General features: G+C 40.7%; 1 long non-coding RNA gene across 3 annotated transcripts; it reads right to left on the bottom strand.

Annotated features, from left to right (window-relative positions):
• Positions 1-42,639: 42,639 nt before the first annotated feature.
• Positions 42,640-137,755, bottom strand: LOC140912846 (uncharacterized). 3 transcript variants are annotated; one of them, XR_012159398.2, is made up of 9 exons: positions 137,626-137,755; positions 96,049-96,180; positions 94,606-95,739; positions 92,705-92,824; positions 88,919-89,077; positions 86,237-86,431; positions 51,890-51,977; positions 47,647-47,848; positions 42,640-45,127 (listed from the first exon to the last, which is right to left on the bottom strand). It is a non-coding gene; the product is annotated as an uncharacterized LOC140912846 (long non-coding RNA). The 3 variants fall into 3 exon arrangements; XR_012159399.2 differs by lacking the exon at positions 51,890-51,977; XR_012159400.2 differs by lacking the exons at positions 42,640-45,127; positions 47,647-47,848; positions 51,890-51,977 and adding an exon at positions 56,358-56,440.
• Positions 137,756-144,179: the final 6,424 nt, after the last annotated feature.

Below are 144,179 nucleotides of genomic sequence, written 5' to 3'. Positions count from 1 at the left end.
CCGGCCAGGACAATGACTCTGCTGATGTTAATGCAGTGTGCATCAAGAAAGAGGGAGCAGGGTGGGGCAACACCAAGTCCAGTGTATGTCCAGTCGCTCCAGGAGTATATGGACCCATTGGTCAATGTAGTATTTTGGCAAGCATCTCTTCCAGAGTCCTTACCAAAAAGAAAATGCCTGGAAATGCATTCCAGCTGTTACACTGAACCCAGCACATGCTGGGATAGGACTTCAGAAGTTTAGTGCATGCTGTGTAGACACTCACATGGTGAAGAGGTGGTAAATACAGCTCAGAGTCCCACACCTCACTGTGGAGACTCAGTGCTTTTATTTAAGGAGCCCCCAATATTCTGGGATATAAGAGTCAAAGTCAACTGCTGGAACCAGCAAAGATCTGCTGTTTCAATAGCTTTTGGCTGTAGGAGCTGCTTCTGCTGCAGTCTTCCCTATGCAGGTAACTTTTGCCTGTGGATCTGTTTTGTTGTGGGCCTATGGTTCACATCTCTGTCTAACCCCTGCCTTGTCCCCCTCCCCCTCTCATATTGCTGCTGCTAGCACTGCCCTATGGATACACATGAGACACGTAGCAAAATCATTGGGGTTCCACTCACTCAGATTTGCATGTTCTTGGGGTTTGCCTATTCATACAACAGGTGATAAGATTTACCCCCACACTGATTAAATTGAGTCTTGCACCCGAATGAGCAGTGTGAACATTCAGTAAAGCAACCTGAAGAGGGTTCACAATATTTAGAAGAAGCGGCTGCTACACAGGAATGAACTCTACACGGTCTCAAAACGATGGAAATTCCTTTGGGCAAAAAAGCTCAGAGGGAGGTGCAGTGCTTGTGACCTTTAAGGACACCAGTGTTACCACATCTCATGAATTTATTGTGACTCTAGTGATATCTGGTGTTTTATCAAAGCTCCAGGTCCTGGTGTCCTGTGATTATGTAAGAATCTCAGCTTCCATTAATACAAAAAAGGAAGTTTCTAGCAGATAGTTGCAAAGAACAGCTGAAAATTATGATCCGAATACATCTTAAAGCAGGGTTCTCAACCTTTTTCTTGCTGAGAACCTTTTTCTTGCCCCCCTTAACATGCTATAAAAATGCCAGGGCCCAGCGGGAGTGGGGGAGGGAACTTGGGGCTCCAGGCTGGGGGGACCCTGGGGCATAGGCATAGTTTTACTTCTATTTGGGCGGGAGGGGGGAAGAAGAGCTGGTGGGGCTTGAGCCAGCTCCGCAGAGTAGGGTCCAGGGAGGGAGTGCCATCTCCACCGCCTGACTCACTCAGGAGGCCACCCACCCAGCCTGTGGGGGGATGCAACCAAAAAATATAACTAAAAGGGGGGACTGAGTTCAAAAAGTTTGAAAACCACTCAGGGTGCAGGCAGGGGGTAGCTAAGGGCTGTGTGCAGGCAGGGGGGTAGCTCAGAGTGCAGGGAGGGGGTAGCTAGGGGCTGTGGGCGGGCAGGGGGTATCTCAGGGTGCATGCAGGGGGTAGCTAGGGACTGTGTGAAGTGAGGGGAGTAGCTCAGGGTGCAGGGAGAGGATAGCTAGGGGCTGTGTACAGGTATGGGTGGGCTCCCAGTACTGCTCCCAGCTTTGGGGTGGGGGGGGCACTGGGACTCCCGGCTTCAGCCCCCCTGCTGCTCCTGGCTTGGGGGGGTTTGCTGGCTTCAGCCCCACACTGCTCCCAGCTTCAGTGGCTTGAGGAGGTGCTGGCATCAGCGCTGTGCTGCTCCCAGCTAGGATGGGGCGGGGGCTGGCGCCTTTAGCCCCGTGCCACTCCTGGCTGAGGGGAGGGGGGTGCCAGCTTCAGCCCCACGCTGCTCCTGGCTGGGCTGGGGGGCGCTGGCTTCAGGTTTAGCCCCGGGCTGCAATGCTGGGGCTCAGGGCCAGCCATGGGGCTCCACGGCCCCCCCTTAAAGGGCTTGTGAACCCCCAGGGAGCCGCAGACCCCCAGTCGAGAACTGCTACCTTAAAGGATCAAAAAGAAGGTATATAAAAAAGAACAAATAATTAATTTTATTTCTAATTTTGTTATTTCTTGGGCCCTGACTCATGAGTGTTTGGCATGTATATGAACATTATTGCTTCTGAGTAACAGCTGTGTTAGTCTGTATTCGCAAAAAGAAAAGGAGTACTTGTGGCACCTTAGAGACTAACCAATTTATTAGAGCATAAGCTTTCGTGAGCTACAGCTCACTTCCTCAGATGCATATCGTGGAAACTGCAGCAGGCTTTATATATACACAGAGAATATGAAACAATACCTCCTCCCACCCCACTGTCCTGCTGGTAATAGCTTATCTAAAGTGATCATCAGGTGGGCCATTTCCAGCACAAATCCAGGTTTTCTCACCCTCCACCCCCCCACACAAATTCACTCTCCTGCTGGTGATAGCCCATCCAAAGTGACAACTCTTTACACAGTGTGCATGACAATCAAGTTGGGCTATTTCCTGCACAAATCCAGGTTTTCTCACATCCCCCCCACCCCCATACACACACAAACTCACTCTCCTGCTGGTAATAGCTCATCCAAACTGACCACTCTTCAAGTTAAAATCCAAGTTAAACCAGAACATCTGGGTGGGGGTAGGAAAACACAAGAGGAAACAGGCTACCTTGCATAATGACTTAGCCACTCCCAGTCTCTATTTAAGCCTAAATTAATAGTATCCAATTTGCAAATGAATTCCAATTCAGCAGTTTCTCGCTGGAGTCTGGATTTGAAGTTTTTTTGTTTTAAGATAGCGACCTTCATGTCTGTGATTGCGTGACCAGAGAGATTGAAGTGTTCTCCGACTGGTTTATGAATGTTATAATTCTTGACATCTGATTTGTGTCCATTTATTCTTTTACGTAGAGACTGTCCAGTTTGACCAATGTACATGGCAGAGGGGCATTGCTGGCACATGATGGCATATATCACATTGGTGGATGTGCAGGTGAACGAGCCTCTGATAGTGTGGCTGATGTTATTAGGCCCTGTGATGGTGTCCCCTGAATAGATATGTGGGCACAATTGGCAACGGGCTTTGTTGCAAGGATAAGTTCCTGGGTTAGTGGTTCTGTTGTGTGGTATGTGGTTGTTGGTGAGTATTTGCTTCAGGTTGCGGGGCTGTCTGTAGGCAAGGACTGGCCTGTCTCCCAAGATTTGTGAGAGTGTTGGGTCATCTATGGCACTGCTATGGGTACCCGCATGGCCCCACAGTATGCCAACATTTTTATGGCTGATTTAGAACAACGCTTCCTCAGCTCTCGTCCCCTAAAGCCCCTACTCTACTTGCGCTATATTGATGACATCTTCATCATCTGGACCCATGGAAAAGAAGCCCTTGAGGAATTCCACCATGATTTCAACAATTTCCATCCCACCACCAACCTCAGCCTGGTCCAGTCCACACAAGAGATCCACTTCCTGGACACTACAGTGCTAATAAACAATGGTCACATAAACACCACCCTATACCGGAAACCTACTGACCGCTATTCCTACCTGCATGCCTCCAGCTTTCACCCTGACCACACCACACGATCCATTGTCTACAGCCAAGCTCTGCGATACAACCGCATTTGCTCCAACCCCTCAGACAGAGACAAACACCTACAAGATCTCTGTCAAGCTTTCTTACAACTACAATACCCACCTGCAGAAGTAAAGAAACAGATTGATAAAGCCAGAAGAGTTCCCAGAAGTTACCTACTACAGGACAGGCCTAACAAAGAAAATAACAGAACGCCGCTAGCCATCACCTTCAGCCCCCAACTAAAACCCCTCCAACGCATTATTAAGGATCTACAACCTATCCTAAAGGATGAACCAACACTCTCACAAATCTTGGGAGACAGGCCAGTCCTTGCCTACAGACAGCCCCGCAACCTGAAGCAAATACTCACCAACAACCACATACCACACAACAGAACCACTAACCCAGGAACTTATCCTTGCAACAAAGCCCGTTGCCAATTGTGCCCACATATCTATTCAGGGGACACCATCACAGGGCCTAATAACATCAGCCACACTATCAGAGGCTCGTTCACCTGCACATCCACCAATGTGATATATGCCATCATGTGCCAGCAATGCCCCTCTGCCATATACATTGGTCAAACTGGACAGTCTCTACGTAAAAGAATAAATGGACACAAATCAGATGTCAAGAATTATAACATTCATAAACCAGTCGGAGAACACTTCAATCTCTCTGGTCACGCAATCACAGACATGAAGGTCGCTATCTTAAAACAAAAAAACTTCAAATCCAGACTCCAGCGAGAAACTGCTGAATTGGAATTCATTTGCAAATTGGATACTATTAATTTAGGCTTAAATAGAGACTGGGAGTGGCTAAGTCATTATGCAAGGTAGCCTGTTTCCTCTTGTTTTTTCCTACCCACCCCCCCGATGTTCTGGTTTAACTTGGATTTAAACTTGAAGAGTGGTCAGTTTGGATGAGCTATTACCAGCAGGAGAGTGAGTTTGTGTGTGTATGGGGGTGGGGGGGATGTGAGAAAACCTGGATTTGTGCAGGAAATAGCCCAACTTGATTGTCATGCACACTGTGTAAAGAGTTGTCACTTTGGATGGGCTATCACCAGCAGGAGAGTGAATTTGTGTGGGGGGGTGGAGGGTGAGAAAACCTGTATTTGTGCTGGAAATGGCCCACCTGATGATCACTTTAGATAAGCTATTACCAGCAGGACAGTGGGGTGGGAGGAGGTATTGTTTCATATTCTCTGTGTATATATAAAGCCTGCTGCAGTTTCCACGATATGCATCTGAGGAAGTGAGCTGTAGCTCACGAAAGCTTATGCTCTAATAAATTGGTTAGTCTCTAAGGTGCCACAAGTACTCCTTTTATTATTGCTTCTGATGACTTCTTTCTAACTTTGAGAATGAAATGGCAACGAATCAGTAGCTCTCAAAGCACTACAGTCTTTAATATATTTATGCTCACAACACCCTATTAGGTACAGAATTATTATTACCTCCAGCTTATAGATGGGAAACTGAGGCAAAGACAGGCTAAGTACCTTGTTTAAGTTCTCAGAAGATGTCTGCAGCAGAGCAGAAAATTTAACCCAGATCTCCCAAATCTTGAGGTAGGGTGTTACCTACTGTATATCTTTCCTTTCTATTAGTCCTGGTGAACTATTGAAATGGTACTTTGGAATGGCTTGAAAGCTTCAAAGGGCTTCTGTACTCCCAACATGGAAGACAATGTTTTGTTGAGAAAAAAGCTGGCTCTTGGCAAACAAGAGGGATGTCATTCCAAACAAAGGAGGGAAAATGTGTGTCAAGGTAGAAAAAGCTGAAGGGAGCAGTAGGGAGAGGACTGAAGAAGAGTCTACCGCCTGAGAGGGACAATGGTGAAAATGAGAGATGATGATGGGGACAAGATTCTGCAGGGGTTGGGGAGTGAAGATGAGGAATATGAAGCTGCTGTAAGAAACAAGAAACCAATGAAGAGATGGGTAGTGGATGGAGCAGCAAAGAGAGAAGTTTACAATAATCAGGATGGAAGCTAACCAAGATACACAGAAGGGTTTTAGCAGAGGGGATAGTAAGAAAAGAAAGGATGAGATGGAATGTGGTGGACAGGGACTAGGAGAAAAAATAAGAAGTTCAGCTTTAAAGGGGGCATCCAAAAGCAGAAGTCTAAAGGTACATAGCAACTGGGAGATGTAATTTGCAGCATGGGTAGATGCACTAGCTCTGCTTGAGGTCTTCCTGAACTGAATCTACTGCTCTTTACCCTGTTCACCTCACCAGGCCCCATCTCTTCTTACAACAACCCTCAATTGGCAGTGTTGCACACAGCTGCAGCTCCTCTGCCCACATGACCAGCCATCACATCTACTTAAGCTAGTGCCTTAAATAGCAGTTTGGCCACAGGCAGCAGCTTGGAGTAGCCACCCAAACACAATCCCGTCTGACCTCCTGAGTAGATACTTGGATGATTAGCCCAAGCCACTGCCCATGCTGCTGTGGCCACACTGCTGTTCTTAGCAACTATAACTAGCTCATGTATGTCTACCCAAGTTGGGAATCATACTTCCCAATTGCTGTGTAGACATACTATAAAATGCATACCTGAAGATGTAAGACTGCACAGAGGAGGAGAGATTGGGATTGAGAGATAACATTTTACAGGGGGAATTGTGAAAATACATGAATTGCTGTTGGCACACATAAATGTGTCTTCTGTGCAGAGATTTCCAATGCAGATATCTGTTGTGATATCATTGTGGAGATAGGCAACTAAACTGAAACCATGAAAGTCGTTTCACACAGACCAACAAAGCACTCATCAGATATTCATAAATATTTTTGGTCACTACTAGTTTAGGTGAAATCCAAATTGGTGGAGATTGGGCCCATATTCCTTTATTAATTATGCTGATGTTGTTTAAAAGTGTGTACCCAGTATTTAGTGTACAAAATCCCATAACCTCCATTTGGAGCCGCTAAAGAAAAACATCAAATGTCTCCTCCCCACCACCCCACCCCCAAAAAAATGAAAACAAAGGCAGCCTCAGCATCAGTCATAAAAAGGACACTATGAGAAAGACAGAGAGGAAACAAGACTGCTCTTTGATTTACAAACGCTTTTCTGCAATGAATTCGTTTCATGAACAGAAGGCAATCTCTTCCAGAGAAACAAATAAGAAAAAAGCAAAATAGAATAAAGAGCTGGAAGGTAATCTAAACACTCAGCTGGCTCAGAGCTTTCAGTTTGACATCTCAGGTTATAAATAATCGAGGGCCCTTGTATTATCCCTGTTGTAGACCACTGGTATTCATGAATACTTAAAAATCCACTGACAACTGGTAATGTTTCATCAACCAGAAAGTACAAAAGGGAAATTAGTGTTGGGTTTTTTTTGCCATCCTTTATGGGGAGAGAGATCAAAGAAAAGATTTTCACATCAGCAAAGAGCCTCTCAATCTTTTTCTTTCCTTATACATAAAGATGCATTTCCACAATTTGACACTCTGTCGGTTCACAGATACATCACACACATAGACGTTAAAAAAATAAGCAACTTTGGTATCCCATCCATCCTATGAGAAGTTTATATGTGGATTCACTACTGATTGATTGGTTTATTTATTTTACATAGAAAAATGGGCATCTGAATCAGCGCTCCAGGCTACTTCAGAGGGGTTGATGGTGGTTTTCTTGTATGTAGGCACAATAAGTTACTGAAGCTGTCACAGACCATAACTCCCTGAAAAATAACGAAGTATATAATGATTAGTGATGGGTTTTCTTGGGGTAGATACCATTAGTGGGACAAAGATCTGGGGCTGAAGCTCTTTTAGGGGAATCCTTTGCCACTGAATTGTGGGAATAAGATTTATGAGTTTTCAGGATTTAAGATGTATGTTCCCAAATTCCCATAGATTATTCTGAATAAGTGATCAACTTAAAATGATACATACTGTGCATTTTGGGTTGTACTGTAATCTATTTCTCTTCTGCCTGTACTTCCATTCTGCTCCAGCCCTCTGCCAAAATGTACTCATGCCCAGGAATGCACACACAATAAAGAACCAAACAGAATCATGTGAATTCAGAGAATCACTTTTCCCAGCCTTTATTTCTGTCCTCAGGATAAAACTGACTTCTTACCTAAAACTGAAGAAGTGTAGGCAGCTCAGGGAGGTGACATCTGTTCCCATCCTCAGCCTCGAGCTATGGCTCAGGGCTGCAGCATCTCACTCCATCTTTCCTCAGCTGCTACTCAAACTTCTTTGTGCAATGTGTTGAGGTTGCTGGATCTACATACACTTGGGTCTCATGATCCTTGCTCCTGGACTGGCCCTGTTGAAGCACTCTGTAGAGAGGCTTCAGAGAGCTTCCTTTGTGGCCACTCAGAGTTGTGTGGGCATTCCATGCTACTGCTGAATTTTAATCAAAGCCCTATAGTGGCACGATATATCAACAAAGAGTTGCTGGTTATGACTGAGAGCAGTTCACATACAGCAACTACCCAGGCTCATCATGCACTAAACATTCATCTGACAAGTTTAAGCACGAGTCACTGGGACAGAGAGTTAGCATGTCTCTGTCTCTCTCATTTTGAAGAAAGGATATTAAAATAATTTAGATTTAGAATGGCTGAAAAATGACTACGGTATATTGAGTAATGACTACAGTTGTTTTTGCTGAAACAGACTAACACGGCTACCACTGTGAAACCTGTATCTATATGGAGATCAGTCATCTGCCATTGCAATTCAGTCACTTCTGGGATGGAATATGATAGCTCTTCTGTGCAACCAACATTATGCAAGCATGGCTAGTTTTTCCTGTTTAGGAGGTATAATGAAGAATAACTTCCCTAACTGAAACTACATGAGGTATTCTAGATTGACGAAAACTGGAGCCAAGATAGCAGAGTTAACACGCCGACGCATGAAGAAAAAAAAAGTGACATGAGAACTTTAAATGTAGCACACAAATTAGGCTCTCTCCATTTTGGTCATTACAAAACTACTTTGCCAAATTCCTGGCCTGATTCTGAATGATGAAACTAATGTTCATCAGAAATTTCTGAACTTCAGCCTATTTTATAGTTATAATGTATTCTTGCCATCATATTTTATTTTTTAAGAATTAAAAAAATAATAATAATAATGCACTAGGTTCATTGAAAGGCAAAGTTTCAATGAACCTGTGAATGAATACAACCTGTTCCAGGACAGAATGTATCTATTCTTAACTGAGCAGTTGATGGAAGTAAAGTATGTTCTTTTCTGAATGATTGCTCATAGCTGAAATTCAGAGGATTGCATTATCCCAACCTTTGTACTACTGTCATAAAATGTATACTAAAACTCTAATTTCCAGACAATTATAGGTTTCTTTTACAAATAAAAAATAAAAAATCTCATCTGTATCTTTTGTGGTTTAAGGATGTGAATTTTTAAAAATATACTGATGAAAACTATAAGATCCCCAAAACAAAATACATATGGAAATGAATTGCAAGTTCCTGACAGACCCCAGAAAAGTTTGGTGCAGGGTTATAAAACATTTTTAGATTCTCTGACGAATCTGGAATACTTTGCACAGGATTTTACAATGTTTAAGTTTACATCAGTTTAGTCAGCAACCATCAGAGATTTTCTGTCCCTAGAAAAAAGGATGCTATTTAGTAGCTAATCAAATTTGAGAGGAAAGTTAGACTTGGGGCTAAGGACATGGGGTTTAGGAGGCTTGGGTTATACTCCTACCACTGCCAGAGACTTAAAGTATAACTTTGGGCAAATCATTCTAGAAGGGATACAAAGCTAATTGAAGCCTATTGATTTCACAGAGTGTTCCATGGGTACAGTTTTTCAAACTAGTATGCCGAGAGTTAGACACTTACATCCAGTTTTGGCAGTCCCATCACGGTCAAATAAAAGCCATTAATTTGCTCCAGTGGCATTCATGACACTTTTCATTTGTTTCCTGCAAACATTTATACAAGTGATTTTTTTTTGCAGCTTGTTTTTAGAAAGTTTGTGCTCAATGTTTTTATGCGGCCACTTAGAAAACTCTTTAGAAACAGAAGGAGGGAAAGAAAAATTTTGTTACATCCAGTCAGGGAGCAGAAAAAATACCATGTGACGTACGTGACCAATCACATACTAATCAGGTTCCATAAAAGTATCTTAAATTGGATACCCAAAAATATCTCTAGTCAGTTTTGAAGAACTTGGCTTTGGATTCTAATCCCAGCTCTGCCACTGATCTGCTATGAGACCTTGGCTAAATCAGTTTAAAATAGGCATAATAAAATTTACACATGTTTATAAGGCACTTAGATATCCTTGGAAGAAGAACAGTATACAAATGCTACATTTTGTTGTTGTTTTTATACTATAAATTTATTTATTGTCCCAGTTAGCCATTCATTATAGTATTCTTGTTTATGCTTTTATGTTTAAATTTTATTTGGCTATGTTTATTGTTGAAATATTTATTGAGGATTTTACTTTCCACCTGTTATATTTCAATGCCATATTTTATAATCTTTTCTTGTTATTGATTTTATTTTTGTCTGGCATCTTCCTGAATTTGTATTTTTAAAACTTAAAATCCATCTGTTTTATAAGAATGTTTATATCTTTCTAGAGCTGTCCTGGTAAATTAAACAGCAATTAAATGGTTAGTCTCATTTGTAACAAGAAATGTCCTGGGTTATGCTGCAATGTGTGCTTACATGCATTTAGAGCTTGAGCCAGAGTCACTAAAGTCAGTGGGGGTCTTTACAATAGGACTCAATCCCGCAAGGTATTGTGCACCTCCCACACTTAATTCAATGGCAGTTACAGGTGTTCAAGATCTCCATGGATTTGCAGGACTGAGCTCTTAACCCTTTGAGTGAGGACACTGCTTTAGTGTGATCTCACTTGTTTGAACAGAATGCACTGACATATAACATGTCCACGGGGCACTGGAGGAAGTAATAGGATAAAATTGGTTTGCTGGAAAGCTGATTTCAGAAATTCTTTCAGGCAGGTAATTACTCCTTGTACTAGCCTTATATTGAGATCTATGTGTGCCAAGTAAGTACTTTCAGAGCAATCATGCCTTCCTCTTCCTTATACTAGTGTACTGGAATTGTTTCATTATTAACCGGTCATGAAGCATTTATTGGTTAAAGTCTCACATATACTACATGGGGAAAATTATAAAACTTCAATTGAGGGAGAAACGCAATAGTCCATGACTGGGGTCCGAGGTGTTACAGCAATATAATACTTCTATGTGTCTTCTATTCTGTATTATCATAAGGATCTCTGCATGAAAATATAAATTTTGTTCCTTAAAGGACACATTTTATTTAAAAAAAATGCATTTGGCCTAAACTGTCAGTTTTTGACTGTCTAAGTTAAGGAGACCCACTTTTTAAAATGTTGGCTTTACATTGCACCTATTAAATATGAGTGTATACAAAATATGCATATGAGCATCCAATGATTAATTCACAGCATGTACACAGAGAAATTAAGATAAAACCATCAACTGTTCTTGTTGGGCGGTTGCATTGTAACACTACTTTGTTTTTTAGAATTCAAATTGATAGCTCACAAGAACCCCAAAACAGAGAGAGACAAAGCAGGCTGCTTCCTAAAACAGAGAGGCACAACTCCCTCTATCTTACTCTATAGCGGAATTAGGACGACAGGGGAAATAGCACCCCCACAACAGAAATATTGTGTGGACTGATCTATGTTTCCGCCCCCACTTGGATTCGCTTCCCCTCTGACTCTGCCCCAAGTCACCAAGCCGCAGTTGCTACCTTCTCGGTGGTTGATTGACTGGGAGCTGAGAGCCAATCAGATTCTGGACAGGCCCCCTTCAGCAGTGAGCAGGGCAATGCACACCTCCACCAATTGTGAGGCAGTAACTGCAAGCACCAATGCGGAAGCGAACGCAAAAGCAGGACCTGGAGGTGATGGAGTAGCTGCCACACAACGCATATTTGGGCTGAGACACATGTAGGAGCTGGGGTGATCACTCCCCTTACTCTCTCTCTCTGCTCTAGATAGGCTGTCTGTAGGAAAGCATTTGAGCAAAGTCTGCAAACAGAGTTCCCTAGCCTGCAAGCAGATTCAGGAAAAACTCCTGAAATGTAAAGTGACAGCTTACAACTTTAATACAGTTTTAATACATCACATTTAATATAAGCAGGTATTTACACTTCCAGTTACCTGTTTTCCATGAATAAATGTGAATCTCCATGTGGAATTCCTTTTTTGGATGAATATTTAACAGTCATAATTTAGTGTCCATCTTATTTTGGTGCTTAATTTTTCCCCTTTAGTCACAGAATCAAATTTGGCTTTCAGTTCTATGGGTGCAAATCTCACTGGAATCAATGGGAACTGAAGCCCAGAATATTGTATTTATGTCATCACCTCTTGCTGCAATGGAAATTAATAAGACATCACAAGCAGAAGCTTTTGATTTTGGAATAGGACTAAACAGAACAGACAATTTACTTTTAAAAGTTTATCTTGTTTGTGTATTATTCCTCCGAGGGAAAAAAAAAAGACAAAACACTTTCTTGTATCTAGATGTTTAATTGGCCCTCATCACCACAGTATCTGAGTGCCTCAGATACTACTCTGAATTCTTTTCCTCACAATAACCTGTGTGGTAGGTAGAATAGTATCCCCATTATACAGATGGGCAACTAAGGCACCAGTTAAATCAAATGACTCGCACAATATCAAAAAGGAAGTTCATGGTAGAGCCAGGCATCTGAGTCCCAGACCTGTTTCCCTTCCACTGAACCATCCTGTCTTCTCTTTAAAAAATGACAGATAGGTCCAAATTGATCACAACTCCTGCTGTAATCAATAGAAGGTCTGCTATTTCAGGCTCAGGATGAATTAGGGCCATCATGTTACCACTCAGATCCAATCTTTTCCTTCAATTGCATGGGAAAGAACTTTCCATTGATTTTAATGGATATTTTATCAGGACAGATTTCTTTTCTAAACAAATCTGCTGATATTTAGGTTCAATGGTTTGTATTTTGACTGATTTTTTATGTGCATTTTTGATGAAGTGTGAAACATCCCAGTAATGCCAAGCACTAGAAAGTTAGACACTTTCTTTTCATTTTTCTCCCCAGAAACATTTTCAGAATTTTTAATCATTCTTTTGTATTCAGAATAATGAAAATAAATGCGTCTGTGATGGTTCTATTCAACTAATTAATCAGAATTGTACAAGGTTTTCTTGGTATTAATAAAGTATAATACAATGTACAAGTGCTGAATAATGGATGAAACCAGCCTGATTCCTTAGCAAAGGAGTACAAGGTCCTATCTTATAAGTATTGAGGATGGTCAAGTGCTCAGCAGGGTCATCGGAGAACACGTCAAAACAGTATATCTGAATAAATGCTATTTTTATTGTTTAAATTTCTGAGTAAAATCAATGGATTCTACAGAGGAATAAAATTGAATTAGAGGTCCAGGTACCTGTTTCAACAGCTCTTTCTGTTGCCTGCAGTGAATCTGTAGAGACATTCTGGATGCATTATCCTGTAAGAAAGTGCCAATTAAAAGTTAGGGAAGTGGTGCATAGAAAAATCCAACAACCAACATTTGGGAAAGAAGGATTTGGAATTGGAAGACTATGAGGGATACAGAAAAGGTGAAATCATGGGATTTTAGGAGCTTGTTCCAGGAAAGGGATAATTGTGAGCATCGTAAAACTGCAGAGGTGCTGTTATGATCATTCAGTGACACATGAACTGTTACAGGGTGTGAGGCTGTTGGAGATTTACAAGTTTTTGCCATCAAAATAGCATCATATCTAACCTGCCATGCATGTGCATTCTCATACTATTGGGTTAATTTTATATTTTCCCACAGTTAGGGTCCAAGAGAGGTTAAGGCAGGGAAGTTAGTGGAAAGAGAAGGAATATAAGTCCAGCGACTACATACCAACTCCTCGTATGCGCTATGGTGAGGAACAGAATATGACTAAGGAGCCCCCATTATTATACCATTATTTTACCTCACTTTCCCTCACATAATTCCTTGGTACATGTACCCGTATAATTAAAGGAAGATGTTGTCATTTTGTGTTTTGTGTCATCATCAGCAATCCCTTGAGGTTGAGGATGATCTCTTTCACAGGTTTTATTTTTCATGGGTCCTTTGGTGACTGAGGATTCCGATTCTTGAGTCACAGACTTATTGGCAGACATTGCAGGTGGTGTTGGAAGACAGGGATGGGCCATGATTGCTATGTGACCGTTGTCTTTCTTTTCTTTTCTGGCATTTTTCTGTAACCAGGATAAGGTGATTTTCCTCCAAAGTGGACTTCCCCTCCCTGACAAGTCTTCACCAGTTATCCCTATCCTGGGCTGCTGTCTCCCAGCGTGTGGTGTCAATCCCACATCTCTTGATGTTTATCTTGAGGGTGTCCTTAAAACGTTTCTTTTGGCCTCCCAGTTTCCTTTCTCCTTTTGTGAGTTGGGCATACAGCGGTTGTTTTGGTAAGCATACATCAGGCATGCACACACAATGTCCGCTCCACCTCAGCTGGTGCTGGATAATCAGGGCCTCAACACTGAAGATGTTGGCCTCTGTGAGGACACTGACATTAGTGCGATGATCCTCCTACTTATGTTGAGGATCTTCTGAAGACAGTGCTGGTGCTGGCGTTCCAGGTTTTACAGGTGTTTTCTATAGGTCACCCAAGTCTCACAGCCATAGAGGAGAGCTGGGATCACCACCACGTTGTAAACTAAAAATCTAGTTCTGATGTTGTGATTGTTGAACACCCGGCGAGACAGTCTGCCAAAGGCAAGGCTGGCACAGACAATTCTGTGCTGAATCTTGATGTTTATATCTGCCCTCTGTGAGAGATGGCTGCCAAGATAGGCAAAGTATTCTACATATTCCAGGTTTCAGAGTAGCAGCCGTGTTAGTCTGTATTCGCAAAAGGAAAAGGAGGACTTGTGGCACCTTCGAGACTAACCAATTTATTTGAGCATAAGCTTTCGTGAGCTACAGCTCTCCCAGCTACCTCAGTAAACATGTAGGGAGGCTCCTCTACATTTAAAGGTGTAGTAGATACAACACACACACCATTGACTTCATCCCCCTCTGGGAAACTTTTGCCAACCCACCAACACCTGAGGAGGTCTGCAAAGCAATTAAACAAACAAAGAACAATAAAGCTCAAAGCAGGACCAATCCACAACTAAATCATCCCAGCCAGGGCTCTGTCAAGCCTGACCTCAAAAACTTTTAAGGAAGGAGATTCCACCACCTCCCTAGGTAACGCATTCCAGTGTTTCACCACCTCCTAGTGAAAAAGTTTTTCCTAATATCCAACCTAAACCTCCCCCACTGCAACTTGAGACCATTACTCCTCGTTCTGTCATCTGCTACCATTGAGAACAGTCTAGAGCCATCCTCTTTGGAACCCCCTTTCAGGTAATTGAAAGCAGCTATCAAATCCCCCCTCCTTCTTCTCTTCACCAGACTAAACAATCCCAGTTCCCTCAGCCTCTCCTCATAAGTCATGTTCCAGTCCCCTAATAATTTTTGTTGCCCCTCCGCTGGATGTTTTCCAATTTTTCCACATCCTTCTTGTAGTGTGGGGCCCAAAACTGGACACAGTACTCCAGATGAGGCCTCACCAATGTCGAATAGAGGGGAACGATCACGTCCCTCGATCTGCTGGCAATGCCCCTATTTATACATCCCAAAATGTCATTGGCCTTCTTGACAACATGGGTACACTGTTGACTCATATCCAGCTTCTCGTCCACTGTAACCCCTAGGTCCTTTTCTGCAGAACTGCTGCCTAGCCATTCGGTCCCTAGTCTATAGCGGTGCATGGGATTCTTCCATCCTAAGTGCAGGACTCTGCACTTGTCCTTGTTGAACCTCATCAGATTTCTTTTGGCCCAATCCTCTAATTTGTCTAGGGCCCTCTGTATCCTATCCCTACCCTCCAACGTATCTACCTCTCCTCCTAGTTTAGTGTTGTCAAGGTTCCTCCCCCACTCTGAACTCTAGGGTACAGATGTGGGGACCTGCATGAAAAACCTCCTAAGCTTATCTTTACCAGCTTAGGTCAAAACTTCCCCAAGGTACAAAATATTCCCCCCGTTGTCCTTGGACTGGCCGCTACCACCACCAAACTAATACTGGTTACTGGGGAAGAGCTGTTTGGACGCATCCTTCCCCCCAAAATACTTCCCAAAACCTTGCACCCCACTTCCTGGACAAGGTTTGGTAAAAAGCCTCACCAATTTGCCTAGGTGACTACAGACCCAGACCCTTGGATCTTAAGAACAATGAACAATCCTCCCAACACTTGCACCCCCCCTTTCCTGGGAAATGTTGGATAAAAAGCCTCACCAATTTGCATAGGTGACCACAGACCCAAACCCTTGGATCTGAGAACAATGAAAAAGCATTCAGTTTCTTACAAGAAGACTTTTAATAAAAATAGAAGTAAATAGAAATGAAGAAATCCCCCCTGTAAAATCAGGATGGTAGATATCTTACAGGGTAATTAGATTCAAAAACATAGAGAACCCCTCTAGGCAAAACCTTAAGTTACAAAAAAGATACACAGAAAGAAATAGTTATTCTATTCAGCAAAATTCTTTTCTCAGCCATTTAAAGAAATCATAATCTAACACATACCTAGCTAGATTACTTACTAAAAGTTCTAAGACTCCATTCCTGGTCTATCCCCGACAAAGACCCAGCATACAGACAGACACAGACCCTTTGTTTCTCTCCCTCCTCCCAGCTTTTGAAAGTATCTTGTCTCCTCATTGGTCATTTTGTTCAGGTGCCAGCGAGGTTACCTTTAGCTTCTTAACCCTTTACAGGTGAGAGGAGCTTTCCCCTGGCCAGGAGGGATTTCAAAGGGGTTTACCCTTCCCTTTATATTTATGACAAGTGTCATCTGCAAACTTGCTGAGGGTGCAATCCACACCATCCTCCAGATCATTTATGAAGATATTGAACAAAACTGGCCCGAGGACCGACCCTTAGGGCACTCCACTTGATACCGGCTGCCAACTAGACATGGAACCATTGATCACTACCCGTTGAGCCCGACAATCTAGCCAGCTTTCTATCCACCTTATCATCCATTCATCCAGCCCATACTTCTTTAACTTACTGGCAAGGATACTGTGGGAGACCATGTCAAAAGCTTTGCTAAAGTCAAGGAACAACACGTCCACTGTTTTCCCCTCATCCACAGAGCCAGTTATCTCATCATAGAAGCCAATTAGATTAGTCAGGCATGACTTGCCCTTGGTGAATCCATGCTGACTGTTCCTGATCACTTTCCTCTCCTCTAAGTGCTTCAGAATTGATTCCTTGAGGACCTGCTCCATGATTTTTCCAGGGACTGAGGTGAGGCTGACTGGCCTGTAGTTCCCAGGATCCTCCTTCTTCCCTTTTTTAAAGATGGGCACTACATTAGCCTTTTTCCAGTCATCCAGGCCCTCCCCCGATTGCCGTGAGTTTTCAAAGATAATGGCCAATGGCTCTGCAATCACATCTGCCAACTCCTTTAGCACTTTTGGGTGCAGCGCATCCGGCCCCATGGACTTGTGCTCGTCCAGCTTTTCTAAATAGTCCAGAACCAATTCTTTCTTCACAGAGGGCTGGTCACCTCCTCCGCATGCTGTGCTGCCCAGTGCAGCAGTTTGGGAGCTGACCTTGTTCATGAAGACAAAGGCAAAAAGAGCATTGAGTACATTAGCTTTTTCCACATCCTCTGTCACTACATTGCCTCCCTCATTCAGTAAGGGCCCCACACTTTCCTTGACTTTCTTCTTGTTGCTAACATACCTGAAGAAACCCTTCTTGTTACTCTTAACATCTCTTGCAACTCCAGGTGTGATTTGGCCTTCCTGATTTCACTCCTGCATGCCCGAGCAATATTTTTATACTCTTCCCTGTTCATTTGTCCAATCTTCCACTTCTTGTAAGCTTCTTTTTTGTGTTTAAGATCAGCAAGGATTTCACTGTTAAGCCAAGCTTGTCGCCTGCCAGATTTACTATTCTTTCCACACATCAGGATGGTTTGTCCCTGTAACCTCAAATAAGGATTCTTTAAAATACAGACAGCTCTTCTGGACTCCTTTCCCCCTCATGTTATTCTCCCAGGGGATCCTGCCCATCAGTTCCCTGAAGTTGTCAAAGTCTGCTTTTCTGAAGTCCAGGGTCCGTATTCTGCTGCTTTTTAATGATTCTTTCTTTGTTTCTTGTTTTCCTTAATCTAAAAGAAAAGTCACCAAGTTTGAAAAATACATGTTTGCTTTTGTGTATGAAATAATATAACAATTAAAACAACAAGCTAACCAAAAGTAATGTTTCTTATTTACACACACACACAGGCCCCTAAGGGCCTGATCGAAGTCTCACTGAAACCAGTGGAAAAAACCCTGTTGTTCAGTTCCTCCATCCCAAACATGAGACATTTCTTCTAAACTGAGACCTCTCTTGATTAAAGACTAGACATAATATACTGAGTTTTGGCAAAGGCAGACACTAGTTTAAAAAGTACATGTACAAGTGAAAAAAGCAGAAAATTCTACATGCCTTAAGAATACATCATTAATAACCTCTGGAGGAGCTACTGGAGTTATCAAGCATAATGCATCCATGCTAGCGCCTAGGGTCCTGTAGCTTTATCAATAAAGCTACACTGAATGATTGTTTACTGTGTATTATTGGGTTTATTATCTCACCATATCATAGAATTTACAGAACCCCATGCTCAAGCTTTGGCCTTGGATTTCATGGTTTTGTGGCTAGGGAATGCCTGACATCCTTTCTCTAATACAGTACTCTATTTCCAGAGGACACGCTGTGGGAATATTTCCTCTTCAGCTGCAGTTCACGAATATCATCAGCACAAAATTCACTAACATTTTGAAAGCTAAAATAATTAACATTCTGTCTTCCTAATAAAGGCCTGGAATTGGGATAATAGATCAGTTAATGCCAGCAAATGGCATCCTGAGTGTCCTTGTTACAATGCATTTTCAGTTAGAAAAGCACCCACTTAGCAGCTGTACTAACCTACTGTGTTAAGCACAGCACTAAACCTTTTAAAGTGTCACTTTTTAACATTAATCTCAGGTTTCCAGCTCTAATGATAAGAGAGAAAGGCAATTGTGTAAGTCATTCTTAACTGCACCACTTTGCTACCAGAAACTTCATCAAAACCAGGAGGGGCCCCTTTCCTGCTCTGATAGTCTGACCTAGAATCTCTAATCCCCTCTCATTAAAACCATACTGCTTTGATTCCACACCAGTTGCTGGCTGAGCTTTCACAAATCACCAGACACAGATCCAAAACAAAAGTGAGAGTTGTACTATACCTCGACTGCCATATCCAGATGCTAGAAATCCACCCTGGAGAAGATCTTACTTTTGAATGAGACATACAAGTGATATCCTATTGACTATTGATATTCATTAAAATCTCATTCTACTTTATGAAGCACAGGCAGCAGTAACCCGACGCAGTCTTCGGGTTAAATTCAAATTCAGTTAATGAGGTTCTTCTTACTTCGCGATGTCAGATCTGTTTCACATCACATGTTAAAAACAACACCTCCAACAGCACAGCATCCCTTACTAGCATGTGGCTCTGGCTCAGAATTGAGTCAAAGAGCTACCTAAACCAGTTTCACTGGTGCCCTGTTTTCTTCTTGGAGGTCTCACATCCAAATAATAAACAGATCTCACTCAACATAGTGTTGAGATCTGATGTGATCCCAGCCAAGGTGATACAGTTGCATGCTTTAAAGTATAAGGATATGACACTCAGGATTGCTGGTAAGAGACTGCTGATTATTTCCTTGCTCTAGTCACCTTACATGGGTCAGAGCGACAAAAAAGTTATACTCTTGTCACATAAGCAGGCCTTAATAGCTACTGTTACACTGTCATAGCTATAAAACTCCACAAATATACTCCAGGGTATATTACTGCATCAGCAGCAATGCACCACAGATGAAATTGTCAGATGAAAGGCTGTCTAGAAAACAAGAATGCCATTTAGGAAAAGTTTTTGAGGTTTCATAATTTGTTTTCATTCCAATATGGAATGAAAATGAGACCTTTAGAAAAAACATATGAGAGGGGGAGAGAGAGAGAAATCCACCCCAGAATACCAATAGCCTGGAAACTAGGGCATTCATCTAGGATATGGGAGAGCCAGGGGTTTATAGATTCATAGATTCCAAGGCCAGAAGGGATCATTATGATAATCTAGTCTGATCTCTTCTACAACACAGGCCATAGAACTTCTCCCAAAATAAATCCCAGAACACAGCTTTTAGAGAAACATCTAATCTTGATTTTAAAAATGTCAGTGATGGAGAATCCACCACAATGCTTGGCAAACTGTTCCAATGGTTAATCACCACCACTGTTTAAAATGTATGCCTTATTTTTTGTCTTAATTTGTCTCACTTCAAGTTCCAGCCATTGGTGCAAGTACCACCAACAATTATGGGGTAGTCTCACAAGGTATCAATCTCTACAGAGGAGGTGATAGAAGCCCTAAATAAGATGAATGATGGTAAAGCGGCTAGTGAAGATGAGACAACAGTTCATATGATCAAGGCAGTTGGAGAGACTGGAATAAACTGGCTTCACAGATCACTGTGTATTGCCTGGTATCAAGGTAGGATATCAGACGACTAGAGAATGACATTGATTGTGCTTCTTTGGAAGGGTAAGGGTGATGTAAATGATCCAAACACTTACCAAGGCATCACTCTGTTAAGTCAGCCCCTTAAAATCCTTGAGAGAGTTTTAGAAGCAAGTTTGAGGCGCAACCTGGAGGAAAATACAGGAGAGAAGAAACATGTCTTTAGGAAGGGAAGGAGTACTATGGACACAATATTTGCAATGGGATAGAAATTTGAAAGAATGATAAATGGAGGCTGTAACTGTTATGTAGCATTTATTGATCTTGAGAAAGCATATGACTTAGTTTCAGAGCTGATGTTTGGAGTATTGAGATGGATGGGAGAGAGGCTTCCAGAAGTAGAGATGATAGAGGAGAGTAGCTGTATAAAGGACCAAGAGCTAAGGTGGTAACAATACATGGAACTTTTGAGAATGTTGAGGTGATGGTGGGAATGAGACAAGATAGAGTGCTGAGTGAGTCCACTTCTCTTGATACTAGTTACTGAGTTAATTAGTAGGAAACCAACCCTGTGGAGACACTGAGAAAACTACTGTATGCTAATGATCTGTCCCTTTTAGATGACCACAAAAAGGATTTGGTAAATGTGATAGAAGAGTGGGCATTTGTGTTTGAAGACTGTGGTTTGAAGGAAATAAAACAGAAATTACACAAGTAGGGAAAGTGGAAGAAGAGCTGTTGATTGAAGTTTCAGGAAAGAAGTTGAATCAGATGGGAAAATTGTGTATTTGGGAAATACATGTGCAATCAGAGAGAAATCTGGAGAACTGAAAAGAAGAACCCAAGGTGCAAGGCAACAGTGAAAAAGGTAGCAGGAGTACTGTGGAACCATCAGCTAAGTAACAAACTGAAAGGAAAGTGTATGCTGCCTTTGTTTGTCCCTGCCTGATCTATAGTTTGGAAATTGTGGGCTTTATGGAAATGGAAGAAAAGAAGATCCAGGTAGTAGAAAATAATATAATGAGAAGAATGCCAGGCCAGCAAAAGGTAGACAGAGTAAGCGTGGAAGAACTTACAGGAAAAATGAACTTAGGACTCTCAGTGATAGGCTGGAGAGCCCACATTTGAAGGTAGACATGCGGTAAGAATGGGAGAATGACCAGCAAAGAAAGTGTAGGAGGCAGAGGATAGCAAGGAAGGACATGGAAGTCTGAGGATACAAAGGAAAGACTCTCTTAAGAGAAGGTTGAAGAGAAAAGGACTGAAATTCCAAGAGTTACAAATCTGTGTCATGGACCAGAAGGTGTGGTGAAGAATTGTGATACCTCCAACCCCATGTAAATGGGAAAAAGAAGAGGAGTGAAGTGAAGTGTCAACTTTCAGCCATTGTATTGTGTTATAATTTTTCTGCTAGATTGAGGAGCCCATTATCAAATATTTTCCGCCATGTAGGTGCTTATAAACTGTGATCAAGTCACCCCTTAGCCTTCTCTTTGTTAATCTAAATCAAATGAGGTGCTTCAGGGTATCACTATAAAGCATGTTTTCAAATCCTTTTATCATTCTTCTAGCTCTTCTCTAACCTTCTCCAATTTATCAACATCCTTCTTGAATTGTGGGCATCAGAACTAGACACAGTATTCCAGCAGTAGTCAAACCAATGTTAAATACCAAAGTAAAATAATCTCTCTACTATCAAGATTCCCATGTTTATGCATCCAAGGATTACATTACCCCTTTTGGATACAGCATTGCACTGAGACGTCATGTTCAGCTGAGTATCCACCAGGACCCCAAATCTTTTTCAGAATCTCTTGTTTTTCAGATAGAGTACTCCATCTTGTAAATATGACCAACATTCTTTGTTTCTAGATGTAGATATTTACATCACCTATACCAACATAATGTTTTCTTGCACTCAGCTTACAGCTGATCATTCTGTATCAGAGTCTTGTCATCTTCATTATTTATGACTCCCCTAATTTTTGTGTCATCCTCAAATGATGTGAACCTGGTATCTCTCTCTCAATGAAAATGTACTTGAAACCAATATATAACTCCAAAAAGTTTTGGTTTTAACAAATTGGCATTTTCTGATGAAAAATGTTTTTTCAAAAAATTCCCAATCAGCTCTAATTAGAAGCCTATATAAATCATGTGTTCATTGGATCTGAAGAGAAAATAAAAAGCTTCTTTCTTCAGTTTATAAATGAACTATTAAATGAAGTTTAATTCCTTTCATTGAACAAATCGTTAGGATGATAAGGACTCTCAACAGTGCATTAGATTAATAGTCTGTCTAGTCCAGTATTCTGTCTATGACATAGACCAGTACTGCTGCTTCAGAGGAAAGTGCAAGAAATACTAAAGTAGGCATATAACAACCTGTCTATAAAGGAAGTTTCTTCCTAGCTCCAGGAAATTAGGGGTTGGATTTAATGCAAAGCATGCCCCTCAAATATTTCTCATTTGAAGGGGTGTCAGTCAGTTTACTCCTAGAGTTACTACACAATGCCTTCAGTGAAGTCACACGGTATGTAAAAGTAATACAACAGAAAGGAAAATCAGACTTTATTCTGATTAATTCATAGAATCATAGAATATCAGGGTTGGAAGGGACCTCAGGAGGTCATCTAGTCCAACCCCTTGCTCAGAGCAGGACAAATCCCCAACTAAATCCTCATTATAAAGCATGGAAACCCACAAAACAAACCAGAGCAATGGACACACCAAAACTGTAACACACTATAAGGAAATTCTAAAATTTTGTATAACTTTCTTGCTAAATTCAAAGCTAGTGTAAGTGGATGCAATTCCATTGAAATCAAAGGAGTAACATCTGGTCTGAATCAGGCCCTTTAGCTTAGAACTCAGCAGAACATTCACTAAGTGCAGAATTGAATGCTTTTGCATGCTATTTATCTGAACAATCTCAAGAGCTGTACTTGCCTTGTCATTCATTGCACTTACAACTCTATGGATAATTTCAGGAGCCCTTTTCTACTTCTACCAAGAAAAAGGCAGAAGAATCCTGGTAAATATATATAAATATATTAATGAAACAATAGGCTCAAAAGAGTGAAATCAAAAGCTCAGAGAAGAGGCAGAATCTGTTAACAGAAAATTTTATACCTCATCTGTAAGTCAAATGAAAAATAATGAGTGTCCATTTCCCTCATGCTTATAACTAGCCTAAGAAATTCTGTATGATACCATAGTGCAATACATTGGTATTATATGATATATTATATCCCTCTTGTGAGTACAAATGTGTGACTTTGAACAGTTTCATGTTCAGGGGATCATGCAAATATTTTACTTCACAGTCCTAGAATTTCACTGAGTCTCAGAAAAAAACATTAGATCTCAAAACAAAACCCACCAGAAACCTCCAAGCTACACCTGGTTTTGTGTGAGAATCATGAAACATTGAACATTTCACATAGTTTTGATGCAAAACTATAAACTTATTCCAGGCTTACTAGAAAGTTTCAGATTTTTTCTTGATCTTCTTACTGAGCCTTGAGTGCATTTGGTGTTTGTAACAGAACAAAATGCCAGTCCAGTTTCACATGATCTTTGGTTGTTGCCACCACTTTTCAGAGATCAAATTTGTATATTTTTTACTGTATACAATATATTTTGGTTTGGGGAAAAAAGTAACACACTTCACCAGGAAAGAATGGCAACACAGTAGGGGCCAAATCTCCAGAAGAGTTCAGCACCCAGCAGAATCACTGACAACAATGGAAAACAATGAAAACCTGGCAGCTTCATTAAGGGGCCTAAAAAGGGGACTGAACTCTTTAAAATTGGGAACACTGTGTGTTATTTTAACCCTTGGCAATAAACTGCTTACTCAACACTTTCTTAATGTCTCCTGCTTTCCTTTGTAACCTGAAGAAAATAAAGATTTGCTTGCCTTGGGGAGGTAAGCCTACCTGAAACCTCCAAATCACTCTATTTACTATTGCTCGACAGACAAGCATATTATAGTCCAGTCAGGCATTATGGCTACATTGTCATTCATAAGAGAAAAGAAATCCTGTGCATTGCTGAACCAATCTCTTTCTATATGTGTATTGTCTGGCCTATGCTTTTCCTCCTCTCCTCCTCCCCTCCCCCGCCCCTTTAACTATATTTGTTTATGGGGAAAAAAACCTGAGAAGCCAGTTGTTTTCTTATATGATTGTAAAGGCTCTGGATGCTGTGAATTTTGGCTTTGTCTTTCACCTTCTCCTTGGTTACTTCTAGGCCATGTTGCCTTTGCATTTGTACTATTTTATTTGATCTATTATGTTGTGCAAGCCAAGGCCTTCAGGCAAAGGATGCCTTGTAAATCAGTATTTATTATCGTCATTACTGTAGGATTTCCAAGGTGTGTCTACAGAAAAGGTCTGACTACAAACAAATGGGGAGCCACCAGTCAAGCCATTGTTGACCCACATGGTGTAGGGGGCATGAAGGAGCAGGCTGTACATATTGTGATACAGCATGGCCAGAAGGCAGCAGGAGAGTGATATAGGAGAGAGATGTAAGTCCCAGCATGAGGAGAAGCCTTATTCCCTGTAGAGGGAAGAAAGGTTTCTATAGATTAATTAAAAGCACCTGAAGCCAATTAGAGCACCTGAAGCTAGTCACCTGATAAAACCCCCCTGCTTCAGTCAGCCAGGGGAAGGAGTTAGAGCAGAGAGCAGTTTGAAGGAGTTGGAGTAGTGGAGAGTTTGGAGAAGTGCCGTGGCTGGCTGGAAGACCAAGACCCTAGGTAAAGAGACACTTGGCTTGTGCAGAGAGAGAGAGAGAGGGCAGGAAGCCCACAAGCTGAAGTGCAGGAGAGGGAAGTAGCCCAGGGGAAGGAAGCACTAGTTCAAGTGGTTTACCGCTATCCCTAGGGCCCCTGGGTTGGGACCCAGAGTAGAGGGTGGACCTGGGTCCCTCCCTCTCCACTACCCTTCTCTGGATTACTAGTGGGACAGTAGATACCCTAGTTCAGGGGCAGAAAACTGTGCCCTGCCCACCCCCGAAGAAGAGGAAGAATGGGACCCATCATAATTGTACCGGCAATTTGCCACAATATGAACTCAGTTCTCCAGCTCTCCAAAGCATCTTAGTAGCACCATGTCCTATGTTCATACAGGACATATGTCTGTGTGTGCGGCTATTCCCTCCACATTTTTGTGTCCTAGTGGCCACCAGTTCTGAATCCTACAGAGGATTCGGTGCCTCTCTCTGTCCACCCCCAGTGCTATGTCCCCTAACACTCGGTGTCCTCAGTCTTGCACATCCTGAGTCCTGCAGGAAACTGTGTCCCCATCTCCTCCAGGAGTGCTCTGTCTCCCCTCCTCTCCTAAAGTTCTATGACCCTCTGAATCCTCCACCAGGGTTGTCTCTCCTCACTCTCATGCTCTCTCCCCCCTTTCTGGGATTGCATTCTGCCTCCTCATATGAGCTCCAGCCAGGCCTTTGGGAAGGGGACAGCTTTCTTTAAAACAGTCACAATATATACTGGTTAAGTGATGGAGGCTTTTTAAGGGTAAGTCTTGACTGGAACTTTATAAGATATAGAGATGAGCCTGAACTATAAAATTGTATCCATATTTCTAGTCTGTGGTTAGTGATATAAGGGTCATCTGTAAAATTAGTATCCAGACCTGGGTTCAGGTTGGGGAGTGTGTTTTGAATTGGAGTTTTAGCTCAACCTCATATCTAGTTATAAACCTGAGGCTGATTTTCCTTTCACATGAGTGTAAATCAGGATTAGCTACATTCACATCAACACCAGTGTAAGTAAGTGCAGTCAGGCTCCCAATTTCCAAGAATGATATCTGGATGCTTTGATAAATAAACACATCCAGTAGCCTATGTTAAACCTGCTGATACAACAGAAATTGCCACATGAGAGCAGACTTCCTTTGCTCATCCATGGCAGTAATGCATACCATACAATTCAGAGGAAAACTAAAAACTCCCCTGGTTTGTTTATGAAGTGCAATGCTGAACCATTGCGGGGGAAATAAATAGTGTATCAAATCATTAGCCACCTGGAACTATACAGTTGTCACTATCCTGTGCACCCTGGCCACTCAAGATGTCATGGTGACAGCAGGGGCTGAATGCTGACTCTGCTGCTTCCAAAGCAGAGGCCCCTCCCATTCATGGTAAAGGGAAATCTCTATATGCTGTTAGTATCATAGGGCCTATGCCACACAGCTCATCCAGAAGATAGCAATGGTAAACACGCATGCCAGACACTTCAGCAAAATAATTATCACATTTTACATCCAACATTTTACCTATGATATTTAAAGTGCAACAAACTAAGATTTTTTTTACTTTAATATTTGAGTAACAGAGCAAACGGCCGCCCTAACAAAAAAGTTACATCAGAGAAAATGTATGCCAAAAATGAAAGGTAATAGACAATGTCCTGCAATATTAGCACTGATAAGAAACAAAAGACAATAATAATTTCATGCATGGAAGAAATGAATGTCTCTCTGTCATGTGAACTAAAGGTTTGCTTCAAAATGTGAACACCTTTTTGACAAGACACAAAGGCAGTCTGATGCATTCCTTCCTGCTCAACCTTTGATAAGGAAATCTTTACACAGGAGCTGACTGTAAAATGAAGCATAACTTTCAGTGCTATCTCCCTTCACCTTTGACATTTGCTCACTGCCACTTTAACATTAATAAAAACCAGTTCTTAAAAACCTCATACAAATCCTCCTTTAGCTGAATTTTATGACCTCTACAAGAGAAATTATTTGCTTCATGTTGAGGAAGAATGGATTAATGGAATAGAATTTGGGCTCTGATTCAGCAGAGCACATAAGCATGTGCTTAAGTCAGTCCCTATTTAACAAAGCATTGAGGCCCTGATTCAGGAAAGTATATTCAGGAGAGCACAAGTGTGTGCTTAATTTTAAGCATTTGTTTAAGTCACTTTGAAGTCAATTGGGGCTATGTCCATGGATTTAAATACATGGTCTATTTCTACCCACCATTCTATTTCACCTTGTCCCTTCCTATCCATTCTCCTTGTGTTATAACATCATCTATCCTTTTGCCATGTCACAACTCTTGGTCTGCTCCTGCAAAGCTTTTATTAGTATGAGTAGCCCCATTGACTTCAATTGTCTTAGTTATGTGAATGAGGCTTCGATTGTGAGCGTCTCATTGCAGAGACCTGTCTTCTGTTTGCCGGCAGAGAACTGAACACACAAGTGGTGCTGCATACAATAAATAAACTATTTACTAGTAATTTGTTAGATTTTAAGCTGTTTGGGGTAGGGACCATTGCTTGTTCTGAGAATGTACAGTGTCTAGAACAAAGGTGTCAAGGTCCATGACTAAGTCTCCTAGGTACTATGACAATACAAACAACAATAACAATAATAATAATAATTAATAATTAAATACGAATAGCTGGTAACACCTTTATCAGCTGGATCATTATGACTTGTATATTTTTGCTGGGGTTTTCTTTTTGGTTTCAATAGCAACTAATGATCTTTGGAAGTGCTCCTAAGTCAGACACTCACATGCAGCCCATAAAAAAGTAGGGTGCTTTCAAAATGACACCAAAAATGACTGGCAAGTTTGTCTTTTGTCTTTAATTATATCAGATACTCTGGGAAGTTTTTTTGCCATCTTAACTCAAGGCAGTCTCTCTCCCAATCCCTTACCCTTGGTCACTACTAGCCTTTTGGCTTCTGCAGAGGCCTATTTTCACAATGTGTGCTTATTTTTAAATTTGATTAATAAAATGTATAGCTTTTAGGGGCAGAAGGGATTATTAGATTATTAGACCATCTAGTCTGGCCTCCTGTAGAACACCGGCCACACAGTGTCATCCATTTAACCTTATATTGAGCCCTTTGACTAAAACAAGTCTTATAGACTTGGAAATGGAAGCTTGATTTTCAGATGAATGCCGTGTTCGTAACAGTTCTTATCTGATCTTCATATCACTGGTGTGTAATGACAGGCAATACAGAAGCTAGTTATTATCAAGCTGAGAAAGTAGGGAAGGATTCAAAAGACAAAAGCTCAATTAGCAAAGGGAGTGGACTCACCATGGCAGTTAACATTTCCGCACTTTAACCACCATCACCACTATCATGCCTCAGCCACGAGCTGCAAGGACCATTTGCAGGGATAAGAGTAGTTCAATCTCCTTTGGCATCTGGACTGCAACTGCTAACAGGGGAGTCAATTAGTTCTGAATTCAATGAACGCCACTGTGACTTAGATGTTTGTCTTCTAAGAACTGCACTAAGACAACTTATTTTTCCCCCACATTTTAAAGTGTGATAGAATTGTTATTAGATCTCTTTTTCCATTTTTAATTATAATCCTATGATCACGAGGAAAACTTGGCTATCCAATGTATTGATCAGGGTGGGTTACTGTCAGTGTTCTCATCCAAATCTATTGGACTGGATTCTTCGTTGCCCTGCTTCTTGTGTAGTCATAAACATCAATGCAAAGTGAGTGCAAAGTAGATATGGCATGCTACCATCAGGGGCTTGGTTAAACCATCACTCTCCCTAGGGGGGATCTGGACTCTTGGGGTTTATTCCCAGTTCTTCTAATGACTTTGGGAAAGTCTCACAATCTCTCTGTCTCTCAGTTTACCCATCTGTTAAAAGAATACAGTGAATACTCATCTACCTTATAAGTTATTGTGAGTTGTTGTGTGGATAGAAAGTTGGCTAGATTGTCGGGCTCAACAGGTAGTGATCAATGGCTCCATGTCTAGTTGGCAGCCGGTATCAAGTGGAGTGCCCCAAGGGTTGGTCCTGGGGCTGGTTTTGTTCAATATCTTCATAAATGATCTGGAGGATGGTGTGGATTGCACCCTCAGCAAATTTTCAGATGACACTAAACTGGGAGGAGAGGTAGATACTCTGGAGGGTAGGGATAGGATACAGAGGTACCTAGACACATTGGAGGATTGGGCCAAGAGAAATCTGATGAGGTTCAACAAGGACAAGTGCAGAGTCCTGCACTTAGGACGGAAGAATCCCATGCACCGCTACAGACTAGGGACCGAATGGCTCGGCAGCAGTTCTGCAGAAAAGGACTTAGGGGTGACAGTGGACGAGAAGCTGTATATGAGTCAACAGTGTGCCCTTGTTGCCAAGAAGGCCAATGGCATTTTGGGATGTATAAATAGGGGCATTGCCAGCAGATCGAGGGACGTGATCATTCCCCTCTATTCGACATTGGTGAGGCCTCATCTGGAGTACTGTGTCCAGTTTTGGGCCCCACACTACAAGAAGGATGTGGGAAAAATTGGAAAGAGTCCAGTGGAGGGCAACAAAAATGATTAGGGGACTGGAACACATGACTTATGAGGAGAGGCTGAGGGAACTGGGATTGTTTAGTCTATGGAAGAGAAGAATGAGGGGGGATTTGATAGCTGCTTTCAACTACCAGAAAGGGGGTTCCGGAGAGGATGGTTCTAGACTGTTCTCAGTGGGAGCTGATGACAGAACAAGGAGTAATGGTCTCAAGTTGCAGTGGGGAGGTTTAGGTTGGATATTAGGAAAAACTTCTTCACTAGGAGGGTGGTGAAACACTGGAATGCATTACCTAGGGAGGTGGTGGAATCTCCTTCCTTAGATATTTTTAAGGTCAGGCTTGACAAAGTCCTGGCTGGGATGATTTAGTTGGGGATTGGTCCTGCTTTGAGCAAGGGGTTGGACTAGATGACCTCCTGAGGTCCCTTCCAACCCTGATATTCTATGATTCTATGATTAGTTGTTTGTAAAGGCACACTGTCAATAGTGTTATCACAGTGTCTGAGACCCATCTCGGAAAAAGAGAGACTATTTTACAGCTAAAAGTAAACCCATACACCCAACAACTGCATAAATCGTAAGACATTTCTCAGATATATGGCAACTTGTGGTCTGACCTCTTGTAAAATCAAATACCAAGCTGAGGGATTGAAAAATTTATGACGTAAGGGTGTTATACGAAATTGTTTCTATTATTGTAAGCCAAGAAAGTATGTATATGGATCAGCTTTTCCACTACTGAAATGCAGCCACCTCTGAGTTGAAACACACCAACTATTGATAAGAACACACTTAGCAACCCAAAATAACAATTGATGACAAAAAATGAAGAAGAGTACTGTAGTCAGGAGATAGGAATTTACAGGCACATAGTGTAATTTCCTGTACTGAAATATGGACCGCACAACAGAGGTTAACACTCTTACTCTTGTGAAATATATTATCAGATTTTCAATGAGCACCAATGGTCAGAACTTCAGCTTTACATTTTATGTGGAAGAAGATACCTTCAGCAGTTCAATGCTCCTAGCTACCATGACAGTGTCTTATAGTTCTTTGCTACCTCACAAGGAAAATTGATATTTAACTAATTGCCCGCAACATTTCTTGCAGCATGTAGGCAACATGAGAAGGTCTCCCATCCAACAGATGAACTGTCTAATCTTACAGGTTTCAGAGTAACAGCCGTGTTAGTCTGTATTCACAAAAAGAAAAAGAGGACTTGTGGCACCTTAGAGACTAACCAATTTATTTGAGCATAAGCTTTCGTGAGCTACAGCTCACTTCATCGGATGCATACTGTGGAAAATGTAGAAGATCTTTTTATACGCACAAAGCATGAAAAAATACCTCCTCCCACCCCACTCTCCTGCTGGTAATAGCTTATCTAAAGTGATCACTCTCCTTACAATGTGTATGATAATCAAGTTGGGCCATTTACAGCACAAATCTACACAAATGCAGCACAAATCCTGCAGGAGAGTGGGTTTGTGTGTGTTTAGGGGGGTGGGGGGGGTGAGAAAACCTGGATTTGTGCTGGAAAAGGCCCAACTTGATTATCATACACATTGTAAGGAGAGTGATCACTTTAGATAAGCTATTACCAGCGGGAGAGTGGGGTGGGAGGAGGTATTTTTTCATGCTTTGTGTGTATAAAAGATCTTCTACACTTTCCACAGTATGCATCCGATGAAGTGAGCTGTAGCTCATGAAAGCTCATGCTCAAATAAATTGGTTAGTCTCTAAGGTGCCACAAGTACTCCTTTTCTTTTTGTCTAATCTTACATAACTCATGATGTGTAAAGAGAACACAAGACCAATTGGTACTTGTGATAAGATCTTTAACTCCTAATACTCCACAAGAAGTATATAGAAAAGGAGTACTTGTGGCACCTTAGAGACTAACCAATTTATTTGAGCATAAGCTTTCGTGAGCTACAGCTCACTTCATCGGCTCACTCCATCGGATGAAGTGAGCTGTAGCTCACGAAAGCTTATGCTCAAATAAATTGGTTAGTCTCTAAGGTGCCACAAGTACTCCTTTTCTTTTTGCGAATACAGACTAACACGGTTGCTACTCTGAAACCTGTCACAAGAAGTATGTGTCTGACTCTTCTCATTCACATATTCAGAATGCCTAAACTGATGCCCCATGAAATTTACAACCTAGTCCCTTTAATCTAGTCTCTAATGATCTGCTCTTATATTTTATTGTGATGCCCCACTCTTCACCAGTGATATCAGCTTCTGTTGCCCACATGTCCGTTTCTCACCTTTGTTTTCTTCCCTGCTGACCCTTAGGTTTCGAAAGCTCTCTCATGTTGACCTGTGAAGTCACTACATGGTCATCCTTAACATCCCTCTTCTGGGCCCACTTCTACTAAATCTGCCAACTGGTAATCACTACAAAGATAGACAATAAGGCCTTCTGATATGTCTTATTTACTTGTTTGTTTATAAAGTATATATTTTAAATTAACCCACTCAAAATCATCTAGGTGTGCAAAATATGGCTCTTCCTCCTTACATCTTTTGATTGTTTGTTACATCCACTCATTGTCTCTTACCTTGTATTATATTATAGGCTCTTTGGAGAAGAGATCATCATTTATTTTGTTCGTACAGCTCCTGGCACACTGAGGCCCTGAACGCAAATGGGACCTGAGTACTACTAAAAAAGAAAAGGAGTACTTGTGGCACCTTAGAGACTAACCAATTTATTTGAGCATAAGCATTTATTTGATGCATCCGATGAAGTGAGCTGTAGCTCACGAAAGCTTATGCTCAAATAAATTGGTTAGTCTCTGAGGTGCCACAAGTACTCCTTTTCTTTTTGCGAATACAGACTAACACAGCTGTTACTCTGAAACCTGAGTACTACTGTATTCCAAGTAATAAATAACTGATAATGACAAACACATATCTGACTAACCGATACAGGATGAATTTAAAAACTGAATATTTACAGTTTACTGTTCATGAGCTATTTATGTAGGGGAAAACTACGACAAAGGGTGACAGTCACGCCTGTATAGAGGGCCATCACAAGGCCTATGTGCCACCTTCAGTCTCATGTAAGCCCTGAGAAGAAATTGTACATTTTGACTTATTTTCTCAGCTGTAATTCTTATTATTTTGTGCACTAAAATGAAGATGCTATCTTATCAGACTGCTTTCTCCTAATCTTCAAGACTTTATTAAAAAGAGAATGCTACTTTAGCAATATTTTTTTTTTAGGGAAAAAAGGACAACCTTAGCTTGTATTAACTCAACAATTTATCATTTATGATGGAGAGTTTAAGAGACCAAATTCAAAAGCAATGTATTTGACAACCTAATGTTTGTTTTTGCTTTAGCTCTTCTGTCTCTCCTAGCTGATTTTATCCCATAGGGATGTGGGGGAGAAACCATGTGTCTTTCTCACTCCCAGTATAACTGCAAGATGTAAATCAAAGTCACTTTGCTCTTTTTAGAATGCATTACTAATGCACACAGGTGCAGAGAAAAAAAAACTAACGGATATCATCATTTTTACATCTAATTTTCTGACCTCTGTGAGAAGGTGAATCAAAAATGTCTCAATCTGCTTTGAATAGTTATCATGTGACAGCATAATTCTATTACTGTTGTTGGTTTGCTTCACATGATGTTACTAGGTGAAGCTATAAATCCAGTTAACCAAAGGACTCACAGCACTGTAGCAAAATCTTAATATCTTGGATGTGGATTGTCAAACAAACAAGCAAAAATTAAGCATGTTGATATACATGTCTCAAGGTCAAAGATACGAGGACATACTGATAATATAACTCTATGTAGCTAACATGATATAATGAAAACCACCAGGCTCCCCAATGGCTCTATAAAGCATAGTGAAACCAGAATTCAGTGATGGAAAAGAAATAAGACTGACACATATTAGGAGCCATCTGGGCTTTGCATCTACTTTTCAAAAATAAATGCTGCATTTATCCGCACTTGGAAAATATGAGTTATTGAATTATTGACATAAATGACTCCCTTTCCCCCTGAATTTTAACAAGTCATTCAAGCCTCACTGATTTAAACAATGAAAGAGAACAAATGATTGATCTTTATTATGTGATTGAGCTCTATAATAAAACATAGCTGTCACTAATAGATCCAAGCAGATGTCACAATTTTTACCCACCTTAGGGGTAGCTGGAAAAGAATATTCAGCAGTTGCAGTATAACTCTGGTTCCTCCCATCTCCTGCTGAGTTAGGGCCTGTCCATTTTAGTCAACTAAAATTTTGTTATATCGGCCAATAACAGCAGGTCAATATATATAGTGAGTTTGTTGGCTGTTTGTGTTTTTCTTTTCTCTTTCAGGTTATTTCCTTTACAGAGTCAGTTGGGATTGTGTGTCTGGGAACTGTTTGAGCCTTTGTTCCCTGGATCATTCTCTATCATCTTTGATCAGCCTCAATCAGCCTTGTGATCACCCTCCCCCAGTGTGATTAACGAGGGGGTAGGGCTGACCTAGGAAAGAAGGCCTTAAAAGCCAGAGGCTAAGCAACCAAGGCGAGCTAGCAACCAATGGAGTTTGAGAGGGAGTTTGTGGGAGGGAGACGTAATATAATCGCTATGGTTAGGAAGGGCCGCATTGCCAGTGCCAATGCTGCTCCTGTCTCCTCCACCTGCGCCTGTATCCACACAGACCTAACCCTGGATGCCTCTACCCAGATCCTGAATCCTGGTGTGGATTTGCAGAGACTGTGGCCTGCATTTCCCACTCACAGAAAGCCAGGCTGGGGGGACCATCCAGTGTGAAAGGTGCCTGCTGGCGGAATCTGTCCGAAAGCAGGTGGGAGAGCTACAGGAGGAGGTGGCTAGGCTGAGGAGCATCCATGCCCATGAGGAATTCCTTGAAAGTATTCACATGGAGACATCCCAGGCTGAGGAAGCTATCCAGCTACAGAGGATTGTTGTCACACCACCAGGGGAGGAGTATATGGCTCTGTCACAGGGAGGACACTGACTGCCGGTTATCTGAGCGAGCAGACAGTGTTCCACCCATATTCCCAACCCACCCACTATGGTGATGAAAAACCGATATGCTGCCCTGGCAACAGGCGATGAGGAATCACCCCCAAAGGTGGAGGAGGAGAAGCCGTGTATCCCCAAGGCTGGGAGTATCACAGTCACAACTCCCAGGAGGAAACCTAGAGTAGTGGTGGTTGGTGACTCTCTTCTGAGGGGGACAGAGGCACCCATCTGTCTCCCTGACATGGCATCCCAGGAGGTATGCTGCCTGCCAGGGGCCCATTTCTGAGACATTACGAAGGGATTGTCAAAGATCATCTGGCCCTCTGACTACTACCCCATGTTTCTCATCCATGTGGGCACTAATGATACTGCAAGATATGACCCTCAGCAGATCAGAAGTGACTACAGAGCTCTGGGAGTAAGAGCGAAGTAGTTGGGAGCGCAGGTGGTGTTCTCTTCTATCCTTCCAGTCAAGTGTAGGGCCCCAGGCAAAGAGAGATGCATCCTGACGGTGAATGCCTGACTGTGAGGATGGTGTCACCAGGAGGGCTTCAGCTTCCTTGACCATGGGATGCTGTTCCAAGAAGGACTGCTAAGCAGAGATGGGGTCCACCTATCAAGGAAGGGGAAGAGCCAGGCTGTATCCAAATATGCTAATCTAGTGAGGTCAAAAACATGGAGATCTGGGAGAAGGCTTGAAATTTGGGGGGAGCATGGGCTGTTATAACAAAAAAGGAGAGACAAGGCAGAATGAGGGTGGAATCAAATCAGTATCTTAGATGTCTGTATACTAATGCAAGAAGCACGGGAAATAAACAGGAAGAATTCAAAAACCTAGTAAATAAACACAACTATGATATAGTTGGCATCACAGAGATGTGGTGGGATAATAAGCATGACTGGAATATTGGTATAGAAGGGTACAGCTTGCGCAGGAAGGACAGGCAGGGAAAAAAGGTGAGGAGGTGTGGCCTTATATATTAAAAATGTATACACTTGGATTGAGGTTGATATGGAAATAGGAGACACTTGTTGAAAGTCTCTGGGTAAGGATAAAAAGAGTAAAAAACAAGGGTGATGTCATGGTAGGGGTCTGCTACAGACCACCTAACCCAGAAGAAGAGGCGGATAAGGCTTTTTATAAACAATTAACAAAATCATTGAAAGCACAGTTTCTTTTTCACTAGAAAAGGATTACATGGTTCTCATGAATAGTTTACCACAATTCTTTATGAAAATACTCCCAAAATTACATTTTTTTGTCTCAGACACTATGGCCATGATAACCATACAGCCTGCCTCCCTTCTGCACCCAGAAAGGGACTGTGTGCAGTATCACATATAATGTTGCCTCTGTGCATCTCTGGGAACTGTATAAGATATCTGGTGTAATTATCTTGTGGCATTATTTAGGGACAGTTTAATCCTCACCAACAAGAAATCCTTTAGAACAGTTATGTGACCCATTGCTTCCCTAGAAAACACCATGAACTCTACTTCAGCCACTGGCCCTAGCCCAATAGCTAGTACCAAGTACAGTAGTACTAAAACTAAAGTGTTAAAGTACATCTCTGATAGCCATTTTGACAGAGTCAATAGCCCGGCTCAATATAGAAATAAATGATAGAGAAAATATAGCCTTTTGCTTGATAACTTGAGTGTTAAGTTTTGAGCCAAAGAATAACTACTGCTCTGAGACATTTCAAAAAGAGGATGAAAATGAATGGCATTCCAGTGGATAACAATTTAGCTTCAGTTACCATGTGCAACAATGTTTGTAACTTTCCTTGCCTTGTGTCTCTTCCACAGTTGTTTCCCCTATTTACAGTAAAGGAGGTAGGGTGTCAGATCTCATTTACAAAATGAGATTTTTAAGAAGCTTCTTTTAATGATTTTGTATTATGTTCTTCTTGTACAATAATGGAAACAGAAAACAGCACTAGACAAACAAAATGCACTATGTTACAATATTGCCTTGAATTAACTGGTTTACCTAAAAGAATGTATAGTTAAAAATAACAGAAAAACAAACAGAGTATGCTTCCTTTGATGCATAGTAAGATGGATAATGTTCTGAGAGTCCTGGATTTTAAGTGGAACACCAAGCTTCCTTTGACACGTTCGCCAAAACAAATCCAGGTTCCCAGAAAATCCAGGTTCCTGAATAAAAGGAAAACTGCTCTTTTAAAGGAATCTGTGAGTAGAAAAATGTGCATGAAGACACTGAAATCTTTTTTTTTTTTTTTGACCAGTACACCTCCAACTGGGTGAACATTACTGGCTAAAAGAAGAGAATGACACCAATGATGAGAGCAAGACAAAATTTCATGTCATACTTGCTAGTAGATTGTAATCTCTTTGTGGCAGGGACTATGGTCTTAATCCTCTGCCATACCCAGCTGAGCAGTAACTCAGCTGAACTCAGTTCACTGGTCTTCGGGGCATCCAGGGTTTGAGGCTGCTCTAAATGATACCCAGCTGCAATGGCCTCCAAGAAATAGGAGACACTTGTTGAAAGTCTTTGGGTAAGGATAAAAGGAGTAAAAAACCAAGGGCAATGTCATGATAGGGGTCTACTACAGACCATCTAACTCAGAAGAAGAGGTGGATAAGGCTTTTTATGAACAACTAGCAAAACCATCCAAAGTACAGGACTTGGTGGTGATGGGGGACTTCAACTACTCAGACATCTGTTGGGAAAATAACATAACAGGGCACAGATTATGCAGCAAGTTCTTGGAATGTATTGGAGACATTTTTTTTATTTCATAAGGTGGAGAAAGCTACTAGGGGAGAGGATGCTTGATTTTGACAAATAGGGAGGAACCGGTTGAGAATTTGAAAGTGGAAGGCAGCTTGGGTGAAAGTGATCATGAAACGGTAGAGTTCATGATTTTAAGGAATGGTAGGAGGGAGAACAGCAAAATAAAGACTATGGATTTCAAGAAGGCAGACTTCAGCAAACTCAGAGAGTTGGGAGGTAAGATCCCATGGGAAGTAAATCTAAAGGAAAAAACAATTGAAGACAGTTGGCAGTTTTTCAGAGAGACATTATTAATAGCACAAGAGCAAACTATCCCCCTGTGTAGGAAAGATAGGAAGTATGGTAAGAGACCACCCAGGCTTAACCAATGATCTAAAAATTAAAAAAAGAGTTCTACAAAAAGTAGAAACTAGGTCAAATTACAAAGGATGAATATAAACAAATAACACAAGTATGTAGGAAAAAAATTAGAAAGGTCAAGGCACAAAACGAGATCAAACTAACTAGAGACATAAAGGGTAACAAGAAAACATTCTACAAATACATTAGAAGCAAGAGGAAGACCAACGACAGGGTAGGCCCATTACTCAATGAGAGGGGAAAAACAATAACGAAAAATGTGGAAATGCCAGACGTGCTTAATGACTTCTTTATTTCTGTTTTCACCGAGAAGGTTGGTGGTGATGGGATGTCTAACATAGTGAATGCCAATGAAAATGAAGTAGGATCAGAGGCTAAAATAAGGAAAGAACAAGTTAAAAATTACTTAGACAACTTAGATGTCTTCAGTCACCAGGGCCTGATGAAATGCATCCTAGAATATTCAGGGAGCTGACTGAGGAGATATCTAAGCCATTAGCAATTATCTTTGAAAAGTCATGGAAGATGAGAGAGAATCCAGAAGACTAGAAAAGGGCAAATATAGTGCCAATCTATTAAAAGGGAAATAAGAACAACCTGGGGAATTACAGACCAGTCAGCTTAACTTCTGTACCCAGAAAGATAATGGAGCAAATAATTAAACAATCAATTTGCAAACATCTAGAAGATATAAGGTGATAAATAACAGTCAGCATGGATTTGTCAAGAACAAATTGTGTCAAACCAACCTGATAGCTTTCTTTGACAGGGTAACAAGGCTTGTGGATAAGGGGGAAGCAGTAGACATGGTATATCTTAATTTTAGTAAAGCTTTTGATACTGTCTCACAAGACCTTCTCATGAACAAACTAGGGAAATGCAACCCAGATGGAGCGACGATAAGATGGGTGCAAAACTGGTTGAAAAACCATTCCCAGAAAGTAGTTATCAGAGGTTCACAGTCATTCTGGAAGGCCATAACAAGTAGGGTCCCACACGGATCAGTTCTGGGTCCAGTTCTGTTCAATATCTTCATCAATGATTTAGATAATGGTATAGAGAGTACACTTATAAAGTTTGCGGATGATACCAAGCTGGGAGGGGTTGCAGGTGCTTTGGAGGATAGGCTTAAAATTCAAAATGATCTGGACAAACTGGAAAAATGGTCTGAAGTGAATAGGATGAAATTCAATAAGGACAAAAACACCAAGTACTCCACTTAGGAAGGAATAATCAGTTGCACACATACAAAATGGGAAATGACTGCCTAGGCATCCAGTGAAGTGATCTGTAGGTCACGAAAGCTTATACTCAAATAAATTGATTAGTCTCTAAGGTGCCACAAGTACTCCTTTTCTTTTTGCGAATACAGACAAACACGGCTGCTACTCTGAAACCTGCCTAGGAAGGAGTATTGCGGAAGGTATCTGGGGGTCATAGTGGACCACAAGCTAAATATGAGTCCTCAGTGTAACACCGTAAAAAAAAAAAAAAAAAAGCAAACATCATTCTGAGATGTATTAGCAGGAGTGTTGTAAGCAAGTTACGAGAAGTAATTCTTCCACTCCATTCCACACTGATTAGGTCTCAGCTGGAGTATTGTGTCCAGTTCTGGGTGCCTCATTTCAGGAAAGATGTGGACAAATTGGAGAAAATACAGAGAAGAGCAACAAAAATGATTAAAGATTTAGAAAACATGATCTATGAGGGAAGATTAAAAACACTGGGTTTGTTTAGTTTGGAAAAAAGAAGATTGAGAGGGGGAATGATAACAGTTTTCAAGTACATAAAAGGTTGTTACAAGAAGAAAAATTGTTCTTCTTATCCTCTGAGGATAGGACAAGAAGTAACGGTCTTAAATTGCAGCAAGGGAGGTTTAAGTTGGTGTGACGTTATGAGTGTAATATAATATCTCATTGAAAGGTGACAGGGCCAGAAAGAGTTAATTAACTCACAAACTGACCTGACCCCTGACGGAACTTTAGAGACTGGTTAGGAAGATATGTAAATGAATAGAGCTTTGAAATGCAAGCCTGCATTGTTAGAGATAGACAGTAGATGTTTGTTCAGCTCTTGTGATGTAAGCAAACAAGTCTTGTCTATGGCTATAGCTTTGAGTCAAAGATCAAAAAAAGAATATTAACATTTAGGAAGACACTTGAGTGAAATAGTATTATTGTCTATGTCTCTTTGAAGGTTGTGATAACCTGTATCTGAACTGTTCAATGGATAAATTGCCTTGTGCTAATTGCCCTGATGTTTGGAAGAAGGAAAGTTAAGCCTGTTGTTTTCTCCAGCCAAAAAGCTGCAGGAAATGTAAAAAACCCTGGGACACGATCCTTCTTCATCTCAGATCTGCTTTGGGTTTCAAGAGGGGGAAACCTTAAGCCATAAGGATTGAGATCCCCAGTCACTGACCGGAGTCACCCTGAATATGGACATTGGACTATTGGACTAACCTGTGGACTATTTCTAAAAGGACTTTTGGCAACTACAAGCTCAGCTCTGCTATGTATTTGAACCTCAAGAATTGAACTCAAGTCTGAACTCAATATATATATTGATCTTTAAACCAACACGCTCTCTCTTTTCTTTTTCAATAAATTTTGGTTTAGTTAATAAGAATTGACTGTAAACATGTATTTGGGGTCAGATCTGAGTTATCATTTGACCTGGGTCTGGGGCTTGGTCCTTTGGGATCAGGAGAACCTTTTCTTTTGTATGATGAAATAAGATTTTCAGAATTTATCATCATTGTTTGACATGTGTGTCTGGATGGAGGCCTGAGGCTGGGTACTTTAAGGGAACTGCATTATTTGGACTTCTGAGTAACCAGGGAAGTGCTATAGAAGCTGTTTTGTGCTGTCTTGGTAAATCTAAGTATTGGAATATCCACCAGTGCTTGGGGTTTGTTTGCTCTGTTCTGTTTGCAGTTCACCCTGATTGAGTGGCCTCAGCTGGCTCCCACAGACAGCACCATCACAGTTGGACATTAGGAAAAACTTCCTAACTGTCTGGGTGGGTAAGCACTGCAATAAATTGCCTAGTAAGGTTGTTGACGTTCTATCATTGGAGATTTTTAAGAGCAGGTTAGACAAATACCTGTCAGGGATGGTCTAGATAATAGTTAGTCCTCCCATGAGGGGACTGGACTAGATGACCTTTCAATGTCCCTTCCAGTCCTATGATTCTATGATTCTATATATTTTAAAAAATTCTTGCCCACCTCACTTACTGTTTAACTCTCTTTATCAGCTATCTCATTTGCATTGATGAGAGCAAAGCACTGATGAGCAAAGATGGTGGTTAAAGCACAAAAGCAAGAGTCAGTAGATGCAGATTATAGTCCTGGATTCAACACAGACTTTGTAAGCAATGTTTGTTGGGCATCAGATTTAGGACACAATACTTTCCTGAATGCTGATTGATGCAGGTTGACCCTTCTATCCCCACAGGGCCCCACTGCCTTTAATAGTGCCATGCCGGGAGCTACATCTGTGGATCAGTTTGCAGGACTGCAGCCCTAATCTCTCTCTCTCTCTTTCCGTGGCTCAGTTTCTTCATCTGAAAGCCATTAAAGCCATTACTTCCATCAACCCATGCTGGAATTCCCATGGCTATGAACAGGAGTTGCGTGCACATGGTCTTAATTGCTGGAACAGTAGAGAATCTTATAGTACCAAATAATGTAGGATTTAAAACTGTCCCTTTGGTATTTCATGGCTAATTGGTGCTCTCTGTTGACAACTGAGGTAGTCCTGAGCTGAGAACTCCAAACCAAGATCCCAATTTATACAACAGTTGGGGGAGATTCAGTTTTGGTGTTCGGATTCAGATACATATTTTTACAGTATATTTTAATTTGGATTTAGAATACAAAATCATAGAGTTATACAATGAAAAAATAATAGTGCCAGATGTACATAGCATATTGTAACTGCATGACTAATCAGATAAGATGAAAACAGCATCTAACAAGTAGAATGAAGTGTAATAGTTTATATACAGTAGAACCTCAGAGTTAGAACACCTTAGGAATGGAGATTGTTTGTTACTCTGAAATGTTCGTAACTCTGAACAAAACCTTATGGTGGTTCTTTCAAAAATTTACAACTGAACATTGACTTAATACAGCTTTGAAAGTTTAATACACACAAGAAAAATGCTGTTTTCCCTTTTTTTTTTTACTACTTTATGTTTAATACTGTGCTGTACTGTATTTGCCTTTTTTTTTTTATTATGTACTTCTAGTTCCAGATGAGGTGTATGGTTGACTGGTCAGCTCGTAACTCTGAGGTTCTACTGTAACTATGGGCTGCATAAGACTTCCGTTAAGTTTTTTCCTACTTTTGAAAAGAGGAGATAAACTGTTTCTGAACAACATATCAGTTGTTTTATTGTATTATGATGTAAAGAAAGAATTATGGATTTACTATTATATGCTCAAAAATAGTATTTCAGGAAGTCGTATTGATCAGAGAGAATCATCTTCATACTTGGGTCTGTTACCAATTAAGTTCATTCAAAATAATTCCATTAGTTCAGTCCAAAGATTACTATGTATAATCCATTGATTTTATAAAGAATGTTGTAACGGGATTGCTTCAAGCCAAGAACTTCAGCTCTAATTCAGAATCTGAATTTCCCCTGGGTTCTAAGGAGTGTGGATCTGATGTTTGGTTTCAGAATTATCTGTAATGCAGAAAACTTAATTGTGCAAACTGGTTTCTTTTGGTCAAACTTATTAATGTTCAGGATAAGACCTACAATGTGAAGCTCTCTGTGCCAGCCTGTCTCAAAGATTATTCTATTTAAACTGTACCGCTGATTTCTGCTTTCTTTTCTTCATATGTCTAAAATCCAATTTATGAGATTCATTGCTGAAGTCATCAATTGTTCTTCCCAAGAAAAGAAAAAAGGGACAAACCCAAGATCATCTTGAAATCTTTCTAAAGGGAATATGGAATTTTCAAGTGATTTAAATTGATTTACATTTAATTTTCCACACAGTCCAGTATGTAACAGCCATATTTTGTGAAATTAAACCTTTGCTTTTTTTTTTTAATGGTCTGTCTAACTCTGAGCTTTTATGGGACTTTTAAAGTTTGACAGAAAAAACTTGAGTTCATTAACATTGTTCTTACTGAGGCCTCTGACATACATACCAGTCCAGGGAAAAAAGAAACAAGTAGCTGATACTCTCGAAAGCTCCACAACCCAAAGCCACCCATTTGTGATGCTAAATAGCAATGCCACTCATAGTAGACTGAGACATCTTTGTGCCAGGCACTGTACAGACACAAAGTAGTACATGATCCCTGTCTCAGAGAGCTTACAATCCAAATAGAGAAGACAGATACAGGGTGAGGCAATGGGTAGAACACACAAGCAGAGTGAACAATGGGATGGCAGAAAAATATAATGTTAGTTCCACAAGTTTTGGGGGGGAGGGTGTGAGGGGATGAGATTACTTAGGGAGAAAAGCTAATTGGAAAGAAAGGGGAAGTAAAGTAGGGGAAGGGACAGGGCAGGAGGGAAGAAGACAAGGGAGCAGATGTGAAGTGAATCTCAGATGAAGTGACTGTGAAGGAGAGGTGGGAGAAAGTTGGAGCAATGCACCTTACTTTCATTCTTTGATCCATAATGAAATAGCTAACTATGCTGACTTCTAAATCATCAGCATTAGGTTTCTGAGGTGAATCAGGAGAGACCATTCTCACAACTCTAAGTCTTTCTTGTCTTGGTTCAGGGCTTGTCATTGTTCTGACCTTTTCACTGGTTTCACTGAATACACACCCCTTCAGATGTGAGGTTTCTTATACCTTCACCTCTCTTGGGGTGAAATCACACAGTTCTCCCACTCTTACACGGGGCCCTGGGCTACAGTACTTGTGTATCAACTGTACTTACCCCAGCAGGTCTGACAGGATTCAATACCTGCAGTTCTTCCCTTCAAGAGTTTCTAAATACAGTGAGCAGGCAGCCTTCTCAAACCAAAGTATTGTTTAATCTTAATAGCAGGAACAAAGTATAACACAAGAGAAAAACATACTTTAAAAACAACAAAAGGTCTACAAGCATGTCTCTCTTCCCAAAAAGCTTGTCATCTCTTCGCAGAGACCCTAGGCAGATCTCTCTTTCCTGTCTCAAACAACAATTGCACCCTCCCTCAAGAGTATCATTTGTATGCCCCCAGGTTTGCTTTGTCTCACTTTCCCAGGCTTTATTTCTTCTAGGTTTATAAACTGGGACACACACACTACGTTGGGGGTATGTCTAAACTGTAATGTAAACCCATGGCTAGTGAGATTCAAGTCAACTGATCTGGGTTAGACAACCCTGGGCTTGGGTGTCTACACTGAGTCTTAACCCTGCATTAAGACTTTTCTAACCTGTGCTCAGACCTGGCTTTTGGTGTGCACACTGCAGCACACTGACCCAATTCAAATCAGCCATATCCCAGAATTCCTAGCACCCTCCTGAAATGTGCCTGCTCTCGCCCTTTGACTGTGACACACTGTGGGAAAACTTCATTGTCCACCCTGCACATTGCAGGAGGTTTGAACAGCCCACCAACACAGTCTTCCAGGGAGTCATTTTGGTCTGAGCACTCCCGGGTACTGAAGCCAGCAACATGGAGGAGGCATCTTTTGAAGAACTTCTCTTGCTTGCACTTTCACTTCTGTATCAGGAAATGGGCAGAGATTCCATGAGGCATTGGTGGACGTTTTGAAAGGTACTGGACAGATTTCATGAGGAGGAGGAAGCAGGGGAGAAAGAGTACCCTGACAGGCAGACTTGCACTGTCAGATGCTGCTCAGTACAATTAGCATAGCTCCTGATGCCCCCTACATAGTCCATCACTTCTGGCGCAGTATGACACAACCCCCCTACCGCTGCATGCCTCTTGGCCCCACATTCTCCTTTCCCTTTTTTTCCTGTTTTCTGTGCACTAGGCACCTAGGGAGGGAGTGGAGGTGTCCATAGAAGAGGGGTTCAAGAAGGAAGGCTGCATGGGGTTTTGTTGCCCTACCCAGCCACTCACAGGGCTTGAATGCATGGGCCATTCCAACATGGAGTTGTCCAAGCTGCTTCTGGACTGAGGGTGATAGACCGTGGTGTGGGAGAGGCAGGAGGAGCTGGTGCTCTTCCAGCCATGATGAAGATGAGTGACTCAAACAATTATCTCAGTTGAGCTCTGTCTTCCTCCCTTAGTTGTGGTTCTGGTTCCAGGAACTGTGTTGCAAGTGCTTGCTCCCTCACTGAAGCCCTGTCCTCCAGCTGCATGGCAAGGCTCAGTCTTTGATCCTGCCTCTGAGCATGCCATTGATCCAGTCTTATGTACTTCTGCGTCTGGTACTGCATTTGCTGGTCAGCCTCTCAAGAACATCAACCATAACTTCATCATGGAAACCCTTCCGCTTGGAACAGTCCATGAAGGTACATTGACCCAGGAGTCAAGTTCTGGATGCACAGCAGCCAGTGGAGGTTGAGGGGCCTGAAACAGGACAAGAAACAGAGTGTTATTGTCTAATGTAACTCAGTGGAAGAGCACAGAATTAATTCTTGTGGAATCTCAAGGACATAAAAAGTTACATTTCAAAACTGAACTAAAATATATTGTGAAAGGAATGCTTCAGTCCACAGAATCTCTCTGGACACTGCCTGGTTAATCACAGTTTTAGAAGATTTGTGTGTAGACAGAAGGGGAGTTAGGTTTGAGCCTAAGCCTAGGTTTACATTGCAGTGTAGACATACCCCGAGAGGCTGACGATAATCAAACAAACTTATAGAGCATAATGTATTACAGTGCAGACCTGAGCCCTGAGTCCTTTTGCAGGCTGTCTGCAGACTTAAGCTGACAGCAGTGTATTGTTTTATATCCATATGAAACGCTGACATTAGCATTTTTTTTAAATCCATCTAAAATTTGGAAGCTTTTCTTTTCAACCATAAAAGCAGGAAACTTTGGGGGTGGACTCTTCTAAAGCACCTGTTGATTGGTAATGGGACTTGTGCACTGAAATCCCCTAGGGACTTTGAAAATCTCCCCCTAACTTTTAAAATGAGATCTTACATTTTGGAGCACACGATTCAACCCTTTGGTAAACAAAGGCTTATGAAGCAAATGGAAGCTGGGAAAATGTGACTCTTCTCTGTACTACTCTCTCTCTCTTTTCTCAATCACAGTAATTGGATTAGCTGAAATCATAGAATGCAATCTCCATAATCTATCATGTGTCACCCCATCCTCATAAATTCTCATTGGGCAAATGCATTTTGTATGATGTTCTGTAGTAGAATGCAGCCCAAGTAGACAGTGATTAAAAATTAGCATAAGACAGTTATTTGCTGGTCTATCTGAAATGTGTTGATGGTACCAGCCCAGATGTTCACACCACAAAAGCCACTACCACATGTGGCTTTGTTGGCTTTCTTAGCTTAATAGCTAGAGGATGGACTGGACCCATAGAAACTAACTTATCCTGTCAACAAGAGCAGGGGTTCTTCAAGATCATATCTGAAGAACATTGGCAAGGAGTAGTGACAAAAAACCTTTGCAGCCATTGCCCATGTTGTATATGACTTGTGAATGCACTGAAGACTTCAGTCTTCTGTTAATCCAAGCACTAACTGATGCAAACATTTTCTGTAAATCTTGTATTTGTGGACTAGGAATAAAGTTCCCTAAAGAAATGAGAATTAATTTAAAAAAATTCTCCAATACACACATACAGTATCATTCAAAGATCATTCAGAATTAATTATTTTTCAGTTGTTCTATAATGTATGGTGCTTGTCCTCCACTGAGATTTATCACTTGATGAATTGTGTAGTAACCTGTATAGTCAAATGTAATTTGCCACTGGAGCTTTTAATGAGTCATTCGATTTTTGAGTGGAAAGTGCATAGTTTATTGAATTATGGCCAGCAACTGAAAGTTTCTTACTGACTCTCGCACAGGAAAACTATTATTCTAACTACCCAGGAGACTTGGCTACAGTCCAGTCTATCTTTTACTCTAATTAATTACACACATTTTATTTTGTAAACATGTTTGGAATGTTCAGGTTAGAACAATAGTGTTTCTGTGGGCCCAGTACAATCATCTGTCAGTATAACAATATCAGTACTTATTTTAAATCCAAAAGCACATTTCTCTTTTAGAAGAGCTCAGACTACTGCACCCTTCTCCTTCCTGGCTTTCCCATATCTCATCATATTCCCTTCCTGTCCATGCAGAACACAGCAGCAGCCACTCAAACAAATCCCTCCATGAATAAAGTAGCAGATTCTAGTCTTTACCTTCAAGGATCTGTACAACTCAGCCCCCAGCTACATCTCTGCTCTTGCCTTTTAGACATTTAGACCAGGTGATCAGCACTCATGTCTGAGCACCCAGGTTAGCCTGGGTGCAAGCAGCTGGACAGCAAAGCCATACCCGAGTTACTGTGTCTTCACTGCTGCAGCCCTTCTTTCACGTATCTCTAGGAATCCGGGAGATATATCCCATAGTTCTTTGCACTGCAGTAAGTTGAGCAGCTCTATGATTCTTTCCCTGTGAAATGTGGGAGAAATTGTCTGTCCTTCTGGGCACATGGGGAAAATTGTGGGAAGGCACAGGAGGACTATTAGCACTCAAGCAGTTTAGCCTATGTCCTTACTGCAAAGTGGGTAAGTTACCAGCTTGAATGAAAGTAGCACCCAGGCTCTAGTCTATACCCCTAGGTTGGTACAGCTAGCCGGGGTTTAAAGCACCACCTATTCCAGGTGAAAGGGTTGTGTGTGTGGACAGGAGGGGGGTTGGAGACAATAACTGAATAAGAGCTTGAGTTAATTCTGCAGTGAAGACACATCTGTGTTATGTCCTTCATTTCCAACTTAGCTCAACCAATGGTCTTTACCGCATCACTCCCTTTATTTGCTTTTCTTTTCACTGCATAACTAAAATGACCTCCCTAACCCAGTGCACTATCACCCATCTTCTCTTCATTCAAATCACTCCTACCAACACACCTTCTTCCTCGAATCCCAGAGACACTAATCCATCTTGCTATTACATCATCACTTTCCCAGCTGTGTGGAGCAGCTGTTATTGCTGTGTAAGAATTGTGCGGGAGGGGTGGCTGTTGGGGCCAATCTCTATCCTCCATCAGTGCTCTGGACTGCAGGCATCAGGGAGCTTCAGGGTGAAATCTATGCGATGCTCTGGTTGTTGCTGGGTTAAAAACATGTTGTATTTAAATAAAATAATTTAATTATTAAATATAAGCTCCTGCTTTAATGAGAAGACCCATATATCATTAATCACACACACAAGTTCTAATTTACTCCCATATGGCCTCGCTTTCCCCTTCCCTGTCTTCTTCACCCTTCTCTTCACCACCGCCCCCCAGCCCCCCACATCTTGCTTCAATGATATTTGTCTTCCTTTTACAATGTAATCTTCTCAGACCAGGGACCCAGTATTTATACATGTCTGCAAGCTCAGTGTCTGCCATTTAACTAGCAATGAATAAATAAATAAATAATAGTGACAGATAAAAGGATTACTGGTATATTATTAAAACGTTGTTCTAAAAGATTACCAAGAGCAAATTAATACATTGGTGTCCAAGCCTTGAAGTCAGAGGGTGATGTGTTGGCAGAAAGAGTCCAAGGTAGAACACTGGGGGTCTGATCAGCACATCCAGCAGCTGATAGCTGCAGGCTATCGGGGGTAGGATGGACTGCCATACTTGGAAAGAAGTTAAAGGATACAGGAGAGGAAGACCATCTCAAGTGAAAGGGAGAAAGAATTGTTTGGGGAGTTGGTTGAAAGAGATTACGGAATAAGTAGAAATGAACTGACTTCTCCCTCATTTCTTTTTTCTTATTTGTATTGCAGTAGCACCATGGAGCTCCAGTCATGAGAGCCTGAATCCACCTTTAAACATTGGTAGAATCGTTCGGCCAAAAATGTCACCAACTTTAACTTTGTTTTGTTTTCTTATATTTTACTCTGCTAATGAAGTACAAAATAACAGAAGAGCCTAAAAAGGCATTCAAATGAGGCTGAAACATTTGTCTACACATTGCTCTGATCACCGATTTGTATAAATAACACTGAACTATAGCCAAGAATTGCGACCCTATGTCACTGGGGAACAAATCATGACCTGTAGGCCCCAATTCAGCCAAGCAGTTAAGCATGTGCATAATTTAAAAGACATGCTTAGGTCCTATTGAAATCGTTGGGTGTTATGTACATGCTTATGTGCTTTTCTGAATCAGGGCCTTAGCCCCTGGAAGGAGCAGGGGACATTGTCCCGTGAAGAATTTAGGGAGATGCATTGTGTTTCACATAAACATAATCCCTCTCCAAGTGCCCTGATGTGCAGGGAGATTGTGCAGGCTGCATTGTACTTTTGGATGGTGTACTCAGTCCTCTCTGTGGGCTTGGATAGGGGGAAAGGTCTATAGCTCTATATCCCCCATGCAAGGCAATGTGCCTTACAGGGGAAAACACTCCTTCAAGCATAAGGACTGCAAAGATGTTAGACCTTTACACAGACTGTGAAAAGGGGAGGAGGCTCCATCCACACCTCATCTTCTAGATAGTATCTGAGTATAAGGTCCAGTCACACAATACAGACCTCCGCCTATCCGAATCATTTTCTTCTATTAATTAACATTTCTCCAAACTCTGTCTTAACAACAATTATTAAATTAAGTCATTTGCAATGAATCAGTGGACATTGAGCAGATTCCCATGAACATAAAAAAAGATTAATCAGCCAACAAAACGTACTTTGAAATTACATTGCTTATAAGTGCAATGAATTTTAGTATGCAGATGAAAGGACAGTACACAATGTTGATTATTCATTTTCCTGACAAATTTTAATCTTTTGAAAAAATTATCTGAAGTCTTACTTCTACCTCTGCCTTTGGAATTATGGGGACATCATCAATTATGCTTGTAAAGAATATTTTTCAGGGGATTTTAAGGTTCTGATGAAAGCTCTTGATTCTTCATAACTGACACCAAAGACTTGCAAATATAGTTCTCAGCTTTTTCTGAATACAGGAGATCACCCTTCATTTTTAATCCAAATTGACCTCTGTCCCACACTAGTCTAGCCTTATTTTACATTTGTTGATAAATTACTGTCATAAAAAATTCTGCACTGTGAAACAGAGATTACAGAAAATGTTATTTTTGCTAAAATATATCCATGCATCATTTAAAGAAGTCTTCAAGAATTGTTTACTTGTGTACCTCATTTTTGTATTATTTTATGTTTGGGTGGAGAGGTGGTGATCATTTTATTCCTAAAACTTGGAGCATGGAAATTCCTAAATTAAGGCTTAGATTTCGTAAGGAGCGTAATGCAGGTCTTACTGGGTACCCTACTCCTGTAAGATCCTTTGAAAATCCAAACTCAACATATTAGGCATGGCATTATTGGTGCAAAGGGCATTCCCTTAACAGAGAGTGGGAATACATCTACAACCAGTAAGATTTAACATAATGGTAAATAGATAAAATAAAATGCTTTGATTGTGTTCATTGGTCTGCTGTACCTAACATAAACATAAGAAAATACGAATGGGCCATATTGGGTCAGACCAATGGTTCATCTATCCTTGTATTCTGTCTTCTGCTATGGTCCTGACATTTTATATAGGCAAGTTTTTATTGTCTTAAAATCAACTCTGGTGTCAATGTCAATGGGTTTATACCATCACTGAATCTGGCCCACTATCTCCATTTTATAGATGTCAAAAATGACGAAGAGAAGGTAAGTGAATTGTCCAAGACCAGAGAGATGAGTCATTGTCAGAGATGGAACTTCTTATCTTGATCATGGACAAGTAGACCAGCCTTGCTGCAGATATTAATATAATATATATATATTAGTATTTGTCCTAACATTTTATGCTTTGGCTGCTCCTGTAAGAAGTTTCATTATGTAGTACAGTCAACTTCAGACATTCAAAAATTGCTAGTCGGGTCCTCCAAAATCATAACATAGCAACCAAAGTAAGCAGGGGCCTGTGCGGGAATTTAGATTTGACCACGTTTGGAGGGGCATGTTCTGTGCCCCTGCCGCAGCCCTTTGGCTGGAGTTCTCTCTCCCTGCTGCAGCTCTGGGACTGGAGGAGCTTGCTCTCCCCACCACAGCTCCAGGGCCAGAGTTCTTTGCCCTGGCCAATTATTGGGGGCTCCTGCTCCTGCTTACTCCCACTTGTGCACACCCTGAAAGTAAGAAGGTTTGGTAAAAAGTGTAAGTTTCCTTAAAACATGCACATTTGGTTAGATTACAAGAGAAAGCACCTTCCCACTTAAAGGGTTATTAGTAGAACTCTGATATAACATAGGCAATATCTGTTGCTAAGATGTGGGATAAGATAGAAAGGATCAGTTGTAATGGGATTTATCTTGTAATATCAAGATTAATTAAAGGTGATTTAAATACATGGAAGATATATGTGGTTTGCTAATAATAGCAGTGATACTAACTATGGAGTTGTTTTTTCACGGCATGAGGATTGATTTTTTAAAAAATGTTTAATTCTAGTCTTGAAAATTGGGATGAGGATGATTTATATTATAGATTCACAGTTAATGAACCTAATGAGGTATAACCTGGTATAGGATTTCTTCCTTTTGACATGAATAATTTCATATGAAATGTTAAAGCATATAAATGACAGATGTTTGGAGGTAACTGTTAAATTGTTTAATTTCATGTTGGAATAAATGTTGAATCCATGCCTTTTGAAAGAATGCAGCAGAGAATGTACGTCTATTGCCAAATCTTTGATCTTTCCAACACTTTTTATCCCTCAAGCTAATTACAAAGGAGGACAAAATGTTCATTGTGAACAATTTGTCCAAGAGATGCAGCCCTTTTTTTCTGATTATGAATTACCAGTGAATAGACTTTGATTTCCACAAATTTATCTGCTATTCAGAATTGTTCAATGAACACTTTATACAAGTGAATTACAGTAAAGGCTGTTCACAAGCTATTCATTTAGGGTGAAATTCACCTTTGTGCAGAGAGGCAGCACAAGCCTATGTATGTCTTAAGTTCCATTTGGGCCTTTAGTAAAACCTAAGTGAAGCATGGACCTTGTGCTGGCCCTCTGTACAGGGATGAAGTTCATCCTTAGAAAATATTGGACTATTTGCTACTCATTATTTTATGGTTAATGATTGGTCACCAAGTCCCATTATATTGTTTCTACTCCTTGTTTGGATGACAGAGACCTTTATAAACAGGAGAAGGTTCACAGATAGACTCTTGAACCGAAGAAGTATGTCATTTATTCACTGCTTCAGTTGAATGATCAGTCCTCTGAAAGAGAGTACAGGTTAAATGTAAGCACACACCCACATTCAAGTGCTCCCCTTAAGTACATTCTTACAAAGTTATTCATTATATATTGTATAAACACTTTTTCTGCCTAACACTAAGATTAGTTTGCTGACTCCGTTGTTCCCCTGACTGGACTGCTGACCAAGATGTTCACCTGGTGGAACTGCTGACCCAGTTGTTCACCTGATCAGGTTTTCACCTGGCTGTTCTTCCTACCTGATAGACAAGGAGGCATCTTTTCACATGTCCCAACACCTAAAATATATATTCTACATATCACATCCTACAGAAGGAAAACCAAGGTTTGCTTCACAAACACGTTTACAAGAGTAAGTATTCATGAGAGTTTTGCATTGTGTGAATAAAATATCATCCCTAGGAACTGAAAGTCTTTTTGTTCTGAGACTGTTAAGTTGTCAGTGTAATACGAATGGGCGGTCTTAGCATCTATACACAAAATGCACCAGCAGCATAGCTGGAACTAGTGGCTCCCTTATTGATACTTTCATAGATTGACAAGACTGTGGAAGCTGAGCTTAACTGTGATCCATATGAAGGGTCCATCCAAAACAGACCTGGAAGACTTGGGCAGGCCAGAAAGGGAAAACAAATACAGCTGTTGCCCATGCTGTACTTCTATCAATCTGGCACTTTTCAAAATCACCAAATTCATTTTGGGGAAAAAATAAGTTTCTCCATTGCTAAATGTTCTGCAACAGGTGAGCTGCCTAAAGCATACTCATGATTACTTACCATCCTGGCATCAATGTGAATTAGAAGTGCCCAGGTATCCAGGTGGCACTATCACCCTCTGTGACTGCTATACCCCTTAAGTCTCATCTCAGCAAAGAAGAAAAGAAAGTGTGTTGAGGGGGAGGATTTTTGACTACACTCTGTCCCAAAATTTCAGAGAAAACTACGCTTCTACAGAGAGAGATGTATGTATAGTCCCCTGCAGGAAAATACGGCAGTGTTCTTGCTTCATGCTACATGTAAACACATGCAGAAACTGATAATATCTTTTAATCATGAAACAGTATTAACTAGATTCAGTGGGCTTGTTTCTCATTTATACTAAGGCTACTTCACACGCATTTTCAGGCCCCTTAACACTGCCAGAGCAATGTAAAAATGAGAATCAGGTTCAGTATATTTTCAAAAAATGAGAATCAGGTTCAGTATATCAATACAAAAATCAGAAGAACAAATCTATACTGACATACTTCTTTCAGTTTAATGTGATAAGTACTATATATTGAACACACTATTTGGCCATAAAACAGGGCATTTAAGCAGACTTTTTATATATTATGCCCTTTGGATTGCCAAACAATGTCCATTTAGTTAAGGCAGGATTATGCAACCTAAAACACTTTTGCACTTTTGCAGTTAGTGGACACACCCACTCCTGCTATCTGCCCAGGCTTGGGAACAACTGAAGAAGAGGTTGTTCCACTTAAAAAACCCATCCCAAGCTTTTCAGTGAACCCAGTGCATATCAGGACAGGACTTAGCCAGGAAAGGAGTTTTGGGGTCAGATCCTTAGCTAATAGAAATCAGTATAGATCTCTTCAAGCTATCGGCTTCTACCAGCTGAGGATCTGGTCGTTGGAGTTTAATGAGGTTAGTGTGGATAATCACATGGGGGCAAATCTAGTCCTTTCTCCATGGCTATGCAGGGCCCTTGTGCTGTGGATGAAGTATGGTTCCACTTTGCAAGGGTTTTCTGGATGGGGTGGGCAACATTTGGCTCTGCTCCGCAAAAGCCCCCTGTGATACCTCGGGGGAATAAACTTCTGTGAGGATCCTTCTGTCCCTATAAGTGCCCTGTGAGCTCTGCAGCTGCTCCATAGCCTGCGGGGAAAGATTTTTTCTTCACTAGCCCATTGTACATCTCCCCAGTGTCCAGTCTGACTTCTCAGGCTGAGGGCTGTATTCTGGATTTGATCCATGGTTCTATCACTCAGCCAGTATAGTTCACAGTCATGTACATTACTATCAAGTCTCTTAGTGTATGTCTACACTGCAAAAAAAAAAAAAAACCCAAAAAACCCCTTCAGCTGTGAGTCTGAATCTGCGTCTACAGACTTGATCTCATAAAGCTTAAGCCTGGGTTCTGAAGTCTATTCTTCTCCCCAGTCTGCAGAGCCCAAGCTCACAACTCCACATGGCTATTTTCAGTGCCATAGCACAAGTTCTTGATCCTGGTTCAGTAGACCATGGCTCTGAGCCTTTCTGCCATGTTTTTTGGTTTGGGGTTTTTTTTTTGTTTGTTTATTTGCAGTGTAGACATACAAAGTATTTGCAGTACTTGAAATGCAACAAGAACCTCACTGTGCTTCAGCCACTTCTACTTCCTGCCCCATTAAGCTTTCTGCACAGGGGCTGTGAGGAGGGAGATGTAGGGAACCAGCAATACCAACTCTATGCCACACTGAGGGTATCCCCAACCAAGGAGTTAGACAGTCTCCTGAGTAGCACAAAAGTAAAAGAACAAGCCAATAAATCTGGTCCAAAGGTTTTCCAGGGCTCAGAAATACTTTTTATTATTTTATTTTATTTTATTTTAGTAAGACAGTTACCCCTGAGCTTAGGGTCCAGCTGCAGATCTAAACTTTGAGCCTCAGACCATTGCTTTTAAATACAAACACATAGTATATTACTCTGGGGTAGATGTTGATGGCAACACTAGACTATTCTGTGTGACCCTCCAGGGGTTCCTTCCTATGATGGCTTTAACAACCATAATGGTTATCTTTTCCCTTTCTACCTTGGTTTCTCTAGATTTATCTGTTGTCAGTGGCATGTGTTGTGTCAATGAGTTTTCCAGTTTGCCACTGTTTATGCAACACTCATATCTGGTCTATTGCATTGTAGGTGCTTAGATCTCATGGTGACAGCTGCTAGATAAGAAAACCAGAAGACAGCACCCTCTTGTTTCTTGATGCCCCATGCAAATCCCATTTAATGAGACTTCACCTCAACTATATGAATTTAATCTATTGCAAGTACTCTTCATGTTTCAATGAGTGACAGAAATATGAAAAATAAAAAATATATATTAGTGAGATATTAGTTATTAAAATATATATAACATTGCTTATGTTTGTGGAAAATGTTTATTCATATGGGTATAAACTATATTTCTCACAGTATGAAATTGTGATCAGTCAAGATTGAGAGAACACATCTTGTTATTACTTGATGGAAAAAGTTCACATACATCTATTGTATGTACAGTATTTACATTTTTTTTTCTTGAAGCAAAAATTAGGCATGATATATTTTACTGCTCATTGGAAACTTGTATCTCCTGAAATATATTGTATAATTCTATATTTTAAAGTGAACTAAGAAGTCAAAATTTAAATTGGTAGTTTTACAGTACCTTTAAATAATAATCTCTTGAGTATGTCTAGATTTGAGGCTTGAGTGGATATGGTATTTAAGGAGAAAAGCACAAGTCATTTTTTTATAGTGGTTCCATATTTCCAGGACTTGCAAAATTGTCTTCTGTGACACTGGATTATTATTGTCTGCAGCTGAAAATGTTTTATGCAACTTTAATGCAACGCCCAAAGCCTGAGAAGCAGAAATTGCAACAACCTGAGAATGTGTATAATCACTGTCCAGAGTGAGATACTACAGTAAGATGGGTGAAATTGAGAATCTGATACCAAAACGTATAGAGCATCTTCAATTCACATTGAAGTGTGTTGTTAAAGTTCAGGAAACTTTTATTTCCATTATTTTTCATTCTTTACTTCTTGGTTACAGCTGAGTTGAGTAGTGAAACTGATGAGCTACAATGAAGGCTGCTTTGTTGGCAGTCATATTAGACATTAGTAATACAGAAACTCTCAAAAAAGAGCCCAGTTTCACTTTACTACTGACAGTGAGATCTCAGGCTGTGGAATTCTCCAGGGAAGTGATGGAATCCTGTCACCTGAGACTTTTAAAACTAGACAGGACAAAACACTAGAAAATGTTTTGTAGGATGGAAAAATGTACTAAATGATTGAATATGTCTTTTTTCTATCTAGATTTCCAGAAATCGGTTTGGGTGCAGAGAGAAGTTTTCATAAGGATTAAAACTTTTGAATGCTTATCCATCCCCAACATCTAAATCTTTTGAATATAGCTCATCAAAACGCAGAAATTCCTTTTGTGGAAAATTCCAACTTTTTCAAATTTGTTGTCAGACTGCATCAAAACAAAAAGAAAAACAAAAAAGTCAAAATTCCAGCAAAACAAAATTAAAAAAAAAATCAGATAATCAAAATGTTTCATTTCAATTTTTTTTTATTTTATATTGTAATTTATAATCTAAAATAACATAAATTTCCAAATATAAAGCCATTCTAAGATGAAAAAGCAAAATGTTCCATTTCCAAAAATGATAAAACAGTGAAGTCCTGGTCCTTCATTGGGCCTTCCTGGCACTACAATTATACAAATAAGAAATGATAATTATTATAATGCTTCATTTTGTTTATTTTTTTCCAACACAAAATTTTGCCAAATCAACATGTTCCTGCAGAATGTTTTGATTTAATCAAAATATCATTTTCTGATGGAAAAATGTTTGCTTGGAAAATATTTGACCATCACTACTTTTCAAATGAACCTGTTCAGCCTTCCTCTACTGTGTGCACTAGCCAGCTGCCACTTCTTTGACCCAGTCTACACTAGAAAATTAGGTCGGTTTAGCTATGTTGGTCAGGGGTATGAGCAATCCACACCCATGAGCAGCATCGTTAAGCCGACAATAGTACGCATGTAGACAGCACTAGGGCAATGGAAGAATTCTTCTGTCAACCTAACTACTACCTCTAAGGGAGGTGGATTACCTATGCCAATAGAATAACCCCTCCTGTTGGCATAGGTAGTGGGGCATAGCTACAGGGGCACTTCTCCACCATTGCATTTTAAAGGTAGACATATCCCCATTTGTCTGAGGAAGTCAGTGTATCTAGGCTAAGGACAGCATTATCAAGTGCTATATGTTGCCAATTGCACCTATACAAACCGATGGCTTAGTTTTCATCAGTCCTTGACACAGCTTTGTGTATACATTTAAAACCTCTTTTTCTTCTTCAGTAACTTTCTGTATAAGGTTTACAAATGTAAAACTTTCCATTTATTGCTTGCTCCTTCACTGGCAGGCTTTGGCCTGTGGGTGGTTTCTTAAGTGCTTCACTGCTTTTCAAAATGACTGTGGTTTAGTCTTACCATGGCAAGGGAATCTATAGAGAATAATAATGAGTTCTTTTCTGCATTAAGCAAAGGACTGAAACATGTTGATAACATACATTACAAGTATTCAGCATTTATAATGAAAGAGTTTAGGATGAATAACACATGCAGTGAGGCAACAATGCTAATTCTGCTCTTGATTTTCTGAAAGACTGATTTGAATGCATGAGGCAACAGCTGCCTGGTCAAATACCTTCAAAAATCAGGCTAGTATTATTAATCAGAGCTTTCAATGAAGTGCATCATATTATAGCACCATGAAGCTGTCATCATTCCCCAGTGTATTACTCTAAATGCTGTTCAGACGTGACTTGGTCCTGTGAAATTCTTCAGTTTCTTGCAGTAAAGAAAATGAAACCCAGGTGGGTAGTGTGAACGAGCTGGCAACTCTTTAAATCAGCTAGGCATGAACTACTTATAAGACCGGACATTCCTCCAGTTGCTGCCACAATTAAAAACAAAAGTTTTTGTTACAACGAGACACCCACATAATTTCTGGATGTCAAGAAACTGACATATTTTGACAATTAAACTAAAATATATGCTTACAAGAAAAAAATAAGAAAACTGAAACTTCTCTTGTCAAAGAACTGTTTTTCTCCTCAAAATGTACTATATCAAAAAACAGGCTGTACTGTGATAACTTTAATAGAAAGTATTAGACTTGCTCAGAATGTAACAGCAATGATATTATCTCTCCCCAAGGTACATAAAGCTGTGAAGGGACGGAAATACTCACCATCTGCTTTTTACATATGCTTTGTTTAGTATGTTGATTGGTGATGGGAAAATCTCAGAAGGTTCCAGTGCCTTATTTTCATTTGTATTAACTATCCTAGGGTCATTGGAGGGACATGAGCACTGGTATCACCAGCATATGGCATTTTCATATTTAAATATATGAAGAAATTTTTCATCAGGTGAGAAGGTCATTAAGATTGGAAATGCATTGCACCACAGTAAGGAAGGGACAAGGAGGGTTGCAAAAATCTCATGTATTCACCTCAGTAGAGTTACTTGGGATATTCATGGGCATATGGGAAATTTCTAGCTCCTATGCTGGGTCTTCTCTCTGATTATTGCCCTGAAGTATGGTTCTGGGTGGAAAAACATAGCACTACATTGTTGAAAGCTCCATCTTTTATTAAGCCAGCCCATCTCTTGGGATTTTCATGGTGAGATTTAAAATCTTATGGTACTTAAAAAAATAAAATAAAATAATTTAAAAATTAAAAAACAGGAATAGTCCTAGTGCCCTGGACAGCATTCACTTTCTCAGGGAAACAGGGTGTGTTATCCAAGGATGTGCTCATACCATTGTATCATACAAAGTGGCTGCTTTGTTCACCTACATAGTCCCTGCATGGACCATTTTCTAATTTACAAATTTGTGAAGTGTCCTGGAAAACGTAGGCCTTAAAAAGCATTGCACCAAGATAAAATTCCATTCCATTCTGGTGTTCATTGTTTGTGTGAGAGAAATGGTACTGCTACTATCCAAGCTATGACACACCATTCTAAATTAAAACACTGCAGATACCTCCTTTCGTGTTGTGAAGTCTGAGGTATCTCATCTGCATTGTTGTGCCCTCTGCTCAGCACTGATTGATTTGTAATCCAAAAGCTGGTGTCAGGACTCAAACAACAACATTAGTAAATTACTTCGGAGTCTAATAAGCCAGCGTGAATTTACCTGCATTATAGCAATCAGTAACCATGAATGTTAATAACCTAAACCTCAATGAATTTTAATGTTGTCATAAATATAAAGGGAAGGGTAAACCCCTTTAAAATCCCTCCTGGCCAGAGGAAAAATCCTCTCACCTGTAAAGGGTTAAGAAGCTAAAGGTAACCTCGCTGGCACCTGACCAAAATGACCAATGAGGAGACAAGATACTTTCAAAAGCTGGGAGGAGGGAGAGAAACAAAGGGTCTGTGTCTGTCTGTATGCTGCTTTTGCCAGGGATAGACCAGGAATGGAGTCTTAGAACTTTAGTAAGTAATCTAGCTAGGTATGTGTTAGATTATGATTTCTTTAAATAGCTGAGAAAAGAACTGTGCTGAATAGAATGACTATTCCTGTCTGTGTGTCTTTTTTGTAACTTAAGGTTTTGCCTAGAGGGATTCTCTATGTTTTAAATCTAATTACCCTGTAAGGTATCTACCATCCTGATTTTACAGAGGTGATTTCTTTACTTCTATTAAAAGTTTTCTTGTAAGAAAACTGAATGCTTTTTCATTGTTCTCAGATCCAAGGGTTTGGGTCTGTGGTCACCTATGCAAACTGGTGAGGATTTTTACCAAACCTTCCCCAGAAAGTGGGGTGCAAGGGTTGGGAGGATTTTTGGGGGGAAAGATGTGTCCAAACTACGTTTCCCAGTAAACCCAGTTAGAGTTTGGTGGTGGCAGTGGAGATCCAGGGACAAAGGATAAAATTAATTTGTACCTTGGGGAAGTTTTAACCTAAGCTGGTGAAAGTAAGCTTAGGAGGTTTTCATGCAGGTCCCCACATCTGTACCCTAGAGTTCAGAGTGGGGGAGGAACCTTGACAGTTGTATACTAATGAATTTATTTATAGTGTTGTCAAAAAATTGGAATGTTCCTAATATGGGCTTCATGTTAGGCTGTGGGATTGCACTCTGTTCATGTAGAGGCCTATCCAACAGCCCTTACACATGTGACTAGTTCCATTGAGGTAAGTGGGACTAGTCCTGTCAGTAAGAGCAGCAACATCAGTTCCATAATCCTGATCAACTTCGTGTGAATTTTCTGTCTCAGGATAGTATGATAATATATCTCAAATACTTCCAAGGGAATGTCATTGGGACTGCTCTGTTTCCTGTGTTGGTAACAGACACAAAAGTTTGCATTTCCTCTTAAAAGCAGGAAATCCAACCTCACAGACTCGGACTAGCAAAGGCAAGACTAAGTATGCAATAGACAGTGGAGAGCACAAACATAGCTCATCAGTTGAGGATAGCCTGTTGGAGACTATTAACTCCTGTAAATAAACTGCATTTAGTGCTGAGACAGTGACATCTATTAATGATGAAATAATTCTGTTCTTATGCTTTACATTTATATGAACATTAAATAAATATGCAACTGTCAATTGTGAAAATAACAAAACAAGTAAAGTCTTGGCAAGCTAGGTTAGTAAGTGACTGTAGGTGAAATAGACCACTGAGAGAAGAATGATTTTGTTTTAGCGTTATTGTATGCTTCATTTCACATGGAATATTATTCTTTTAAAAAACAAACTGATTATTCTGCTATGACAAGTCAGATGTGCATTTAAACCACATTAAAAAGCACCAAGCACCACTCTAAGGATAAAATTTGTTAAGAAGCTTTACTTTTTGGTTCCTTAAATTATTGAATAATCTCATTCTGAGTTAAAACTATTAATCAAACTCTGAGTCAGCAATTCCTCCATACTGCAAACTCCACAAGGACAACTCCATGACAGCCTCAAGGTCAGCAAACTTGATTGTCTCTTCATCAGTCCGTTCACTGCAACTCAGAAATGTCAATCTTCCCAAAGACACATTTAAGACGTATCCCCGCACACTCACTGACTGCTTTTAATGTTCACAACATCTGTTGTCAACAATGAAAAATAAACGGAAATGAGTTTTGATTTGCATCCTTTTATAATAAGCCATTCCAAGCACGTTTTGTCTCTCCTCCCTATGCTGACGGCATTGGCATTTGGACCTTTATTTGTTGTTTCTTTTTGTTCAACAAACCTGATTGTTCTCCTCCTTCCTACCCTTCTCTTTATCAGTTAGGTCCCCTAAATCTCTGAAAGTGATGTCTAAACACAACTTGTTAAAGATAGCAAACTGTGTGGTATCACTTGAGGATACGGCAATGAGGTTTGCAAAAAGGATGCTTCAGGTAACTGTCTAGGGTAATAAACCTCAGCCTAAGTCATGTTTCTGAATTAGACACCATTAAAGATGAGATAAGTGACTCTCCAGTAATATCAATTTCAGACTAGCAAAGTGGAAGACTGAGGAACATGTGGTGTAGTGCACTAGGAATCAGGCTTTCTTACAGCTGTGGGTCTGTAAAATAGAGATAATAATACATATCATGCATGCAAGTCTTAATTCATGTTTGTAAAATGCTATGAAATTATTACTATTTATTATTTGTATTGAGGTAGCACAAGATCAGGGTTCTATCATGCTAGGTGCTGTGCATACATAACAAAAAAACAGTCCCTGCTGGGGAGAGCTTCCAAATGTAATTGTAAGACAAGATAAAACATGTGGATACAACAAACAGACGGGGAAGGGAGTACCAGGTAACAATGAGACAACAGTGGTCAACATGAAAAGCAAAGGACACACCACCACCATTGTCAAGGTTTCAGAGGCATTGAGGTAGAGGAGAGATTTCAGGAGGGAATTTAAAGACGATGAGGTGGCTTTGCAGTGTTTCCCAGGAGCTCCTCCCAAGCGCAAGGGGTGATATGGAAGAAAGCACAAATGTGCCTGTTTGACATTGTAGCAAATTTATGAAGGCCAGCATCACTGGCAGAGTGGTGGTGGGAGTTGAGGTCTTTGATTAAATCCCTTGATGACCTGTGCTAGAGAAGTATAAAGTGCTACTGTAAAGGTATAGGAACCTAGGTTGCTTGAATTCTGGCAAATTATTCTGAGGCTATGTCTACACTACCACTTATGTCAGCAAAACGTATGTCACTCAGGGGTGTGAAAAAACACACCCCTGAGTGACAAAAGTTACACCGATATAAGTGCTGGTGTGGACAGTGCTATTTCGGTGGGAAAGCTTCTCCTGCCAGCATAGCAACCGCTGCTTGTTGCAGGTAGTTTAATTATGTCGAGAGCTCTCTCTTGTCAGTATAGAGCAGTTACATGGGAGATCTTACAGGGGCGCAGCTGCATCAGTATAGCTGTGCCACTGTAAGCTCGCTAGTGTAGACATGGCCTAAGTCTGACCCAGAAAAAAGAGTCCATAATTTCTAAATTACATCAGCAGCTTGCTATTTTTGGGACCCATGTTAATTAAAAAAAAACCCTATATATGAATACCTCTTATACTCCTTGGGTGAAATTCTGGCTCCACTGGTAGCAAAACTCCCATTGACTTCCCTGGGACCAGAATTTTGCCCCATTTTATTTGTACTTCAGTTATGTTTTCATTTTGTGTGTACTGATATATTTTAATAGTTGCATCTCTATGCTACTACCTAAAAATCATTTCATATTTTTAAGGACTAGAGCTTCTGCTGCATTCCAAATTAAAATACCAGGGGAAGAATATGTTTCTTTCTTGTAGTTTGTAAAACTAAATGTAGAGAGATCAAAGAAAAAACAGTAGTTCACATGTATTTCAAAATTTAGAGGAAATACTACGTGTAAGGATTAGAATTGAGATCATTACGGAAAACTTATGCAAGGGAATGTGTGTGTGTGTGTATTTATTATTAAAAATGGAAGCCAGATCAAGACATCTTGTCTCTGAAAGGAATTTGAATAATACAATATGTTCCTCAAATTCTTGGGAAGCTAGAGAGTGGCAGTTATCACTGATGTAGCATTTGTCAGAATGCGCACAAGGCTTTCCTGTTGTCACTTGGTTAGCATCATTTGTCCTTTCAGCTGCAGAGTATGCACTGCTATTCATATCTTTTCAGGTTCCTTTGGCACATCTGTAATTATAATCCTTATTAGGGTTGATAATGAGCTTGAATCTCACTAATGACTTTGAAATGATCTGCCTAAGCTCCCAGCCCCCTCTCATCAGTTGCTAGATTTGGAAAGCTAAACCTCTCCCTTCTTCACTGCACCACATGTCTGTACCAGAAGACAGCAAAGGGAGGTTGTGGGGAGATGTGTGTTGGTGTGTGTTGAATTTAATTCCTTTGTCAATGGTGACAAAGAATTTTTGTTACTATGACACCAAGGTACCGCGTACTGAATCATTTAGTATAGATCACTCTAAAGAAGGGCTGGCATTCAAATACTAGATCCAACCAGCAAACCAAAGAGACCCACCAGGTGCTTATTGCCTAATCCCAGTGCCTGTATTAATGTGGAAAACAGAGATGTAAGGCTAAATAAAGCTCCTTAGAAGGGGAGCTTTGCTGGATTGGGGAAAAGTATAGCGCCCTCCATGGGGTCCTGGAGAAATGATATCTGTAAGATCCAGATGCTAGAAAGATGTCTCCGGGAAACTGCAGGGTGCGTGCTCACCGGTGGCCCTTCTGACATCTCTTCTAAAGAAGAGTGTTAGAATGCTACAGTGGGGCCTTACCCCCATCCTAGCATACCTATCTATAACTCTGGCCAGAGCTCTGCCTGGTCTTCACCTTGGGCTCTTGTACACAAGCAACCAAATTCTGGCTGCTTCTTGTTCCAAAACTAAGCTTTGCATCTTCATTCTTTTGAAGAACCAGAACCACAGACAAAGGAAGGAAAAGGCATATTTAAGAACTTTTTATTTTATGCATAATCCTTGGGGTTTGGTGCTCTGGGAAGGCACAGAGGCAGTTAAATGGCAGAATTTCTCCATTTGTTTCTACTCATAGGGCGAAAATCAGCCCTGGTATAAAGAGATTAAATGCTCTGTTTTGAAATTGCACCTGCTTTGTATTAAAGGCTGTATTTAATTAACAGTTCTTTGCTTACCTGCCTCTCTGGGCTATTGTGATGCTTAGTTAATAAATATTTTAAAGCACTTTGATAGCTTTGGATCGAGTGCAAAGTATTATTTAAAAGTATAGGTACTTAAACTTTCACATTTACAATGGGCAGGATCAAAATGTATGAGATGTGCTAAACCCTCATTCTTCAGTGCATAAACCAACTGTCAGTTTCCTGGGGATAGGAAAAAATTTCCCTCATGGGCAGGTAAAATACTACATTATGAGGGTATTTATACCTCCATTGAAGCTAATGATTCTGGCAGGTGTCAGAGACAAGATACCAGACCAGATGTACTAACGTGTTATGGAAATTCCTGCATTCCTATTTTTTACTATTCTAGCCCTGATAGCCAGTACAGAAATAGGCCTTTAAATAAAAAGTGTTTATTGTTGTTACTGATTTTGATAGACAATCATTCTCACATCCTCTCCACTGTCTTATTGCCTGCCATTTTCAGAAGGAATGCTGAGCACAGTGTATGATTATATCAGCTTCTTTCTTCCCCTGTAGTGTTTGGTGAATAAGTATGGCAGCATCAGAGGTAATCCCCACAGATGAGCTACCTTTCCTGATTCTCTTGCATTGAATTAATTTTGAACACTATTTTAAATATTTTATAAAAATGGCTGACTCTCACTTTATGCTGTAACTATTTTTATCAATTTTAATGAGAGGATTATAATTTTAATTTAATTTTCAGATCAGGAAATGCAAGACCATCCTGATAAATGACTCTTCAGTTTCTTTATTGGATTCAGAACTGAAAATCAAACTATTAGGAATGCAATCAGAACCACGCTAGCTTTAGGAAATGTAGATAGTGTCATTCCTCTAGCATCTTTCATCTCACAATCTCAAATAGCTTTATACACATTCATTTGACATCACAACTTCCTATGAGGTGGAATAAATATTACTGCTTCCATTTTGCAGCTGTGGAAACTGAGGCATAGAGCGGTTTAATTGACTTGCCAAAGGTGAGAAAGCAGTTAAGAGGCAAAGCAAAGCACAAAAGCTAAATCTCCTGATTATTAGAAACAATAAACACTTAGAGAATTCAGAGAGGAAAAATGGGGTTAATTTCTTAGTGAGTTAGTATATTAATATTTCATACATTACATATCCTGAGTGAAAATATTAGAGATGGACTCACTCCACTAAGTTCAGAACTGGATCTTGCCAAACGTTATGCAAATTTAAGGCTGTTCAGCGCTGGGTATTTATTTCAGCTCATGACAGAGATGGGGCTCAGCCGCAAATTACAAACAAAGAATTGGATTTCAATCCAAACTTCGGGGAAGTTTGGATCTGGAGTTTTGGTTGAGAGCCGTCTCTAGAAAATTCATTGTTACATTTAGAATAGTCCTTTCCATGACCTAGTGAACCTTACAAAAAACATGACTCTATTTGGCACAATCTACAGATTTTGCTTCGCCAAGACAAAGGAATGGAATGGTCAAGGTCAGCCTTAGGAAGCGTTTATTATAATCCTCATAGTTGGTACAAACAGACAAAGGCCTAAGCCCAGATTTTCAAAGGTATTTAGGTGCCTATCTCCCATTGAAATAAATCTGCAATAAATCTCCCTAAATACCTTTTGAGGATCTGGGCCCTAGAGTGGATTTAAACTATATTGGGCCAGGATCTATGAAAAATATAGAGCCCAATAGTGTCATGGCAAATCACAAATCTTGGAAACCCAGCAGAATATTGTGCATATCCCAGCTGAATAGGAGACATATGACTCCTGACTGCTGCTTGCAGTTCCCCACTTCCTTCAGGTCACATCATCACCTGAGAGGTTGACAACACCATACAACCAGCTTACCTCCTATGCTGTCAGGCAACTATCAGCCATTCACTGTGTTGTCTGCTGCTAAGTGCTGTAATAGAACCCTCTCTGACTTAACGCCCCCCCGGCTTTTATCATGGTATCATTTTTTCTATCTAGAAAACTCCAGGCATGCCTATGGTGTGGTAGAAATATAATTCCGTCATCATAATCATCATTCTTGTGCATCTTTCAGTACTACCCATTTCAATATCTACAGTGATGGTGCTTTGGCCACTTCCATTCCACTATCCAACTGCATTTATGCTTCAGAACTGCCTCCTGCTACCTAGCCTGATACCCATGGGCTTGATCCAAAGCCCACGAAAGTCAATAGGGGGTTTGGGATCAAGTCCTATATGTGAAGGGAAATAGGAGAGGGAGAAAGGCCCTGCCCTTGCATCATGTCCACAAAAATATACTGGCTAAATGCCTCTTTATTTTTAATCATCACATTCACATTTTTTCTACAACTTTTTCAAAAGCACCTGCTTCCCATCCCACCCTGAGGAAAGTAAAAGGTATGAGATGTACTGCAGGTGGATAAATGCAGCATCAAGCACAGAGAAGCTTCACTCTGCTCTTCATGTCTGCTGCAGAATAAAAGTGGGCGCTGCAGATGGGCTAAGGAGAGAAATGTAACAGCTGATGGCTTTGGAAGACAAGAAGCTGATTGAGATTACAGGTTCCTGCAGCTGGTGCGGCAATTAGGTTATGCTGGTGGCTCTTTTTAATGGAGGTGGAAAATGCTGCATGAACTACAGCTGCTGTTTCAACGGGTGCCATTGCAGTTTCGTGTGTACTGCTGCCATAAATGTAATAGCCACCCTGCCAAGGAGGCTTCCATGACTTCTGAAGCTCCTCTTACCTTTGTTGCTACTTCTGTCTTCCCCTATGTTCCCCAATTCTGTGTCTGTGACTGCAGTGCTTGCTTCATTTTCATTTATATGCTGCAGGTACCATAAGTACAGTATTTGCTGTCTTGATTGCAGCCCCTGATGTTGCCTCTGTAGCTTCCAGCCCTGCCATACCCAACTATGCCCCTATTATTTCTATTTTGCAACATTTCCCAGAGCTTACTTTGCTGTTTCATCTCTTAAACGGAAGGTAGTCTTTGGGGTGTACTGCTTTGTTATACCATGAGAAAGGAGGATTCTTCTTTCCTTAGCTTGTGTTTTCCCATACTGTACATCTCCTTTGCACTTACTGAACATTTTGATGTTGTACAACTTACATCTGCACTCTCTGCACTTCATCCTCTTTTATATATGTGGTCAGATCTAAGATACTAACTGCTTTAACTGGGAATACGATATTATTCACTCTCTATTGCTAATTTGACTTTAATTTCCAATGAAGTCTTGAATAATAAACCTTTGACACATTCTATTTCTTTTCCAAATTGCCAATACTCAAACATCCCCTGGCTACAGTTTCAGGGGAAAAAAATACATCATGCTTTTAAATATCTTGGCAGACAACGAAGATGTCAAAATCATATCAGTCACACTGTGTCATACAGTGCTTGAAACTATCCTTCATAATGGGTGACTATCTGGCCAAAGGAGGGGCTCGGATACACTCAATGAAGCCATACCAGGTGTATAAGTATAACCGGTTTTATTGCCAAAGTATAATAAGCTTCCTAGCCTTCACGCGTTACTAAATATGTGCTTTCCAGCAACCAAGCAAGAATCAATGCTTATGCTCCTTCTGCTACAGACAGTCCTGGACCCTCCAGCCTTGTCCTTGAGAGCTCATAGCAGGCACTGCTCCAGCATGGGGAATTTCTGGGCACCCACAAGGCCAAGGTCTGCAGGTTAGACTGTTCGTCTAAAGCAATTCTCATAGCCCTTTTTATCATCATCTCTTTCTCAGGAGGTGTATACATCCACAAGCAGGCTCTGGAAGGAAACATTCTTGCTTTCTATTCCCACACTTAACACTCTTGGGCCCTGCTTATCTCTTCACTTGCTTATCCAGTTGGAGTGGTTGCAAGCCAGCCCGGCTTGTGGTCAAAGCCAGTTCACTACGAGCTCCACCTGAACCGTTCTGTAACAACAGGCCAAGGTAACTTGTGGTCAGCCCCAACAGTGACATAACTAAGATGAACTGGTTGAAGTAAAATTTTTTTCCCTGAAAATGGCTCATTGAAACTAAGGGCTATACCAGTGCAGCTGCGGTGCTGTAGCACTTTAGTGAAGACACTACTATGACTACAGAAGAGTTTCTCCCATCAGCATAGTTAATCCATCTGGAAGAGGTGGCAGCTATGTCAACAGCAGACATCCTCCCATCAACATAGCACTATCTACACCTGGAGTTAGGTCATTATAACTATGTTGCTCAGGGATGTGGATTTTTCACATTCTTGAGTGATGTAATTATACTGATGTAAGTTTGTAGTGTAGACCTGATCTCAGTCATGCCTTGTCCACATCCTGCACCCTGGACCAATAAGAATTGTCCAGTGTTTCCATATATACTACAGTTCTTTTTCTGATACAGTTTGAAATGGTTTGAGGAGCAGAATACCTGCCATTTCCTCAGTGAAACTCTTAGGAAATGTTTTTCTGATCCACTTTAAACTTACTCTGCCCGGCTTCTTCATTGCTTCTAATTATTATGGCTAGGATCATCCAAGACAATGCCTCTCCTCCCTTGGTTCTTAATCTTTCAAATACTTGCACTTAAAATAATCAAGTATTTTGGTTTCTGACAAAGATGGACTCTGGAAGAAGTCAGGCAGAGTCCACAGGGAGAGGGGTTTCAGAGGTGTAAAGCTCCTACAAAGCCTAGTCTCCTAGGGGCTCCCACAGCAGCCATCACTGCACCAAAACATGAGTGACACTGGCTAGGCAACTGAGGTCAGAGTATACAGGGACTATGCCGATTAGTTCATCTCCTGGGAAGACTCCACTGGCAGGAATCCTTTGAAAACCCAATCACCACACATTTATTGAATGTGACTATATCTATTGGAATTGGCTGTGACATGCAAACTCTATTACCACACATCCAAGAAACAGGTGGGCCAGGCCATCTTGGAGGTAACATTTTCTGAGATACGAAACAGAGACATATTCTTACAATGGGCGTTGAGTATGTGTAAGGATTGGGCCCAAGAAACCAGAACTGGGTGCAGAGGCTATAAGAGTTACAAAAAAGGACAAGTCATGTTGGGTGAGACAACAGGAGACACATTAAATGAACCTGTTTTTCAAAAAAGTGCTGGGTGTCCGCTTTCTAACAATCAGACTCTTTGAAGGGTCTCGAGTTGGACACTCAAAAAATTGAGATACTCAGTACCCCTGGTGTGACCCTAAGAGCATCCCAGTGACAGAGGGCAAAGGGCTCAGTGGTATCAGATAATAAGTTTCAGGTGGTCTGACCAGTTCAGTGTACCCCAATTCACTTATGCCATAATCTGTACCTAATCGGTGTAATGTAAGGTATCATTGGAAAACCAAAAACACATTAATCATTAGTATTCTTGTATGGTATACGTGTGGCAAATGCCAACATGACTGTACAAATATGGAGGAAATATGGCACTAAAATGTATTTCAACCAGAGAAGTCTGGGGGGGGGGGGATAATCAGTCCGATGAAGTGAGCTGTAGCTCACGAAAGCTTATGCTCAAATGAATTGGTTAGTCTCTAAGGTGCCACAAGTACTCCTTTTCTTTTTGCGGATACGGATTAACCCAGCTGCTACTCTGAAACCTGTCCTTTTCCAGACAAAGGAAAGGCTGATGCCTGTTCAGGTGCCATTACAGATGCTTGGCAATCACAGTCAAGTGTCTATTCATTGGCATATTGGAGGCTGCAGGGACAGATCAATTTACAGTGTAGAAAGCATCAACAGGGAAGAACCCAGCATGGAACCTTCTCCATCAGACTCCACAGCACCTTTCCTCACAGCAGGGGCACTGGACTTTGAGAAGGATACATTTCAAAAATTCACTGGACTGTAAAAGAGAGGGGCAAAGAAGCCCAGGTTATCTTTCACCTAAGAAGACAGAGGAACTGAGCAGTTTGGACTTTGTGGGAGATCCTGACCAAAGATGTGGTCAGTCATCTTGCTGGAAGGATGTGTAGTAAGAATCTTATCTTGAACCTAGATTTCAGGTTAACCACGAGAAAGCATTTTTCAGTTTTACTTGCTTGTAACCACTTCTGACTTTATCCCTCACAACTGAACTCACTTAAAATCCACATTCTTTTTGTAAATAAACTCGTTTTACTTTTGATCTAAACCAACCCAGTTCTGGGTTTGAATTGAAGTGATTGTTAACTCCAGTTAAACCACAAACTGCTGTGCTTTTGTCTCTTTAAAGGCACAACAGACCTTATTACTTCCCTAAATGTTCCAGTAGAGGCAGACAGTTTTGGGGAAATTCAGGACTAGGGGTGTGTTGGGGCTGTTTGTCTGGTAGTAACCAAGTCTGGTGGAGACCAGAGTGTTGCTGTGTTGTAACAAACAGGCTTCTGGAGTCAGAGTTGCTGAACCAGGGCTGCTTCTCACACAGACAATCAGTGCACGCTTGTATGCTGGCCGGGAAGCTACAACAGCAGGGCATTTTAAGGCACACAGGGTTACAGGACAAGCAGTGGCCCAACCTCTCAATGGTCTGGATTGCACCCCAAAATGTAACAACTGGTCACTTTTTAAAATCTTGGCCAATTGGATTTTGAGTGGAGACCAGATAGAGAAGCTGCTGCTTGATGAAGGTATTGAACTGGTAGCTGGAGTCCTGAAAGAGGAATTATCTTCATAATGCTTTGCTGTGGCTCTGCTGCCTTTATTCAAGAGCAGGGATTGGTAACCTTTGGCACACAGCTCGCCAGGGTAAGACCCCTGGAGGGCTCAGCCAGTTTGTAAGCCCTCTGGAGGGCTCGGCCAGCATCTGCAGGTTTGAACGATCGCAGCTCCCACTGGCCGCGGTTCGCCACTCCAGGCCAATGGGGACTACAGGAAGCAGCGCAGGCCGAGGATGTGCTGGCTGCTGCTTCCAACAGCCCCTATTGGCCTAGAGCAGTGAACCGCAGCCAGTGGGAGCTTCAATCGGCTAAACCTGTGGACGTGGCAAGTAAACAAACTGGCCCGGCCCGCCAGGGGGCTTACCCTGGAGGGCCATGTGCCAAAGGTTGCCGATCCCTGCTTTAGAATGAAAAGCAATCTGTCCCTCTCTGGACACCTCCCTCTCCCCACAAAATCAACCCAATTGCTGATTCCATTCTCTCTCTCTCTCTCTCTCTTCCTAACAAGTCCTCTTCTTACAATCTCTTTTTACCTCCTAAACTACCAAATCCTTTTTATCCAAAAGATCAAATGGAAAATATGCCTAGAAATCTCCATGCACCAAATAAGAATACAATATGCTCCAAACGAATTTAACTTGTACTAGGTATTGGGAAGCAACAAATCTAAACAGGACCACAGAAGGCTACATAACATGTCTGACAAGGACTAAAGAAACCAAAGGTAAAAAGTTATATGATTTTCAATAGAAAAATCATCATTATAAAACTATAAGCTTTTCTGCTTTGATTAAATCTTAATGCAACTAAAATAATTATATTCCTCTGTTGAAAAAATAAAAGACGGTTGAGAAATTAACAGAGTGCATTTGAATGTGAACATATATTAGACTTAATCTGATCCAAGAGCTTATTTGTTCTCTGTCTTTCTTGCATTTAATTATGAAATGTAATTATCTGCTGGTCATCCTTGTATTTGATTAATCATCTACGTTTTGAAGAAAAGTGCTTTCTGACAAACAAAAGTAAAATCTGGTATTCAGTGAACCTTTGTATTCTTGAAAGAGAGTCTATGATATATAATGAGATCACTGAAGTCTGTAACTTAAAGCATGACGAAGGGCAGAAAAGGGACCATAGAAATGGGCATTTTGGTGTTCCTTCATTATTCCTGAGCAATCAAATCTCCATCCTATCCTCATAATTAATAACACCACATGTAATATAATATTTCTTTCTAATTACCACACCACCATGTACGTTATTCCATAGGTGGCTATCTACATTATGAGATTCTAATATTTGTCTTCCTCTGAAATATCAGATATTGACCACTGCTAAAGGGAGGAAGCTAGAATACCTAAACGAGCAGTGTTGTCCTGTATTGCAAAACTAAAGCAGTGCTCCTAAATCATTAAGGAAACCTAAATAACTCATACCTATTCCTGAAATATCACCAAAAAATGGAGCAGAATGAAAAGTCCCATCACTTCCCTTCCTGGTGGTGAAATACCAGAAAATCTATGGTTAAATGGACATAATGCTAACTATCTTTTATGCCTTTTTGCAAGGATGCTAAGAGCAACACATACTAAAAATGTGCTTATTGTACCAGCTTATTATAATGGGAGAGGCTGGATGCTCTTATAAGGGTATTTTAGAGAACTGTGCTTATTCTGAACAAGCAAAGTTGTTCCTTACAAGGTGCTTGAGACCAGAGGAAATAGAGGGTGATAAAACATACAGTATCTCCATACTTGCAGGCATTCAGAATGGATTCCTAAGAATATGTATTTTAGAAAACGCTTATGAGACAAAAGTGCAATTTAAAACAATTCTTATTTTTATGCATTTATGAGTTGAAAAAGGAGAGTACATCCTGTATTGTAGCCTCAAATAGTTGCTACATAACGCCAACTAGTTAGGATAACACAGCTGGAAATATCAGTGGCATTTTGCTCTTATCAAAAGTATATTATCTTGTAATAAATATCCTTAGAGAAGTGATTGTTCACTTCCTTAGGAGAGTCTTGTTGTTAATAAGAGAAAGTCCCTGACCACACCACACGATCCATCGTCTACAGCCAAGCTCTGCGATACAACCGCATTTGCTCCAACCCCTCAGACAGAGACAAACACCTACAAGATCTCTGTCAAGCTTTCTTACAACTACAATACCCACCTGCAGAAGTAAAGAAACAGATTGATAGAGCCAGAAGAGTTCCCAGAAGTTACCTACTACAGGACAGGCCTAACAAAGAAAATAACAGAACGCCACTAGCCGTCACCTTCAGCCCCCAACTAAAACCCCTCCAACGCATTATTAAGGATCTACAACCTATCCTAAAGGATGACCCAACACTCTCACAAATCTTGGGAGACAGGCCAGTCCTTGCCTACAGACAGCCCCGCAACCTGAAGCAAATACTCACCAACAACCACATACCACACAACAGAACCACTAACCCAGGAACTTATCCTTGCAACAAAGCCCGTTGCCAATTGTGCCCACATATCTATTCAGGGGACACCATCACAGGGCCTAATAACATCAGCCACACTATCAGAGGCTCGTTCACCTGCACATCCACCAATGTGATATATGCCATCATGTGCCAGCAATGCCCCTCTGCCATGTACATTGGTCAAACTGGACAGTCTCTACGTAAAAGAATAAATGGACACAAATCAGATGTCAAGAATTATAACATTCATAAACCAGTCGGAGAACACTTCAATCTCTCTGGTCACGCAATCACAGACATGAAGGTCGCTATCTTAAAACAAAAAAACTTCAAATCCAGACTCCAGCGAGAAACTGCTGAATTGGAATTCATTTGCAAATTGGATACTATTAATTTAGGCTTAAATAGAGACTGGGAGTGGCTAAGTCATTATGCAAGGTAGCCTGTTTCCTCTTGTTTTTTCCTACCCCCCCCCCCCCAGATGTTCTGGTTTAACTTGGATTTAAACTTGAAGAGTGGTCAGTTTGGATGAGCTATTACCAGCAGGAGAGTGAGTTTGTGTGTGTATGGGGTTGGGGGGGATGTGAGAAAACCTGGATTTGTGCAGGAAATAGCCCAACTTGATTGTCATGCACATTGTGTAAAGAGTTGTCACTTTGGATGGGCTATCACCAGCAGGAGAGTGAATTTGGGGGGGGGGGGGGGTGGAGGGTGAGCAAACCTGGATTTGTGCTGGAAATGGCCCACCTGATGATCACTTTAGATAAGCTATTACCAGCAGGACAGTGGGGTGGGAGGAGGTATTGTTTCATATTCTCTGTGTATATATAAAGTCTGCTGCAGTTTCCACGATATGCATCTGATGAAGTGAGCTGTAGCTCACGAAAGCTCATGCTCAAATAAATTGGTTAGTCTCTAAGGTGCCACAAGTACTCCTTTTCTTTTTGCGAATACAGACTAACACGGCTGTTACTCTGATCCCTTTTAAACTGTGTCTGGAAAGAACATTTGGGTAATTCCCTTTGGTGCTAAGAGAATTTACAGTTAATTTGTAGGAGGTAAAACAAAATGAAAATAAAATGGGTAAACACACAACTAATTACATAAAATGAGCTAACTTTGCTGTTGTTGATATAGCTCCCCCTAGTCAAACTCCCTGACTACCTCTCACATGCTGTGGAACAAATGATAACATAAGGTCAAGAAAGCAACATCTCTTTGCAGACAGATAAACTCACTTTTTTCTCATGCCATTAAACTAACTGAAAGGATGTGGCATGACACTTCACAATTGTTAAAAGCCAGGTCATTTGTGCAGTGGATCATCTGCTGAAAAGAAGTTTTCAAGGCACTAATTTATGATTTCCACCCCAGCTTCTTTCTGACTAAAAGCTAGTCCGATTATTTAGGGGTCCTCATTGTAAATCTTAGCAGCTAATAACAGTCCGTGTTGCCTTCCTGAGGCCCTCTGCACTGATCTGCCTGTGGGAATCCCCCATTTCTGTCATTTTGCCGCCTCACTTTCCAAAAGCAAGGCATTAAGAAAAGCAAAAATAGTCTATCGGTTATTTGTGAAATAAATTGTAACATTCAAAGGGATACATTTCCCAAGTTCATACATATATATACTGTGAACAAAGACACTTAGCAGTTCATGACATAGGAAAAACTGGGTGCCTTCCCCAACAGTTGTCAAATGCAGCTGCCACAGTAACCCTGCTAGTGCTTCAACAAAAACCGCTCAAGGAGAGGCCAAATAGCTAGAGCTGGGCCTTACAGGACATGTTTACAAGGGTTTTTTTTTAATTGACCCCTGCAGGGGACCCTGCAGGTAAGATGCCTCCTACCCGCACTGATATATACAGGCAAGTCATCACAAAGCCAGATAATGCAGTGATGTCTCTAACTTAATCCCAGCAGACTTTATCAGAATCAAAGCAAGGTGGCATGCCAAACTAGGAGGCAATTAGGTGCAGCTGAGCCTTGTTAGCCTCAGAACCTTTAAAAGCCTGAGCTGGCATTAAGGAAGAGAAAGTTAGTTGTCTATAAGCTATAGTTGAATAGTACCATATCCAACTGAAACTGCAGGGAGAATTTAGGTAGACAGAATACAATTACCCAAATTAGAATTTTGCAAGAACACTAAAGTGAAATCTCCATCTTACCTAAAGGCCACAGCCTCCAGCAGTACAGTGATCCTAAACATTATTCCTGGGGCATTTGGTTCAGAAAAAAGTGCCAGCTACTGAACCACCAGCACCATTTTCTGCAGCACGAAGGCTTAACAACAGTTGCTGCCCCAACAAGCTTATAGTCTAAATAGTCTTTATCATATTTGGACTTATTTGAAGACAGCAGCCTAGCATAGAAGAGAAAAATGAAAGGTCATCAGTCACTATGGTCTTACATAGTACTTAAGCAGTCCCTTCTGCATAAGTCTCATTTGTCATTTAGAAAATATAACTATTAGAAAATACATTCAGTTTTGTGGCTAATATGCAGTGTATCTTGTATGAGATTTGATTGCAGCGCAAGTGTGGCACAAGTCAGACTTAATACAAAGTGTTCTATTCAGCTAAAGTAATTTCTAAACAGAGAAAAAAGAATCACATTCAAAGTTTGATGGCATATAAAAATGTAATCAATAGATGTTTAAATGAGTGTGCCATTACACGTGAACAGTCAGATGGCTTTGGGGTTTTTTTTTTAAACAAAAACCTGTTTAAGGACGTAACTTTAATATGTCTATTCTTTATATTAGACATGGACAAGTCTGGAATATCTGGCCCCATCAGTTATGTCACACTACTCTAGACTGTCATGTCACTCACCTCTACAGTACATCTGAGACTGAGTGACTTCAAGGTGGTAGCACCCACTGATTCTTAAGAGGTTGCGGTGCTCAACATCTCTAACTTGCGAACAATGCTCTTGATACCCCCATGTTTGAAGGTTCCTTTCTAGTTTATCTATCCCAGTTGAACAATTATTTCCTTTATTATAAGATTACACTTTCAGAGGTATCTTCTGAAGGTTTTCCTCAGTTACCTGCTGAACTCATAACATAGATGTGAATGCAGCAACATTGTGTATAGAGACTTGGATGCATCCCAACTTATTTTGATTATTTATTGTACTTTGTGGGGAGGAGAAAAGTCAAATCATGTCTTTCTTTCATGTAAGATAGAGGGGAAAGGAACCACAAAAGGTGGACCCCACTAGCTTCCTCTACTGTATATAGAATGTGAAATAAGATAGTCCTCAGATACTATCATGCTGGGCCCCTTAGAAATAGACAGATGGATGAATAGAGAGACAGATATTTACTGTTTGTAACTGTTGAATTTTCCATGGGGGTCGCTTTATTTATAATATTATGGAAAAGTGGAAAGCTCGTTTCATCCATGTGACAGCCCACATTTGTACTCCTTATTAATGCATACATTCATTAAATAAATAAGAGTTTTTACAATATGCCAACTCCTTGTTCTTACTGCCATTGAATTCCGTGAGTAAAAACTGTGTCATTGTGTTGATTTTTAATACAATAATGATGAGTAAATAATTGGGCAACTGAATTAATTATGCCTTAATAGGATAGTCACAGTGATGAAGCATCCAAACACATAAACTGTGTCTCTGAAGAAGGATCATCATTTGGATTACTCCATGTACTCTATTAAACATATTACCTCTTTCCTGATAGTTCAAAAGTCATCTTTAGCAACCATACAGCTAACAGGTTTCAGAGTAGCAGCCGTGTTAGTCTGTACCCATAAAAAGAAAAGGAGTACTTGTGGCACCTTAGAGACGAACAAATTTATTAGAGCATAAGCTTTCGTGAGCTACAGCTCACTTCATCTGTACTTCTATATTCTTGGCAATTGCATTCCTGGTGATTTGATGTGGAGTCCTGTTTAGTATTGCTCTCTAGGCCTGATCCAAAGCCCACTGAAATAAATTATATCAGACCCTTAATACATTTCTTCTTCACAAAGAGGATACCAATTCCTTTGAATTATATGGGGTTCTTATTCCCTGCTGCCTTTGTTGCTTACAGTGTGCTACCAGGATAATGAAAAGGAGTACTTGTGGCACCTTAGAGACTAACCAATTCATTTGAGCATAAGCTTACGTGAGCTACAGCTCACTTCATCGGATGCATTGAGCTGGAGCTCACGAAAGCTTATGCTCAAATAAATTTGTTAGTCTCTAAGGTGCCATAAGTACTCCTTTTCTTTTTGCGAATACAGACTAACACGGCTGCTACTCTGAAACCTACTAGGATAATGTTAAAGATATTTAGATTAGACTTTGGGCTGTCTTTAAAACATTTTCCCTGGCCCTTTTGGGAGTGTTTTCCTTGGTTCACTTGGTCACAAAGTATTCTCTTAGGCAATCTCTCACTAACCTTGCAGATTTTGTGGCTCATCTCACTGTCAATAGAACCCTTCTGGGTAGTAAAAGAATCTCATACTTTCCTCTCATGGTGAGTACACTTGGGATTTTATTCACAGATTCCATTATAAAAAGGACATGCCTCATGATCTGTGAGGCTGCAATCCAAAGGGAAATTTACAAATCCAGTATTAGACTAAACACCCTACCATTCCCAAGACATCCAGACTCAAGACAGAGCAACTAAGATGACAGAACCACAAGGCTACTGTAGGTGTTCTTAGGTGGAGAGTAGTTGTGAGGGGTACAATTTAAAAAAAAAATGTTTAACGGATTTATTGTTGTTTAAATGTTTGTATTGCTTCTGCTTCTCCTACATCCAGCCCAGGAAGAAAGTGAAATTGTCCAAAGACAGTAACTCATAACACAGATCAAAAGTATCAGGCAATGCAAGAGAGAGATTGCTCTCATGAGATTCCCAGTATTGGAATTGGGTTCTAATATGGTTCATTTTAAACATATTGAATATTTAAGAGAAACAAACTCTCACACTTTTGAGAATAGCACAATCTAGGTAGCTAGCAGCAGATATAACAGCTTGTGGTCTCGCTACTTATCCAGATCCAAAATTTTTTGGCTAAAATCCCCAAAGAAGAACAAACTTAGTTATTTAACAGAACATTTTTGATATAGTGTGTGTGTAGTAAGATCCTTAACAGAGGCTATGTCTACATGGCCCCACAGTTCAGTCTATGCGGGTGTGAATTGCAACCTGCACTAGCATGCTACACTGTAACTCCCCCAAGTGGATGCTGCATGCCCAAACTAGGTACCCCTAGTTCATGTTAATATAGTCCTCTTTAAACTGGACTGTGCTAATGCAAACTAGGTACTTTTTAGTTTGCACCCATAGGGCCCATGTGGGGGAGTTGCAGCTCAGCACACTAGTGCAGACACTGCAATTTACACATCTGTAGTCCAAACTGCAAAGCTGTGTAGAAAAGCCCAGGGACTACAAAGGGAATATAAATAAGAGTCCAGGCAGGCCTTTCAGTAATTGTATGTAGATTTATTAGCCTGGAGCCACTCCTGGTACCACCTACCACTTTCTCCACAGAGGAATCATAGAATCATAGAATATCAGGGTTGGAAGGGACCCCAGAAGGTCATCTAGTCCACCCCCCTGCTCGAAGCAGGACCAATTCCCAGTTAAATCATCCCAGCCAGGGCTTTGTCAAGCCTGACCTTAAATACCTCTAAGGAAGGAGATTCTACCACCTCCCTAGGTAACGCATTCCAGTGTTTCACCACCCTCTTAGTGAAAAAGTTTTTCCTAATATCCAATCTAAACCTCCCCCACTGCAACTTGAGACCATTACTCCTCGTTCTGTCATCTGCTACCATTGAGAACAGTCTAGAGCCATCCTCTTTGGAACCCCCTTTCAGGTAGTTGAAAGCAGCTATCAAATCCCCCCTCATTCTTTTCTTCTGCAGGCTAAACAATCCCAGCTCCCTCAGCCTCTCCTCATAACTCATGTGTTCCAGTCCCCTAATCATTTTTGTTGCCCTTCGCTGGACTCTCTCCAATTTATCCACATCCTTCTTGTAGTGTGAGGCCCAAAACTGGACACAGTACTCCAGATGAGGCCTCACCAATGTCGAATAGAGGGGAACGATCACGTCCCTCGATCTGCTCGCTATGCCCCTACTTATACATCCCAAAATGCCATTGGCCTTCTTGGCAACAAGGGCACACTGCTGACTCATATCCAGCTTCTCGTCCACTGTCACCCCTAGGTCCTTTTCCGCAGAACTGCTGCCTAGCCATTCGGTCCCTAGTCTGTAGCTGTGCATTGGGTTCTTCCGTCCTAAGTGCAGGACCCTGCACTTATCCTTATTGAACCTCATCAGATTTCTTTTGGCCCAATCCTCCAATTTGTCTAGGTCCTTCTGTATCCTATCCCTCCCCTCCAGCGTATCTACCACTCCTCCCAGTTTAGTATCATCCGCAAATTTGAGGAGAGTGCAATCCACACCATCCTCCAGATCATTTATGAAGATATTGAACAAAACCGGCCCCAGGACCGACCCTTGGGGCACTCCACTTGATACCGGCTGCCAACTAGACATGGAGCCATTGATCACTACCCGTTGAGCCCGACAATCTAGCCAGCTTTCTACCCACCTTATAGTGCATTCATCCAGCCCATACTTCCTTAACTTGCTGACAAGAATACTGTGGGAGACCGTGTCAAAAGCTTTGCTAAAGTCAAGAAACAATACATCCACTGCTTTCCCTTCATCCACAGAACCAGTAATCTCATCATAGAAGGCGATTAGATTAGTCAGGCATGACCTTCCCTTGGTGAATCCATGCTGGCTGTTCCTGATCACTTTCCTCTCATGCAAGTGCTTCAGGATTGATTCTTTGAGGACCTGCTTCATGATTTTTCCAGGGACTGAGGTGAGGCTGACTGGCCTGTAGTTCCCAGGATCCTCCTTCTTCCCTTTTTTAAAGATTGGCACTACATTTGCCTTTTTCCAGTCATCTGGGACTTCCCCGGTTCGCCACGAGTTTTCAAAGATAATGGCCAATGGCTCTGCAATCACAGCCGCCAATTCCTTCAGCACTCTCGGATGCAACTCGTCCAGCCCCATGGACTTGTGCACGTCCAGCTTTTCTAAATAGTCCCTAACCACCTCTATCTCCACAGAGGGCTGGCCGTTTCTTCCCCATTTTGTGATGCCCAGCGCAGCAGTCTGGGAGCTGACCTTGTTAGTGAAAACAGAGGCAAAAAAAGCATTGAGTACATTAGCTTTTTCCACATCCTCTGTCACTAGGTTGCCTCCCTCATTCAGTAAGGGGCCCACACATTCCTTGGCTTTCTTCTTGTTGCCAACATACCTGAAGAAACCCTTCTTGTTACTCTTGACATCTCTGGCTAGCTGCAGCTCCAGGTGCGATTTGGCCCTCCTGATATCATTCCTACATGCCCGAGCAATATTTTTATACTCTTCCCTGGTCATAAGTCCAACCTTCCACTTCTTGTAAGCTTCTTTTTTATGTTTAAGATCCGCTAGGATTTCACCATTAAGCCAAGCTGGTCGCCTGAAAATGACTAATGAGCAAACACAGTGATTCAAGGCTGAGGAACCAGACTTCTCCTTAACATTCATTCATATGAATTCAGGTTCACCATAATTCACACCTGGTCATTAAAATGTGCACTCCATGGGCTTAGACTATCTGGTGTGCCTAAGCTCTGCTCAGCATATCTGATGCAGGGGGCAGGGAGAGCATAGGCTTTCTGCCACAATTTGCTCCCATGACCAAAGGAGACAGAACAGAGGCAGTCCTCAGCATAAGTTAGAGTCTTAGCTTAGGCCTAGGATTACCAGACTGCAGCACTACCCCTCCCATCCAGGTATGCCCCATAAAACACACTATGTCAAGGGTGGGCAACCTGTGGCTCCGGAGCAACATATGGCTTTTCAGAAGTTAATATGCAGTTCCTTGTATAGGCACCGACTCCAGGGCTGGAGCTGCAGGTGCCAACTTTCCAGTGTGCCAGGAGGTGCTCACTGCTCAACCCTCGGCTCTGCCACAGGCTCTGCCCCCACTCCACCCCTTCCTGCCCCCTCCCCTGAGCCTGCATTGCCCTCGCTCCTCCCCCTCCCTCCCAGAGCCTCCTGCACACCACGAAACAGCTGATTGGGAGGTGTGGGGAGGGAGGGGGAGGCGCTGATTGGCAGGGCTGCCGGTGGTGGGAGGCACTGGGAGCAGGGTAGGGGAGCTGATGTATTGCTGTGGCTCTTTGGCAATGTACCTTAGTAAATTCTTGCTCCTTCTCAGACTCAGGTTGGCCACTCCTGCACTAGGAGGATAGGATGGAGATTTGTTAGTCTCTCAGGTGCCACAAGTACTACTTGTTCATTTTAATTAAGGAAATTGGTAATTGTGCCCAGATAAGCATAGGGACGAAGGGGGGCATTCCTTAAACCCAATGACCCTGAAAGAGAGAGAAAGAGTGAGCCAGACTGCATTGCTAGGAGAATAGAAACAGATTCTGTTCTGTTTGAAAGAGAGAGACTATCCAATTTAGCTTGTAATGAAGGAGAAGATTAGCTAAGACTAAAGCCAGGCCTACAGTACAAACTTTTGTCAGCATAGCTCTGTATACAAAAAGTCATCAATGCACCAATGTTTATCACGCATCAATTTCCTATGTGAGAAGTACATAAACAGGGGGAATAGATTTAAAAGAAGAACAAGCTTGCAAGGAACTGTTCATCTCTAACAGAGTTCATTGTTATCAGTGCTTTTATAATAGGAAATATTTATTTTGAGTAGCAGTGAGTTATTTTATTGCCTCACCAAAGCAATATAAAAGCATTAAAGATGGGCCCAAAACAGCAAAGTTTGATTCCAGATATAAATTATACCCAAATTTGAGGATACTCATATCTCTAAAATGGCTTGGATAGTGTGGACCATGATATATGAAGCAATATTTACAATGCAATGCAATATTGATCAAAATGTAACCCACTTTGGAGGAGACAATTCATGCCTCTTTAGCTGATAAAACAAAACATTCTTAATGCCAACATCTAATACAGCCTGGTTAGAAGGCATTTTCTGGGCTTCAGTCATTAAGCACAGCTAATAATGTTATTTAGTGTACTAATAATACTTACCACCTTTCATCAAAAGATCTCAAAGCACTTTAAAAAGATGGGTAAGTACCATTATCCCCATTTTGCAAATGGAGTCCAGGGAGGTAAAGTGCCTTACTGAAAACCACAAAACAGGTCACTAGCAGAGTCAGGCCTTGATTCTGGTCTCATGAATCCCAGTCCAATACACTGACTCCTATTCCCACTGTCTCCTCAACAAACAGTTGTCTTTTATTTCCTGATATTCACATTATCTTTAGAAAAACAAATAAAAATAAATAAAGCTCTGAAAAGACCATGCAAACATTCCTGGGATGCAATGGCTACTGAGATTGCAGGAGGTCAAAGTAGATGATCAATGGTCCATTCTGGCCTTGGAATGTATATGGAAGCTGCTTTACAAGAACCCAAAACTGAAAAAGAAAGAAATCCATTCAGACATTTGTAGAACCAGTCATTTTGTGGAGTTCTGTAAATGCAGCCTCATCATAACTGGTTAGGTAATACAGCACCTGGTGGTGATGATTTGCTAATTATATTTCAGTTGTGAAAAATTATATATAATTAGCAGGAAAGTATTCACCATAATTGCAGTGTCAACTTCATAGTCTTGATGCCTGTCCCAGAAAAGCTAAATGTAGTGATGAATTTTCACAGAACAGCTTTCCAGATTTCTGCAACAAGCCATCTAACATGCTTACAGGTGTAATGAGCAACCAAATAATTGCAATGATTTGAAATTTGTTATCATGGCATCTGCTCAGATCACTCTCTGTTTCTAATTGCAATTAGCAAGCCTTTTTTTTGACTTAGGCAGTTTCCAGTTCCAATGGGTTACTTGCTCTAATCTTTCATTGTTATTGCTCTTCCTTTTTCAGATTCATTTCTTTTGAATTTGATCCTTGGGATAATTGATTGAGGCTGTCCGCTCACTTGAAAGATGGTTAATTTTAAAGGCTGCTAGGCAGTCTGTCTAGAAGAAAAGCCTGGAGTCCAGATTCAAAGCCTCTGTTCCTAGCATCAATGCTGATTTGTTTCTTAGTTCACCCATCAGTTCAACCGTCTCTAAAAGGTGTTAATACTTCCTTGTCCCACAGGGGCTCTGTGAATCTTAATAGTGGTCAAATTTCTTTATGGCACTTGCATGACATAGAAAGTATTATTGTGCTTGTTGACTGACAGGGGTACGTTTCATACCTCATATCATGTTCTTCATTGGATGGTTAGACATTGAAGACTAGCACAGTAAAGTCATATCTACACTAGAAACTTTACCAGTAGCAACTATAGTGGCATACAGCTGCCAGCACTGCAATGTCACTAGAGCATATACACACTTGGCTGCCTTTACTGTGTCTCCTAGATGCAAGAGATTCTGTTAGTGAAAAGGACATGGCACATAGGTAGGCTGAGGGTTGGCATCCAACTATACCTCATTGCTTTTGGGGATATTTTGGAAGTCCATTGCAGGATCCAGAACTCCTCTCAGGGAACTGTGGGAGTTTGACTCCCATGGTTCCTCACACTTGTTTTCAACCTTTTTAAACCATCTCATTGGTAGAAGCCTGGATGCCAAAGAGATCACAGAATTTTTGTGTCTGTTCTAAAGACAATGCACCTGACCTTCTGTATTTGCAGAACTTCAGCAACTCTAACAGCATCTGGGCATGCAGCAATGAAAATGAGAAAACTGAGGAAGAGTGGGATGGTGGCAAGGAATGAAAATCGCCAGGTGCTAATGACATTCACTGACCAGCTCTATATAGTGGAATGGCATTTCTGGGCCAGTGAAACAAGCAACAAGTGGTGTGACCAGATTGTGATACAAATTTGGGATGACTAACAGTAGCTGCAGAACATTTGCATATGGGAGACCACATTCCTGAAGTTGTGTCCTGAGCTCATCCCAGCCCCCAGTGCAGAGACACCAAACTGAGACAGTGAAGAAACAGCTGGCGGATATGCTGTGACAACTTGCAAAACCAGATTGCTATCAGTCAGTGGCAATCTGTTTGGTGTTGGGAAGTCTCCAGTGGAAGCTGTCATCATCCAGGTGTGCAAGGTCATTAAGTATGTCCTGCTGCAGAGAAATGTGATTCTGAGCAATCTGTAGCAAATAATTAATGTGTTAGATGCAATGGGCTTCTTGAACTATGGTGTGGCAATAGACAGGCCACACATCCTGATTCTGGTCTCCTCCCCACCTAACATACACACACACCTTGCTTTGGAGTATATAAACAAAAATGGATACCGTTGTGTGGTTATGCAAGTGTTTGTGTATCACCAGAGAGGTGGCATTTATTTTCTCTCACAAAATTGTGGGGACTGATAATGAGAGGATGGATTGAAGATCAATCTCAACATCGGGTTGCTGTCTTTTAAATGAAAGAGAACTATGCTGCCTCATGTATTATCATTCTGTACATGCCCCTTTTGGAGTGTATGTGAAGCAAAGCTTTTAGAGCAAATTCGCCAATAAGCATTAAGCATGTGTATTTGGATTTAATATAAGAACATAAAGAAAGCTTGATTGCTAATGGAAACAAGCTGATTATAAACTCAGAATTCATTTCTCAGCAGTTGATGACAGTGTGATATCACTAATCTAGGGCACTGTGTACCTGCAAAGTTCTTCAGGGTAATTATTCACTTATTAATGAAAGGCACAGCTTACTTTTTAAGAAGTAATTTGATTCAAATCTAACAACTCACAATCATTTGAATAGTGGCAAAAGCAACATTATAAGGTATTTCCACGTGAAATCCATTTGGATCTCAATAAAGTAATAAAGAGACTATTTTACAGAAAAGCTAGAGCTGCTGCTGATGCTAAAACAAATCCCCTTGTTAGCACAGACTAGTCAAAGGGTACCCTTCAAAGTTTATTTAAAGCTATTTCCACTTATGTTATGAAAGCACACACAATATCTGCATTAAATAACCCAAAGCCATGTTTACGTGGTATTTAGAAATAAATGGCGTGTTTTTCTTCTTTCTTACATTACATGTCCAGATCCTGTCCTATCTGGAAGGCTCTATGATGGCTCGAGTACTAGTAAAATGATACTATTACAAGTATCAAAAGAGTGAAAACTGAGCAGTTGAAAGGGGAAACAAGTTATTAGTCATATAGTTTAAATCTCTATATTTTAATTTGTTTTTTTGTTAACGGCTATTAAATTAAATAACTAATCAACTCTTTGGTGAATTGATGTGCTTGTCAGCAACCTCATACTTCAATTTGGGTGTGAAAGTTTATAATATATATTCTCTGATATCCCCAAACAAGTCTTTCTAGCAAAACCAGGAAATATCAGCTCTGGCATTCCTGGTATTTCAACGATAAAACCAAGAAAGAAAGAAAAACCTTTGCAGAAACTCCTTTCTGGTGCTTTTTATATAAGGCTATGTTGAAAGTAGGGAATGGCTGCCATCAAGGGGTTTGGATTTTAGATTCACAATCAATCATAGTTCTCATTAAAGTCAGTGGTTGTGCTAAGCATTCTTTCCAGACTGTCAGAAGGTGCAATTAAGCCCCCCGTATGTAATAAAAATGGCTGCAAAAAATGGAAATTACTGCTCAAGACACTAGGTCTCATGGCAGGTCAGGACAAGACTGTGTGGACTGAGCAGGTTCCCTGGTCGCAAATGCAGGGGGATAGAAAAATGGGTTGCAGTTTGTGTGTCTGGAGGAAGAAAGCCTACAGAGGAGTTGTGAATGTGATCCAGAGAGGAAGCAAGGAAACAAAGCTTTATTGGGCAAGGAGCTTTTCCAGCTTGTTGGAAAGATCTTTACTGTGAGATGGGTTAGTCATTACCCATTGGTCAAACAGTGTCTGTTGTCTACATGTTCTCTCTGAGAAGTCTCCATTGTATGCAGTTCCTAGGATAGAAGATTATTTCGTTGATAGGTGTTGATGCTCCATTGATGTACCTGTTCCCAATCTCACAACATATTACAGTAAAACACACACATAGCAAGACTTAATAACTTCACATACAATGATAGCACATACAATCCAACAGGATATTAATGTTTAACAGATCAAGACTTTTAAAATGATACCTAATAAGGCATACTTTGTAGAAAACATATCATAATTATATTATGTTCTTTGCCAGAAGCTGGGAATGGGTGACAGGGGATGGATCACTTGATGATTACCTGTTCTGTTCATTCCCTCTGGAGCACCTGGCATTGGCCACTGTTGGAAGACAGGATACTGGGCTAGATGTACCTTTGGTCTTAATAATGGTGATTCTTATGTCCTTACGACAGTGGTGAATATGGGTGTTCCAGGGTGCTCCTTGGAGGTATGGAGTGTCACAGTCCCCACTAGGCTCCTTTGACAATCTCAGTCTATTTGGAAACAACATTGAAAACATATGTTTCTCCCTTTGTGTATGAGGGGGTTTGGTTCTGCTTTGTTTTAGTTTTATTGCTAAAGATATTTGCATGAAGACGGGATTTATATTTCTTGGTTCATTTCCTCTTGCTGCTTATTCCACACTTGAAGTCACAATCTTCTGAATGTGCTATCCCAGTCATGTCTGCAACTAACTGTGATGTTGCAAGCAGAGGATTATGGCTTCAAGGGAGGAATAAGCAGACAGAACAGATAAAAGCTTACAAAACAAAGATCCTGGTTTCATGAAAACATATCTTGTGTGTGTTTTAATAAAGCAAGGGAAGAGAAACACAAAAGGGGCAAGAGGCCCATCTCATTAGAGATGGGGTGTGATCATGGTCTTAATAGTCATTGGGTTAGAGAAGAAGAGAGTGAGAATGATTCTGTAGTCCAGTGGTTAGGGCATCATTGGAGATGCAAGGTCCAGTCCCCCTGTTCCAATCACTCTTTCATCATTTATACACAGTGGAACAGCTTCAACAGGAAAGACTGAGAGAGCCCCACATCAGAATATCCCATTGCTCAGTGGTTAGAGCACTCTCATGAGAGACCCCTTTGTTCAAATCCTTTGTCTCCCTCTGGCAGCAAGAGGGGAATTGAACCTGAGTCTCACACATTCCGGCTAAGTGCTTTAACTACTTGGGTAAAAGTTAGAATGTGGGCACATCCTCTTCCTCTGGCTGGCTTTTGAATGGGATTCAATGTGGTAGGTGCCCTCTGAGCATGCTTACCAGATTGGGCCCCACATGCGATTTAGGCAACCACACACCTGCCTTTCCTGGTTTGTGGATTGCTGTGGGAGGGAGATGGGCATCCAGGAGCCAAGAGGAAGGCAGTAGTGTGCATGCCCAAATGCAGAAACATAGATGCCTAGGGAACTTTTACCTTGAAAAACCTAGGCACCTACAGAATTTGGTGGGAGTTTTGTGGAATACAGTAGAGCCAAAACTGGGATTTAGGTGCCTAAATTTGAGGCTTACGTGGCTACATATTTTTGTGGATCTCACCCAGAGTCCCTGTCTAAGCTTCTCAGGGCAACAGGATGGTGGGAGTTTGGAGAGGGGAAGGGGCTGTTCTGCCCCAGGTTGCCCCAATACAGACTATTTAGGCCATAATTCCCAAATTAATTTAATTTAATCCACCACCCTAATTACAATTAATACAGGCCACCCACCAAAATATTAATTTAGGACAGCCCTTCCTCTCTCCAGAACTGAACAACTGCTGTCCCCAGGATGGTCCCATCTATTGCTGCTCCAAGAGTAGCTCTGGGACCAACCCTGTTCCTCTGTGCTCAGAGAGGAAGTTCAGATGCCCAGGAGCTGACTTGTTTTCCATGAAAGGAGAGTGGAGTCAGAAGGAGTAGGCTAAGCAGCCATATTTTTCACAAGAGAGAAGGGGATGGAATATTTCAGTCTGAGTGGGATTCAACTGCTCAGGGCTTCCTTCACTGCTACTATTCCTTCCCCTCTGTGAAAATAAAGTGGACCCATCTGCTCCTTCTCTCCTCACCCCTTTCCTGCCTCAAAATCCTGTCAGTCCCTGGACTCCCTCCCTGTGATGGTTCTCTCTCCTCCTTGGAAAGGCAGTGCAGAAGAGAGCAGGGAACCCAGAGCTGATAGAGAAGGGTCTCCTCCTTTCCTCAACCTCCCAGCCAGCTGCTGCCCCATGTAGTGAAAAACACCCTACCTTAATATGTGGGGCAACAGCACAGGGAGGCGGAGTCAGCTCTAACACAAACTGCATGAGGCAGAACATAGAGAAGTCTGATTTACAGACTGGTGAATTAGTGTATGCTAGTGTACTGTATAGGCACAGGGCTGGAATCACTCTTTGCTCAAAGCTGAGCACAGGATTAGAGGCAAAAGCTAGCTCTGACTGTCAACAGCCCCACTACACCATTTTAGCAGTCAGGAATAGCTGGAACATAGAAATGACCCAACAATACCACAATGACCAAAAACAGTCCTGCCATGTTCCCTGTACCTGGGGTTCCTGTGCGGGTGGCAAAAAGCCAACTACGCTGGCCACACAATGCCTACCAGGGCCTTCCCTTATGTCAGGAGAATGTATTGGGGGACTGTTATAGCTTTTTTATGCTGGCTCAAGAAAGTAATCCTGGGACATTGATAAATCAGTCCCAAAGCACCTGATTCTCTTTTCACTCATACCGGGTTTTAATGTGTACCATTCCTTTGACCTCTGCGGAGTTACTCCTGCTTTTAAGTGAGATCAGTGGGGACGGGGCAGAAGCCTGGATTGTAGCAAGAAAAACAGCAGGAGGGTGTATGATAAAGCAGCTCCACCATCACAACATTGCACACCTTACATTCTCCTTTTGGATGGTTCTCCTGTTATTCTTTAGCCTTTTGACCCCTCAGCGTTAATGTTACAGCAGCTACTATTCATTCCCACTAACTTACTGATATGTAACTTACATCACCTCTGAACTTGGCCTAGAAACTGGAAGGCATCAGCAGCTCTTTAATATTATTTAGACTGTCAGCTCTTCAGGTGAAGGACTGTCTTTTGTTGTGTGTTTGTACAGCCCCTAACACAACTGTGCCCCGATCCTTGACTGGGGTTCTTAGGTGCTACTGCAAAACAAATAATATAATATCAACAATGCAAAAAAAAATCCTCATTTTTCTGTTTTAAAAATTTAGCCTAAGGGAAGGTTGTAGCATGCCACTTACAAACCCCAGCTTTGCCTCATTCAGGATACTCTCTTAGCTGAAATTTCAGCGTGACTTGTTCCTTGCAATGTTTATTTTTGCTCATCATCTCTCTACAACAATTTTGGCATATGCAAGCAACTCCTACGAAAAACCAGGTGCATGGACTGGCAGCTTTCCTGCTAAAAGGGATTCAGTCAGATGTTTCTCCCACCTGTGAACTGGCTGCCCAATCTCAGCCAGTTCCCATGAATGTACTTATCATGCTCTATTTCAAAAAGCCAAAACAAAATAGTTCAAGTTGATTGTGTCTAAAAATTCTGATGCCATCATTTTTCTTCCCCTGCAAGGCACCATTATGAATGTCCTGATTTCTCTGGTTCTCCATTTTACATTGATTCAAGAGGCTAGATTCAGATCTCAGTTACTTTGGTGTAAATTTGGAGTAACTCCTTCAATCTTATTCTGCAGAAACTGAGTTCAACGTCTGTCCCATAAAGTCTGAAATGCAAATAGGTAACTATTTATGATTTTTTATCTATGACATACTGTATTTCCTACACATTGAAGTTCTCTTCCTGCTCCCTGAGGTGTGTTTCAGAGGTAGCCACTTATGGAGACTACATGGATGTATAGCTTCTGCCATGTGCCATGGGAGAAGGTTTCCAGGATGAATTGACTCCATAGATCAGTCTGAGAGGCCCTCCTCAGTTTTGAGGAGCGAACGCATTTCCTGAAAGGACTGTAAACACCAGTCCTTACCCCTAGGTTGTACCCTTGTGCCCAGATGTTCCATTGCAGAGGACTTTGCCTTTCACTCATTCTGTTAGCCACTTCTTCAGCTACAATGGTCAGTCTGAGCCAGTTCCTTCTCTTCACTGCCTTATAGGTTCTTCTGTGCTTCAGCCCTCTGGCTAAGTCATGCACAGTTGAGCCCCTTTCAGGGTTTAGTCCTAAAAAGGTCCTTTGCCTCTCCTGGGCTCAGCTTCACACCAACAAGGTCTTTCACCCCTCCTGTGCTCAACTCCAAACAGTAAGTCCTTTGCTTCTCCTGGGCTTGACTCCGATCCTTTCCCCTTTGTCAGGGAGCCGGCCACCCAGGCTTTTCCCTGCAGGGAGTCTTAAGTATGCTTTAACCTTACTTTCCACCCCTCATAGCCTTCTATCTCATTTCCTAGTTTTCATAGACCTTATTAGCACAGGGCTCCCCACCACTTTAGAATCTGCACCACAGGAGATAAACCCTACTCCTGTCACTCTATCCTGGCTCAGCCAGACCCAACTTGTCAGATCTTCCTCCAGATCCTTTATCAGGGAGAGAAAACTCTCCTTAGCTACTCTCTCCTGGCTCTCCTCCTGAACTACTATTAATAATTCTTCCTCTTCTTGGGTTTTGTAGAGTAATAGACTCACTTCCAGAGTCTACGACCCCCATGCACAGAACTTCTAATCTTGTTCATGGTTTAGAATCTCACATCTTTTCTGGTATACTTAAATAATTGCAGAAGATTTTTTTTTTTTACTGGGCCCCATTCCTTTGTATTCTTGATAGAAGTTGCAAGGAAACTTTTATTATTTTAAGACCTCCGAGTTTCCTCCTGAACTGGGTTCTGTCTCAGCTCCTTATACTATCTAGCTCTTTCTCTGCTGGCTAGAAGGCATTCAGTTAATCATATCCCAGCTATAAAGCATCCCTAATTAATTTTTCTCTCTTGCATTACAGGTGATGAGGATTAGGCCCTTTCATGGGGACAAAACAAAGAAGACTCATGGAGCTTGTGGAAGGATTGGTCCTGTTCCACTGGTTCCTCCAGAGAAAAGGACTATAGTCTGATGAGAAAAGACCTATTAAAAATGTGAAAAGATTCAAAAATGAAATAAAATGCCATACTGAATGAAATCAGAAAGCTAAAAATGAGATTCATCACATTTCATCTTTATTTCCTTTCCTTCTAAACTTAATTGGACACATTCTAAACGTAATTGGATTGGAGCCCATAATTTCACACATTTAACAGCTAGACAAATATCACTCAATCCCACTGCATTGAATGAGAACACTTGAGTACAAGATGGAAAGGGTCAGGTGTGGCATTTGCAGAAGCCTGCACACAAAAGCATTCAAATTGGGAGCAGAGAAAAACAGCAACCCCACGTGAGCTCATACAGACGCTACAGACTGCAGTTCTGGAATGATTAGGTGGGATCAGGTTCTTCTAAATTCATAGTTTGAGATTCCAAAGCTGGAAGGGACCATTGTGATCATCTAGTCTGACCGTCCGTGTAACACAAGCCACAGAACTTCCCCAAATAATTCCTAGACCATATTTTTTAGAAAAACATCCAATCTTGATTTTTAAAATTGCCAGTGATAGAGAATCTACCTTGGTAAATTGTTCTCATGGTTAATTAAGCTCATACATTTAAAAATGCATATATTTTTTTCCAGACTGAATTTGCCTAGCTTCAACTTCCAGCCATTGGATTGTATTATACCTTTTTCTGTTAGATTGAAAAGCCAATTATCAAATATTTGTTTCCCATGTAGGTGCTTATAGACTGTAATGAAGTCATCCCTGACCCTTGGTTTTGTTAAGCTAAATAATGAGCTCCCTGAATCTATCACTGTAAGGCAGTGGTTTTCAAACTGTGCGTCGCAACCCAGTACTGGGTCACAGAATGTAAGGCACTGGGTCGCGGTGGCTCTGGTCAGCACCGCTAACTGGGCCATTAAAATTCCTATCGGTGGTGCTGCCTGGCTAAGGCAGACTAGTCACTACCTGTTCCAACACCGCTCTGCGCCCTGGAAGTGGCCAGCAGCAGGTCCGGCTCCAAGGCGGGGGGCCCAGAGGGCTCTGCGCACTGTCCCTACCCTGAGCACTGGCTGGCGGGGCGGTGCCTGTGGGCGAGAGCTGGGCTGAGCCACTTGTACACCTCTGCCTAGAAGCCAGACCTGCTGCTGGCTGCTTCCGGGGCGCAGCATGGACTGTGGAGCCAGGAAAGGCAGGAAGCCTGCCTTAGCACCCCTGCTGCACTGCTGACTGGGAGCCGCCTGAGGTAAGCCTGCACCCCAATCCCCTACCCCAGTCCTGAACCCCCACCCCAAACCTGGAGCACCTTCCTGCACCCTGAACCTTTTATCCCCAACCCCCAGCCCAGAGCCCTTATCCCCTCCCGCACTCCAATCCCCTGCTGCAGTCCAAACCCCCCCTCTCACACCCTCAACCCCTCATTCCCAGCCCTACCCTGCAGCCCTCACCCCTGCTCCCCATCCCTCTGCCCTGAGCCCCTCCCACACCCCTCATCCCCAGCTCTGTTGGGTCATGGGCATCAACAATTTTCTTCAACTGTGTCACCAGAAAAAAAGTTTGAAAACCACTGCTGTGTAAGGCATGTTTTCTAATCCTTTAAGTATTCTTGTGGTTCTTCTCTGAACCCTCTCCAGTTTTTCAGCATCTTTCTTAAATTGTGGACATCAAAACTAGACACAATATTCCAGCAGTTGTCAGACCAGTGCTAAATTCAGAGACAAAATAACCTCTATATTACCTGAGAGTCCCCTCTGTATGCATTTGCTCTGTCACAATAGGAGCTCATGTTCAGAGGATTATCCACCATGACCGCAAAATCTTTTTCAGAATCACTACTTCCTGAATAGGCTCCCCGCTCCTGTAAGAACGGATTACTTGACACAGATTAGATTACCCTACTTTAAACAGTAAAACAATAATGTGCCCAGGATTGATCTCACACTGACAGGCCTATGATTATCTGGGTCATCTCCTTTACCCTTTTCAAATATTAGCATAATGTTAGCCTTCTTTCAATCTACTGAAATTTCCTCAGTGTTCCAAGATTTATTGAACCTTAACAGTCCAGTGAGTTAGTCAGCCAGCTCTTTTAAAACTCTTGTAGTCAAGTGAACTATACCTGCTAATATTAATATGACTACTAGTGGAATGGAAAGAGTTTTATTCTCAAAACATGAGATAACTACATCATTTGTTTTTCCCCAAATACAGAACAGAAATATGTATTGAACACTTCTGCCATTTCTGAATTATTACTGGTAATTCTACAATTTTCATCTAATAATAAACAAATACAATTGTTGGTATTCATTTTGCTCCTAATATACTTTTTAAAATCCACCTTACAGTCCTTAACCCTGCTGGTTATAGATTTTTTTTCCTTGTGTCCTGTGCTCCTAGCTTCATTACGATAATTGTTTTATATCTGATAGTATATTATAACTGCCTTCACTTCCCTCTCTAAATCAGGTCATTTTTTTAACCAATTGTGAGACTGGCTTTTAGGGCATCTAGTAAGTGTTCTTAAACCATTCCCAATTATCATTCACATTTTTCTTATTAAATTCTTCCTCCCAGCTGATTTGGCTTATTATTGTTTACAGCTTTATTAAACTGAGCTTTTTAAGGCATCAAGTTCGTGTGTGTATATATATGTGTGGTCTAGACTTTTTTCTGTTTTCTCACAACAAATGTGATCAAGTCATAATCACTTGTTCCTAAGCTACCATAAATGTTTAGTTCTGTGACGGTTCCTTTTTATCTGCCAAGATTAGGAGTAATACAGAAATCCTCTGTGTTAGTTGTAACATGTTTTGAATTAGTAAATTGTCATCTATATTAATATTTAGAAATTCCAAGGATGTTTTAATATAGGCAGTATAAGACCTCCAGCATACATCCTTCTGATTAAAGTCACCCATGATCATGAAACTTTTTTCCCCCTGCATTTTATAGATAGATGTATAAGTAAGCGGTCATCCTATTCTCGAGTGTGATTTGGTGGTCAGTAGCAGACACCAACTAATACACCATCTTATGTTTTATCTGTTAGGACATTGATCTGTAAGCATCAAGATCATTTTCTTCAAGTTACCAGTGACTCGGAAACAGGTAATGCAGCTTTGACATAGAATGCCATTCTCCCACCCCTTCTCCCCGCTGAATCCTTCCTAAATAGGTTATAACCATTGATTCTTAACATTTCAACCATGCCAATTATCCTACTAGGTGTCAGTTATATCAACTAGATAAAATGTTTGCTCAGTACTGAGCAATTCCATTTCCTATTGTGTGTTACCTAGTATTTTTATATAGGCTCCTAGTATTTGTATATAGGCAATTAAAGAATTTCTTTTTTTCACCTCCTTTGGTTTCCTGATTAATTTTGTTCTCAGTCTCTCAATTTTGTGTTAAATAAGTGCTCCTGTCTTCCTTGTTTTTACCCTTCATTTCTGTTATTAGTTTAAAACCCTCCTGACTACTTTAGCTAGCCTGTACCCAAAAAGATTGGTTCCCTTTCTACTGAGGCATAGGCCATCCAAACTATACAGCCCCATTTTCCCACAGAAGATGGACCAATGTTCCAAAAAGCCAAAACACTACATCCTATACCACTTACCTAGCAAGCAGTGTACTTACCAGATTTTCTGCTTTCTGTCTTCTTTCAGTTTTGGGACAGGAATGACGTTAGAGATGATCTCTTGGACAATCTTCTTCTTCTTCAGCACACTTATGCATTCTTTGAAGTTCCCTATTATCTGTGAGATATCCTGTGCCTCAGTGTCATTAATGCTAATATTGAACCATCACCAAAGCATGCTTGCTCATCGACTTCAGAAGTCTATCCAGTCTTAGAGTGATGTCTTGTGTCTTAGCTCTGGGAAGACAGCTCACCATCTTGTTGTCCACCTGTCCCTTACAGAATGTTCTTTTGATTCTTTGGAGTGTTGAATGACCAGCAAGGATCATCTATCTTCCTAGATCAGTTGGACAACTCTTTGTGGGCAAACCTGATTTTCTTACAGGTTGTGCCAAGCTTGCATCCATAGGTACATCTCTCCAGTCTCTTGGAACAGCTCTATTTTGAAAGGTATCTTCCATAGTTTCCACAATAAGGACATGGTACTGATTGGAAACTTCTAACTGTGTGGAATTTCTACTGGTCCTCTTCTATCTGGTGGTCACAGCCTGCCCATCCTCATCTGTCTCTAGCCATGTAGAATGCTGTCATGACCTCTTGTCTCTGGTGGTTATGAACTGTCAGCCCTCTTTTCTTCTTTTTCAGTGCTTACCCAGATAGTCGGCCGTAGTGATCATTCGCCATTTAGTCAGTTCCTGCATAATCACAAAGGCTTGACGGCCTGAGAGTCCAACATCGGAACAGACTCAATGAACACATGTAATAGGGGGTCTAACCTTCCTAGTCCTACATGATATTTCCTATTTATAAAGTTCATATTAGCCCTTTGGGTGACAGTGTGGCACTGGGTGCTCATGTTCAGCTGATTGTTCACCATAACCCCAAAGTCTTTTTACAGAGTTCCTGCTTCGTAGGATAGAGTCCCCCATCCTGCAGGTGTTGCCTACATTCTTTGTTCCTGGATGTATGATCTTACATATAGTTGTATTACAAAACATAACCTTTGCTTGTGTCCTGTTTCCCAAGCAATCCAGATTGCTCTGTATCAGTGATCTGTCCTCTTCTTTATTTACTGCTTCCCCCAGATTTTGCGTCATATGCAAGCTTTATCAGTAATGATTTTATGTTTTATTCTAGATAATTGATAAAAATATTAATTAGCATATAACCAAGAACAAATCCCGATATGGGATTCCACTAGAAGCACACCCACTTGAATGACAATTCACTGTTTACCATTTTATTTTGAGGCAATATTTGAGACCATTTATTATTGGTCTAGTTTCTTAATCAAAATGTCATGATACCAAGTCAAATGCCTTCCAGACTTTTAAGTATATTATATCGCCACTATTACCTTTATTAATGGACCTTGTAATCTCACCAAAAAAATCAAGTTAGTTTGACAAGATCTATTTTCTATAAATCCATGTTGATTTTACCTTGATTACAGGTTATGCAGACATCACTAAGAGAGCAACACAGAAGCAGTCCACGTGGAGAAAAGCAGAGTAGATCATTATCGTGTGTGCAGCATACCTTTTATGGGGTAACGGTGGCAAAATGATGTGGTCCTAGGTGAGCAAAGGAGGAAAAGGGACTTTACTGCAAAGTGACATCACTTGAGAAATATTAGTTGTAGCCTGTGCCCACAATCCAGCGTAGAATGGTGAGAAGACTACAATAATCTTATTTTTGAATCTGTTCCATTCCGTACACTCTGCTCTTTGCCATGAACCAGCAGGTCAATGCAACTGCTGTGATTACAGCTCAGAACAGAGAGATAAAGTCCAAAGAAACTAATGAAGTACTAAGGCTATGTCTGCTGCCTCATCTCCAGTGCAACAAAAGAAGGTTCAGGGTAGCAACAGATGTTATTGCACTGGAAATAAGGATTGTGATTGTGATTACGGCATCGGACTGGGATTTAGCGATCAAATACTTTCCCAATTCTGATACATATTGTGTGACCTTAGACAAGCATGTAACCTCCCAGTGTTTCAGTTTCCTCATGCATAAAATTAGGTTAACGATATTTAACTATATCACAGGGACATTGTGGTACAACACTAATAATTTGTTTTAAATCACATTGGTATCCTTTGATGGTAACTGCCACACATGGGCAAAACTATTATGTTCATCTGGTCAACTGGGAGTATTCCTGGTTAAACCACCTTTTTCCTCCCCCACAAAGATAAATTAAAAAATTAAAAAGGTTAGAGACTTATTAACAGTGTCTCATCCTCTGTGGAGAAAAACAGCAGAAGCAGCTAAAGTGAAAAGACTAGTAACAGAGCTGGTTGAATAACTCATTGTGAATTTTTTCTTGTCATGAAACATTTGCTAATTGCTGCTGTTTCTGCTAATATATTTGTTATTCATAAGTATTCATCCAATAATTGGCATGGACAAATGTCTGACTGGTGAACTGTTCACTTTGACCATTCACTGTGTGACTGGTTACCTAATCACTTGGTGTCAGTCTCTGACTGAATGATTGAAATCTTTTAAACAGATAAATAACTAATCATTAATCATAAATAGTGAATAATGCACATGTTGGTATGTATTATTTCAATCATGATGCTAAACTTTTTGAAACTTTAGGAAATAACTAACATGTCTATGAATACTTTGTGTCCGTCCCAATCCTTGCAGACAACAAATAATATGACATCATAAACGACTGTGAGCCCAACATACTGCTTTTATTCAACAAAATATTCACAAATATCTTGCTGATATTATTCAAGCAGCTCCAGTTAGTAGCCTACTACTGTTGAATTATCAGTGCTCCTGTCTGAAGTTTTCCTATACACTAGTGTTTACAGCTGATGGAGATTCTCTTGCAATCTAAGTGGTAGGGCAGCTGCTTTTGAGTCCCTTGTTCAGGCCACAGCAGCTAGTATCAGCTGAAGTAGGCTCTTACCAAATTGTCAAGCAATAAAAACAGGGGTAATATTCTGGCTCCATTGACATTAATAGCAAAATTCCCATTGGTTTCAATGGGACCAGGATTTCACCCCAACGGTATTCAGCCAGCAGGGGTTTGGCTGGTCATATTAATACAAAGGGCATAAAGCAAACAAAGTCATTTGTGCCATTCTCTTATCTGGATTGGTGGAATTTATCCTGTCTAAGAATCAAAAAGGACTACTATAACAGCACATTTGAAAATAAAAATAACCACAGCTTTAACATTAAAAATAGAATAATAGAAATGTAGGGCTGGAAGGGACCTTGAGACGGCATCAAGTCCAGCCCACTGTACAGACCTAGACCATTCCTGGCAGGTGTCTGTCCAACCCATTCTTAAAAACCTCCAGTGATGGGGATTCCACAATCTTCTTTGGAAGCCTATCCCAGAGTTTACCTACCATTATAGTTAGAATTTTGTTCCTAATATCTAATCTAAATCTCCCTTGCTGCAGATTAAGCCCATTACTTCTTGTCCTACTTTCAGTGGACATGGAGAACAATTGATCAGCATCCCCTCTATAACAGCTCTTAACATATTTGAAGACCATTACCAGGTCCCCCTCAGTCTTCTCTTCACGAAACTAAACATGCCCAGGTTTTTTCAACTTTCCTCATAAGTCAGATAATTGTATGTGATTTGCACTGGATATTTGCAAGTGCTTTCCAGTCTGAAGAGATGGGGTTAATAAGAGGACTCAAGCTTAAAATCATTATAATTTACAGTAAATCATGTTTCTTTATTATAGCCTACAGAATCTTAAAAGTTATTGTCATAAATTCTGACTGTACTAAATTGATATTGTCTGCTCTTGACTTTTTTATATATAATTAAAGAGAAAGAAAACACATTTGGAGACATTTGATGGCTCTTATTAGATTTTAAACCAGTTCGGCAGCTGATGTAAATCAGTCTAACTTCACTGGAATCAATGTAACTGAATTTATTTACACCAGTTGAGCATCTAACTATGATATTCCAGGGTGAAATCCAGACCTGTGAGGGATTGTTTCACCCCTGCCCAGCACCTTGGGTGCCTCATAAGCTTTGCCGCTATAGCTCCCACCTGGGATGCTCACAAACAGACTCCCAGCATGCAGGTCACTCCTTGCCTATCTGTGTATAGCCAAAGCCTGGTCCAGCAACTCTGACCCCAACATCCTGTCAGTAACGCACCAGCCACACCTTGACTTCCAGCACCATTGGTTACTACTTGCAGGGTGACCCCAACATACTCCCAGTCATAACTTTCCCCCAAAATTATGTGTTCTTCACTGTCCAACCCTCTCCTGGACAGTTTAGGTATTTTAGGTCTGTTGACCTATGACGAAACAATATCCAACAGTTTGCCTCTTTAAATGGAGTTTCCATGCAGCTCATTTCAACCGCAGCACTGGATTAGTTTTAATTAAAGAATAAAGTAAGTTTCTTGAACTACGAAGAGAGAGATTTTAAGTGAATACAAGTATAAGACAAAGTCAGAAATGGTTACAAGAGAAATAAAAATTAAACTCTTCTTAGTATGAAAACTTAACAAACTAGACTTGGTTCAAGGTGAAATCCCTTACCACATGTTCCCAGTAACACAGCTGACCAAATTCTCAGGCCAGGATCTGCTCCTGAAGTCCAAAGGCTGGGGGTTTTGTTGTGGGGTTTTGTTGTCGTTGTTTTTTGTTTTTTTGGTTAGGTGAAAGAGAGAGGGATGGGCAGGGCTTCCCTTCATATTTTAAATCCAGTCTCCCTTTGAAATGGGGTCTCCTAAGGCTTACCTATCACAGCAAAGTTTATTCAATCAGTAAAGAAGGTGTGATTTAGTCTGGGGGTGAAGGTGCCCCCATTGTCTTTCTTCTCCTCTGTGTATACTTTCATTAATTGATCATGCAAAAACCATAGCATAGGATGATGAGGAATCACAAAGGTAAGTACATAGCTGGACATTTTCATGACACACTGACATAGATTTAGCTATAGACTCTGAAGTGTCTTGTCTCCCTCTTGCTGTCTCAAGGACCTTGTTTACTATTTATATACAAATGGAGATAAATGTTGTTTAAGATAGACCTGCTTGACCACTCCTGCCTACTCAGAGCTATGTGGGTTTCAAAATGTGCTACCAACATCATTCATGGGACGTTGTTGGGATGCTTTACATATGTCGCTATATACATTTCACCATGATATAGTTGACCAGTGAGTCATTAGTTTTCAAATGATACCTCATGGCATATTTTATACAAAGATGATTACAGTAGTGTGTAGGATGAGAATACAGAGGTGTATATTGTCACACTAACCCAATAATGTGTTTTCACCATCAGAACACTGGGACCTCTTTGTTCCCTAACGTCTGCTTTGAAGATGGGCTAATGTCAAGTTTAATCCACTGGCTGCCAAGAAAATCCTGCACAGCAGCCCACAATACATGAAATACTTTGCACCAAGCTGGATTGCACTGCAGTCTATCAGTGTGTTATTCCCTGTGTTTGCCCCTACTATCCTCTTTGTGCAAAAACAAACAGAATTTATGAACTGTAGTTTCTTATTTTTAATTGGTTGGTATTAACAACCTGTTCCACTGAATGCATGTGAAATGTAAGTAGACATTTATGAGTTTTGTTTTAAAATTCATTTAAAACTGTAGACTAATTTAAACAGCACTTAACCATAGAGCACCCACACATTTTCTCTCTAGATTATGAGTATTGTTAAACAGAAAAGTTCAAGATACAAATAATATGTCTATATCTAACAATGATATTTGCACTCCTCTAAGGTCATCCATCTGAAGATCTTGATGTCTTTTACAATCCATAATTAATTTTGTTTCACAATACCGCTAAGACAGGCTAGATATAATTCAGCTCCATTTTACAAAGAGGGAAATGAAGATAGAGTGGGCAAGATTATGTCTCTGGTTATGCAGCCATGCCAGAGTGGAAGACACAGTTTCTTTGTGCTGAGTTCTACAGCTTCTTTTCTGGTGCAATGAAGCTGTCTTGATTGCACAAGTTCAGCTTCTTGTGTTACATATAACTAAGAAGGGGTTTTGACTTCTCAATCTGTCTTCCCAGCCTTGAGGTACTCAGACATTATAGGGTTTAAAATACCCTGATAGAATCAAAGCTCCCAATCCTGGAATCCACATGCAATCAAAACTCAGTAAAGAAAACAATAGTTTTGCCTGTGGAAGGTATAGAGCTGGGCAAATCATTTTTGACAAATAATTTATTCAACAAGTTTATACTCTTTTTCTGTTTGTGAATTGTTGACAAACGCTGTGACTTGTTTATTTTTTGAGAGCTTCAAAATTATTTGCCAACCATTTTCTGGATAATTCTTAGTTTGCAGCTTGTTTGTAAGCAGTTTACGGAATTATTTGATATTTGAAATTCAAGCAGTGTTTATTAGACCAATGCCAGTTTGTCAGATGGTATGTATCTCTTCCCTGATTGGATGAGCATAATTATTAGACTCAGGTTTCCGGAGCAAATGCGCATCATTACATATTCTAAATTTGCTTTCTGTTCATATTCTACAATGTTTGCTTAAAAATCAGTATTTCAACAAACATTACATCCAGCAATCTCATTCACTATTATACACAGACAATTAACACAGAAAAGTTGGAGACCTAAAGAAAGTGAATTCACAGACAAATATTGTTTGCCATATCCACCCAGCTCTAGAAATGAGTATGGAATTAGAGTCCAAATCAGTACAGTGAATTGATCAGAAATCAGTCAGTCATGTGGGTTTCCAATATGCAAATATTCAGCCATCTTCTACCCACGCAAAAATCATCTTTGCTTCTTCTACATTCTTTCATGGATTCTACTGATAGAATCATTTTTACCCAATATGTACATCCCTCTTCTTTGAACGATGTAGTTATCTGGAATATCAGTTCAAGTCTTTGGTCTTTCACTCTTGATGTTTACCACCCACTTTCTGTCAGTAATTGAGACCTGTCTGTTTCCAAAATGAACTAACTTTTATAAACAAAATAAAGATGTACTGATATTTGTTTATGGTCCACTTGATGGCATGGAGCCATAGAAACCAAGGAAAGCAAGACTGAATCCAGCCTCTGATTGTATTTATTTGACCCACAGCTCAAAAGGGCCGTCCTGAAAAAATAAGCAGTAAGGCAGTGCAAGGACTGAGCTTTGGTTGATGACTATGGTGATAATAAGTTTCCCAGCTGTTTCAGACCAGAATGTAAATGTAAAAAGAAAAAACTATCAATCCCCATCCAGGTGTGCCTGTCATAAACTAAAGCACAAGCAGCACATCTACAGCTGGCATATTGGGTGGTATCTTTTCAGGTGCCAGGCTCCTACTAGAGCTGGCCATTTATGTGGTGTTGCTCAGATGGGAAGAAGCCCTGGATGATGCTGCAATTTTGGGCAGCTGTGCTCCAAACCATGTTGAGCTAACCAGCCACCCCCACTCCATCTTAGCTGATATATTATGCATGCTGATAAACTAACATTACGGTCATATGTTACCATCACTACCACCTGGAATAAATTTTAGTCATCTTAATAAGTGCAAGTTAACGAGGCAAAAACCACTGCCCAGCAATGTGTGTGCTTGTTTTTCCCCAGCAATACAGCATTTTAGAGCTGTCCAGAGTATTCCACACTGAAAGAAATAACTGTTGAATTTCACCCTCTTGATGATTTTAAGCCAGGCCAACACATTGTGGAGGAAGAGGGTCCTGGATCATTACTGGCAGTGTGTAAATCATAGCCCTGGTTTTGCTTACTTCAGACCTGACTTGAAAATTGTGATCTGTTAATTTTGTTACTTCAGTGTGTGGCTACGGCTCAGCTAATAGTCTATTGATTCTATTACATGTGCAGCATTTGGAATGGGTTATTACATGGCATTTGACCTTTGATATGCTAGTTCATCATTGGGATTTACTTCTGATTGACGGGATCTCTGAATTCAGTGTTCATGCTTGGGCTTTCAAGTCTTGTTTTTATCAGCTTGGAGTGGTGACAGTGACATATAAAATGGAAATGAATTATTGTCACTTGTGTGCTGTTTTATTCCTACTCATTAAACTCTCCATGTTTTAATGTGTTCATTAAGGCTGCAGCCATCAGTAATAAAATTCACATTGCACACTTACTTAAAGATGGCCTTGTCCACCAACATTGGGCCAAATTCCGCCTCCACTTACTCTTGATTTACATTGGTATAATTCCCTTGGCCCACTCTCTTTTAAAAACTGCACCACAGGCTTAAATGGAGTTACTCCAGCTATCCTCTGATGTACCTGTGAGTCGAATTTGGCTCCAGAGATTAAATTATGCTGTGGTGTAAATAGTGATGTAATTTCCATGTTTAGTGTAAATTAGAAAATAGGATATAGTTCCAAAATAGTTGTACCAATTTGGAATGGTGCAGTAGTGCCTACTTTAGTTAGGTGCTCAAAAGCTGGTAGGGAGACATAGCTGGAAATCATGGTGTGGTCTATCAAAAAGAGGTCATACCAGTGGCTTATCAGTGGAATCCTGCAGTGATGCAACCTGTCAAAAAGTGACTAAAAGTAGGGAGTAAGATAAAGCAATCCTGACACACATACTTTGGGGGTAATTCTGCCATTTGTTTCAGAGGTGTAATTCATATTTGGTCTGAATCTTTAGGTTTTACACAGCTGTAACTCCACCGCCTTACCGGGAGGAATCAAGCCTATTGATATCAGTAGATAATGCAACTTAGGGAGGAACTGGGCCCTTGTAGTTAAATCTGCATTGTGGCAGCATTCCAACTCTTCCAACAGTGCACATAAAGTATTACATAGGCCTCCAGTGATCCTGTGTAACCCAGTTTTGTTCTCTACGGGGTTCCTTTAAATGGTAACGCTCGAATAGTTGTAATAGCTGATTTTTTCTCTCTCTCTCTTTTTACCTTGTTTCCTCTGGATTCAGCTGCTTTACCAGGAGTACCATGAACGGTGTCATTTTTGCTGCTGTTGTAGGTTGTTGTTGTTTTCCAGATAAGCAATTATTGAACCATCTCATACCCACAAATAGAAAATTTCCCTTTGTTTCCTCTCTATTCTTTCATGTATTCCACTCATTGACATTAGGCAATATCACACCTATGAATGTGTACATGCCTTTTCTTTAGAGTATGTAATTATTTGGAATATCATTTGATTGCCTTGGCTTTTCACCTCCAATGTTTGCAGTCCACTTTCTCTTAGTAATTGAACCTTGTCTGTTTCCAGTGTATATTAGTTTTTAAAAATGAAAGCGTAGAGAGACATTGATATTTTCGCATGGACTATTTGATGGCATGTGAGGAGATGAACCATAGCATTTGAGGAAAGCAAAACTGATGGCCTATCCCAGGGCATAAAGAGAGTTCTTAGCTAGGCAACACAAGTGATATCCCTTAAAGATAAGAATGCATCATTCTGTGCCATCACTGTTAGCCTAGTTTATTGAGTTTACATTTTACAAAATATATTATGAATAGAAATATTTTCATGGGTTCTTTTAATTGCAATAAAAATTATAATGATGATGATGTAAAGCTTACACTGCAGGGTTGGAAACCTGAACACAACAGCCTTATGTTAGCCAAGAAATTGTAAGGTGAAATGGGAAAATTATAATATTACAGCAAGAGAAATGTTAAATTTTTGTGTTAAATGTTTGAAGTTAACTGTTGGTTAGGAACCTTTTGTACTTGAAGGGGGTTAATTATTACAATACTGTTAATTATTAGGATACTAGTCTGGGGTGAGGGGTTATTTACTTATTTGTATCCCACCTCCTACCCCCCTCAGGCCAGTGTACTAATTGTATATAGCTGTAGCATATTGTGCACAATTTCTTTAGATAAAGTTTCCAATTTAACCTACTTCTGAGTTCTTGGTTAGGTAAAGAGTCTGTTAATTGAATTGCTGTAGTTTAATGATGTCCCCTGATGGGATGAGAGAAACCACAGTAAGGTCTGCAGCAGCTGTAGGGTTTTCTTTACACGCATCTACTCCATGCTGTAGGAACATGTACTTTAGAATTATAATCTCATTCTTTCCCACAGGAAAGAAGAAGACTTGAACACTGGGGACATCAAATATCAGGAAAAGGCTTCTTAAAGGAAAGGGCCAACATTTTCAAGAGTCACTAGTAAATTTGATTGAAAACCACTGTTTCTCCCCCTGCTGAGTGTAATTTTAAGATAGAAATATACACTGAGGTGTGTTCCTAGTAGAAGAGTGTAACAGGGTGGCTCACCCTGTGGGCTGGAGAGGGTGGGGCTAAACCAAGCCTGATTACAGGATGAGCCCCACCTGAGAGGAATCAGGTGATGTCAGTGTGAAAAGGAGCAGGAAGTTGCAGTGAAAGGGGGAAAGATCAGGAAGTTGTGGCAGAGTTTGCAGACAGTAAGGAAAGCTCTCTAGATAGAGAAGCCTTGGAGAGAGCCTGACCAAGTAGCAGACGGACTGCAAAGGTTCCAGACAGGAGGAGGAGAAACCTTGAGTTTTGTGGACTTATGAATGGACTTTGCATTGGTGTTTTAGTTAGTTTATTTTATATTAATAAACTTAGTCTCTAAGGAGGGGTATCTTTTGACCAAGAAAAAGTCTGAAGTGAAGTTTATTTGAATGGTCCAAGAGGGGAAACTGAGGGGCGCTACCTGTAGCATGACTTATGCAATGGCAACGGTGCATGGGAGATAGCTGGACCAGTTACAAAGAACATAAGTAGAAAGTGCTTTGCCTGATTGTTCTCATGCTGTATTGTTTCATGGTACATTTAGAAATCCTTTTTCAATCATTGGGTGTGAGTCACTTTTCCTACGTATTTACTAGCCTGTACTGCTTTGATTTGCCATGTGAGTCAGCATATGTTTATGTAAGCAAAGAGCTTTTTTCATTATACCCCTTCCAGAGTGTAATGTGCTTCTTAAAGAACAAAGATTATAGAATCATCGCGAAGGGACCTTGAAAGGTCATCTAGTCCAGCTACCCAGGCTGAGGCAGTACCACATACACTTAGATCATCTCCGACAGGTGTTTGTCTAACCTGTTCTTAAAAGCCTCTGAGAGGATTCCACAACCTCCCTTGCAAGCCTATTCCAGTACTTAACTATTCTTTTGGTTAGAAAGTTTATCTTAAGATCTAATTTAAATCCCTTTGCTGCAGATTAAGTCAATTACTTCTTGTCCTACTTTCAGGGATGTGGAGAACAATTGATCACTGTCCTCTTATAATAGTCGTAAACATACCTGAAGACTCTAATCAGGTCCTCCCTCCATCTTCTTTTCTAAAGATTAAACATGCCCAATTTTTTTAACTCAGAGGTTAGGTTTTTTTAAACCTTTTAACATTATGGTTGCTCTCCTCTGAACTTTGTCCAATTTATCCATGTCTTTCTGACACAGTACTCCATCTGAGCCCTCACCTATGCTAAGCAGAGTGGGACTATTACATCCTGTGCTTTACATGCAACACTCCTATTAATACACTCCAGAATATTGGTTGTTTTCACACCTACACCACATAGATAGCTCATATCTAACTTGTGATATTTACAGCCATATTACTTTTTTTCTTTTTCAGCCATATTACTGCTGAGCCAGTTACTCCGCATTTTGTATTTTTGCATTTGATTTTTCTTTCCTAAGTTTAGTACTTTGCACAGGTTTATATTGATGACTTATTGTTTATTGTCTGCAACACTAACATGGAACAAAACTAGGATGTTCATTTTATTGATAACTTAAAAAAACCTCAAAATATCCACTAATAATATCTGGACCTCTTCTTACCACTTTGTATTTTATTTCAGTTCTAAATACATTTGTCCTTACATATTTCCCCATGGGGAATGTCATACTAGCTTGAGAGTAGAGTTAGCTGAAAAATTCTATACTAAGCTTTATCCATTGGAACTGAAATGTTTCATAGAAATGTGGCAGGTTCAATGGAATTTTCCTCTGGAAGGTTTCTCAGGACCAGGATGGAATATATGAGAGAGAGAGAGAACCTAGAGTAGCCAACAGTCCAACGATTAGGGAGCTGACTTGAGATCTGGGAGACCCAGTTCAAGTCCCTTCTCCAAATCAGGGGAACTTCTAGACTAGCGCCCCAACCACCAGACCAATAGCTATTCTCCTGTGGTAATGGGGAGTTTCTTTCTCTCTCCATCCCTGTTTTTTACAAAAAAAATTCAAAAGATCCTGGCTTCCTTCTGCACTAGAATGAATCCAAATTCTGCAACTTGAATTTTTTCACCAAACTCAATTATTGTTTTCCAGTGAGCCCTGCAGTCCTACTTGATAGGCCAGTGCAATATATTAGATTGTTGCAGAAGTGCTATATAAATTAGAGATGCATACATATGTAAAAAGTTAGATAATAGATAAGGTGCCAGTAGACGGTACTCAAGAATATGTGGCATGTCTTCTGGGCTTTTTTGGGACTAATAGAACTTCATTTTGTGCCCTGAAAAAAGCTTATTTTGTGTAGCTATTTAGATGGAGCTCTTAACACAGATAAGTTAGCTTAAGTCAAGTGATACTGCTGTTCTAACTTTTCTAACCTTGTGTATGCTATAAAGTGACTATTCTTCGTGCTCTGTTTGTTAATTTCATCCAGAGTAGCTGCTATTCATAGTCAAATGATTTCAACAATTTCCATCCCACCACCAACCTCAGCCTGGTCCAGTCCACACAAGAGATCCACTTCCTGGACACTACAGTGCTAATAAACAATGGTCACATAAACACCACCCTATACCGGAAACCTACTGACCGCTATTCCTACCTGCATGCCTCCAGCTTTCACCCTGACCACACCACACGATCCATCGTCTACAGCCAAGCTCTGCGATACAACCGCATTTGCTCCAACCCCTCAGACAGAGACAAACACCTACAAGATCTCTGTCAAGCTTTCTTACAACTACAATACCCACCTGCAGAAGTAAAGAAACAGATTGATAGAGCCAGAAGAGTTCCCAGAAGTTACCTACTACAGGACAGGCCTAACAAAGAAAATAACAGAACGCCACTAGCCGTCACCTTCAGCCCCCAACTAAAACCGCTCCAACGCATTATTAAGGATCTACAACCTATCCTAAAGGATGACCCAACACTCTCACAAATCTTGGGAGACAGGCCAGTCCTTGCCTACAGGCAGCCCCGCAACCTGAAGCAAATACTCACCAACAACCACATACCACACAACAGAACCACTAACCCAGGAACTTATCCTTGCAACAAAGCCCGTTGCCAATTGTGCCCACATATCTATTCAGGGGACACCATCACAGGGCCTAATAACATCAGCCACACTATCAGAGGCTCGTTCACCTGCACATCCACCAATGTGATATATGCCATCATGTGCCAGCAATGCCCCTCTACCATGTACATTGGTCAAACTGGACAGTCTCTACGTAAAAGAATAAATGGACACAAATCAGATGTCAAGAATTATAACATTCATAAACCAGTCGGAGAACACTTCAATCTCTCTGGTCACGCAATCACAGACATGAAGGTCGCTATCTTAAAACAAAAAAACTTCAAATCCAGACTCCAGCGAGAAACTGCTGAATTGGAATTCATTTGCAAATTGGATACTATTAATTTAGGCTTAAATAGAGACTTGGAGTGGCTAAGTCATTATGCAAGGTAGCCTGTTTCCTCTTGTTTTTTCCTACCCCCCCCCCCAGATGTTCTGGTTTAACTTGGATTTTAACTTGAAGAGTGGTCAGTTTGGATGAGCTATTACCAGCAGGAGAGTGAGTTTGTGTGTGTATGGGGGTGGGGGAGATGTGAGAAAACCTGGATTTGTGCAGGAAATAGCCCAACTTGATTGTCATGCACATTGTGTAAAGAGTTGTCACTTTGGATGGGCTATCACCAGCAGGAGAGTGAATTTGGGGGGGGGCGGGGCGGGGTGGAGGGTGAGAAAACCTGGGTTTGTGCTGGAAATGGCCCACCTGATGATCACTTTAGATAAGCTATTACCAGCAGGACAGTGGGGTGGGAGGAGGTATTGGTTCATATTCTCTGTGTATATATAAAGTCTGCTGCAGTTTCCACGATATACATCTGATGAAGTGAGCTGTAGCTCACGAAAGCTTATGCTCTAATAAATTGGTTAGTCTCTAAGGTGCCACAAGTACTCCTTTTCTTTTTGCGAATACAGACTAACACGGCTGTTACTCTGAAATCCATACTCAAGGTGGATCTTGCGGTGCCTTCTACTGGACCATCCAGTTAGCTTTTCTAACTTCTTGATAATAACTTCAATTGTTCCTATTTATTAATTCCATTTTAAGAAGGGAAAATATTGTACCTCAAAACTTTGAGGGCTCCCATATTTTTATCATATATTGGATTGCCAGACGTGGTTAACACAAACAAGTGAAGCCATGCAAATCAGCACCTGATCAGCCACCTTCTACAGACTCTCCAAAGACCGATTCTATACCCTGTTTTATATCAACATGCAGGAAAGCAAGGAAGTTTTTAATGCTTCTGTCAAGGTTCCTTCCCCACTCTGAACACTAGGGACCTGCATGAAAAACCGCCTAAGCTTATCTTTACCAGCTTAGGTCAAAACTTCCCCAAGGTACAAAATATTCCACCCTTTGTCCTTGGATTGGCCGCTACCACCACCAAACAAATACTGGTTACTGGGGAAGAGCTGTTTGGAAACGTCTTTCCCCCCAAAATACTTCCCAAAACCTTACACTCCACTTCCTGGACAAGGTTTGGTAAAAGGCCTCACCAATTTGCCTAGGTGACTACAGACCCAGACCCTTAAGATCTTAAGAACACATACCTAGCTAGATTACTTACTAAAAGTTCTAAGTTTCAGAGTAACAGCCATGTTAGTCTGTATTTGCAAAAAGAAAAGGAGTACTTGTCGCATCTTAGAGACTAACCAATTTATTTGAGCATGAGCTTTCGTGAGCTACAGTTCACTTCATCGGATGCTCACGAAAGCTCATGCTCAAATAAATTGGTTAGTCTCTGAGGTGCCACAAGTACTCCTTTTCTTTTTGTAAAAGTTCTAAGACTCCATTCCTGGTCTATCTCCGGCAGAAACAGCATATAGACAGACTCACAGACCCTTTGTTTCTTTCCCTCCTCCCAGCTTTTGAAAGTATCTTGTCTCCTCATTGGTCATTTTGGTCAGGTGCCAGCGAGGTTACCTTTAGCTTCTTAACCCTTTACAGGTAAGAGGAGTTTTTCCTCTGGCCAGGAAGGATTTCAAAGGGGTTTACCCTTCCCTTTATATTTATGACAGCTTCAATTGGCAGCAGACTAACTATTTAGAGCAGCAAACAGTCCTGTGGCACCTTATAGACTAACGGAAGTATTGGAGCATAAGTTTTCATTGGTGAATATCCGCTTCGTCGGATGCATGTATTCACCCACAAAAGCTTATGCTCCAATACATCTGTTAATCTATAAGGTGCCACAGGAGTCTTTGCCGCTTTTACAGATCCAGACTAACACAGCTACCCCTCTGATACTTAACTGCTTAGAGTAACCAATAACTAGTTATTTGTGTATGATACCCTAGGAAGAGGATGAAAGTGGAAGTCTTCAGTGTCAGACTTTGTGTTCAAATATTCAACAAGGATTCAACACATGATAAATCTGTCTACTTATAGTATACCAGGAATAGCGGCCTTTTCTTATTCAGGCTGATAAAATTCAGCACAATGCAAAGCTTCTTAAGTACCAGTCTTATTTCTTCCACTACAAAGAAATAAATTTCAGCCAAAACAGGCATCAAAAAGTAATTATTTTGGTATTTCTTGAATAAAAGATGATTTCTAATCAGAGGAAAGTGCAATCATCCATGTGCAGAGTGAGACGACTAAGGAATTAAATTAAAGGTGGCCTACCATGCAAATGTTTTTCCCTTTAGGCAGTGTTGTCACATCCCAGGGGGAGAAGGTGTGAGGCACAGATCCACATGAAAGCGAAGTACATTTCTGATACTCAGCTATAAATCTTCAATAGTTATAAAACGTGTGTAAGATCTGTACACACAAGCACATCAGAAGAATAGGAAAAAGCCCCCATTAGATCCATACAAATTTGAGGATTTTTAGACTGTGCATTTACTAAATCAATATGCGGTATCTGGTTAATAGCCAGTATTATGGACTGTTGGCGATTAATATGGGGACTGTCTGCCTTCTGCCAATTCTGAGCAGTTCATTATTAATGTGTGTTTTTAAAACAATTGTAAATGTGCCCAGAGGCTTATGTACATGTTTTGTACATGCAGGTATAATAAAGAATTATGATAATCTTTCATAATAATACATTTTAGTGCACTATTGTAAAAAGACTTTATTTTGGTCATTGGCTAAACATCTACTGAACAACAAACATCCGTTTCTGCAGCACCGACATTTCCCTTGAAGGCCTCCCACTCCAGAACTGACCCGTCTATTTCCCACTTAGCAATCTATTAGAAATCTGATAACTAACACAACCTACTTGGTAACAGGATGGTTCTAAGGCAATATTTCAGACAACTGGGTACATTAAATACTATGCTGTGGCTATTTATCTAGTAGGTACAGAGAAAATCCTTAGGAAAATTGTATTTCATTTTATTGTTTTATTAGTATTTATTAGCTTAGCCACATCGCGGATAAGATCTTTGTGGCAAAGACCATGTCTACCTAGGTGTTTATATAGCACCTAGCACAATGAGGTCCTTATCCTCACTGGGGCTTTTCAGCACAACCACAATACAAATAATGAATATTAACACTGACTCAATCACTTGCTGAATGTGAATCTTGAAATACAAACTTTTTTGGTGTTAATATATATGCCTGAACTCCCCATCCACTGAATATTTTTAGAATAAGTAACAAATATTGGATTAGGCAAATGAGTCAGGACTGCTCATAAGAGTTAGCGTTTGTGGATCAGGATGCTAAGTATTTTCACACTAAGAAATAAAGTCAGTTTTATAAAGCATATGCCAACTCTATTTTATTTGCTTATCCATATGTTTTGTTTTGTTTTTCTTCTGTACTAGCTGCTATGATATTATTTATGTTAAATACACCCATGGGTTTGCTTTGTATTTCTCCGCCTACTACTGCAACAGAAAGTCATTTTTCTAGCTCGTCAGACACCTGGTTAGTTATACTGCTGGGGTTTCCTAGTTAATTTTATTGTAACTTAAACTTTTATTTAAACAATTACAAGCTTAACTACGTCTTGCCCTCTGCAAGCATTCAGAGGGACGAGACAGGGCATGAGAAATCTTCCTCCCTTACACCCCGCACTATGGTGGGGCATAATTGGAGTCCTTGAAGTCAGAGAGCACAGCGTCTGTCCTTGTCTGGTGCTGCATCTTTTGTTAGACTTCCCTGGGGGTTGGGGGAGACCATATACTTGTTATGCTTATAAGAAGCACACAGGATCTTTTTCAGGGCAAAAGGCAATACACCACATTAATTGGAAATACAACAATTAGCATATACATTCAATCTCACACACACACACACACACACACAGTTGATGTTATAGTTACCAGCCCAGAGTCTGGATCAATCTAGTGGCCAGCTAGGTTGATCACGGGTAGGTAGGAGCTAGGTTCTGTCGGTTGCGACTTGATGCTCTGGGAAAGTCTTGGAAGGACAAACCCAAAGTTTAATGGCAAAACACCCTGTTTATATAGTGATCTTCCTTCACCGGGACTGATGAGTTTTGCACCGTCATGCTGTAATCAATTGCCATTTGAAGAGTGTTTGTTTTTCTCATCCTTTATCTTGTTCTTTCATCAGTCTCTCAGGGAATTACCCCATGCTAGTTTTGACTACAACTATCTTGTCCCCATTGATGGGTGCCTGCCACAGATTTTAGAGTCGTCAATCTGCCCTCCTCTGACATCTCAATAGGGGCGTGTTGCAATCTCCTGGCGCTTTTACATCCATCCTCGATTCCCCCTTAGAACTTCTGGTCCAGTGATGGTCTTCACACTTATCTCCTAACACACACATTCCTCATTCACACACAGAACAGGATTGATTTACACAGAGCATTTGAACAGGAACATCAAATTGCAATGCAGGAAAAAACAATAATTGCATTCTCTTACTTATTTCAAAAATGCTAAACCTACAACAAAGTGGTGACTCTAAAGTTCTGTTACTGCCTTGAAATCAGCATCAGACAAAAGATTCTGGCTGACGCATCTTTACCAGTGGCACGCTAGGCCATTCCTTTCTGCTTTCAGAAAGGGTGGCTGGCAGGAAATGATTAAATCATACATCAACACATTTAATGCATGCTACATTGTTATTCTGTCTCCTTCATTCTAAATTATACAAAATACAAACATAAAATCCTACTACTACATACTGACCCATATCAAAGACAGACTCTATATCCCTGCTCCCCCTGTGCCTCTAGAGGTGTTGGACCAGACTCTCCTCTCATTTGTACTGGAGAAACCCCACTGAAGTCAGTGACATTCCACTGCTAAAAAAAGAGACTGAGATCAGAATCCATGTGGTACAATGGGCCAGATATTTCCCTCTACTGGTGCTGAGACTGGCAAAGGGACTGAGAAGGGAGACAGTACATCTCCCCTATTCCAAGGCAGTTTGGCTGCCAGCACAGATTAAAGGAGCCTGGAAAGCTGCCCTAAATATCACCCCAACTGCAAAACTCTCCACAGGGAGTTGCACCACTGCAGAAGAGTAGAGTAAAATCCTTTCAATGTCCACTCCATCCCAGCATGCCCCCTGTGCAGGGAATATTTCTTGGAGACCAACAGCTGCTTCATGGCCCCTTTTCACCAGTGCATACAGGGCAGAGATGAATTCCCCCAATGTCTCTGAGAGATTCCTGGGGTGGTGTGACACAGTGGCCCTGCCTTCCCACGCAGGATTATTCCTTAAAGACAAAATAGCTCCATGGCTTTCCTACCTTCTCATGTTCTCTCTCTCTCTCTCTTTCTTTCTCTCTCTCATATATGTAATATAAAATCAATTCCAAAAGCCTAACCATAAATTTCTACCTATTGCTCTGATGACAAACACTTCACACATAGAAAAGGAGTACTTGTGGCACCTTAGAGACTAACTAATTTATTTGAGCATAAGCTTTCGTGAGCTACAGCTTACTTCATCAGATGCATAAAAGTGGAAAATGCAGTGAGGATATTTTTATACACATAGACCATGAAAAAATGGGTGTTTATCACTTCAAAAGGTTTTCTCTCCCCCCACCCCACTCTCCTGCTGGTAATAGCATCCGATGAAGTGAGCTGTAGCTCACGAAAGCTTATGCTCAAATAAATTGGTTAGTCTCTAAGGTGCCACAAGTACTCCTTTTTTTGTGTGTGAATACAGACTAACACGGCTGCTACTCTGAAACTTCACAAATAAACACCCTGTCTTGCATTGTTGCTCGGTGTTAGTTATTTCGGGACAAGTATTAAATGTTAACAACAGCTAGAAAATATATATCCTTGGCTTTGTGGGGAATAACAGAGGTTAAAGGACTGTAGTAATTATAGACAGGGAGAAAGAAATCCAAATTACAAGTTTCTGTAAATCACCTCTGTGAAATATTGTTTTACTGCATGCAGTCTCCTAATAATATATCCATTGACATTGCCAAGCTGTGTAAAACTTTGTGCCCTAATTTTTCTTGACTACAAGATTATCTGCAGTAAATTGCAAGAATCATTGTATGACCATTTAGCTGATAAATCTTTTTCAAGGTTTATAGATTAATCACAATCCTTTTCGGCGTTGGGATCAAAATGGGGTTTGTAACGTGGGAAGAAATGTAATGATGATGATTTATTATGAACTATTATTTGAAATGCATCACAGTTTGTTAAAAGCAGATGTATCCCCAGGTCAGTTCACACCACTGCATGAAAACTTGTGGGAGGAGTACATATAGGAGGAACCCTCAGAGGTTGTCACGGTGGATGATGCAGATCTGCGTCTGCTCTAGATCAGACTCAATCCCCCTTACCCTTTGTTCATCCCTCCTTACACATAGACTTCATGGGTCTATGGATTGGGGCACATCCACATGAAGGAAGAATCCCTGTGCATGCAGACCTATGGGGCAAGATATGGTCCTTTATTAAGGCCTGATCCAACATCCACTAAAGTCCATACAAGGTTTTCCATTGATTTCAATGGGCTTTGGATCAGTCCCTTAGGTTATGTCTACACAGCAAAGAAAAACCTGCAGCTGGCCCATGCCAGCTGACTTGGGCTCACAGGTGCGCAGGCTGCAGGGACATTCCATTGCTGTGTAGAATTCCAAGCTGGAGCCTGGGCTCTAGGGCCCTGCAGGGTGGGAGGGTCTTTGCTATGTAGACATACCCTTAGTTACCAGTCACGCTGTTCACTAGCATTGGGTAACAATGGAATTATCTCCTCCCATTAAGTCTGTGGAAGCTTAGCATTTGTGTTCCATGGTAGTAGGACTTGACACTGGATGACCAGGCAATCTAAATGCTAATACTACAGACCCTATTCTGTTGGGACAGGAATCCAAACATTCTGATGCTTATCTGAACTATCCAAATGATTTGGGGCTGCAAAATTGAACTGGGAGTCTCATGAGAACAGTCTTTTTGCAGTATTTTTGCTCTTCTGCTTATGATCCCAGCCTAGATCCAAGAGTGGGAAATTTGGGGAAAAACAAATTTTAAAAAAGTTCAATTTTTTTCAAACTGAAAAAAATGGTCAATTCAGTTTGTGCTTAGGGCAAAAATTTAAGATGGTTCTCATTTTATTCGAACTTGGATCTAATCCTGTACCCCTTACTTAGCTCAAAGATTCACCTAAGTCTCGGGTGCAGGATCAAGTTGATCCATCCCATGCTGCTGATGTATACAAAATGGTCTGGATTCGAAATTTGCAGAAAGAATGGGTTGCCACTCTGTTGTTTCCCACTGCTTTTTATTTGTGTCACAAAAAACAACATATAAAATTAGTTGGTGATACATAGATTAAGTCCTTTGTTTTGAAAGCTACAGTGGATTTTATATGTACAGAGAGAGAGAAAGGGAGAAAGCATAGATGAGGCAAATAATCAATTGAAAGCAGACACCAGGAGAATTCAAATTTAAAAGTCTTAGTATCCAATATTAAACTAGTTTTATGCTAGTGTAACGCCACTTATTTCAATAATGCTAGTGTAAAACTGGAGTAATAGGGAAGCGAAGCAGTCTTTGCACCTGATTTTGCACGGCCCTCATTTTGTGTTGTCACTTATACTTGTGCAAAGTAAGTGTAAAATCCCTGTTAAGTGTTAACATTGTGTAAAACAGAAGCTACCTTATCAGAATGGTAGCTTTTTTCCCTGTGTACTGGTGTAAATAATGACAAAAAGTGTAAGGTAATGAAGAATCAGGCCCATAGACACTAGAAAATTTTGTATTTATTTAATTTCTTTTAACCTAAAGCTTCTTTCCCTTGAACCAAAGGGTAATATATTTCACATCTTGTGAATTACAGCAACATTGCTATAGTGAAAATTGCACAACATTAATCCATTCCTTGGCAACAATCACAGCAAGAATGAGAAACAGTGCTGTAAACATATGTAACTCATTCCTGTTACAAACTGAAGAATGTCTCCTCAGGGTCCTCCTCAGGTGGCACAATCCAAAGACACTTCAGTGGTTCTGTTTTATGAAAGACTGCAGGAGAAAAAAACTCAACCAAAGTATTTCCATATTTAACTTTTAATTATACCAGTTATTGCATTGCTACAGTTACTCCAAATGATTTGACTAGTAGGAGAACAACAAAGCTTAGTTTAGGCATGCAGTCTGGAACTAGCTGTACAATTGCACAGAATGTGGCATATCAGAAGATTGTTTTCAAAATGAAGTACTAGCCTTGATTATTTTGTTTTTACTTCAGTACCTATAATGAGACATTGGCTAGGGCAGAGGACTGGGAATCAAGACTCTGTCACTCTATTTCCAACTCTGCACTATCTACCTGTGTTATGCTTTCTCTCTGTGTGACTGTGGCAAGACACAAAAGGTGAAATCCTTGTGTCAGTGACAAAACTCCCATTGATTTCAATGAGGCCAGATTTTCGCCCAACCTTTGTTTACATACAGGTGATCACAATATTTATGGTTGATACCTTTTCAGCAAATACTTCTGAGTAGCAAATACTGAATCACAGACATCAGGATTGTTCCAAGAATGATTTTCTAACAAATGCATATACTTAACTGTAAACATGTAAGTTGTCCCACTGACTTCACTGGACTATTCAGGTGCTTACAGTTAAACATATGTTTAAGTGCTGTGTTGGCTTAGGGCCTAAATGTCTCTACTATTTTAAATACCTTTTATGTTACAAACCCAATATATTAAACTTATTTAGCTCAGTTTATTTTTTTAACGTTAAGCCATGTTACCTACAGTTAACACTAAAAGCATCTAAATATATGTCTATGTTATACTGATATTCTCTTTTTAAGTTAATAGATTTAAACACTTTAGAAAAATTCTAATAAATAATAATATTTAATCATATTAAAAATAATTCACATTTGGGCTGATGTGAATAACAAGCTCAAGCTCAAGCCTAATTTAATTTAATTAATGGAAAAGCCAGCTAAACCTTAATTATAATGTTCTTAGAGTATTCTAAAACATAAATTAAGTGATACTAATGATAAAAATATAGTACAAGTTTGTTTATTACATTTTCTTTATTTCAATCTTCTTTTAAGTGGAATTTAATTTAATTTTAGCAAAATAGATAACTTTTTTTTTCAAATAAATATCCCCTTTAAGAACAATAACTTTTAAATTGCTAATTAACTGGCAGTATTCTTTTTTGACAGACCCCAGAATTAAGACTGGAAGATAATGGAGAATTCTACCTGCATTAGCAGGGTGTCCAATTATTCTGTCTAGAGTTCTGAGATTCTAAATGATGAGACAGAAGTTGTTCACTGCAAGTGACTTTGACTAATGTCAGCCTTGGGACATACTTCTTTACCACTGTTCTGTATGAATAGCGTCTCAGAGGTTTTGTTGCTATTCCAAGTTCTGCAACTAGCCTCACTAAAAGGGTCAAGGCAGGTAAATGTGACTCTCATAACAACATGGCAATTTCTATACTAGTGCCAGTGGTTATCTTCTTTCCATGTTGGTGTTTTTTCTTGAGTCAGGGAGGGAGAATCTGTTTTCCTTTTAATGAAGAAAAGACTTACATATAAATCCCTATTCACACAAGTGGAAGGAATGCATATAAATGTTCTGAAGGGTGATGAAAACCATTTAGAGATTTATGACAGCATTATTATTTGTATTATGTTACAGTTAGGAGTCCCAGACAAGATCAAGGACCCATTATGCTAGATACTGTAAAAACAAACACTGCCACAAAGAATTTACAGTCTAAATAAACAAAACAGACAAAGGGTGAGAGGGGAAACCAAGGCACAGAGAGGTGAAGTGATTTGCCCAAGGTCACACAACCGATCAGTGACTGAGCCAGTAATAGAATGCAGGTCACCTGACCTCTAAGCCAGCACCCAATCCACTGTTAGACCTTGTTGCCCTTGGAATCCTGTACTTATTAAAATCAGTGGCACTTACTATAGATTTATCCTTGTGCAACTGGAAGAATTTAGCATCCCCATTAAAATATGATTCTAATGTTATTTAGCTCTTGATAATACCTGTAGGCAGCAGTAAAGTAAGCTGCATGTATATGATATTTCTTGAGTATCATATATAATATTGTACATGCAACATTTTCCTGATGAATTAAAGAAAGAGTCTTTCGTTTACTAAATTTCATTTAAAAATCAGGATGATCAGAGATTTTGAGGACTCTAACCTAATACATATTATTCCACAGGTAATAAGATCCCATAACTCACTGATAACAGAGGATGGTGAGGTAATTCCTGTATGAAATCAAACAGACTACTACAGTCGTATTTTCTAAAAGTGCCTGGTGATTTGAGCGTGAATCTCACTGGAATTTATGGGTAAATCCATCCAGACTAGTGTAAATTGGGAGTAACTCCATTTACTTCAAGCCAGTGAAGTTACAGCAATATGAAGCTTCTGTAAAATCAGAACCTGGCATCTAACTTTAGACATTAACCCAGTCCATGAAGCCTGTAGCATTAGTGTCACTTATTAATGAATATAATTCTGTTTTCAATGGACACTGTAGTGGGATTTTTGTACGCTACTACTCCCACCCACATGCCAAATAAACACACTCTTCATTTCTCACCTCACATTTTTGTTTCAGAAGAAGGAAGGTGAAAGAAAGGAAGTCTTTCTAAAAGACATGGCAAGTTCAACCACAAGTTTTTAGGCATGATGAAGAAGTCACTGGGTAAAATCCTATGGCCTGTGATAAACAGAAGGTCAGACTAGAGATCACAGTTGGTCCCTTGTGTCCTTAAACTCTACAAATCTATGAACCTGTTCTGTGTGGGTCTCAGTTTGCGGCTTACAGCCTGATTCTCTTCTCACATGATGTCCATGAGATCAGAACAGTGCCCTTAGAGTTTGGGTAGCAATGGGTTAGCAATCTATTAGCCTCCTGCCTTTGTTCAGAGTCATGAAGAGCAGCGTTTCGATAAGTGGGTGGGTAAAGAAGAATGCCTGATACGGGAAAATCTTTTGAAGTTATTTCAGGATGAAATGGCACTTAAATAGGTCATCTTCTGCCAGCTGAGGCTGCTGTCATTCAGTTTTTGGATTCTGCCTGCAAGGTTATTTCTTGAGGCAGATGGAAACAGCTGGCAGGAGCTGGAATATTGCATCTTTTTATTTTTCTGTGACTGCTAGGAAAACATGAGAGCGAGACCTCTAGGTATGGAAACTGTTCCCAGAGCAATACAATGGGGTATCATCATAAGGATACAGCATACATAGAAGGAAGGGGGTTTTAGCATCTGTTTCAGAGGCTCATAGTGTACAAGCCAAGAGTCTTGGATGCTGGTAATCAAGTATTAAAATGGATATCAGTTGCTAGCATCAGTTTTGATTGGAGGACACCATCTGAATAGTAATCAAGTTTTGTTTCCTTCTAGCAATAAGGTGGTGTAAAAAATCAATGAATTGGCAGTTATTACATTTGAGCTTGGTGCATGAAATAATGAGGGCTCTTTTACTTTGTTTAACTTGAAATTTTCACATAACAGTGTGGTGTAGAGGTTAACTCTGCAATGTGATACAGGAGACCTGTGTTCTATTCATCTCATTTCATCTTTCTGTACCTCCCTATGAATGTTTGTGAGGCACAAAGATACTATGGAAATCAGTATCATATAAACACATACATAAATAAACCTAAATCTCATCTCAAACTGGTGTAAACCAGAAGTGACTCAGTTGAAGTCAGTGGAGTTATACTTGTGTCAAAGCAGTGTGACAACAGATTCAGATCCTTTCGTTTGTAATGTTATTTAAGATCCTCAGATGGAAGCTCTACAAAATCACACTAAGACACATACATAGTTTAGTACAAGGAGAGGGATTATATGGGTATTAATATATTGCTATAAATTAGTCAATTTTCCTCTGTTTTAGACCTTATTTGTAATTGCATTGAAATCCATGGGATGGCACCAGTGCACAGTGAATTACCTCTGAGGAGCATTTGACCCATTGTACTTGCACACCAAACTCATGGAGTGGAAAGGAGTGGACAGTACCAGTTCCAGACTACATGGGAGTTTGCATGCAGTATTGTAGCTGTATTGGTCCCAGAATATTACTGATACAAGCTGAATGAAGTAATATCTTATATTGGATCAACTTCTGTTGGTGAGGGATCTCGAAAGCTTGTCTCTCTCACCAACAGAAGTTGGTCCAATAAAAGATATTACCTCACCCACCTCGTCTTTCTCCATGGGAGTTTGGCAGTTAAGTGCCCTTAGCAGTCTGTGATTCACAGCAGATTTCAGGCACATACAAATAGTTCAAAAACATTTGCTAGAAGGGCAGATTGTGTGGATTTTGGAGACTGAACAAGCAATGGTCCTTTTAACTAGAGCTGCTTGATTAACAGGCATTAAAGTCTATTGGCACTTGAATAATTTGTTATTGTGTTTTGAATGAGATAAAGGTCAGAGGACTAGGAACAAGGAAGGAGTTGAGTCGAGGTGTCTTCCAACATCCATTGCACTGCAGACAAAATTACCCTGGCTTCTAGCAAGATGCACTCTGTACTCAAACTCCTATGAAGTGGGAATTATCCATCCTGATGCTGGAATGGTAAAGACATGTTGAGTTCATCAGTGCATATGCAGACTGGTGTGTTAGCAGAAAAACACTTCAGTTAGGAGAGATGCTTACTTGCATATTTCAAGCTACAGCTAGAAATTCTCCACAGCCTGCACTTTTAATTATTATGTGCTTTATTAATTGTTACTGTTATTGATCAAGTTGTTGCCTGTAAATCCGGCTGCTTTATAAAGTACCAACCTTCTGCAGTTGAGATGTGTTGGCATCAATTAATGGATGTCTGGAGTAAAGATGTAATTTTACAAGAGATGTCACTTACGGGGACTGATTGCATATGATTATCTCCTGCTGCTCTTCGGTTCAAAAATAGCGAAGAAAAGCTGATTTCCTTATAACATTCAGAGATGTGTTGTTATCAGCTAATGATTCAGAATTCAATAGAACCCGTTGTGTTCCTCCAAGAGACATTAGGGATGCAAAGATGAAGTCTATTCTTGCATCAATTTTCTGATAAAAGGCAGATTCAGAAACCAAATAAAAATCACAAATGAATATAAAGAAAGAATGAAAGAAAATTGAGTGATTAACACATAGCTGCAGACCTAGTAACTTCAAAATAGGATTAGAGATTTTTATGAGATCTACGATTTTCAAGAAAATTATTAGCAATTAGACAATGCAGCAAGTTGCCAAATTAATCCAGTTACTTCACTGATTTAGACATTACATTAAAAATAAATAAACAGAATTTAGAATTTAGTTGGACAACAATAAATTTATAACATTCAAAGTAACAGAATCTTTGAGATACCCACAGCTCCAAGTAAGAATCAATCTATCAACTTTTAGCAGTTTGTCACTGCCTGAGCTTCTTAATTCTCTTGTGTCAAATTTTTATTTTGTTTCAATACCACAGGAGTTGGGACTATTAAGTTATATCTTTGACTGTGCTATTGTCTTGCTTAGAGGCCTTGGCCCACTTCATTTCTCTCTGCCTCAATTTCCCTGTCTATAACATATATATAACCCTTACCTATCTACAATGAATGGGCTTTTGTAAGGTGCTTTGAGATCCTCAGATGAAAGGCACTGTAGAAGTGCAAAATATTATTAGGGAAGGATAGAATTTCTACAGTGTCCCCAAGCATCATCATCAGAGCATCCCAAATGAATTAAATTCTCCCAACATGAACCTCACCCAACTCAGAGCTACAGTGGGCACATTTAAAATATTTATTTCCGTTGTTGAGATCTTATTGTTCCAGTGGAATTCAACATTGAAGTATATTCACTATTGTTGAAATAGGGAACATCTCTAATACAGGAATTAATTTCTTAAGAGTGCCCATTGTAAATACAGTATCCAGCTCCCACAATATTACCCAAGCTTCCATACTTTATCTAAAAAAGCCCAAGCCTGCTTCTTGTCAACAGGAGAGAGAGAGAGAGAGAGAGAGAGAGAGATCATTGCTGTCATTTCTATTTGTGGGAGATGCTCAGATACAACAGTGATTGATCCATAAGAACCTAGATAAAGACTAAGCCAAAGAAAACATCAAATAAAATATTACACTTCAAAGTGAAACACAACGTACAGCTGAAAGACCAGATGATGAAAACAACAATACAGTCTCAAAAGTACTATAGCTGTCATGTTGGATAAAGACCATCATAATTCAGAATAACTGTGCTACATCAACAATGGGCCATATAAATGCTCAGAGAAAACATAGGATTTCTAAACCCTTAACAAACCACAACAATGGTAACTGCACTACCATAGAGTCCATCTGAAACTAGATTCTGTTACCCTTCAAAACTTACATCCCACTCACAAAGTTGGTAACATATTTTGACTGGTAGAAAAATAACTCCAATTATATGTCCTTTCATGGTAAGGACCTGATTGTAAACCCCTTATTCTCATTGGTGAGATGTTTCTTACATGAGTCATCACACTGATTTCAAGTGAAAGGAGGTTAAGAGGGTTTAGTTACCTGACAAGTGTGATGTTAGGATGCATTCACTAATGCAAGGAAAGCCTTAACAAATTGTGCTATATAATCCATATTCTTATTTGTGTCTTTCTGATCTACCGTATTGCCCACTACATACTTTTGTGAAGGATGAAATCATGGTTGTGCTTAGTTGTAACTAGAGCAACAGAAAACTGCTTGGCTCCAAATCCCCAAATCCAACTCCTAACCCTGAGTCCTTTGGTTCTAGATGGATCCAAATCTAGGAGAACCTAATTTCTAGTTCTTGTTTGATGCAGACAAGATATTATGAGAACTTCATAAGATAAGAATTTCATCATTAAAAATGACAGAAATAACCCAAACAGCAGTGTGCACTGAAATCTCATGAGCAAAGTTCATGAGATTTCAGTACAACTGAATTTGATCCCATATTCAGTCTGATTTGATTTCACATCTGAAGTTCAAACCCAATCTGAAAATCATTTCAGCCTATTTCCACTTTTAAGTATTTTCCTTATCAGAATAATCAGAGAAGAAGGAAGGAGAGATTGAAAACATGCACTAATACACCATAGAATGTGATCCTAGAACAATAAACCTCTGTGATTGCTTGGCTCTCAGGGACTTTTTCCAGAATCCTTTTGTTGCCTGTTTGATGCTCTCCTATCATGTATAGAAACCCCACTGTGTATCCTAACACCAACATATGCAACAGTGATAGCCGCCAACAAACTCATCACAACATCATGCTTAAGTTTATCTTCTTTAAACAAGAAGGCTGAGTCCTAAAGACTGGCTGCTTTTGTTTTCTTAAATGATGTCAGTGTCGCTGCACCAGTTTACACCAGGAGGAAATGTAGCCCTTTTTTAATTAGTTAACATTTGACACTGAAGACATTAGCCAGGTCACATTTTTTTTTTCATTTACAATTGTGCGCCCAAAATTAATTGTACTCATATGTTTTTGTGGTTAATCAGTTAGCAGAGATTTTATTGGATGCTAAAGAACTTGTCTCGTGCATGTTGCTCTAGTAATTGCAACAATGCAGTCAGCTAGCATAATGAAGTCATTATAGTGCATATACTGTACTATAGTTATCATTAATTGTACTTTACATCAGATGGTCCACAGAAATTCTGACTCACAAAGGTGGATGCTTTCTTTCTATCTTTGAAAATGTTGTCTTGTGTTATAATCCAAACAATTTCTCACTTCTTACCGGAAATTTCAGAATTCCTTTTCTTACTTTTCTATAAATTGAAAAATGCAGTTGCTGACATAGGGAATATGCAAAGCATTTATTCACAGAGCTCAGAATTAGTTTTATGTGTGTTATGCAAAGTGCCTTCTTTTGCAATTTAGCATTTTGACTGTGTGGCCTACATAACCAAATGTGTCATTTGTTATATTGTGTTTTATATATTAACTACTGACGATCCAGATTAGAGGAAAAACAAGAGTATCATGTAGGTCTTGTTCAAGTCCTCAATCACATTGGCAGTTTACATCCAGTTAGTGGCCGAATTCTGTTGGGTTTTCTTCCATAACATTTTGAAGATCCAAACCTTCTATTCTATCCTGATAGATAACAGTCTTGCCCATCTCTGATTATCTCCAATCTTGATCACTACAACCACTTTTCTGTCTGACCTCCCTGATGCACATAATGCTTGATTGCTTCTAAGTCCCTCTAATCCATGCAAACTGTGGGCCACTAAAACAATCTTCTTAGTCTGCTGATCTGACTACATCAACTCCTCTTTGTAAATCTCCACTAGGACGAATTGTGAGTAGCTACAACTCCAATTTACTTCACTGGCAGTCACAAGAGGCTCAGCAACTCCGCAGATCAGGCCCAAGGTGCCTCATATTGCACACTCAAAAACTGAGAAACCCAAGATTAGAGGATGCTCATGAAAATATATGTCTTATCCCTACTATGTCTCAATTTCATGTTCTGTAAAATTGGCAGTATAATATTTTCATATTTCACAGTCATATTCTGAAACAGAATTAGTATCTGTTAAGTGTTTTGGCATCTTTGGATGCAAAGTATTATTTGCAAAGTATTTAAATCAAGAATTAACTATACGCAAACTGTATGCAAAAGAGAGGTGTAATGTTAGACTCTTTCTCCAGACAAACCCCTGGTCTACACTGTGTGGGAGAATCCATCTAAATTACGCAACTTCGGGTACGTGAATAACGTAGGTGAAGTTGACGTACTTAGATTGACTTACCTTGGTGTCTTCACCGCAGAGAGTTGACTCTGCCCCTCCCCCATCAATTCCGCTTGCATGTCTCACAGCGCTGGAGTACAGGAATCGATGGGAGAGCACTCAGGGGTCAATTTATCACTTCTAATTTATCACTTCAATAAATCGATCCCCGCTGGATCGATCGCTGCCCGCCAATCCGGCAGGCAGTGAAGACATACCCTGAGATACTCTAGTCTTACATAATGAGCAGTGGCACATAGTTCCACAAGCATAATTTGCTGTACTATTCAAAAACAAATATTGAATACAGCTTCACATAACATATACACTTATTCATCTCTTATGAAAGCCCCAGAGGAAATCCTTCATGTTTAACATTAATATTATTCACAAGAATGTAATAAGTTAGCAAAGAACATAATGAGAAGTGTAAGCCAGAAGTGAAACAGGAAACAGCCTGGGGTTAGGGTGGGCTAGATAAACTACAGTAGAACTGGGTCTCTTATTTTTATTTCTCTCTCTCTGGGATGCTTTTAGAACAGACAATTCATTAAGCTTTCCCTCTTATAACTCCCATCACAGTTAATACACCAGCAATCTCAGAGGAAAGAAATGTATTATATAGCATAAGTGTACAAGTGCCCTTAAGGTCAAAGTTTTTTAAAATCACCACTCTATGTTCTTTGGAGCCTGCTTTGTTCTCAGAATTCAAAGGTATTCCTACTCCAGATTAGGGTTGGCCAGAAAACAAGAATTCTGATTCATGAAAAATGTTGAGGTGTCAACATTTGGTTTCATTCTGCATCAGAATAAAAATTTGACCTTTTGAAATTTTTGATGAGAAAGAGAGTCCCTATCCAGAATAGTCTGATTGGGAGTAGATATTCAAGCCTGGGTCTCTCACATCCCAAGTGAGAGCCTGGGTCTCTCACATCCCTAACCACCAGGCTATTAGATATTCTTGGGTATCTTGCTCTTTCTCCTTCAATCCTCTACCCAAGCAAACCTCCTAATGAAAATTTCATCAAAACTCATTTGTTTTCATAAAAAGTTTCAGTTTTGACAAACTGGCATTTTCTGATTGAAAACAAGTTTTATCAAAAAAATTCCCAACCAGCTCCACTCCAGATGCTTCTCATTTATCCATTTCAGACTCCTGCCTTCCTCTTTACTGAGTAATGCTGCTGTTTTGATATTGATCCTATGTCTACGAAAAGATCTTCTGCCTAAACTACTTATGTCTGACCTATAGTTGTGGTCAAACCTAAAAAGGAGGGTGAAATTATGACCTGTTAAAATCAATGGCACCAGGATAGGATTTCACCTGAGGTACATATTTGGCCAAATGGTCAGCTGATGTCTATTTCTGCAGCTCCACCTGCTGAGGATCTGGCCCAGTGTTGTTTGCTGAACAGAAAATCAAGCAACCAGGCTGTCTTTGGTCAACAGTGTTTATGGGAAAATAGGAGCTTCTTGCCATAGCCAGTATCTAGGGTGACCAGACAGCATGTGTGAAAAATAGGAACCGGGGAGAAGTAATAGGCAACTATATAAGACAAAAGCCTGAATATCCAGACTGTCCCTATAAAATCAGGACATCTGGTCACCCTACCAGTATCATAACAGTCAGTCAAGACAACTAGCATGAGTCACATTCCTTGTCATTATATTCCTTGATCTTTACCTCTAGAAATATAGACACATTTTTCCATTGTTCCCTTTTTATGCATGTCAAGGTTCCTCCCCCACTCTGAACTCTGGGGTACAGATGTGGGGACCTGCATGAAAAACCTCCTAAGCTTATCTTTACCAGCTTAGGTCAAAACTTCCCCAAGGTACAAAATATTCCACCCGTTGTCCTTGGATTGGCCGCTACCACCACCAAACTAATACTGGTTACTGGGGAAGAGCTGTTTGGATGCGTCCTTCCCCCCAAAATACTTCCCAAAACCTTGCACCCCACTTCCTGGACAAGGTTTGGTAAAAAGCCTCACCAATTTGTCTAGGTGACTACAGACCCAGACCCTTGGATCTTAAGAACAATGAACAATCCTCCCAACACTTGCACCCCCCTTTCCTGGGAAATGTTGGATAAAAAGCCTCACCAATTTGCATAGGTGACCACAGACCCAAACCCTTAGATCTGAGAACAATGAAAAAGCATTCAGTTTTTTACAAGAAGACTTTTAATAAAAAATAGAAGTAAATAGAAATAAAGAAATCCCCCCTGTAAAATCAGGATGGTAGATATCTTACAGGGTAATTAGATTCAAAAACATAGAGAACCCCTCTAGGCAAAACCTTAAGTTACAAAAAAGATACACAGACAGAAATAGTTATTCTATTCAGCACAATTCTTTTCTCAGCCATTTAAAGAAATCATAATCTAACACATACCTAGCTAGATTACTTACCAAAAGTTCTAAGACTCCATTCCTGGTCTATCCCCGGTAAAGACCAGCATATAGACAGACACAGACCCTTTGTTTCTCTCCCTCCTCCCAGCTTTTGAAAGTATCTTGTCTCCTCATTGGTCATTTTGGTCAGGTGCCAGCGAGGTTACCTTTAGCTTCTTAACCCTTTACAGGTGAGAGGAGCTTTCCCCTGGCCAGGAGGGATTTCAAAGGGGTTTACCCTTCCCTTTATATTTATGACAATGCATGTATGTGATTTTCCACATATGGTACTAGGAGCTAAAATTTCTCAAAAATAACCTTTAATCTCTAACATAAACCTATCCTAATAAGATGGAGGGATGGTTTAGACAGAAGACCAGGAAGTCAGGAGATCTGGAGTCTATACCTGGCTCTTCCACACACACTACCTGTGTGATCTTGCTCAGATTATTTCATCTCTTTGTGAACATGAGGCTAATAGTCTCCCACCCAACAGGGCTGTTGTGAGGCTTAATACATCAGTCTTTTCAGGGTGTTCCTATCCAACAGAGATGAGTATCATAGGAAATGAAATGGGTTGAATGCACTGAAAATAAATAATCATCCATGTGCGAAAAAACAAACTAATGCTTCTAGCAGTGATAATTAGAAGCCATGAAGTATTTATCAAGATCCAATTGTTCCCAGAGTTGAGGGAGTTTAAATCTAGGGGTGTTCATTCAGGTCTGATTTTCAATTTTAACACTCCAGCAGCACTGGGGCTCCCTTCCCGTGAATGTCTTATGTACCTAAAAGCTCACACTACAGGGTTTCAGCCTGCCACATGAAGGGGTTGTGAAGGGATTCCCCTCTCCCCCTCAATGTATTCTTGGGTTTCTTCATTTGCTTGCTTTTGATTTCCTTTGTGTCAAGCATAAGGGATGGCCACAGCTGGAGATGGGACATTGGGTTGGGAAGGCCATGGCTCTGAAGTGGCACTGAATATTCTCTCTTTCAGGTGGTTGGCTGCTGGTTCTTGCTCACATGCTCAGGTCCTAACTGATCACCATATGTGGTGTAGAGAGAATTCCCCTCTCTCTCCGCAAGTCAGATTGGCAGGGACCTTGGGCTTTTTTTTTAATCTTCCTCTACAATGTATGCATCTAGGTGACTTGCCAAGATTATCTGTGTATATTTCTCTCAATCATTTCCCTGCTGTTCTGAGGCCTTGGCACCAATGCACCATAGTCCCGCCAGTTCTCTGCCTGTGGAACATAATAGTCTAGTCTCCCGAGGGCTGTAACACTTAGGCCTAATTTTGGTTGTGGGGCTAAGTGTTCAGGTGCTGGGTGGTGTTTTTGGCATGTGTCATGCAGGAAATCAGACTAGACAATGTCATTTCCAGTTGTTTTCCAAGCTCTTCAAAGCATATCTGGCTCAATTTTTTCTATTTCTTTTCCAAGTCCATTTTGATCACTTTAAAAATAGTGGCCTAGATGCCGAGTTGTGCCTGACTATTGCTCAGCAGAATTTGAATCAGGATGTAAGGGGGGATCCAATCAATCTTTATACTCTCCTAATTCTTGGTCAATCTGTCTTGGGAAGCAGCAAGCTTCTGACTCTGATGTGGGTTTTGTGGTGGATAATCAGCTGAACATGAGTTCCCAAGATGACGCTGTGACCAAAAGTGCTAATGAGGTTAACACGGGAATATCAAGTATTTATTATTTGTGTTATTGTAGTGCCTCAGTGCCCCAGTCCTGTTATTGGTGGTTGTTCTTTAGGAAGTTCCAGTCATCCAATCAGGGAGCAAATGTAATCCACACACCTTCTGGGAGTGGTGTTCTGTCCCATCTAGTGGCACTGAGACCACTTAAAGAGAGAGATAAAATGAGTTTGCTCTACAGTCTTAGCTAATAGCCGGTTGGCTTTTACCTCATGCAGTAGAGGCTCATGAACTAAGCTCCAGAGGTCCCCGGTTCCATCCTGCCTGCCAATGACCGGGGTCTGTTGGCATTACACAAACACAATGCCATGTTACTTTAGGTAGCCAATTACATGCCAGGAATTACAAAGTGCAAATAAGTGAAATGAATATACACACCCTTTCTGTTGAAATTGTTTACATAAATTACCCGTGAATATTTAGGAATATTTCTGCAAATGTAAGGGCTGCTTCAGAAACAAATAACTGACCAACTCCAGAATTAGTATTTGCAGATAGCAGCACAACAATAAGGAATGAGCTATAAGGTCCAGAGTAACAGCCGTGTTAGTCTGTATTCGCAAAAAGAAAAGGAGTACTTGTGGCACCTTAGAGACTAACCAATTTATTTGAGCATAAGCTTTCGTGAGCTACAGCTCACTTCATTGGATGCAGTGAGCTGTAGCTCACGAAAGCTTATGCTCAAATAAATTGGTTAGTCTCTAAGGTGCCACAAGTACTCCTTTTCTATAAGGTCCAGTTTTCCAATGTGGAGGCCTTAAGCGAATTTATATTTACATATCATAATCACCCCTAATATAGTCCCTATTCTAGCTTCCTCTTCTGAAAGCCTCCTACTGAAAATAACTTGATTCTCTTTATGTAAAAGTAAACTGCTCCAGAGGAAGAGGCCAACAGTCAGGATAGGTATGTGGATTTACATATTCTGCTTACTCTGATCCAGCAACTGCAAAGAAATTCAGCAGACAGGCATGGTGTCTCTTTTTCTCACATGCCTATCTGTCTCTGCTTGACCTGAGTTTGACTTTGGAGCTGCAGCAGGCCAAAGTAAAGAGGTATTAACAGCTGGAACAGGTAGTGCAGAAAGAATTAGAAAGAAAATGACTGATTAAACTATTGATCAGCCTCTCTGTTTAAACTAACATTCTGCTACATGTAGAATTAAACCACAGAAACTGAATTCCAATGAGGTGAAAGGTCCAATTCAAACACACAGTAACCAAGGAGATTTAGAGTTCAGGAAGATCAGGGTCAGGGAAGAGAAACTTGAGGCCAAGCTTGGAAGTACGGGATTGTGAAGAGAAGAGAAGAATCTGTTTGTAGTGGGAGGAGATAGGGCATGTAAAATGTTCAGACACATTTCTGATATACCTTTTCTATATTCTGGTGTTCTCCCTTCACTAGAAATCATAAGCAGATTCAGTAGAATTAGGAGTGCTCGGACACCCAGCATTTCCACTGTGGCTTGTACTTATAAAGCAGATATGTTGATGGTCCTAAGCCTTTATATAGTTAATCCCCATTCTGGTTCTCCAGCTCATCTTTCCTGTCTATATTCAAATACTTCTTAAAGGCTCACTTCTTTTGCGATGCCCACAAGAAATAAGTTAATGTTCTTTTTTAAAATGCCAAGTTACTACTACTACTGGGTTTCCCACTGTCTCTTGTCTTTTCTGCATCTGTCTTTTAGACAGTAAGCTCTTTAAGCCTGGGGCTCCCTTGAGTCTAGTACAGTGTAAAGCACATTGTTGTCACTTAAATAAATAATAAGACTTAATAATCCCTCCCTGCTGACAACCATTACCGTACTGAGTTCTACTATTCCACAGGCTCTCAAACTTTCTCATAGTGTGCACCACCTCTTAAAAAGAGAAATCCCATTCACAGTTGTGAAGATCCTCTTCTAATAGTGCTCAAATAACACAATTGCTTATATGGAAAAGTAACATTCGGAAAACATTAAATTTACTCTAGCTATCCTTTAAGGTACTTCAGGAGCTGAAATTGGAATAGAACTAGCTCCTTATGACTAGTGAGTTCACCACAGACTGCCAGGAAGGGGTCTATGGACTACAGCTGGCAACCAGTGTACTACTGTACGTGATTAATAATTTATCTGAGGAGAGTTCTGAGACAAGTCCTTTATTTTCCCTACACCTCCACCCATTATCTATCCATCTAGGCTACAGAGCTGAAGACTTCAGGATACTCTAGAAATCACAAAATCATATTGCTGCTGTAGCACATGGATGTTGTTCATCTTTATAATTTTGCTAAACAGTTAATATTGAAGTTGGTCCTCATTAGGTGGAAAAACTCAGGAAGAATCACTTTCTATAAATATGAATCTAACTTTACTGAGTACATTTCTTAATTAATGTTCCATTAACTGGTTGATGATATCTGGTAAACTAAATTAGCTGATCTGAATGTAATTAAAACTTCAGTAAGTGGTGGGCTCCCATTTACTGTCATGACCTGTTTCCTGTGGAAAAAAACAACAACAGTGCAAAACAAAATATATTTCAGTCTTACCTCTGTGTTCTCTCAATTGGTGCTCACTTTAATTAATGGAAGGTTAAAATAATGCAGCAATGATCAGTTTATTTGATTTTTAAGCATGTGACATAGAGTCTTTGTTCATTATGAGGATACTTATTAAAGCAGTTTGATAATAATTCTTTTTGTGCAGAGGACTCAGCAGAGCACTCTGTCATCTATATCATGAAAGACTGAACAAACAGGAACCAGAAATCTTGGGAGAGGAGGGGAACCTTGTTTAAATTCCAGGGGCTTCCTGTTTTCTGTTGGGTCATAAATATGGTGATCAGAGACGCTCTCAAACCCCATTTATGTGAAACTCTCAATACAAACAAACTAAAGCAAAAGTATTCAAACTTTTTTGGAATCAAGCATAATTTTGGTTTGGTTCTTAGTGTTTTATCTAATTTAACTAATTAGTCCTCTCTGTTTTAAATACCACTGGTGTTTTGTCCTTGTTGACTCTGCAGATCTAACTCTTTTACTACATTAAAAGTTCCATTTGTAATAGAAATAAGATTCACACCAGAATCTGGAGGTGATTACTGCATTTTGAGTGACCACAGTGATGGAGAAACACTCTGCTTTTCTTGTCTTGTCTTGTAACATATGATCTGTTTAGTGCCATATGATCTAAATGCAGTGCAGACATAAGCGCTGCCCTCAAGAAGTTTACAGTCTAAACAACAAATGAAACAACAGGGCAATCAGAGATATCAAGGGCCTGATGCAAAGTCTACCAAGTCAGTGGAAAGACTCCCATTACCTTTGGTGAGCAATGAGCAGATCTACACTAGAAGCGCTAGTACAGAGTACAGCTGCTCTGTGTCTGGTGAAGACACTCTATACCAACAGGAGAGTGCTCTCCCATCAGCATAATTACACCACCTCCACAAGAGGCAGAAGCTATGTTGATGGGAGATCACCGGTGTGGACAGCACTTAGGTTGCTTAACTTGTGTCACTTCGGGGGGGGAAGAGGGGTGTCTGTGTGTCTTTCTCGCACCCTGACCAATGTAAGTTAGATCAACTTAAGCGGTAGTGTAGACCTCGCCCTTTGATTCAGAGTCTAAAAGTTGACCTGAGTGAATGCTGCAAACAATTTTCTGTGAATATTAACTTGATTTTAGTGAATTTGTTCCAAATATTTATTCCCCTTTAGTGGTTACTGTCTGCAAATATGGTAGCCAATATGGTTACAAAAGATTACAAAAGAATATTCACAGAAGGAAAATTTTGAAATCATCATAAGAATGAGGACTTGCACCAGCAACCTGATTCTCACAGATTCACCCATCCAATCAGGAAAAAGAAACATACCATGTATGCCATGTGTCCAATCAAACAGCTTGCATTTTGAATATCAAATGTTCATGCTCATCTGCTTGTAAATAAGCTACAGATCAACAATTATTTGGTGAATCATTTTAAATAATAAATCTGTGAACAATCATGATCTGGCTGTGTATAATTTGCAAATAGAAGAGGAGGGGTATTTGTTGAGAACATCATTTGTTGTGTAAATTATTTGTTGTTTATTTACCCTGCTTTACTTAGGACTTTGTTAAATAGGGTCTGCTCCTGTCAAGTGCTGTGCGTAAATTGCTGAGTACCTAGAGAGTACCTAGAGCTAGAGAGTACCTAGAGCTGTTGAGAATTGAATGGTTTTGATGTATGTCTATCTATCTATAGTATTTAAGGAGTGTTATTCTCCCTAGCATCCAGTTGTCATCTAAAACTATGGGTCCCTGATTTGCTTGTATTTGGTAGATATAACTGGGCTATATGGTTATAAGAGAGGTTGTTTTCTTTCTTTTTGTATTTTGGAGAAGGGCACAAGTGAACCTAGGTCCTGATCCAACATCCACTGAAGCCAGTGGAAAGACTTCCATTGTCTTCATTGAGTGTTGGATCAGGACCCTGGCCATAAAGTGGCTGGGTATGGAGAAATGTAGGTGCCTCCAGACATGTTAGTCTCCATGTTAGTGCCTCCAGAATTGCTAACCTTTTCAAAAGGGATGGAGTGATGTGGTCTGAGGGTGAGGTGCAGTGAGGCCAGTGGAGCTAGGGAAGCGTGGGAAAGGAGAGCAAGGGCTACCTTTCCCTAAAGTGACAGGGCTCTTGCTAAAGCATGGCCCATCTGCACATGCCACAGGGCCTGATCCTAAGCTCATTAAGGTAAATGGAAAGGCTCCTATTTCATTAAGTGTGTTTCGGATCAAACTTATAATGTAGTCCTGTGTCTGTCCTGTAACTGGACCCATATGTTCCCAAACACCCAGAGAAACTGAACCGTATTCTGTATAGAAGACAATAGGTCTGTACCAGCTTCTCGCATAAGAAGCGCTGGTCTTTAGCTTATTAACTAACCCATCAGTAAACAATGTTAAAGGTTTTTTTTCCAAGATCACTGTGTGTATCTCTTAAATAAAATTGCTGGCTTTTTTATTCCAATGCACTAAATCAGGGATCGGCAACCTTTGGCACGCAGCCCAGCAGGGAAATCCACTGGTGGCCCGGGCTGGTTTGTTTACCTGCAGTGTCCGCAGGTTTGACCAATCACAGCTCCCACTGGCAGCGGTTCACCGTTCCAGGCCAATGGGAGCTACAGGAAGCAGCGCGGGCTGAGGGACGCATGCCAAACATTGCCGATCCCTGCACTAAACTATAAGATCAGTTTAAAGTGTGATGCTCATGCACTGTATCTTGCCAGACAGAAGTTTATTATTAAAATATTATCCCAAAAGATATTAGGAATCATGTATATTTTCATTTATAAATGGTGTTTCCTGCTAAAGATAATTTAAAATGTATCTGTGAGTGAGTGAGCGAACGACAGAAATTGCAAAAACAGTTTGTTCAAGAAACATGGGTAAAATACTGTAAATCACTTTCTTAATAACCATTATTTCCAGAGAACAATCATAACTTGGCTGCCCATAGCACACCATAGTGCCATGTGTTTGTCTCTTCAAGCACATGTAGGTTAGGCCAGAGATCTCAAAAATACTAGGTTATGGGACAGTAGTTCTCAAAATTATAGCTTTTTAAATTAACATTCCTTTAGCCTTAAAATTCCATTTGCTGCCCTGCAAGATGAACACTATTGAATTGCATTCAGTTCCTGCAGCAAAGACATTCTTTTTCTGAAAGACTGGTGGAATTTTAAGGCTCCCAGATTATAGCTAAGAAAATAAATCATGCATAAATGTTCCATTTTGTAACGTTTTGTCTAAAGCTGTCTGTATACTCAGTGATTGGTCAATATGAGTGGATCATAGCAGATCCAATTATTAACTGAAAATACAGAGAGTGTGTAACAGGATGGCCTGCCCCTATCATGGTCTGGGGCCACCCAGCCCTGTTCAATTATCAGACCCAACTGGAAAACGGGCAGGTGTTTTCTATAAAGGATGGAGAGAGCACTGTTAGGAGGAGATCTGCAGGAGACAGTTTGATTCTTGTGACTGCCCTGGAGTAAAAAGAACGGTAGAGAGTGAAAGGCCCCGTGTCCCTGCAGCCTGTGTTGATTGGGGAATAAGCATTCAGGTATTGCTATTCCACCTGAAATAGGACCCACAATTTGACATTCATTCCACATTATCAAAGCTCTTTAAACATAAAATATTAAGAATTCCATACAATGAAAACAACATGGACCCCATTTCCATGGAAGATGTAGGTATTCCAACTTTTGGAGGCTTGCCACCTCAAAATCCCATCTTTTATAGTCAGTTGTATCATTGATCACCTTCGCAATAATAGTTTAGTTTGAGTTATAGGTTATCTTCCACACGAGCAAATAAAAGGAACTTAGTGTAATAAACTGACTAGTGTGAAAGGCCACTGTCCTTTACTGGAAAAATTAAGAACTGCTTGGTTGTGTTTCACGGAACCTGTATTGCTAGTTGCTGACAGTTTCTCCTTTAGCTAACGTTATAAGGATCCATGCTTTCATTGCAGTAAGATCTGAGTTCCATCCCTTCTGCTGCCGTGAAGTTCTGCGTAGCTATAATGTGCAGCATAATGACAACTATGAAGTGGTAGAGGGCCATGGACTTGTTACAATATGCTGGTGCCAGAGTACAAACACTTTTATACAAAATAGTAAACTTAGGTCAGAAACTGAATGTTGCTGCCTTTGTGTGGCAGAGCCTTAACTCATTTGTCCTGCTGTAAGGGTCACAGCACTGTGCTCTCAATTTACAAGGGAGTACAAACCTACACAATTTCTCAAAATGACAGAAGGAATTGTTAAACCAGAAGGATTAAGTACTGAAGTTTTGTAACTGTCTACAGAAGGAAGAAAATGGAATCACTGCATTATTCCCTGTATGCACTTTATGATAACTCATTTGTAGGTACCTGATGACTAAAAGTATAAATATATTAGCCAGTTCTTCATATTAAATCCTTTTAAAGCCACTATACACTATGTGGCTTTTCAAATGAATTATCCTGAGCCATGGCCATAGTCATGTTCTAAGAGTCACAGATTTCTGAGTTTACACCAGGGAGAGCTACTTGCTGACAAATTAGAAGCATCCTTATGTGTTTTCGCTTTCTTGTTTCTTTCTCTGTTTGGGCACGATGTCTTCCCAGCATTATTGATGGGCTGTGTGACTGACATCTGCTGAGGACATCAACAGAGACTTGCTTCCTATAAATGACAGGTAAGCACATCAAAAGCTCTGATTGGGCCAAACTCAGCTGTCAGAGGGAAACAAACTCCCACAGTCAATTGTAAACTAAACATGATAGATTTCTGCAGAGATTTTTAATCCAAACTGCTTCTACTTTGACTCTATAACTAAACAGAATCAGATTTTGGTATGAAAACCATAACAACTAGAGGTGTGTGTGTGTGTGTCTTTCTTCTCCACTGGCATTGTCAAGCTACACAAAAATTATGAGCCATATTGTGGAATGCACAGAGCACAGATCTGTGGGATGGTATATGCAAAAACTGGCTTAAAACTCTTCTTTACACTCCATTGATTTCAGAGCAACCTCTATTCAAACCTGTCCTCCCTCACTCCCTCCCTGGGCAATTAAAGCAGATGAATTACAATAGCTACAAAAAGCCACAAGAAACTGAAAACACATCTGAAGTTTGGCATGATAAACAGGCATTCTGGACACACTTTCTTTTCTCCAGCCACAATCCCCTTTCTCTGCTATAGCAATAGGGAGGTAGAGTGGCAAAAAGCCTGTACACTGGGCTGTATGTTACCAAAGGATCACACTTTACCCTGAGGTGGGTTGATCTTGTAACAAACATTCAAAAATCATGAGTCAGGCTCTCCAAATTAATGAAACTGCTTTCAAAAATAACAAGAGTTTTTAAAAATAACATGCTTTAGTTTGTTGTTATTATTTATTATTTAAGCCTCTAGTTTCCGGAACTTCAGGGTGTACTCAGGTTTTTCTCTGCACTCATGAGGGCTAGAAACTCGCTTTTAAAAAAATGTAAGCTGAGATTCTCATGCAATCAGTTGCCTCCACCAGCTGGGGCTTTAAGAAAAACATGAACTAGCATGAGACTTATGATAAAATCATGAGAGTTACCCACACTGTAGTTTCAGAACCACTTAAGCCAACTTTAAGACTACATGAATGTGGTCTGCTGTAAATCAGCCTCCCTGCACCAGAGGCTCTGAGCTTTGGGGTTTCTTCATTATGTTTACTTCCTCCATGCCATAAATTTGCAGACAATGACTAGGTCACTTCCCCATAGAGTGACTCCCCCTCACATTCAGTCTCAGAGACTGACAGATTCCTCAACAAAGACCTTGATACAATAGTCACACAACAGTGTGAGGGACAGAGGCAAGTTGCAAACAGATGCACTGACATTGTTATCCAACAGAAAATGAGCCAAATTCATCCCTATTGTTAACTCCACTGTGCGCATCATTTTGAAGAGGAGTAAATACGTTGTTTTCTTACCCCTATATTCCTGCTTTTTGAAGAGTGGAGGATGATTTCCAAGTTGCCATGTATTCTTGCAGCTGGTATATGCTGTGCTCTTACAAAGTTGTTCTAAGAGGTATGGAGTTTATTGTGTTAGAAAGCAAGCAAGTTGTGACAGCTGCCAAATGAAAATTTTCACTGGTGCTCACAGGGTTCACATGTCCACTCAGTTTCATGCACTGTTTAACACAACAGCCAAGCCCAGCAAGGCAGAGAATATCTGAAAATCACTTACCAACTCTCCCAGACATGGATTTAGATTTCCTGCTTAACATGACATCTTTGTTTGGGAAATAAAGTCTGAAAATAAAAAGAAAATTTTCAGTATAGGCTAAGGGTCTGATCCTGTAAACAATAACAGACATTCAGCCAGATCCTCAGTTGGTGTAAATCAGTATAGTTCTATTGGAGTAAATAGAGCTATGGCAGTTTACACTAGCTGAGGATTTGGCCCAGAATTCTTGCTACTGCAAATAGCCTATATTGAGGCCAATCGGAGCTATGGGTTCTCAGCATGTCTGAAAATCAGGCCGTTCCATTCATAGCTAGGGGCCCAACTATATACTTAGACACCCACATTTGAAGATTATGTCTTTGGTGATTAGACAGATTGATCATGAGTAATGAGGGCCTAACAGGGCTAATCCCACCTGTTAAATCTCCTCTCCTTTACTTCTTTAAACAAACAAAACTTCAGTCTGACAGTCCCCTCTTCTCTCAGGCTGCACAATGGAGAAAACAGCAGGGATGAGCAGAAGGAAGAAAGGGAGGAAGGGGCAGAGGCATCTAGTTTCTTCAGTGCTGCAAGTTAGACTGCAGCCAAAGGAGGGAGAGAGCAGGAGTGTCTGGCACCTTCAATACAGCAGCATCACAGAGTACAGGCAGGGAAAAGAAGCAAGTAAGCTTGGTAGCTTCCAGCCCATAAGAAACTTTCTCCTTTCATTGAAAGTATAGAGCAGCCCTGAGATCATACTCACAGGCTGCTTTCAGTCCTCTTTGAAGCTAAAGAAAGTTAATGCCAGAGTATGAGCACAGGAGGAGCCTCAATGCAGAACTCAGTCCCCTCCTCAAGTGGAGCCCAACTGGGGGATAGTAAAGGCAGAGGAGTGAGGAGCTGGCCAGGGAGGCAACAGTTACAGGCCTGTGACCTGGAGAAAGGATGGGAAAGGAAAAGCGGGAAGCAGAGCTCAGGGGCAGGGGCCTTCTGCTTTTCAGGAGAAGTAGGGGGAGCAATGTGGAAGCTACAGTAGAGGAGGATTGTGGCGATGGCCCTAGATCACCTAGCATGGTGGCTGATTTTGTTGGAAGATCTTTTTGTGTGGGAAGGAGCGTAAAAAGAAAAAGTGTAGTGGAGTATCTAATTATCTATTTGCTAATCCCAGGCCCAACACTTATTTGGGGCATCAGCCATTGCTGTGACCAGGATCCATTTAGCAAATTTAAGAAAGTAGGCAAAGACTTACTGGTGTGTCACAGGGGAAATGTTCAAAAACTAAGTCTATGAACTAATGTCAGGCAGATGTAGGGAAACCCCAGCACCAGCTCCAAATAAATTATTATGTGAGCATTCTGCAATTTAGCCAGTTGGTTCTCAGAGCGTGACTGGAAGCATAATCAAATTAAAATGCTCTAGGCGTGTATATTTCAAGGACCCCAACTTCTGGAGACATGATTATTTTACATTAAAATCACAGCTTTTATTTTTAAGAAGTAAGTTTCTATGCCTGATCTTTGGGAACAAAAGCCTTAAAATATGACCCATGTGTAACCACTACAGTGATGGTTGCCTGATACAATAGCTCTGAGTGGAACTGCCCCATACATCTCAATGGGGTGTTAACTCTAAGACCCACTTCTTTGGAATCCTCACCAGTACCACCCGCAGAGGATTCTATGTAGCAAGAGGAGAAGAGTGCATTGGGTCTGTCCCACCCACCCAAACAGATACAGTCTAGCTACTTGGGGGAGTGGGGAGGAGGCGAGAGGCACCCCTGCCTTTCTGAGGCTCTCTGCTGCCACTTCTGTAACTCCTAATGGGAAGAGAAGCCCCTAGTTTCACTTCTGGGGGAAGAAAGGGGCCTTTGCCTCCACCTCTGCTTCTCTGTCAAGAGAAAGCAGGCCCACTGCCACCACCTCTTCAAATAGCACATGGGGTCATGGCACAGTAGGCACCCTGTGTCTTGGTATGCACAGGGCCCCAGATTGCCTTCATAGTAGGGGAGAAATGATTCTAGTATGCCTTTGTAGACTCCTGTTCTTCATCTGATTCAATACCAGGTGGGTCTCCTCTCACAGATTATAATAGCTTTAAGGTTGCTCTAAACTGCACCATCTACAACTGTCCCATGGCCCATTCTAATGGCTTGAGTCACTGGGGTACAGGAAAGCACCAGACTTTTCTCCAGACAATACCCCCTTCGTGTTGGGCAAAGAGGAGAGGTGGTATAGAAGTCCTAATCCTAAATACCCAAGGATTCTCCTACCCAGGAAGTTTCCTTCATCAGCTGGACCACCACAAGAGACCTAAAATCTCCAATGGAGAAAGGAATCTGGCCTTTGATTTTCAGTATGTTTGGGGTGGACTGTTAAAAAAATTAGGTTGCTTTCTTAACGCTCTCTCGTACAATTGTCATGAAATATATTATAAAATGAAGATATAGGGACAGATCCTTAGCTGGGGAAAACCAGCTGGGTGAAGCTGTGCCAGTGTGTAACATCTGACCTATATTCCCATCTTGGGAGACAAGAAAAGACATTTCACCAGGAGAATAGCCATCTCAAAGTAGCAGACATTCTTCTTGGCTTTCTAAATGGATTGCAGTCCCTCCTCAGCTTGACTGGATTTAGATAACACACTCCCTCTCTGTTAATGGCGGTCTTGGCTCCTTAACTCCATGCTAGGGATGTACAGTACAAGAGTACACCAAAATAATCCACTTAGCATTCACCAGCCCACTGCAATTATGCCATCGCTTTGCTAATTATGCTGGCAGAGAGCTTGCTAATGTCTCCTCCGTCTCTATTTGAGCATTTAAACATTTTAATGAATATGTTATTTAGTGTAATAAAGCCAGAGTTTCGTATTAAATTAATAGAGCAGTGCAACCAAGAATCCCATAAAAGCAATTTATTCTTGCTTTCCATGCAACTGATCTCCAAGTACCACCGGTTTGGCCATTTGAATTCTACACTGTCCCATGGACACTGTATAAATACTATTCAATTACAAATGGCTATCATAGTCAAGTGAATTTGATGTTTTTTCCTTTCTTTCAGCCAATCCCTTCAAACAGCAGTTGGTACTTGGATCTCTGTTGATTTCATTCCTGGATTTGTTTTCCTTGAGGTTATTACTTTTCATTTTTTAATACAGATACAAGATGTATCAATGTGTTTTCAGTGCTACTGTAAATAATCTTATCAGGCAGCCAAGTGCTTTCCCAAGTGCTAAGCTTGAGTAAACAGGCTTACACTATTTCTCCAAGGGGCATGGAATCCTCCCCACTGGGCTGTGAAGAGTCTAAAATTCAGCTGTTAATACAGTAGCCTCCCATGCACCTGCTCCAACCACCATAACATTCCTCTGAGCTGATGCAAATAGAATCCTGGGGGTGATCCTGCAAGTTGCTGAGAATCTGAGTGAAGTCTATGGGAATGGTGGGTATTGATCCTCTCCCAGGAGATACTGCACACCTTGCAGGATCAGGTCTCTGCATAGCACATGTGTGAACTCACGATATGTACTCCTGCATGCTGTCCTCTCCCCTATCACAATGGAATTGCACCATTTCACTGCTTCTTTGGCATTCTCACCTATGCAAGAAGAGACAAAAGTTTCCACCATAGGAAAAGAAATAAAACAACTCCCTCTTCCCCCAGTGTTGTGTATAACTGGTGAAAAGTTCACATGAAAATTTGTACCATTTTGTTTCTGTTGATTTTGTGCCCTATAGATTTCACTTTTCACTATAAAATGAAATGGCTATTTTCAAACTGCAAAGATGGACAAATGCAAATGCTGAATTTCAAATGAGAGATTCTGAAGCCCTGTTTTGCTCAGAATGGGCTGGTTTTCACTGGGAAAGATGTATGCATGGAAAAGGAGCGGACATCTTCAAGCAAAGAATTTAAGAAACATAGCAAAATTCTCAGAAAATTGACTCATATTTGAGTTTGTAAATAATGAAAAATGCCTCCACTTTTGGGGGGGAAGGTAATTTTTGTGTTTAAACACTTACTGCATCTCCACTGAGAACTGATAATACCAACTCTGCAATAGCTTTCAAAGCTTCCACAGCTCTGTGGTGACATAAAAATCAATGTTATGTCTGGAGTCTAGGGATCTGGAATAGATCTGAAGTCTTTGGCCGAGACTCATCCTCAAGGCTGGCTTTTGTCTAAACAGATCCTGCTGGAAAGTCAGCTGGCGTGAGGAAGATGCTGTGAAGAAAAGCAAACACACCCTCTTTTATGGCACGTATGGGGGGAGGGGTCCTAACTACATCTAAGGGGAGTGATGTAATTATTGGTATCTTATTATAATTGAAAGTTGCTTCACCAGTGGAAATCCTAAAGAAGATCAGGTGGCTGCAACACCCCTGCTGAGTGTATCTGAAAAGCAGATTACTTTTATTTTGGTGATTAAATATGGATATTGGTACCTAACGTTAGGTCCCAAATTTGGAAATTGTTGGCCTTATTCGATTCTGCTTACTGTGGTGTCATGAGAGTTTTTCTACCTACAACTCTGCTGAAATAGTTTTGTGATCTGGAGAAATTATCCCTAAGGTCTAGACAGAGAACAAGTGTTTAATTCTCTTCCCTGTGCAAAGCTCTGAGAACATGGTAACTTTTCCAGGGAATTCCACAGAAAGGGAGGGACAGAATTGTACTCTCCTCTAAGCTATAGGCTGGTGTCAGAACCAATCCATGGCAGTGGTAGCCTCCACAGCTGCCACACACCTCTAACCCAGGAGAGTGTTTGTCTAGTGGATACGCTGTGTTCCAGCTCCACTGGCTATGTCCCCACCTTATCGTTGGTATTCTGGTCCTCAGCAGGCGGATAGTTCAACTACCTCAGGAGTGGGTTTTCCATACTTTGTTGTTCACATGCAGCAGAAATCCTCTAGCTCCTCTGCTTTCAGGCCGTTCTACAGACCTCATTTTGTGCTGAAAGATTTTCCCCCAAGATTGGACCTAACTTCACTTGTGCTGCAGATCAGATTTGAATGCTTAGTGCCACTCTCCGAGAAGAAGGTAGAACCCAGAGGTAGTTTCCACTTCAAACAACTAAATTTGGTTTCTTCTATTGTTGGATACAGCATTAGCTGTCTGAAATGGAAACTCTTCGACATGAACAAAAAGGAAGTAAAACTTAAATATCTACTTCCTGAGCCAATGCGAGAAACAAAAAGTTATATGTTCCACCTTGCATATTGCTGTTACGCTGGGAGTACCTTTCCCAAGCCTGAAGAAGAGCTCTATGTGGCTTGAAAGCTTGCCTTGCTCACCAACAGAAATTGGTCCAATAAAAAATATTACCTCACCCACCTTGCCTCTCTAATATCCTGGGTCTGACAGGGCTAAAATTACACTGCATACATATCTACTAGTATGTAAGCTGTTTGGGATAGGGACTGTGTTTGTATAATGTGTTACAGACAGGGTCATCCCTAGGGTGGTGCAGGGCCTGGGACAATGCCCTGCCTGCCACCGGCCCAGGCTCAGCCCCCTCTCCACCCCTTCCCCCAAACCCCCACCTCCCCTCTTCTAGCCCTGCCCTGCCCCCGCCCTGCCTCTTCCCCCCCCCCCCCCCCCCGCTCCACCCCCATTCCACCCCTTTCCCCAAGCCCCACCCCGTCTCTTTCCGGCTTCCACCCCCTCCCCCAAGTGACTCTGAAAGCCGGCAGGACGGAACAGAGCAGGTCACACTCATTGCTGCTGGCACCAGCCCCCTGCTAACCTGCCAGGCCTCCCAAGACCCCACGTCCCAAAACACAGGGCACCCCAAAGTGCAGGGCCTGGGGCGGTTGCCCCAGTCCGTCCTATGGACAGGACAGTTCTGATAACAGAACAGGGTCCTGTTCCATGGCTGGGGCTCCTAAGCACTACAATAATACAAATAATAATTCCACATAGAAACAAAATCCTCTTTCATCTACTTCATTCAAGCTTTGGGTCCCATGATCAGTCCCGGCACCAACTATGCATTAGCCAAGGGGAAAGGGATAGATGGAAGAAGTTAGGCAGCTCGTGTGCTAAGACCACCACGTATCATGCCCTCCAGGGCTAGTCTACATTTAAAAGTTTGGTGGCATAGCTATGTCAGTTAGGCATGTGAAAAAAATCACATCCTTAAACAACATAATGATGTGGACAAAAGCCTTGGTGTAGCCATTATACTTGGGTGGGGTGCGGGAGTCCTTTGCTGATATTGTTTATTTCATTTGGTATAAGCTGCATCTCCAATAGAAGAGTTTGCCAGTATAGCTTTACCGGCAAACCCTCTCTAGTGTAGATAAACCCTAACA

This window comes from Lepidochelys kempii, chromosome 6 (assembly GCF_965140285.1).
Source record: "Lepidochelys kempii isolate rLepKem1 chromosome 6, rLepKem1.hap1, whole genome shotgun sequence".
In the NCBI taxonomy this organism is placed as follows: Eukaryota; Metazoa; Chordata; order Testudines; family Cheloniidae; genus Lepidochelys; species Lepidochelys kempii.
The sequence above is the reverse complement of the archived record's forward strand: the minus strand, read 5'-3'. Positions and strand labels throughout refer to the sequence as shown.